The sequence below is a fragment of the Sturnus vulgaris genome, chromosome 1, assembly GCF_052056855.1.
Source record: "Sturnus vulgaris isolate bStuVul1 chromosome 1, bStuVul1.hap1, whole genome shotgun sequence".
NCBI classification, from domain to species: Eukaryota; Metazoa; Chordata; class Aves; order Passeriformes; family Sturnidae; genus Sturnus; species Sturnus vulgaris.
In genome coordinates, this window is record NC_142243.1 from 103,067,294 (window position 1) to 103,211,472 (window position 144,179).

At 36.2% G+C, this 144,179-nt stretch overlaps 1 long non-coding RNA gene across 1 annotated transcript; it reads left to right on the forward strand.

Moving 5' to 3' along the window:
* The first annotated feature begins 266 nt into the window (after positions 1–266).
* On the forward strand, positions 267–69,373 carry LOC148225384 (uncharacterized). The gene is made up of 3 exons (XR_015803870.1): positions 267–415; positions 2,626–2,749; positions 69,337–69,373. It is a non-coding gene; the product is annotated as an uncharacterized LOC148225384 (long non-coding RNA).
* The last annotated feature ends 74,806 nt before the right edge of the window (positions 69,374–144,179 follow it).

The window sequence follows — 144,179 nt, forward strand, 5'->3', positions numbered from 1 at the left end:
CAGATGCTTGGGGACCTACATCTCTTTACGTTAAAAAAAAAAAAAGGAAAAAGAAAGAAGAAAAGGAGATCTAATTCTTTATAATGGGAAATCTCCCTTTCGACATGAAATTTTATTTTCTTTTAAAATATTTTTATCTATTAAATTTAGAAACAATTCAAAATTAATCCAGAGAAATTGGTAAATGACAATTGTCTTACTTATATTTTTACTGGAACTTAATAAACTCCTGCAAGTGCTACTAAAACAATCCAAACAAGGGTGGAGGTAATTTCTCCCTTTGTATCTGGAAAGTGGTAAGGATGAAGTTTCCTTCTTCAGAAGATTTTCTAAAGTGATAGCTCAAAAATTATTAAAGTGATAATGCAGACCAGTTCCAATTTGATGTGAAGATCACAGTCCCCGAGGTTCCCAGGTAGGATTGCCCATAATAACTGTAACTCGGTAGAATTGTCGATATGTCTATCACACCCTTGCCTGTATCATTCTGGGTGTTTTTCTTTCTGGCCAACAAGTGGTGAAGAGAGATTAATTTATAAGCCTCAGCCACTCTCCCCAGTGGGCAGCCCTGACCTCCATGAAGGACTTGTCCCTGTAACCACGTTGTCAAGCTGATTTGGGAAGAGCACCACGGGCTGAATTAATGACCCTGAGCTCAGGCCGGGTGCTGGCAGAAGGGAGTGTTAGCCTGAGGTGTGTGTGCTGCTCCTGCTGGGTGCAGCATTAATACGTGTGAGCCAGAAAGGGTTTTTGACCTGACACTGAAAATCCCTGCCTTACTCACCAGGACAGCTATCAGGGGAGATTGACTGTTTGCCATGACTGATTGATGTATTAAAAATGGCAAAATATAGAAATTGTGCTCAGAAAGGGCTCCTTTTTCAGTAGTGCATCATTCACAAGGAGACCCAGGTACGAACCTGGCTTTCAAAAGATCGTTCTGGAGGTCACAGAAAATGTGGTAAAGTATTAAACGAAACAAATGAGGAAGGATTTAGCATTTAGCACTAAAGACAGCAATTTTGTCATATGTGCTCATTTTGTGGCTTGTCTTTCCATAAGAGAAGGTCTTTATTAGTAATCCAAGCTAGGACCTATCCTGTCATCATCTAGTGACAACATTTCCCTCTCCTCCTGTAATACCCATAAATAAATTTAAAATATATAAGGTGTTGAGAGAAAAAGAATATATTAACCTATCCTGCTTAGATTTCCTATATAACATATTACACATTGCCAGACAAAATGGATTAATCCATATACTCAAATTTCTTCTGCAGAAGCAGCAGGAAAGTTTCATTTTTTTCCTGCTGAGACACTGATTTGTTCCTTGTTGACTCTCATCTACAGCTAGGCTATCAAGTTAAAGAAATTTAAGATACTGCAAGAGAAAATATGAATCATCTATAAAAAATAATTTAAAATCTGTGTTATACACTACATTTGAATGTGATTATGGATTTACCTTCTTTTGACTCCTGTTATCTATATTCTTTGATATGTCTCAGGAATAAAAGCTGTAGCAGTCAGCAAAACTACAAAGGGGAAAAAATGACAAAAAGTTATACAAGTATACGTACTGCTAGAAAGCAGACACTTTTGAAGCTGCCATGACTTCTGAAAAGCCTTTAAGGTGTCAGAAAGTGTAAATTCACTGTTGTGTATGTCTGTGTATATGCACTGTGTGACTTACATTGCACTGAGTCTTTCATAAGTGATATAGTTGCTTACTTGGCAAACTGTGTCTCCTTCAACAAGTTAGAATACAGCAGAGGGGTAATCACAAGGCTTGAGAGGGTGAGTCTAGATCAGGTGGAAGTGGTTTTCCTCTGCAAGGTAGAGCTGTCATCATGGTTCAAATACTGGAACCGTAAAAATCTCTGAAGAGTTTGATTTGTTCAAAAATCTGTTAGAAAAAGTATGACTTGTTTTTATATTTCAATATTTTACAATAACCATAGGAGTAGTATTCTGATTTTCTTTCCTCTTTCTCTCTCAGCCTCCTCCAAGGAGTATCCACACAGGATATGTCTAAAATACAGAAACTGCATCTAATTGCTAACCTTATGTATTTGATTCCATTGATGGAGTCTTGGTCCATAAAGAGCATTGAACATCTTAAACTTCTGGATCACATTTCAGATAGTCACTTTAAGGTTTTGTCCACCTTCCTTGTGTGTTAAGGACAGGTAATATTAAAAAATGAAATTGCCTGTAGTTCTTTGTAATCATAGACTTGTGGCATGTTTCTACCCATAGGCTCTTTGATAGTTTATTCCTGAGAGTAACGTTGCAGTGCAAGAAAAATCAATGCCAGACACTTTGGTGTCTTCTTTGGACACAACAGCTTAAGATAAAATTTCCACAAATGACCTTTTCAGAGATGCCTTCAGTCAGTGACTCAAGATGTAGCAAGACAAATCATCAAACAGATGATCTTAAGTCTCCCAAGCACTAAGTGCTTTGCTCACAGGTAGCAAAGTGTTGGAAACTGGATTTGGTCCATCCTTGGTATTAGTTCCATTCAATTTCACTGTGTAAAATATTATTGATGCTGCAAAGAAAAAGCTTTTGATAAATATACCAAAAAAAGTCTTAATCAATAGTCCTCTCTCTCTCTTGCAGAAAGAAACCTGGAAAATAGAATAGAGAATCAATTGTCCTTTAGTGGTGTGAGATTTCTGTTCTCCATCTTTCAAAATATGACAGTAGTACCATCAGCAACTGCTCCTGACACCTGAGCTGCCAGGTAATCCATACTCATCTGAAACGTTTCAATTGCAAATTTGTTTGTGCATCTGCTGGAAAGGGTTCGTGTAGCCACTCATGGATGAAAAGGAGAGGTGGTACAAAGTTACATCCTGCCCTGGACTGCATAACAAGGAGTGTGTGTGAGAGCGACTGGAAGAGCTACATCCCCTGAGTCTTTCCCTGTCTCTAGGTAAATCTGATTCTGTAGAGAAAATTCCATTATTGTGTTTTTACCGATAGAGAATTACAGCACAGGCAGAGCTGCATGAAGTGCTACTCCCTGAGCATGTCAGCAAGCAGCAAGGACAAATAAAATCAAAATAACTTGTTTTTTATTTACACATTTTACAAATATTGCTAGAAAAAGCCATGAGAGCAGATAGCAACTAACAATTTTTGACAGCAAATACCCATCCAATAACTATCATCTTTTTGTTAAGGGGGTGGGAATGTTGGAGTAGTGTGAGGGGTTTTGTTTGGGGTTTTTCTGCCTTTTTATTTAAATATAAGCATTGTACAGACAAACTACCAGGACCATAATATTGCCCTTTTGTGGTTTTTATCAATGTTTATCAGTGGTTCACAGTCAAGATTGATGTAATTGCACAGTAACCTTGATGCAATTGTAGATAATTTCTAAGTAACGTGAAATACTTTAATACATACTTTTTAAAGTAGACTGGAGAGACTTAAGGGTAAATATTCATAGGCAGAAAACAGCATGAATTTCACGTGAGAACTTAATTATTTTGTAATGCTAATTAAATCTGTATGGACAAAACTATAGACAAGTTCCTAATGCATCTGTCAAACTCATTTCATTAAAAAAAAAAAACAAAAACTAAATGGAAAAAACCCAGCTCATGGATTTTGAAGTACAAATTGATATTCACCTTTTGGTCAATGAATACATGCATTTGGAGCTTGTAACATCTTGCTTGAGGATTCTCCTATTGGTATGTACTGACCATGAAATAGAAAACACATCACCAGTCTCACGTGCAGCAAGCTCAGAATCAAACAGGCATCACTGTTTTCTTTCTGATCTCGCCTTAGACAGCAAAGATCATTCTTATACTTAAATGATTTGATTAAGATTGGCCCTTTGGCAATATGATGTGAAGAGATTATCTGGGATTTGCTTTGAGAGAGAAGATTGTCTAATGAGTAGGTTATTGAGTGAATCACAGTAACATTTAGTACTGATAATGGATTTAAACCTTGCGTTACTCGGATAAAGCAGAGAATCCTACTCCCACCTCAAGTAAATCTGTATATAAATTTAATATTCTATATTTCCTGACAGCATATATTTTGATTTACTTCATTACAAAAAAAAAAAAACAAACAAAAAAACAAAACCACAAACTTTGCCAAGACTAATTAAAAGTTCCCAGTAGTTGCAACAAAAAATATGTTGTTTTCTCATTTAGACTGCATTCACAAATGGTAATTTTTAGAGAGATATTTCGGAAGGCATAAAAGATGTGACACTTAATTTTGAATTACTTCTGAATTAATTTCTGTCATTACCTTTAAAAAATAAACATAAAGAAGTTCTATAAGCATATAATCCGACTGCCTTTAGTGGCAGGTGTTCTGATAGAAACACAAACCTAAGGGCAAATTGACTATTCTGCACTGAGGCTCTCTGTAAGCCACTCAAAGCAGCAGTTTGAAGGTCACAAGTACATCTCATGAAGAATTAACCCACATTCATATGTAAAAGTGACAGTTGTTCCTGGTCTGCCCTAAATATAAGCACAGGTGGCCTATATCAGAGACAGAAGGAAAAAGTCTTTTTATTTTAGATTTCTTCTTACAATGTTTGTATGCATTTCAGTCAGTGTTTATGTCTTACTCCGTAATTTTCTGAATGGCTGTGTTGAGGATACACAAACTAGTCCTTTTCTTGTCATATTTAAGGGAGTAAAAAATCTATGTTGTTGGTATATAACTTGTTGAATACATGTAGAAGCTTACTGAAAAAAACTGGCATTATATCTTTACTTTTAATATTAGTTTTTTCTGTTTCTCTATGTTAGGTAGTTAATTAACTAAGGCCCAATGTCAGATCATATTGAAAACCAGCAGTTACTGTCTTCAACCTTATGAAAAAAACCAAAATATGATGGCTGGGATTTTGGGTTTTTTTATTTCTATTTTAATATTATTAACTCATTTTTAAAAATATCAAATGTAATTTTCCAGTAAATTCTTTAGTGCTAGTTCATTTATTTAGTTTAAAGAGTTTTAAACATCTTTCTGTAAATTTGTTTGCTATTTTAATTTTTTTTGCATGATCAAAGCCAAAGTGAGTCCGAGCCTCAGTGACAGACTGCATTATCTAGTTATTTGCCATTATCTAGTAATACCAATAACATATTAGCATTACCTAGTAATACCTGTAACAGAAAAATACTCCATCTCTGTAAAATTTCCTTCCACAGCAACACTTCCTCTCTATGCATTCTATCAGTATCCTAAAGGTAAACAGATTTAATCTGTTTAGGACTGGAGGAACAGGACACCAGTCTTTTGAGAGAGAATTCAGGTAATCACAAAAAATTGCCGAGTAAAAGCAACAGAGCTGAGACAACATCATCACAGGCACTCTCTCAGACACCTCTTTGCCAGAAGACCTTCTTCTTTTAGTTGCTGGAATTAATGGAGGCATTTGAGTGGCTATTTCCCAATGAACCCATTTAACACAAACAGGAATCATACTGCACCTGTTGTAAACTTGTTACTGTTGTTGTTGTTTTTTGGTGGTTTTTTTTGTTTGGTTGGTTGGGTTTTTTTATTTATTTTTTTTTTTATTTTTTATCTGCAGCAGATGAAAATTGGAGATGCAAGAGCCTAGGGCTTTTTTTAAATGTGGACAGCTCAACGTTGTCCCATCTGTACCCTCATGAAGTTTAACCCTTGTGTGGGTGGTAGTGCAGATACTGCAGTCATCGTTTCTGTTAACAGTCTTACTCATTAGATTAGTTTGTAATTATATAGTATATGCTTCTTCCTAATAAAGATTTTGGGACATCTGAAAAACTGAGGACATTTAAGTATCTGAAAGACTTCTAGCAGTTTCAGGCTTCATATACTTTTACAATTAGACTTGCACACATGAAAATACTGAAACCTGTTATAAACCACCTAGAGTATTCTTGCTATCTTCCCATTCCATAGAATTTTAAAAAGGCTAAAAGAGGGATAGTTTAAATATGTTTCTACAGAATTACTCCTCAAATAATGTATGGAATTGACTAGAGAATAATTTTATTTCTCTAGTTCCTAAACCCAAATTTAGAAACTTCTGTTATATTCTGCCCACAGATAATTTCCTGGTAAGTTTCAAAGGTAGCAAAAAGAAAATAGAAAAATTATCAATTTCTATTAGAGTCTAGACTAGTTTCTCATAAAATTAAAAATTACGGCAAACAAATTAATTTTAAAAATGAAGCTTTCTGAAGGATCACTAATGTTACTAAAGCCCTGAGGATGAAACCCATCAAGCCATAAAGAATAAAAGTAGTCTCGCATTAAGACTGCCCTGCAGAAAAGATAAATTAATCCGATGCATTCTGAATTAGTCAAATTTTGATGTTTGTTGAATTGGAGAAAATATAGCAGATTGACTATTTGAGTATGTAGTATTTCCATTATAGGAGAATGGCAAAGCACACATATATGATTTTAAGGACATAATTATCCTCCACAACATCAGAAGACACAAAAGAGGTAGGATTGTCAATTTTCTTTTGCCACCTGATAAGGGCTGTCTAAGATGAGAGTGTTCTTAACTTTCAGTTCCCTTCCTATACACTACATGCATTAGAGAGGTATAACTAAAGTGCTCCTAAGGGAAGGTTAACATTTACTTATTTAATATTGTGTGCTAAAAATATCAAGTAAATCGGTCCCTGGACTGAAAAGGCTTAAAGTTCATAAAAGTGGTAGTTCATGGGAGAGAAGCCATGAACAACTCTCTCAAAGATTTCCCTTTGAGTCATGAAAAGCAGTTTAGTGCATAGACGGATTTGTGTCAGTTTGGAGTGATCTTAACATACATTCCTAGTTTAGCAGATGTGAAATTAACAAAATAAACCAGAAGGGGAAAACTCCAGGGGTAAAATTTCAGTTTGATGTTAGAAAACAACTTTTAGAAAATAATCAACCTGAAAAAAATGAAAATTCCCTGTAAGTCACTATACATTGAGATTAGACAGGAAAATTCTCATGAGCAGTCTCGGAAGGGAAACAGGTAAGATTACTTCCCAGCATGTTTCACAACTATTTTCCATAATCGTGAGTTAAAGACCAGTAACCTGACCTCTCTTTTGTAGGTGCTTAACTTCCACTAGCCACAGATGTGTAAAGAGGCTTTGTGAAGAAATGAGCCTTCTGTAGGGCAGTACAATATTTAAAGCATTCTTAGGGGCTCAAGATCTTTATTCAACACTTAACTATCTGAGAAGAAAATTAAGAATCTTTGGAAAGGAAGAGTATGCAGATATGTGATGCAAAAAAAAAAACAGAAAGAGAAGAAAAAGGAGGAACAATGAGGAAAGTGGAAAAGAAGCAGTGGTATATTACATTTATAAACAATGCTATTTAAAACATTCTGGTTGCAGAGATTGTCTCATAATGCATGTTTAAACAGTAATTCCTCCAGTGCTGGCAGTTTCAGTTTGGATCCTAACCTAATCCTGTTTTTGAAACTCAATAAGCATGTCATAAACAGTTAAAAACCATGCACTTATAGTTTGGTGGAGAGGAAGTAGTTGTGTGGGGCTCGGTTCCTATATTGTAACTTTTGTTCTGATTAGCAAAAATGCATCCATATACTTTGTTCCAAGTTCAATATGATAAAAGTTTCCTTTTGCATCAGTGCATCTCATTTCTGTATATGTTCTTAGAAGAGTGCCTATTTTCTCTAGTTTAGTCTAGAAATTATTTCCCTGGATCAGACATATTTCTCCCAGTGAAATATCAATTGTTGTCAAAATAAAAAAACTACTTACAAGTACATTTGCTTCCAGCTTCATATTCCTTAATGCTTCACTGTTTTAGCTTTTGAGTTATGTCTCTGGAGCCCTTTTCCTCTGTAAATAATGGAAATTAAAATTGCTACAAGATTTTGAACAAACTGAAATATTTCTTTTTTTAGTTTCTTCCTCCAATTTTCTGGCAAGTGAAGTGATGTTTCCATTAATTTCTTCTTTTCCTACATGCCTTACAGTGACAGATTATGAGAAGGATAGTCAACAAACTGCATGAATACTTGTGTCTTTGCCAAAAAGAAAAAAGCATAAATGAACATGAAGACTTAAAGAAGAAGTATGAAGCTTATGATAGAGGGAAATTGCTGCTAGGACACTAGTAACAGATAGTGTATTTATTAAAGTAGTAATGAACAACCAGTAAGAATCACTTGAATAGCAGCACATACTTGAATACCTATCGTTCCAGACAGCAGTTAAACCCTTCACTTTTCATGTTCTTTCGATTTGCTTTCTTTGTTGACATTTTCATGTGTTCCAGTTCACACAAGTTGCCTCAGAACAATTCAAAGTTATAAAGATTTCTTTTTCTTCTCACTAAAAGCCTTTGTTTGTGTTTGTGCAAAATACCATACTAACAAACATCTATGTCTACTTCCTCCCCTTAGCCTAATAAAATTATTCCTGGGCTAATTGTGCTCCACCTCTCTATTTTTTTTTTCTTAGCTAGTAATTTAACATTAAAAATACTTTTGGCTTTAGCAGTCTACTATCATTATCCAAAATAGAATCACAGAATAGCTGGGGTTGGAAGGACCTTTTAAGATGCTCTAGTCCAACACCCCTGCAATGAGCAGTGACATCTTCAGTTAGATCAGGCTACTCTCAGAATGAACTAATTTTGTTTTGATGACATGAAATGCCACCAGATTGGAAAACAGACAACTTCTTACAAAAGCTTTTCTACATCAGTATTAACACAAAGTGTACTTTCTCAAACTTTGCTTCAGATGATTGAAGGTACTCACTCCCTTTGTTTAAAGTAACACCAAAACACCAAGAAACTACTGCTAAGCATAACAGGACACAATATATTTAGGACTTCTGCACAACTTCCAGCAAACCTTTCAGATGGACCATCACAGAAAGTCTTATGATGCATCACAGAATATGTTATATGTGCTTGATAAATAACATCTTTAAAGGCATTTCTGTCATCCATTATTAATATTCTCCTGGGTTAAGAAGGTAGCACAGCTTGGCCGTTCAATCTTTCTCTTGCACACTAATACATTCAGCCTGGGTGAAAATTCACACTGATGATGAGGACGGCCTTGATGCTGTTGGAGACATTGTCAGGCAGAAATAGGCTGAGATGACAGGCTATTTAATACAGCATCCTGGTTAGCTCTCTGTCAACATGATTGCTGTATGTCCTTTGTAGGTTATAACTGCTTGAGACAACTTCTGACACATCAAACTTGCTTTTCTAGTAGTTTGCATTTCATGTAGCTACTCCCACATAAAAAAAAGAGCAAAAACATTGCAAAATGCTTCCTGTGTTGATAGCATTTTGCAGGCTCTCTACTATATTTATGGCTTGTTTCTTTCCTTCCCTGTGAAAAATGTTGTACTCATTTTTCGTTGGTGTAATGGAAGAGAATAAGTCCTTTGGATGACCCCAGTTATTACTTAACAATAAAGGAACATTTCTTTCATTTTCAAACACCTTGAAAGAAAAAAAAAAACAAAATAGCAAGATGAGACTTGGATTAAGCTCTCCAGTTAGGATCAATCCAGCATATCCAGTCATTTAATTTAGCCAATAATTGCATGAATACAATACTTATGCAGTAAGGAAGATCAACATTTGGTTCCTTGCTATTTTCCAACACCTGGACCTCCATTTTCTATTTCCTAGTAAAACTAACTTCAAGTTTAACTTTAAGAAATATTGCTGTGGGTTACTTTGTCTTCTCTGAGAAGTCTATTTCAGTCTGTTCATATTGGATAAATGAATATAGCCAGGGACTAAAAGTTTAAGCATTTACCTAGTGCATAGGATATTATATCCTTCCTCCCAATCCAGCAAGCAATTTCCGAATTCTTTTTAGAAATAGGAACAGAAAAGATTGAGCACAAGCTTTCTCAGAGTAGCATGGAACACTCTTAAAAGTGAATTACACGTCTTCAAATATTTGTGCTGTGTTGCCAAGGGAGGAAAGTGGCAAGTAACACCATGTTTTAGGTCTGAGAGCTTAGCTTATTTCCTGTTCATTTCAAAGTAGTGTTGCATCCAATCAATTTTTCAAGCTGCTTCAGCTCCTTAAAAAATCCATTTTTCAACCAACACACCTTCCATCACCATTTATGTCTTCATCCACCTATTGTGCCAAGTGACATCAAATCTGAGGGAAAAAAATCCACCAACAACGAAATAACGTCTAACATCCAAAAAACTACACCATCACAACAAGAATAAAAATTATAATTTTACCCAAGAAACAGAAGTGTTTCTGGTTGAGAAACATTGTACTTTGCAGATGAACCCTGCCTCCCCAGGTGAACAAGAAGTAAGGAGGAAGAATGATGCTGGGTGCTGTGGTTGGAATAGGTCATAATGAAATGGGTGAGGTAGACAAAGGTCGAAAAAGAGGATAATAATGTCTTCAGCATGAGTGGGTGGAGAAAAAAGAATGTAGTCATAGAGAAAAATGAGAAGCAATAATGAGATTGCTACTAGGTGGTGAACAGCACTATATCTATTTTACTCCATAGTAAAAGAGACTCTTCATGCAGCGTCATTGTTCTCCCAATCCATTCTTTCCTTTCCAAACCTCCTAATCCCCAGGGCAGGGCCTGGAAAGGCGAGGCAAGGTGAGGAAGGGTATCTGTCAGACAAAAGGATGTCTGTTTAATCACTTTACCAGAGGGATGTCTCTGTTGTGTCTATGTGATGCTTAGACGCCACCTTAGATTTTTTGTGGATATAGATGTCAAAAGAGAGTTAATTCCTCTCTTCCTTCAATGCCTTGCTTTTACCAAAAACAACCCCTGAGTCCAGGCAAGAGAAGAATGATTTGTATTAGAGAGATCCTTTTTACAGTGATCCATGTCACTCTTACTTTTCAGATGAAAGGTACATGTCAGTCCATGGAGTCAAGTTTTTTGGGATTTTAAACATCTGGTTCTCACATATTTAGTGACAGTTTTCAAAATTTGTAGTAAAGATAACAATTCTTCAGATATTTAGCCTTTATCCCACAGGACAATCATTAACATCATGTCTTAACATTATTTCATAGCTGCTTTTGTTGCCCGACTTCCTCTTCAAGTGTAATAAACCAAGCATTATAAATGTTACCTCTAAATCCAAGGGCATATTAACCACAGTCCTCTCTTTTGTGACATATTTGATGCAAATCTTATTATAGGAAAGAGGGAACTATTACACAGAACTAAAAATTTACTGTAAGTTTAGAGATCTTTATAATACAATCAAAATACAGTTATTGTTAGTCCAGCTATGACAACTATTTCTTAAAGTGCAAATTAATGCAGAAAAGCCTTGTTAGAAACACCCTTAAATACCTTATAAAAGAGTATTTATCTTTCACAGTCTCTTTCTCTTGTGTGATGCTCACCCTTCGATTTTTCCTGTGGGTCCCAAGACTGATGGTTTCAGTCTTTCTCAGGAAGAAGAGGGGGAAGGTGCTGGGTGGCTTTGGTGTAAGAACAGTTGGTGTTTCTGACAAATTATTTCATCCTGAGGTACTCATGAAGCAAGAATTAAAGGGTTAATAGCTTAGCTGGGGGATAGGAGCTATACATATAATGATTAGAGTAAAAGACATTTAGAAAAGTTAATAATTAACGGGTGGGCCAGTAAAGCTAAGACAATATCATCTGCTTGGCTTTGTTCTGTCAGGATGGGAGGATGAGGTACTGTTAGAATCTTTGAAACTTTGAAACTTCGCACCTGCTTTGCACCCGGAGATTTCTCCTGGGTGTGCCCGGTGTCATAATAAACATACCACTTTCTAACTTTAACTAGTTGGGGAGTCTTTGTCTCTGCATCACTTATAGGTAGGAGTTTCCTCTTTCTTGGTCTTGTGTCACTTTTAAGCCTTTTTTCAATTCAACACACTGTCTTCCCATCACTTCTGTCATTTTTTTGTTGTTGTTGTTATTGCTATGAAGGGCGGCTGTTTTTCACCCTCTGCTTCCCAACCATTGTCTGACAGGTGTTGAACTGGGACTCACAGCTAAACCAGGGCAGTCCATGGGTACTGCTCCTGCCAGCAGCTGATGAACCAGCCTGAGCCCAGCTGTGGCCAGCTGTGGCCACCAGAGCCCTGAGACACTGCTGCTGGGGCTGTGCAAAGCCTGCAGCCTTTCTCTAGTCGTGTCAAATGGTGTTTGCTGGGCTACACTGTGAGCTCTTGATCAAGTATCACTTGAGACAGAATTGGCCAGCAGAAAGCAGAACTGTGGCAAGTTCCTTGCAGCAAGACAGCCACTTCAGCAATTCTCCAGCTGAGTAAGAAGTTCACAGAAGTAGTTGGGATTTGTATGGTTGTTGAATATTATGTTTCAGCTCCTCCTGTAAAGCTGACTGAAAATGTAGGTTAGCACTTTTGCTGTTGCTGACTTTTTCGGTCCTTGGGATTTTCTTGGTAGCACAATTTTTTCGTCTGCATTATGTCTGATAAGATAGAACAAGCGACGTCTCAGACAGGGGTCACGCTCCTCCGAGTTGCAACAGTTAATGTGAACTGTCAGCCTGCAGCTGTTACGTTAGCACTGCTTTTGGCAGAACAAATCTTCAGTTAATGCACAGAGTATAAGGGTTTGAGGGGTTTAGAGGACAGACAGTGGAGAATTTAAACTTATTTTACTTTCTACTTTGATTTTTTTTCATCTTAAGTGTCGGATTAATAAATTTTTATAAAGCATTGCATATAAGGTGAACATTAAATAGCTGTTATTCTTCCTTTGAAAATTAAGATTTTGGCTCCAATAATTATTTGGGAAGTAATTTAAATTTCCCTAGTGAATAGCTAATATGAATTTATTTAAGCCTTTATGTTGGGTTTTTGTCTTTTTCTTCATCTTTTCCCTTTAAAAATATTTGAAAAGACTTCCCAATGGCAGCTGAGGTTGTTGAAATTTGTAAAAAATGTATTTCATTCCTGTTTCTAAAGTTGCCAGAGAGTATACTTTTCTTACTTTTTATCTGAAATATTTCTGCACATTGGGGCAATAGAACCAGAAGTTCAGAGAAGATCCTTGAAATTGTTAAGTGATTCATCACTGAAAGTCACCAACCAACAATGAATATATGAGAACAAGGGTGACACTTGAAGGCAGCAGGGATTGCAAGCTCCCATCTCAGATGTTTCCCCCGATTCAACGCCTTCTTTAGGAAGAGCAAACAAGAAAGAATAAAGCCTGTCTGCTCCTGACTCCAGCTTCAGAACAGGAAAATAAGTCAGCTTTTACCCCTGAGTAAAGAAAAGTCATGTTCTTTAGTGTATGTCTGTGGAAAATCTCATACTGGTACTTTCTGGACCAGAAGACAGCACTCCTTTACATCTCCAGCTATCCCCTCTGTAAATGAAACACTCTCCCAAAATGGCACCTGTAGTAAACACTTGAGTCTTATTTTGAGAACTACAACGTGTCATAAAAGACAACATTGTCTTTTTCACAGAAATGAGAGCATCATGATCACTATTTGTGAATTAGTTTTTAAACTTGGGCTGCTGTGTCTAGAAAATAAGTGAAAAGTCATAAAAACAAAACTGAGTATTTCATGCAAATTTGGTTTAAGTATTTATGCTGGTGGATCTTTTAAGATCTTAAATGCAGTTGTTAGGCTATATAAAAAACTTATTTTTCAGGACTTTGTTCAGCCTATATTTTTATAAATTGCAAAAAAAAAAAAAAAGAGATGGCAATACGAAGCATTTTGTGTCCAATTGAAGTCTACAGAGATCAAAGCTAGAAGTCATGCCAACTTCTTAAATAAATGGGAGAGAAGAATTACTTGAAAAGAGAAACATTGTACCATAAAAAAAAAAAGATATAAGCATAAGCAGCTAATTACTGTAGATTCTAGAAATCAAAAAATGGTTCAGAGGAAGATGCACATAAGAGACTCAGAACTGCACAGTAGTCTACCAGTCTAGCAGTGACATAAAAAGAATCAGACACAGAAATTAGATGGATGTTTATAAACAGAGAAAATTGGTTTGAACATATAGTAGAGAGTTTTTTATAGTGATTCACGCACTTAATGCTGGCTTTGTTCCTTCTGGGGTTTGAGGAAAATATAAAAAACTCATTCTCTGCATTTTTAAGCCCTAAGTTTTTGATCTTATTTTCTTTTCCCCATAAAATTTTGCACATACATTGTTGAAAAGAATCCATATAGACTTTTTAATCTTCCATATGTTTGGTTTTGTTTTATTCTCATCTAGACATAATTTCCTGCATTATTTGTAGCACTGCCTTTGGCCCTGATTTCCCTTTCACAGGAAACTTGTTTTCCTCTCACAGGTTAACCTAATTTTTCCTTAGGGCGTTCAATTCTGCTTTACTGGCTTGGAGGGACATCTGTAAATGTTACAAAAGTATTTCATATGCAGGGAATTGTTTCCTTATGAACAGAAAAAACTAAAATTATGTGATTTTTACTTCTTTATATGCATCTAAAATTAGTTAATGTTTTGTATAACTTTGTGGACCTAACATTTTCTTTAAATGTGAGACAGCATTATTGAGTATCACCTGCAGGTTTTCTCCTCCAGGAGAAGCATTTTCTCTCCATTCCAAATGGGAAAATTTTAAGGACATATCACCAATAACAGGATACCAATAAGGTATCAATCTTTTCCTAATATTAATTTTGCTTCCTAATGCAAGTAACTTAAAAACATGAAGGCCAGCAGCACTCCTACTTTTAGCTGCAAAATAATCCAGAATATAAAGCAATGGAAAAAGAAAGCTATTCACTCTGGTCCAAGTTATCTTCACTCTGGTAATGAAAGAAGATAACAAGTGGGGACCATACCAGGTTGATCCATGCAGAAGAGATATTAATTTGATTGTAGAGCATTAAAACTTTCTTTAATGGTATGTTTAGAATTCTGACTTGACTAAAATTGCTTTATAAACTGCTTAAAGCCTGCCCCTTCCCAAGGCCAAGTCAGTGATTTCATGTAAAAATTGAGGCAGTTCACTTCAGGTATATTTCATTGCAGTCACACAAGCCAATATTTTGCTGAGAAATAAATAACGAGTGGTTCTTTGGCAAGAACATTAGTCTCTCGGCAAAATGTAACAATTTGAAAAACATTGAAGAGGAAGTAAACTAACAGTTATCTAATACCCGGATTCAGAACTGCTCATTGTAATGTTTTTAGTCTTTTGTTCAATTTTGTTTTAAAAGTTCCATACAACATGGCTTCTGTCATTTCCATGGGGAGGCCATCCAATTTAGAAAAGAAATAATGACAGCTCTTAAGTGGGTTCCCCCCGCCCCCAACCTTAATTTAGGCTCACCGAATGATCTGCTTCCTTTGGGCATATTTGCTCAAGGTGACATTGGAGAGCACTGGAAAGTGAGCACAGGGTTTCAAAATATTCAGGCTAAAAATTCCACCCAAATCCACTGAAATTTAATGCAGTTACAGCCCTGCATGGAGTTAGTCTTCGGCTGTGGATTTTAAAGTACATCCTTCTTGTAAAGGATCCTGGCACTCACACATGTAGGACTTTCACCCTATAAACTAATAAAAATAAAAAGAAAACCTAATTTTGTTAGCATCTTTAATAACTGTCACAGAAGCTTAAGCTTGCAAGCTGCAATAGCTGCATGTTGTGTTTTGCTGGTTTTGGATAATAGAAATACTGTTGCCCCCTCTTCTTTTGAATCTTTTACCCTGATTGTGCATAGTTTTTTTCCCTTACTTTATTTCTAATGGCAGCTCAGAGTTACTCTCTGACCTGTCCTGGTTGTCCTGCATTTCCCAGCCAGTCACATCTGCACGTAGAAATTCTGCCATCTCCATGAAAACGACCCAAAAGATGTCTTAGGCTTTGTCTGTTCCACTGCATCAGCAGAACTCAGGGAATGTTTTGGGGCCTGGTATTCAGTCATCCATAAGGCTAAATTTACAGGGCAGTTCCTCACTACTTGTGAAGACCCTTCCCTTCTCTTTCAATACCCATCATCTGCTGCTAAAGATTTGACTTCTATTTCTATCAGTGCTGACAGCCTTTATTGCCTTCTCAAGGTGCGCTGTAACAAATCCTTCTGCACGTTTCCTCAGGCAGCCACTCACACTGGTGAATCTCACTGTGAGCCCCAGCAAAGCCACCTCTCTCTTGTCTTCTGAATTTTCCAAATTTCTCCTCTGTGACATAGCCAGAGGAATAAAATAAATTAATAAAACAAAATAAGATAAAACAAATAGCAGGTAGACTATTTTTGTGGTGAGATCACTGCACATCGGGCTGGTCCCTGGTACATAATACTTCCTTTTCCTTCCCTTCTGAAAGCATCCATTTCATTTATTGTCTCTGCTCCAAGAGGTCATGGCCCTCCATCTCAGATAAAAGCTTTGCCTTACTATAAATAATAATCCAAGCTGAAATGGCCATGGATAACATGAGGGACTGTCACAACATTCTTAAACGAAAAGGTTTATTTTATTTATTTGTTCTGCTAAAAGTATACACAAGGAGATAGAACAATGCAATATTTCAGAGATACTCCTTGCATATCCATATCTTGGCTGCTCAGTCATCTGAGGAATTGGGAGTTAAATGTATATTTACATATACATGGGACTGATAACAAAATACATGACAGGTGCCTAAAGATTCAAAAGCAATAGATTCAAATAGGTTTTCTTTTCATTCGAGAGCACTACATTTCAAGAACTCTTTTTAAAATATTATATGTTAAATCATAGTAATTATCAAATTTCAACATTTTTCGAATGCCAAGTCATCTTCATTTATCATTATTAAAATGAAAAAAGAGCCCTTGCTTGTCAATTATAAACGAGTGAAAGATAATTTTAATGAAAAAGAAACATACACAAAAGAAAAAAAATTGTTTGCAAAATATCTAATTCAATATTATTTTTCTCTGTTTATTAACATTTATTTTTCTTTGTTTATTAACATTTCTTTTCAAAATATTGATTTTCTGCAAATAAAAATAGTCAAGACGGGGAGTTTGTTATCTAAATCACATGAGAAGGGAAAGGGAAACAAATTCTAAAAGAACCTAATACTAATTTTATCAAGAACAGTCTTGTAGCACTTTCTCAAGTCATTGAATGTTTCTTTCTATTTATCTATTTATTTTTACTAGACAGGGATTTAATATTTTATTGATATTATTATACATTCTCCTGTAACTGCATGAGGCCCAGTTACTAAAAATATATAGGGAAGACCCTGTAGGATCAAATGAACAACAGCAGATGAAACAGAATTCTGCAAATTCACCATAATTCTTGAGAAATAAATGTATAGCAAGAATGTAAATTAGCTCCCATTAGCTAATCAGCAGACAGGGATTTGCATAAATGAGCAAAAAAAATTATATGGTATTCCTAAGTCTCCATGCTTTATCTGTGTTCTGTGATTGGCTGAGACAAATCAATTTCAGTAGAATAATTAAAACCTACATGGCCTAAAGGGAACATTCAGACATTTAAGAAGATAGTAAATGTTCCTGATCATAATAAGTCAGAAAAATACATTCAATTAGTATATTACAATATTATTCATTGCTACAATATATTTTAATTAGTTGAACAGGTAAAATGTTTCAGTATTTTAACCAGATATAGTTGTTTACAAAGTAATAAATTCTGAGTAAAGGAAGAAAAAAAAGCCTCCAGTGTATTTTGAAAAGTAACTTCTGTGAAGTTCTTCCTCTTTATCCCCTCCTTTTTGCTGGGCAAGGGTACTCAGAGCACTTGCCTGCTACTTCATCAGAGTACTATTTGACTGAATTCTATTTCTAAGACTTTTGACCAAATTTGAACCAAATAATCCAGTTCAAGAATCTTTTAATCATAAAGCAAACATTCAGTATATAATTTCTTCTTAAGATGTGCTGAAGATTACACAGTGTCATTCTGAACCTGGTTTCAATTGGTGCCCATGCATGTGTCTGCAAGCATGAAGGCCACTGAAAAAATGATTGTGTTCTTACTCACTGCAAGTATCGTGGTTTAGAAACGGTATTCTCCAATTTAGTGTTCTCACTAAATCCACTGCAAACCATGCACCCCTCGTTCACTCCCCCTCCTCCTCACTCTCCCCTGGGCCGTGCTGGAGAGGCAAGTTGGAGGCACAAAAAGGTAAAGATCATGGGTTGAGATAAGAAAAATTTACTGGAAGTAGCAATGAGATAAGAAAATGAACACTAATAGCAGCATTATCAGTTACAGAACATTACAAGACAGGGGAATAATTCACATGTAAATGCTCACCAATACAGCCCTCAGAGCCCCACACCACCCAACCATTGCTACACTAGACCTGGAAGAGACCCTGTTCCCTATCCTGGGAAAACTATGTGAGGTGGCATAGAGTAAGCTCTGGATCCTAACCATGCCTGCTCCTGGAAACTGCAAAAATTGACTCTGTCCTGGCCAGAACCTTAACAGCAGAGTATTTTAAATGCCAATTAGATTATATAAAAATTTTACTGATTTGGGAAGAGCATGTTGTCTAGGGAAGAGGATGCCAGTCAAGAAGCTACTTAATCAAATATGTGGCTTACAGTTATTGTATGGTTTGTAGTTGCATTACAGGTATGTAACATGATTCTGCCATTTCTAGATTGATCAAAGAGCATGTGGAGAATTGTCTGTTGTCTAGTTGCTTATTTTTTCTTCCCTGCTGTATAATTTATAAATATATACAATATAAATATTAAGGTCTTTTATGAATAATATTATTTTGTATGTATGACTATACAGCACAAGAGACTTGGAAGTAATAAATGATATTAAAACACTTAAACAAGAATTTGACCTGCTCTTGAACTTAAACTTTTATTACATAGAAAATGCATTCCAAATCTGTGTATCAGCTACTATTGTTTTTGCAAAAAAATTCTCCATGCTGTGAAAGTCTACGCACAATGTTGTATGTGCATAGAGAATTTTAATCAGGAAGGTATTTATGCTAATTTAAAATTTTCGGCTAAATAAAAATCAATCTGTACCAGCGTTGTAATTGTGTGTGCCTATCATATCATCCAGTGCCAGATAAATTTGTGGTAGAGGCTAGAAATGACCATGGGTTTGTGACTTATGCACATGCAGCATAAATGAAGGTAATTTCTACTTCAAAGCAAGATACATGGTTAGTGCTCAAAAAACCAAAAATGTTATGAAACATAACTGCTCTAGTGAAAGACGTCCCTGTCCATGGCAGGAGGGTTGGAACTAGAAGATCTTTAAGGTCCCTTCAAACCCAGGTTATTCTACCATTTAATGATTTAGAAAAGCAGTATAAATTTTAAGCCGTCTTGTAAGATTTTTTCTGTGTGAAGAAGCCATTTGTTTTCAATAGAACCTGATTATATTGTAGGTTTCCAGATTTCTTTGTGAAGTCCTTACCCTGTTTGAGAGATGTAAAAGCTCTAAGTTTGTTAGTAATTACGTATAAGGAAAAATAATTTTAAATACAGAAGTCAAGTTTTCTACTGTTGGGAATGGCTGCAGTTCCATGGATTTTGATGAAGCTGAAAACACAAACACCAGCTGGGAATTAATCTCAGATATTTAGTGACATTCTTGTCTAAAAGCTGTTTAAAAGCATTAATGTATGAACTGTAAAAGAAATACCAAAATTTTTCAGTAGCAAAAGCATACTACTAAAATTGTTCTTAGACTGTAGTGCACTGACCGTGGCTGGCTGTCAGGTGTCAACCCAGCTGCTTTTTTATTCCCCTTCCACAATGGGATAGAGGGAAAAATGAGCATAAAAAGCTCATGGGCTGAGATAAAGATAGGGAAATTCTATGCCAATTACAGTCAAGGGCAAAACAGACCGAACTTGAAGATTAATTTAATTTATTGCCAATTAAAACTAGAGGATGAGAGTGAGAAACAGAGACAAAACCACACACCCTGCTTCATACCAGGTCCAACTTTACTCCTTTAATCACAGCTCTTTACCTTCTTCCCTCATCCAAACAGAGCAGTTTTCTGGGGAATGAGGGCTATGGCCATTCCACAGCAGTTCCTCCTTCCCTCTCATGCATTTTTTTTCCCCTGCTCCAGTGTGTGTCAATCCCACAGGCTGCAGTTCTGCACAAACTGCTCCAGCATAGCTCCTCTCCAAAGGTACATGCCCTCGCAGACAGACTGCTCCAGTGTGAGTCCTCCACAGGACACAGGTCCCATCTCTTCTGTGAGATCCCTTGTGTGATCACCTCTCCTGCCAGGAGCCTTCTCCCGACTGGGCTCTGCATGGGCTGCAGTTTCTATAAAGGGATGGATGTTCACTTGCTGTGTTGTGAGCTCTTGCATGAGCTGCAGTGGGATGTCTGCTCCAGCGTGCTCCTCCATGGGCTACAAGGGAACAACCTGTGTCACCACAGTGCTCTCCATGGGCTACAAGGGAACAACCTGTGTCACCACAGTGCTCTCCATGGGCTACAAGGGAACAACCTGTGTCACCATAGTGCTCTCCATGGGCTACTAAGGAACAACCTGTGTCACCATAGTGTTCTCCATGGGCTACTAAGGAACAACCTGTGTCACCATAGTGTTCTCCATGGGCTACTAAGGAACAACCTGTGTCACCACAGTGTTCTCCATGGGCTGAAGGAGAATCTCTGCTCTGGCACTTAGAGCACTGCCTCCCCTTCCTTCTCCACTGACCTTGGGGTCTGCATGGCTATTTCTCTCACACTTAATCTCTTTCATGTAACTCACAGTTGATGTAAAATGTTTTTTACCCTTAAATATCTTTGCCCAGAGACATCACTATGTGAATTAAGGGCCTCCACTGAGTTCTCTAGTGAGTGTGTTGGAGCTGACTGGAACTGGCTGGATTGGACATGGAGCAGCCCCTGATCTTTTCTCACAGAGGCAGCCCTGCTGCACTACTGAACTGCCAACGCTTGGACATGTGCATCCTAAAAACTACTCTTGCTTTTCCTGCAGCATCTACTGTAAAAAATTAACCCAAAACCATTATAAAATAAATAAATTAATTAAAACCCAAACAAACAACAACAACAAAACCAACAAAATCCTGGGTAATTAAATTCAGCTATAATTATTTTTCTGAAGTTGAAAATGTGAGTGATGCACATTTGTCACTCAGTGGGCTTATAAGTATCTGCCTTTTTGCTGGTGCAGGCTTCATAACACAGGGAGCTGGTCTCCACAAATTCTTTTGTATTTTGCTTTATCCAATAAAGCAGAGGGTATTCTATTATTTCCTGAAATATAGTTATGCTAATAAACACAACTCTTATTTACAGTAATTCTACTAGAAAGAGGAATCAGAAAAAAATCTGTGGGAAGAAGCAACAGTTATTAGGAAGGACAACCTAATTTCAAAGAGAAGAATTTATTTTAACACCAGGAAATTTAGACTGAAATGTGCTTTAAAGAAAAAGAAAGATTCTCTAATTATCTATATCTATATCTATATCTATATCTATATCTATATCTATAACTATAACTATATCTATCTATATCTATCTATATCTATATCTAAGATTTTCCAAACATAATGAATGGTCATGTTATATTTGTAAAACATTTTAACCTGCTTTTTAGTAAAGGAGCCACTGCATATTATTACTATAGAAAAAAGAATCTGTTTTACTAAAATATGGTGCTCTCAAAAGTATGTCCTCTGTAACTTGGTTCCAAAAGTGAATATGTAACAGGTACTCTGCATGGAGTTGTGATGACTGATGGGCTTTACATACTGCTTGAAAGCAAGCTTTTTGCCTTTATGCATCAAATTTAGGAGACTGACTTTCTCCTACTAATCAGAAACTGAATGTGTTGCAGTTTAAAAATTAAAAATTAAAATCTTTTTGATGGATGTTGCTTTTAATTTAGTTAGAGCCATAAATCATCCTATGACTTTCTGTGAAGGATGTTGCATAAATGTTTTGTATTCATGACTGGGTCACAAAGTGACCCCCTGTCTTGGTCTCTTGGCTGCCCTTTTTTTTTTCCACATGAAACATGATGTAATGAAATTGGTCTCAGAGTATATGTACGGTGAATACAGATGTCTTATGACTGATTGTCAACTTATTACAGTAAGCACAATATCCAGCATTATTCTTGATATTCAGCCATTACAATGTTCCTTAAGAGGAAATGGTACCAATAATTGGGTCCATGGTTACAATTGCATGCAATCTGAATTTAAATCCTATGAGTGGTGAAAACGTGTGAATATTGACCTAGAAAGGCATACTCCTTCTTCATAATGAAGATTCATGCAAATCCAAATCTTAGGACAGCCACATCTTTCTTTGGAAAACAAAAAACTGTAATAGAACTCACAGGAAAGAAAACAGAGAGAAGGTAAATTACAGGTCATCAGTATCAAGCACCTCTTGACAATGTCAGGAACTTTTTTGATAATCATAAATGTTCCATGGTCAACTTTGTCAGACAAGTTTAGTTGAAAGCATAGTAAATATAAATAAACAATAGTATTAGTTAAAAAAACCCCTACACTACATACATTTCTCTTACTGCAGTTTCATTTCCACATCCGTTCTACTATGGTGCTATCATCTGCATGGCTCTTCAGCAACGTGGTTAAGGGTTTGTAAGGGACTGTTTTTTGAAACTATTAGTCTTTTCTGGTTTTTAATCTCAGACACAGTTAATGTTAAGCTGAAACTCTATTTTTATCTTTAGTCAGAATTGTAACGGTAACCACATTAGATGTGATAGCTAGCACATCTACTCTGTTCTCTTCTCTCAGATAACAATAAAGAGAAAAAAAAAAGTAAAGCACAAGAAAAATAATAATCCAATTTTCTGAGCAATCACAAATGACCTGACCTTATAGTGTAAGAAATTTTTAACACTAGGAAATTTAGACTTCAGTGTGCTTTAAAGAAGAGGAAACATTCTCTAATAATATCTATATCTGTCACACACACACATATATATATATATATATATATAAGATTTTGCTATACATAATGAATAGCCATGTTATATTTGTAAAGATTTTAACCTGTTTTTTAATAAAGCAGTCACTGGATATTATTGCTGTAGAAAAAAGTTTAATGGAGTAATGAAAATCTGATTCATTAAAACAAACACAAATTAAACAAGTCAGCTGAGAAGCAGTATTTTTGTCATATTTTCATGGATGCAAATAATTACTTCCTTTCTTATTCATTGCTTTTTTCCCAAATTCCAGGGTCTCGCATTGGGTCCTTGTTGCATTAAGGGTCACTGCAATAGAAAAACAGTCAGATTACATCCTGCCTCTACCTCTATAAACAGGGAAATATGATAAGATAAAAGGAAAATGAAAAAAGAATCACCCTGAGGGTGGTCGAACACAAGGACACATTGCTCCCTAAGGCTGTGTCTTTGAAGATACAGCTTGGCTGAACAACGCCCTGAGCAACCTGACCTAGCTGGACCTGCTTCAAGCAGGATGTTGGACTAGCTGATTTCCAGAGGTGCCCTCCTGCCTAAATTATTATATGAATCAGTGATTTCACACCTGGCCTCATGGCTCTATCCCCATTCCATTATTTATCAGAAGTTTCAGGTTGTATTTCTCAGCTCTACTTGCTATTTCATCCGTACAGAGGAATATATTAAATTAAATTTTGAACAATATCAATTTCTGTATTCAAAAAGTTTTTGCTTATCAAATAAGTATTAATGCCTAAACTAGCCAGACACATTTGAAGTAGATACTTGCCAGATGGGTAGAAAATACTGAATATCATATTGCAAAGCTTTTCCTGAGTAATCAAATATTAGGAACAGAATGCATCCAGATTACTGGAGAAATAACTGTTAGAAATGTATGTTTTAAGTAAATTATTTCTTGAGGGTTTTTTTTGTTTTGTTTTTCTTTGAATTTCAGTGTTCTCTTGTTATGCTCCCTTTCTTCACTCCCTTATTATTCCTTCCAGATAATTTCAGGCACAAAAACTTGTGGAAATCTATGTCTCTTCCAGGAGAACAATTCTAATGTAATTACCATTCTGTTCCCTAACAACAATAGTTAGGAGTGCTCAGCATCCTTTGAAATAGGGTCATATTTACTCAAGAGCCAATGTCAGATGGATCTTAGTTTTTTCCAAAGTGTATCTTTTCATAATTTTTTAGATGCATAGTAACCCTGCTTGAGAAACACATGAGGATCACTTCCCATCAACCTCTTTTCTAAATTCTTTAAAACAAAAACAAAAAAAAAATAATAAAAGGAATGAAAAAAAAAAAGTCTGAATTTTCCCTTTTCACATCTCAGTGATAATATCCACATTTTATATTTTATTAGGTAAGGCTGCCATATTAAGGCAGCTAATTTGTTTTTACAGCTTCTAAAATTAACTGTCATTGTACTTGTTCTTTTGTTCATGTTAACCTCATCATTGTGTCTAATCTTCTGTATATTTATTCTGAGTCAACATTCCTTGTTCTTTCAGTATCTGTACTCTCATCATTGTTTTAATATTGTTTTAGAAATTAAAGGGAAGATATGACAAAAATATCTACAAAGCTTAATGAATAAGACATTCTGTTTAGCCTGATAATCCTTGCCAGTTCTCCTATCTCCCCTTTTATTATTTTATTTTTCCTCTTGCTGTAATAAATAGGATGGGGGTTAGCTATGTTTTAGAATATGCATATGATGCATTCTGTGAACCTTGTGATTGTTTCAAGAGTCTTATTTCAACTAGTCTGAAAAAGCTCCTATTTAAAAGGTTCTGCTCATTGGAAAGATATCACCAGTAGTTACCTTTCAGATTAGAATAACCTTGTAAAGTATGTCCATTGCATCTCCTGAAGGGTTCTGTACGGAGCTTCCAGGACTGTTTTCTACTTCCACTACATCAAGGATTTTTTACACTCCATAAAATATATACTTGTAGCTGTCCTCTTCAGGACCTGACTTACCATTTCCAGATGACCCATGACTGATAAATTACTTATGAATCCTGCTAGCTGTCATGACTAGTTAGTGTCCAAAGGCCCTTTTAGTCTCTTACCAAATACTTTCATGAAGACCTTGTTGTAAAACACTAAAAATAAGCTATTGAACGTGCAGCTTTTTAGTTTCTTGGCATTTCATTCCTTAAATAAAAGCAATGCCTCTGAATTGCTGTAACATCCACATATTTACATGCTGCATATGTTACAGTCTTATATCAGAGTGCCTTGAACAATGGATGGGAGAAAGCAATCTTTTTAGGAATTTTCTAAAATTTAGGTGGGGTCTTAACAGCCAATAGGAGACACAAGGCAAGATCCAAAAAGTGTAGAGATAGTAAAGCCAAGTAGAGATCTACTCTGCTGAGTTTCTCAAGTGTCCTGCTTTATCCCTGCTGCTTTTGCAAATTTTTGTTTGAGTTGTAATCCTTCAACATTTCAGTGTCTCACAAATGTCCAGCTGGGCATGACAAGACATGAGGCTGCACCTGCATTTCCCATGTTCAGGCCATGCATTGTAGATAAAATCTAAGATATCAGAGACATCCACATGGGACTGGACAATTGGACACAGGATTTACAAGAAACCCATGCTGTTTTGGAGCCATAATGAGATGACAGGCTGAAATACTGTAACGTATTTGGTGTGATTCTAATATCTTACATTTAATCAAGTTAAACACGAGCAGTTTCTTCATTAAGTAATATTAATATGAAACAAGTAAAGTTCAGATAACTTTAATGAGGTTTCTTCAGAAGATGTATACAATCTTTTACTTTCTTAATCAAATTATTGTTTTAACTTGTCAAATGCTATGACACTTCCTAAGAGGTCTTCACAACAACTGAAGAACAGCAACACAGGCCAGCTTCAGATGAAAAAGCAGTTTGGATCCCCCTCCTCTAATCTGACAATTCTTGACAATATTCACTACAAAGTCTCACAAAGGCTAAATACTCCTCTGTCCTGAAAAGCATTGGTGAGCAGATGGGTCTGTTGAAGCTTCTCTAATCCAAGGATAAAGATGAGAAAGTGTAGGTAGGACCAACATTTTATTAAAGATTTAAGTGTATTTATGACAGCTTTAAATCTTGTGTTTTGGAAAGTATATTCAGTCATCATGGAAAACTTAATCTGAGGGATTAGGTAACAGTCTAGAAACTTCCTCAGAAGAAGCACAGTCTGCTGAAGAATCTCTGTCCTGCCCCTAGCAACTACACTCCTCTAAGCACCCCAGGTCTCACTGTGATTATGAATCTGATAAATTTATCCTATGCTGCAACTTTGGTGTGTGCATACTACTGAAGGAAAAAAAAAAACCAACAGGATTTTACATTTTTATGGGGTACCAAGGAAGAGAAAAATTAGAGCAGTTTAAATTTTATCAAAACTTTTAACAATTCTTGTTACATTCTTATTTATCAACAAGATATAATATGCAGAAGTAGCCATAACTGAGCCATAGGTCATTATAACCTCCATGATGTTAATTTAGAAGTAGTGCTGAGTGTATCACTCAGTATCAGTCCCATTTAAGCTAGACAAAATACCTGGAAAACATTTACATTAAGGGCCATATTTGAACATATACCTTTTTTAAAACCATTTAGAATCAGATAAAGGCTATGTAAGGACTAAACTCAGGCAGGTTCAAGATGCACAGTGAAATATACAGCTTTGAATATTCTCGAAGCAGGAGATTCTAAGTATAGAAACCTATATTCTTCTAAGTGCTGTGGGTTCCTCAAGGGTACTGCTTCATCCCATAAGAACTTTTAATAGTATTTCCAACATAAAGAAACTTACCAAAGCAAATACGTGAATTGAAAGATTCCTAGCTGTGATGCTTGTGAACTTCTTCCTATCAGTGTCAAAAATGTACTGAAGTTATAAAAAAAGACTCTTCTTAAGAGGTCAAAATTTTTAATCAAGAATTCTTATGCTTCAGTAATTTTAGATCATTAAAGTCTAAATCTGTTTTAATTATGTATTTTAAATTACACTAATGTTGGTCTTCATTAACAAATGAAATATATTTTTTTGCATTTATCTTCATTAAAAAAAACCACCTCAAGTTCAAAATAATTTTTTTAAAAAGTCAAATTAAGATGGTTTATCCAGGAAGATTAAATTACTTAAAACTGAGACAATGATAATGAATTGTAATTATGAAATCAATGAGCTACCTGAAAAGTTTCCATGGCTCCATGCCTATGGTATTATTGCTCAAGCGTTATATTAATAGCATGCCAAAATAAACCAATGTTCCTTAATCGTATTTCCTCAATAGCTCATGCAAAAACAAAAACTTCCCAACATTTCTCTTGAGCAATTGTTGTTACTATATGTTACTTACTAATGTCACTTATAATTTGATGAAAAACTCATGCCACAAAAAAAAAAAAAAAAAAAAAAATCCTAAACACACCATTTCCTTTATCTCTAGACAGGAGGAAATGGAGGGAGATCTCATCACAGCCTACGACTTTCTCGCAAGAGCAGGCACTGTTCTCTTCTCTGTGGTGCCCAGTCAGGCGCTGTGGGAACAGCATGAAGCTGTGTCAGGGGAAGTCTAGGTTGGATATTGGGAAAATATCCACGCAGAGGGTGGCTGGGCACTGGAGCAGGCTCCCCAGGGAAGCAGTCACAGCACCAGCCTGGCAGAGTTCCAGCAGAGTTTGGACAATGCTCTCAGGCACATGGTGCGCCCTGCCCTGTGTGGGTTCCTTCCAGTTCAGGATATTCTGTGTTTCTACAATTCTACTCAAGAAACCAAAACCAAAAGCTAACAGGCACTGTTTTGACGTGTGGAACCTTAATTAATTAAGAGTGGTGTGAACAGCTCTCTCTAAATAACAGATTTTTTTTTAATGCAGGTGAAGAGTTTCCAGTTAAAATGATAAGGCTTGCAGTTGTCTTTCTAGACATCAAATTATTTTAATTAATGTCACTAAGATTTATCTGAAAACAATCTTCAGGAATGAAAATATGTATAAAACTGAAATATTTATGCTCTGGTTTATCTAATTTTTAAATTACTGTCTGTATTTTACTTGAAATTGAAAAGTTTATTATCCTTGACAGTTATTTATGTAGGAAAGTAAAACAGTAATATTTAAGGCTCTTATTCAGATTGGGAGCTTTTTCCAGCAGTTAACTGGAAAAAAGAAATGGTAGCTATCAGATAATGAATTTACCATGTTATTTTCCATTTTGCTTTAAAGAAAGTTAGACCTATTAAAAGTTAGAGCACTTAATTGAAAATCTGTGTTTATTTATTTGTTTTAAAGAATATGTGTAAGCAGTAGGAATTTCAGTTCCTCCTCTGAGTAATAACATGAAAGCAAAAGTTATTTTTCCCTTTTTTTAAAAGTATTTTTTAATTCACATTAGTAATATCTTCCATCAAAATATGTCTGTTTTGCATCTTGCTCAACCACCAGATCTCACTCCAACTAACATACAGAGACACATCTGCCCTCCTAAAGTTTGTTAGGCTTTGTATTAAAATTGAGAAATGTACTACAATCATTAAAATTTTAATAAGGCAGAAAAGTATTTTACTATATCAGTAAAAGTCAATACATCCCTCACAGTCACAGCCATCTGAGATTTTTTGCAGCCCTCAATAATAAATGCAACTCATGTCTATAGGATGTTTTTAACAGCTATTAATCCTTAATCTAATTGGAAACATGAATTCTATTAAAAACTTATTTGAAAGGCAAAACTTGCAGTTAACAAACGTAAAGAGGAAGATATTCCCAAGTGTTTGAAGTGTTTTCTTCAACTATATAGTTCCTTGAGGCTGCTAAAATTTCAACTACATCCAGGCAATGCATTATCTTAGACTTCATTACATTTTTAAGTTCAACAAAGACTGTAAACGAACAACATCAGTAAATAGTCAGGGTCTATTCATTTTCTTCTCATTCTGTTTAAATGCCATAAATAATATCATAATATACAGTGAATTACAATCACATGCTAATTAAAAATAGATGGTCCTGTGGGGAACAAACTGTAAATTGTATTTCATTAAAACTAACATATAGGGAAAATGGTTAGAAATAAAATTCAACAGAGCTCAGCTGTAACATCTATCAATAATGTATTATAAAAAGTTGTCCTCCTGTCAATACAAGGATGCCTGAATTAGTTACTAAAGGCAGCCATCCAATAAACTCTGTCCCATGATAACTTTCTAGGGATTTCTTCTTGCTAATTACTGCAAAGTATTTTGTTACATTACAAATTACTGTAATTTGTTCCATGACAAAGAACTCATCTTTTGTGAATCAGTATGGGCCCAAAGGTCTCTTTGTGTATTCCTTTTGCAGGAATTTACTGTAATATATTAGACTCTGAGTAACAGAAGAAAAAATAACTCTTTCTAATTTTTTTCTGTAACAGAATACAAATTGAAAATGCAGATTTAATGGTAGTGGTTTTCAAGTTAAAAATTCCAATCTTTTCAGGAAGAAGTTCTTACTACCGTAAGACTATTTCTGTATTTCCAAAGGAGTTTTAGTTCTATTTAGGCCTAATCATAAAATTGGTATTGAAAGAAGTGAACACTTTCCTTCCTTCAAAGTACATAGAGAAATTATATTGATGAATCATATGAATTAATTCCTCATTGCTTTAATTATATCACATAGGATAGCTGTTTGTTTGGTTTTCTTTGGGTTTTTTTCCCTTTTCCACCAAATTGAAGAATCTGTTATTTGCACAGCATTAATCCCCACCATCATATCCGTCTCATGATGTTGGATTTGTACTAGGCCTGTATTAGGTTTGATTTCACAAAGAATGGATTAGAACAGACCTCTTTCTAAGGATTAGGCTTGGCTTTCACAACAATTTCATAGAGAAATGTATTCCACTTGGCCTAAAAATTGTTTTTACTACAGATAATCAAGTGGCCTTCTTTATCCACATCATGTGGTTCACTTAAATCTGTAACAACTGGGAGATCCGATGTCCACCTTTTACTTAGGAAAAATATGCCCCACAATTACAATCCTGTGTATGGTTGCCACTAAAATAGACCAAAAAAAAAGCGCTAAATAGACAGTAGAATCAGTTTCTATGACTGGGATACTTCAAACCTTACAAAGGAGGCATATGACAGCAAATAGTATCCTTATTTTCTTCTACAATTTGTTTCTGAAGAAATTATAAGTGTGTTTATGACAAAGAAAAAGAGAAGAAGGAAAAAATAAAAGCTACAACATTGCCTTGAGGAAAACCTTAGAGAAAGAACACTTTTGCAAAATAAATAATGGCTAGAAGATCACAGCTTGTGTTGTTTGATTCACCTGTTTTCAAGAAAAAAGCATTTTATACAGGCTTTCACAATACATGGTTTTCATCAAGTATCATGGACGCAATAATTTTCTCTTAAAAATGGTATGTAAAGCTAGCAGTTATGCCTCCTTATCTTAAAAAGTGAACAAAGGTATATTTCCCATTCTCTGCTATCTAGATCTGAATTTTATTTTCTGCAGTGATTACACTATAAGGACATTACAATTTAATTCTAACATATGTATCTCTACAGGTAAAGACAAGTTTTCTCTTTCCAAAAGACAAAAAAAATCTTCCTATGAACTGATAAAGAAATCTTAATTTAAAATTCCCTCTTTTTTCCTAATTTGAAATTTTAATTGAAGAGCACATTCTTTTCGAATGAGAATAAAGGATGCATAAACTAAATTGCAATGGATATTCCTGTCAGGTTTCTAAAATGTCAGATATCCATAGACAAACTCCAAGTAATGGGGTCATGGAGCTATGGAGCCTTTCAAGGTCAAAGATTGGATCATTTTTAATAATAGGTTGGTTTTGATTTCACTTCTATCTTAAACATAATGTCAGATGTCATGGTAAATAGCAAGAAGAAAAGTAAGTATTTTGCATAAGCTGACTGCAAAAAAATGTGAATTCTCCTAGGTTACAGCAGGGACTGTTCTTAGCAGAACTGGAGTTTAAGAATTAACAGGAAGCGGAAAGGAATTAATTTTCTTTGTAAGTATATTAGTGTTTAGTGCTGGCTAACCTCAGAAGAGAGGTTTTCAAAGGCACAAACTGTCAGTCAGAAGCCCAAATCCGTTTCTTTGGATGTCAGCTGTGGTTAGGCACCAAGCTGGTATTGATGCCTTTGAAAACCTTCCCCAAGTGCCAGACTGTGTAAAATACTGAGCACCAATCAACAGGAGATGGGGCTGCTCAGCACTTCAAGGGATCAAGCACACAATGTGCAGTACAGCATTCAGCTCACATCAAAAGGAACTCAGTTACTGCTTAATTGGTACTGTTGTTATTGTTACTTTAAGACAATGCTTTATTTTGGGAACATTGTATTTTGTCTTTGTACATGTTAGGTCTTATGTCCTCACCTGGAGTTTTAGTCCCTGCACTTGCTGTGGCTTTGACATGTCATAACGTGATGAAAGGTGTTTATTTTCTTAGCTAAAGAGGGTATATCTCCTGGTTCTTTTCGCTTTTTCTCATACATATATATAAAAATAGGACACAAAGATTAAAAAATAAAACTATCATGGCAGTTTTCTATTCAGAAGCTACTTCAGCACTATGTCAATAATGAAACTAATGTACAGTGTCAAGAGCTGTCACTCTCAAAGGCAGACTGTGCCTGATGTAGACAGCAGGGAATAATGGCACTTCAAAAACTGACAAAGAAAAAAATACATTCATTATGTATATGCATTGATAAATATAAATTTGACTGGAAAAGAGAGGTGGTTTTAAAAATGTAGTGTTGCATGTTGTATGACATCCAGCTGGTAACTTAGGTCTTGTTTCAATAGAAAAGAGATTTTTAGCTGAACTTTGAGCTTTTACTAAGTCTGGTGTTATTTGGCAAACCATATGCTTAAAAGTGAGTGGATTTCTAAGTATAAAGAGGAAGGTACCAATTTCTATTTGAAGCAAAAGGAATAATGTGCAGGATCCTTTTACAGAAGCCAGATTAGAAGATATAACTGTCTAAGCTTATTTGAACTTTTCTAAGTATGTGAATTTGTCCCAGAGAGTTTCAGTATTTTGGGATGATGTCCTTCATCCTGATATTCAGTGCCTTTTTAAGATGTTTTAACGTCTGAAAACAAGAATTCCAGCTTTCCTAGTCCTTTCTGCTATGCATTCTTCAGTCCTGTGATGCCAAAATATTGCATTTCCTTTCTCAGACCAGATATATTTGTGGAGTTCTCTGCCTGCCCCATCACCCCTGTTAAAAATGTCTGCATTATAAGGTTTCCATCATCATTTTTTCAGGGCAAGTAATGAACTTGTAGCGAGTTGGTGGGTGCTATCAGTGAGTGTAAACCTAATGCGTACAGTCAGGTATCTGTGTAGTCTGTATCAAGTATGCCAAGAATTAACTCTCAGTTGCTTTCAGAAAATTCAGATAATATGTTCTTTTCTTCCCTAATCTCTGCTTGAGGAGGGAAGAAATTCCAAGGTTTAAAAAAAGCATAGAGAATTTATTGCATTTGTTCCCAAAATATTGTCCCTTGTCCAAGTGCACCTCTGTTTACAATATCCCACTCCGAGCTCATCTGTTACTTTTGTTGCATGTTTTGAAGGGTCATTTTAAAATATTTCTGGGTTCACAGTTGAAATAAATTATGACTGTCTCATCAATGTGTCAAATACAACTCTGAACACCATCAACCTAAATATGCTTCAGTCAGAAATGTACAATTATCATTCTAGGGGATCTAATTTTGTGTTCATTTCAGTTGCTTCTGTAGAGAATGACTCCTGCAAAATCATGAAATATTTCAATCCTCAGAGAAAATTAATGACAAGGACAGTAAAGAAAAAAAATTATAAAAAAAAAAAAGAAATTAAAAATTCAGTCTTTTGTAGTGCAATACTTAAAACTTCCCACATCCCTTATTTAACAATAATGTGTGTCAGCTATTCTAGGTTTCTGTAGCATTTTTTGCTATGTGCAACAATGAACATTAGCACACAGAACCACGGAAATCACACAAAAGCAATTTGAATTGGTGTAAGATTTCCCTGTCCCCTCCATGTTCATTTAAGTGTTTTACTTCCATTATACCACTGAAAAAGGGACACAAATCATACGGTTAGAATGTGAATTTATTAGCACCATTTCACAATTTCATAACTGAAGATAGCACACGCTTTCATGATTCCAGCTATGTTCTGTTAAAAGTATTAAACCGTATCCTCCCTTAGACATTGCTGAAAAAGACATCTCCATCATAACATTCACTTACTATTTCTGATGGTATAAGTAGTACTGTAAAGATGGAGTTGCATTAAAGTCATAGAAAGCCATAAAATGAAGCACTTTACAAAATTTGTAGTTTCTAAGAATGTTAAATCTTCCAAAGCTGAGTGTGCTGTGAGAACTCAGAAATGCATTTAAAAAAAAAAAAAAAAAAAAAGGCCCTGATTGCAAACTTATAAAATACATGCTTGCAAAAGAAATCTTCTACTTTAACCCCTGGCATAAAATCATGATAGTTTTGTATTCTCTATCTAAGTTCAAAATGAAGAGGGGGAAAAAAAGTTAGAATTAAATGAAATTATTAGCTTAATGTTCATAAAAATCATTTACTTAGAGCAGCAAAACTTAAGTCATCTACTTTCAAGCCAAAGCTCTACAAAGAAGAGCAACATATGCAAAAGAATAGTTGATACTGATGATATGTGTAAAAGTATTAAATCTCATTTTCCTTCATTTTAAAATTTTTGGTATTTGGGCTAATAGAAACTTTACTGTTACAGAATAACTGGTCAAAACCAAATTACCTCAGCCACTAATAGCACACATATATAAATATTGAGAGCTTCAGGATATATGAATTAAAAAATAATATTTAAGATTTTTTTCAATTAATTTATAGATTGAAAATTCTCCAATGGGTGAAATTTATCCTTTGCATGCAAAAAACAATAAATATACTTGTAATTAAAAAAAAATAATTCTTAATGGGAAAACTAGTTTAACTGAAGAAAAATATTCTATTGTTTAAAGTTGATTTCAGTGTCAGCACTGTTTCTAAAAAATAATTTACTTTAAAGTGTCTGGTATTTCATTTTGCCTTCAATTAAAAAGCATTGCTCCTGTTTTGCCAGTAAAATATTTCATATTAATTTTATTATACAATATTTCATAATTATAATCAATGTAATATATTTTTAGGATTCATTTTATTAAAGTGACACAGAATTATACAAAATATAAGTGGTAGTCCCTCCAACTGACATCTGCTCCTTTCCATTTATTTAAAATGTTCATAACCAAGTAATTTGTTAAAACATGCCTTTGTCTTGCTGCTCACAAAAAGCTTGACAGTAACTAGACAGCTGTGCCCACTGTTTATCACCACTGCTGCTTGTAATTTTCTAATTATTACCTTATGTTCCTCTCATCTGCTGCTGCCTTGTCCTCTGAAAGTACTATCATGACATCTTTTTGTTACAAAGGAAATTTACTTACACAGACACACATGCACCTTACTGTACTATGAATAGTTAGTGCTGATAACAAAGGTGTGAAGAAAAAAAATTATAGAGGGAGAAACTTGCTGAGCACTTTCTGCATTTTTTTAGGATTTTCCTAACTGGGAGGTGACTGACTAGCTCAGGTATGGTAGCAGTAAACTTTGCTAAATCAAGATGTAGAGGAAACTCCCTAGATTCCTAGAGAAGTTTGCAGTACTGTTATGTAGTATCTGTGCTAAGGATACGCTCTTCTGGCTGAATTTATGAATTGAATAATCCTCCTGTTTTTCCACAGCAGAGCATGGGAAGCCTAACAGGTCATATCAAGTAGACCTTCTCACAGAGTCAATCTCCTACTAAGTGGTTAGGTTACAGAACGTCTGGCATGGTTTAACCCCAGCTGGCACCTCAGCCCCACAGCCATTCACTCACCACCCCACACCAGGGCAGAGGAGAGAATCAGAATAGTAAAACTGAGAAAACTCCTGCATGGAGATAAAGGCAGTTTAATAGGGAAAGGAAAACCTGCACACACAGGCAAAGCAAAACAGGGAATTCATTCACTTTCCATCATCAGGCAGCTCTTCAGCTGCCTCCAGGAAAGCCAGGCTCCATCCTGTCTAATGGTGACTTGGAAGACAAACATCATCATTCCAGATATCTCCCCTTCCTTCTTCTTCCCACAGCTCTGCATGCTGAGAGTGATTCCATATGGTATGGAATGTCCCTTGGGTCAATTGAGGTCACCCGTCTCAGCTGTATTCCTTCCCAATTCCCTCTGCACCCTCTGCTTCCTCACTGGCTAAGACATAAAAAAGGACCTGGCCCTGTGCAAGTTCTGCTCACTGTTAGCAAAAAACATCCCTGTGCTATCAAACCTGTTTTCAGCACAGGTTTCAAAAACATGGCCCTATACTTGCTACTACAGGAAAAAATTAATACTATCCTAGCCAAAAACAGCACCATGCTCAAGCTAAGAATTCTTTAATTCAAATTATGCACATAAAGAAACTCTCTACCGGGTTTCCCAAATACATGTTTTCTGAAGAGTTTGCTTTGAAAGACTTGAAGCATTGACTTTCACTGGGATATTTTGTTTTTTCTTACAAGGTACAAATGATTGGCAGCTCACTCAAGGCTGGTTTGTAGCAAAAAATATAATGTGTCAAATAGCTAAAAAGTTTCCGTAGTTTTTGGTCAAACAAGCTGTTCTATTCTACCATTAAAATGAATGCTGTCAAATACTGAATAGTGTTTTGACAACAGTGTAATTTTCTTTCATCATCTCTGATCATTTTGATGCCCAGATACATTTTGTTAAGACTTTTTCTGTTTGTAAAAATCCTACTGTAATCTCCAGAAAGTATTCTCTAACTCAGAATTGTTTTGAAAAATACCTTCCATTGAGAAAAATAAATCCAGTCAGCTATCTAATAAGTAAAGAGAGCAAAAGAATACTAAAGGGAAACCATATTTATGATGCTTAACTTTCATATTTGTTTATTTGTCTGGGGTTTTTTATTTATCATCATCACAAGCAAAACTGAATTAAATAAACTTTACAGAGTTAATTGAGTTTATCAACTTCAGTCATCAGAATAATTGCTAAAGAGCTTTGAAAACTGAGATGTTCTGATAAATAGACAGAAATATTCAAAAATTCATTATTTGCATAGTATAAACACTGTGAATAAAATTTACCATAAAGGGTTTTCTATCCAGTGAAGCCAAAATGCCTAAACTAAATTAGCATCTTATATTCTCTTGTTACGTTCCCATTTTATTTTGTTTCTCTGTCTTTCTGCATGGAGATCAGTAATTGATCTAACACTGTGAACATGGTTTATATAAACCAAAGATTTCCAAACTATGATGATATACTTGCAACTTTGAAAAAATAATGATCTCCTTTAAAAAATTATCATTTTATTATCTACTGCTTTAAGGAATTATTGACAATGTAATTTTTCTGTAAACTTTGAAATAGTCATAATGTTATTCTTAGTCTCATATCAGGATCATATCAGAAGCTTTTATTATGAGATATGCTGTATCTGTCATGTAACCTCTACAATTTTTATAGATGAGATTCAAATTTTATTGTTTGGGTTTTTTTCCTCTAAAAACAATTTAAAAATTCAAAGCACATTTGAAAGAGCTGTCTTTAAGTTGAAAATATTTCTGTCAATATGAATATTTTGCTTTTGGTGTTTTATGAAAATTATAGATATTGGCCTTAAAAAGGAAAGACAAATGTTCAAGGATTTTTCCTAATTTCTGTCTCACACAGAACTTTTTATTTACTGCCATGATTTAACCCCAGCCATCAGCCAAGACTATGCAGGCCTTCACTTACTCCCCGACCAGCAGAATCAGGGGTGCAACTGAAATGGTGAAAGTTGGAAAACTCATGAGTTTAGATAAAGACAGTTTAATAGGCAAAAGCCATGCTCAGAATCAAAGTAAAACAAGGAAAGAATTTCCTGCTTCCCATGGGCAGGCAGGTGTTCAGCCATCCCCAGGAGAGCAGGGTCCCATCATGTGCAACACTGAATTGAGAAGACAAACTCCATCAATCCAAACATCCTGCTTTTTCCCTTGCTCCTTCTTTCCCCACTTTCTGTACGGAGCATGATGCCATGTGTCTGGAATATCCCCCGGGTCAGTTTGGGTCACCTGTCCTGGCTGTGTCTCCTCCCAACCTCCTGCACACCCTCAACTTCCCCCCAGTGTGGCAGTACAAAAAGCAGAAAAGGCCCTGGCTCTGTGTGAGCCCTGCTCAGCAGCAACAAAAACATCCCTGCATTATCAACCCTGCGTTCATCACAAATCAAAAACACAGCCCCATACCAGGCACTGTGAAGAAAATTAACTCTACCCCAGCCAAAACCAGCACATTTATTTACCTAGCTGCCAATTTCAATCTAAATTAACAAATAATTTTGGTTGAACAAATTTGCTTGACAAATGAGCTATCTGGGAAATGAACAAAAATTGCCTACCTCTGTTATATTTTTCACATGTGCATCATGTACCTTTCTTTCAAGACCTGCATATGCCAAAAGCATTTTTCTCATGAACAAATTATTCAGATCCCCCCCGACCTCTATAAAATGCATAATTCTCTCAATCACCTCTTCTGCCTCTCACATATTGAGTGAGAAGCATACACACATGCACTCAGACACAAAGTGAGACCTTTCTTCCATCATTTGAGAACTTGTCACCAAATTGACTTTATCAAGCTACTTGATAATAGCTTTCAAGCTATGATATATGACTCAATGTGTTGGAACTGAAGCAGGAACGTTGACAACCATCTATCTACCTTTGATTTCTAGAAGCTCTGTCAGAAAAGAAACTATTATAGAAGATAAACACATAAACTCAAATCTCTTTCATCATTCCTGTGCTGAAAGTTGAAACAAAAGATCTTTTACCACTAGAACAGGTATTTAGAAGTATTTCCTGCCTCTGCCCTCGTTGCCTCCATGCAACACATGGACCACAATTATTGAGCCAGCTGCAGCCTATTGAGAAAATTCTGAGCCAACATTGAAACAGCCCAAAACAGCTCTGCAGCATCATGTGGAAAATAGAAGAATATGTTTGCAATGTGTTCTTGTCATTCTATTGCCCAGCTGTTGCCTAAGCCTCAAGGTTTCTACATTTCATTTCTGTCTCAGACCAATTAATAAATGCTTTTGGTTGAGATGCTCAGATTACGATAATGTACAAGGTTCTAGAGTAATAAACACACAGATTTTATCTTCTTCAGCTCTCAGGCTTAGCACAAGCCTGTTCCTCTTCCCCCCTATCCCATCCTCAAAGAATTTTTGAGAGCTCCAGAAGTGGAGATTGTTCCTTCATATATTTTCTGTCCTTTCTTACCAGGAAAGCTGAAAACCTACAGCAGCCTGAAAACTTATGATGTAAACTGTACTATTTACCACTTGGCTATTTGTCAGGCAGTAGCAGCCATCCATTCACATCACTTTTCTTCTTTTACTATTTTTGAGGTACAGGATAGGAGAGCAGCTTCATTCCAGTCATCTAGGTTTTACACTCCTCACCTTTAGGACTGCTGCAGTTCTGCTTTGGCATTAATCACATTAGGGTTAATTGTAATTGTGAATTAAAAATGCTTGAAAATAAATAATGAAAATAAGTCCAGGCAGGACCAAAAACTGTGTTCATTTTTCATGAACATAACCATGCCATAGGGATAAAAAAGACAATTTTCTGGGGATTTCCTTGGAAAAGATTGCCAATGCTTCACATGAAAGTTGTGTATTTTAAAATTTAAGTGGAATTATATACTCTTTTTTTGAAAGTACTCTTAGGGAGCGGCATAATAAATTATCTCGTTGAACTGAATTTCACTTTAACTTAATCAGTTATTTTTGAACTGATTGAAGGGACTGACTTTACTGTAGTCTACACATGAGTCTTCTCTGCACATCTTCCTGTCTGAGGGACTTCTTCACCACCACTCTGAAGGACATAGCATGGTGTTTGCACTGCAATCTGACAAATTTCTGCAAAGAAACTGGGGGAAAGTAAAGACAAATAAAAAGAGGGAATTGCAAGGGGAAAAAAAAAATATAAGTAACAGGATCTCATGCCCTATTTAAAAGAGACAGTAGGGCTGAGAAGGAAAGTATGTTCCAAAGTAGTTTTAGGACTTAGATCTCAAGCCCTTGACTGTTTAACTTCTTTTTCTTCTACAGACATTCCACCCAACTTTTAGTCACATTTGTGCATAATTTGCAAGTATCTAGACATCTGTGCCCAGGAAAGAACATGAGAACAGTCAGACCAAAGATCTTTCCATTTAGTATCCTGTCTCCAGGACTTTGTAGCATTTCGACACTGATTGCAAAATCTTTTTAAGAGAATGTTTTCCCATTAATTACTCTTTATGAGTCTACATAAATTCTTAGCATCCACAGCAATATATAGCCAGGACATCTGTAGCCTGTTAATGCATTGCCTGAAGATCTACTAATTTGTTGTTTTTGTTGTTGCTGATTGGTGTTTTTTTAGGTGTGATGGATCTTTCTTCCCTTTTGCCTCAACAAATGCCCACTCATTCCTGTATTAACAGTGATAGGGATCAAGAAAGACTTCCCTCTCCATGCCATTCCTCATTCTCAAAGTACACTTTAGTATGTAAAAGCATCCACAGTAATGTGCATTTCTAAATGGTTGTTTAGAAACACAGCTGTGAATTTTATATATGAAATAAATGTATGTACAAATATGATTACAGCATTAGTGGCCGTTTCTGAAAACCTGGCCCTCATATGCAAACAGAAAGCAGATTGCAAACTGTTTTCTCATTAGTATACGCTACCATTAAACCAGCTTAATATATCGGTGTTAATTTAAAATCACAAAGAAGCAAGGACTCAACATATGCTGTTGCAATACTTGCAATAAATATTAAGTCCCCAGAGCTGAAGTTGTTGCATTTACAGATATCTTTTAAAGATATACAGAAATTTATTTGTCTAATTTTGAAAGAATTTAAGTCAGACCATATGCAGTGCTGTAATTCCCTGTATGACATCTTTTTTATAAATTGATTCAGTTTGATTGATGAAAATTGATTTATTTTCTGTGGTTTTTCAGAAAATTAATTTCATAAAACCGATGCTCTCTGTTCAGTCCAGAAACACACCACTTATTGGGAGGAATTAGTTTCTTATTTCCCAAAGGAAAACACTTGCAGATAACGTGATCTCAAAGCTTTTTGAAGAAAATAGCAACATGCAGGTCAAGCAGCACACCACTTGCTTTTCCCTAGAACTTCATGAGTTCAAGATCTCAAGGACTCACTGACAGAAATCATCAGTGAACAATGCAATACCATTTTAAAAATATCAAGGAAAATGTCTGGTCAAATGTGACAAAAATGAAAGATAAAAAGCATGGTTTTTCCTTATTTCATATCAAGAAGGATGTTTTGGGAATGAAGCTGACTGTACAGGAACATGTTTTGTAATATGTCACATCAAAACCAGTAAAATCTCATGAAGAGCGAAGAACTGCCAGAAAGCAGGGAAGTCCTATGTGCCAACTCCTGCTCCTAGAACTGACAGTCTTTTTCAAGTGATACACCAGATTAAAGAGAATAGAATGAATCTTGGGAGCAGATGTTAGAACCTAAATCCCCTGCTGTCAGCTGAGCATCATGATTTTTAGCTTATCCCATCAGACTCTTCTATTAAGTCTCCTTCACAATTTGCATTTGGCATTATTTCTGCTGGAGAAGTGAAGAGCACTTTTTTTCATCCGTTTCAGTTTTTACTTTTCCCCCAGCCAAGCTCACATTTAGACTTGCTCCCATTCAGTCTACTAGGTAGCCTGGACATAAATGGGAGATATGCTCTTGAACCTTGTCCAATTGATCAGAATATTAAACCTCAGTATCCAGGTTTCTGAGAAGTGGTTATAACTGCATGATTATAATAGTAAAGCATAAATAAACTATTACCTCCTCATCCGATTGCATTTGAAAGAAAGTCAATCTTTTCTTCATTTTATGCCTGCTCTGAGCATGCTTCTAATATAAGAATCTCAAAGATTTTGCTCTGTTCTGTTGAGGAGTTTTAATCCAACTTCAGCAGCATGGCCATGTGCAAACTGAGACTGTCTGGGCTTGCAAAGTTCAAAGAGATAGGTCCTGAAAATTTTTGTGTTGAAGGCAACCAGACAGCTTAAAGAAGTTCAAGGGATGGGTAAATGTGAAGTTTGTGTAAAAGGAAGTTTCTGGGAGGGTTTCTGATTTATGTCCTTTAGGCTCAGGGTCATAACCCTTAATGAAGTTCTGGTTTAGTTTTCAAGACTAAAAGGGGAACAAGTAGAGATGCCAGATTTCTGTTACTCGTCTGCACAAGGCAGAATCCAGGCTTAGAGGCAATCATCTCTCCTGTGCAATGTCGCTGAGCACTTACGATGTATGTGAACTTAGCTGCCTGAGACCTTAGAGAGAAAAAAAAAATTACACTTTGAATCCATAGTTATGAGACACATATAAATTAAATTACTCCTGTTATTTGTTGAAAAAACAGTGATGTCATTTCTATTAGTATATATGACATCTTGTATTGTTTTTGTGCAAGGCACCAGTACCCCTCAAGAACCAGATAGTATTTGTGTGCCTGTCTGCATTTTATAATACTGAATATGAATTGCTTTTCAGCATTCTTTTATCCCCAATATCTTCATATAACCTGTGCTTATGATTTCAGAGCCAATCTCATGAGTCTTCCTAATACAGAAAAAACCCTGCAAAAACTCATCTGGGTTAAGAACCAAAATGCAGGCCTCTTTTCCTAGCTTTTGGAGAACTTTCTGTACGATGCTTCACCTCTCCTGCCTTACTTCAATTATAAGAAAAATTAAGGCACAAGGACAAAGTCGGGCCCTATGCAAGTTAGAGCAAAGGGGTTCTCACACTCAGAGCTGTCCAAAGGGAGGTGCCAAATGGTCAGCAAGTTTGCCCAATCCATTCTTGTTCAGGGGAATGGCTGCAGGTGTACAGGGCTGAAGCAGCAGGAGGCAGCCACAGAGACAGTGCCCAAGAAGGAGCCACCACGGAAATACTTTGGTCTGACAAAGCCACTGCACAAGAGCTATGAGCAACATATTTACAGATATTATTCAGTGTACTCAAATTACATCTACAAACCTCTGCTTTTCAGGATATTCAGATGCTGTTATATTCTCCCCCATCCTCTAAGGTACATTTCAATGTGAAGCTCTGAATGTTAATATGGTCGTGTTCTAAGGGTGCCTGTGTTTACAGCATTTCTATTATGGTCAATTATAGTGAGTTAAAAGAAGGCATTAGCTTCCTAGCTATTACAATTATTATTAATTATAAAATATATTGTTGAACTGTGATTGATAATCAGTAAAACTGAACTCCAGTGCATGGTTAATTTTGTCTCTGTTGAGACAAAATTGAATTTTTCATCTCCCCAATGCCTTTTAACTTTCTATCTCTTGAATGAATATATATAAATGCATTTTAATTTAGCTAGCCTTTAAAAATCATGCTCAAAACCATTGTCAGATAGGAGAGAAATTGCTAGTATAGCGTAGTAATTTTCACAAAACTGTCTGACCAAATCTAATAATGCATGTCTGTGCTGATATTGAAGATTGAGAGCTACAATACCTTTACTGTCTGTTTTCTTTAAGTAATTAGGCATGTATTCATCCAAGAAAACCTACGTATGTGCTCTTTCCAACACATATTTCCACAGATGCTGTGGAAAACTAGTGATGTTAAGTCTCACAAGTCCAAACAGTTTTATCATCCAAAAACTAATTGAGCCGTAAACAAAAAGAGGAAAAAAAAATCGCAGAGTACTTTTAGTAAACAGACAATTGAACATGGTAATTTGGTTCTCCAAAATAACATTCTACATTTTAGGCTTTGTGTGTGATTATTACATTTGCAATAAAGGAACTGTTAAAAGATACTGGGTTGCATTTTAAAATGCCCTGGTAAATGCTCACCAGATTCCCTTTGGACAGAGAGTCAGTGACCATATTCCAAGTCCCTTCAGAGCTGGATTTTTTTGGTTGTTGTTTTGTTTTGTTGGGGGTTTTTTGTTTGTTTTGCTTGGTTTTATTTGTTGTGGGTTTGTTTGGTTTTTTTTTTAAATTTTTTATTTGCTTTTGTTGTTGCCATTGTTGTTGTTGTTGTTTTGTTTATTAAATTTCTCTTAGCATCTTAGTACTTTCTTAGTATCTAGGTAATATGCACATTGCCCAGAAGATATTGTTTTTAAAAGTGTGCTACAGAGGCATTATTGAAAGAGATATCTTTCTACAATGCCTACATGATATTCTGTTTCATCAATAGAAAGGTTTGTAGCAAAATACCTGTGGAGTAGAGATTGGATGGAATTTAATGGATGTACACATTCTTCTTTCATTGTGGAAACTAATATATATAACTGAATTTTGCAGCTCTCTAAAATACAAGAATGAAGTGAGTCACAGTTGCATTTAGCTGACATTTTTTAAGGGCCATTACAAAGCTAGTTATAAATCCTAGTGTGGATAGACTGCTCAAGACCAGCAGGCCAGGTCTATGAACCCTGAAATCATTGACAGCATGAGTGTTCCTCAGGCAGTGAGAAGCAGAGCTATAAAGCTGTAGGTGGTTATGAGGGGTTTGTTTCTCTATTAATAGTATTTTTGTTAATCTAACCCTAGAGAGATGCATCACAGTCCTGCTTCACACACAGAGGTGATAACAAAATAATTATAACAGAAAATAATAATAATAATAATAAAAAGAGGGAATGGCTATAGAGAAAGGAATAGGAATGCCTATCAGACTGATAAACTAGGAAAGCATTTTTCTAAACAGCTTCTGCTGTTGTACCAAAATAAGGATTGCTGACCTGTCAACGTTCAGCTGGAAGTAGCACCCTTCAGAATAAGTCAAAACATTCTGAAAAAGGTAAGATAAGGCACAAAACACCCAAAATCCCCCCCCCCAAAAAAAAAAATGAACAGATGGGTTCTAACCAATATGTTCCAAATGTAGGAAATAAAATATTAATTACCTGAAAACTCTGAATATTATAGTTTGCAACTGTTTTCAAGATGTTTTTGTAACAAATTAAAAACACCAAATTGGTAAGACTTTATTGAATGTAATTATATTTTTCATAGGGAGAGAAAACAGAACAGGAAAGGCATGCACAGTGTCCAAGCAGCTGTGTCTGTTTACTAGAAACACTGAAAAACAGTAAGATTTCACATTCATATGTTTACAGGGCAGTTATTCCAGGACCCTGTTCATCTTTTTTAAAATTCAAGAGAGCTGAAATACTTTCAATTTTATATTTGTCCTCTTTTTTGACATTCAGGAATTGCTAAGGTAACATAAAATATCCTTTCTTTAGACAATTCCAGATAAGGTAAAGAAAAAAATATATCTTTTACCAGACACTCTCGGTGTCCAACTATGAGCCATTGAGACATATCACTTGCTAAATTCTACTTGAAATAAAGAGTTGTTTTCCACTTGTTTTACTTCTGGGTAGCTGCAGAGATCAATGTACTTGATTACAGTTTGTACATTCATATCACGGAACCCATTTTACGTTGTTAATAAGAACAGCCTGACATTAGCTCAAAGAGAAAAGCAATCACTTAAGCTCTTCCCATTTACTTAGTTTTTAAGTGCCAAATGTTATCTCCTGCATAGATATTCATAGGGAATGAGCCAAAGGGAACATGAAATTCTGTGAGCTTCCCTTTGTAAAGTTTTCTTCAATCTTTTTCTCTGTAAGGTGAAATCCTGTGGGCTGTGAATTGACCAGGTGACTGCCTCCTGCTTTTCTTTTTTTGCTGTTTTTCTGTCCTCCTGTGAGCATTCCCTGTACATCTTTGAAAGGGGTACAGAAAAACTTCAGCTGAGCCCACCAACCAGCTGTGACTCAGTGTGTGTTTGTATATGTAGCTGTATATGAAATACACTTGTGTGAAACTATACATAGTTATCAAATAACCAAGATGCTGATAAAGATTAAAGCATGTCAAACCAGGCAGACAAGATGTTAGTTAGCAAGTTTTACAGAGATACATACTGGCACAAAGGGACTGGCACTGTTTTTGTGCTGGTCACTGAAACATGGGCCAGAGGACAGTAAAGTGTACCAAATGCTCCTTGCTGTGTGCTCCATGCATCCACAGGAGTGACCCTAGGGTGGCTGTAACACAGCAGCCCACACCCCCCACGGGTCCTTCCTGCTCTTGATGCCAGGCCCCTCTGGGAAGGACCTTGGACAGATTTATCTGCCCTGTGTCATCCATGTCACATTGTCAGAAAGTGTTAGGGGATACATGGCAAAGCATTCACATAGGCAGGAAAGGACATTCCTCACTGCCCAAAAAAATAAAGGGAGAAATGTGTGTGGACCTTCAAAAAAGTATCATCTGCTGCCCCTGTAGAAAAATCAGCTTAGCTATAGAAACAAGTTTCAGCAGGACTTGCCCTGACTGTGATAAATATGTTGAAAGAACTGAAGAAAATCTCTAGTGAAAGACTGAGGATTAGCTAAGGGAAATATGCTTGGTTCTTGTTTTCTACATTTGCTCTTTAGATACACTGCACTGGGGGCAAAATAATGAATAAAATTTTGATCTGGAAAACCTTTGAATGTGTAGCAATATGGTAATACAATACAGTGCTAGGATACTTAATCCAGCCTTTAGTGAGGTAGATGTTAGGAAAGGTTACCTGCAGAGAGGAAGAACTTGGTAAAACTAAACATGAAATGTAGGTTTTTTTGCTCTACACTTTTAAGTTTAATTCTTACCCAAGCTAGCAATGTCCTCTCTATTGAAGTCTAATTGCAGACCCACGTAAGTCATGGTAGCTGGTTCATTGTGCAACAATCCCTCAAGCTTCTGCTGCTGCCAAACATGAGGAAACTGTGCTACAACTTTATTATGTGGGGAAGCTGAGGCTTAGACATGAGAATAAAGGTAGGGAAGACTATCTGATCCTATCAAGAAAGGAGCAGAGAAAGCATATATCCATCTATATGTAGTGTATATACATTGAACAGATATCAACTCTTCCTCGAGAATAACAATAAGATTATGTATTTTAATGAAACATATTTATGATTTGGACACATTGGGCAAACATTTATGCTTTAACATTTAGTTTTGTACTAGTTAATTTTTTTAACAGTTTAAATATGCGGTAGGAGAGTTGTATTAGTCCTGAGAAAACATATGTGAAGTTTAATTTGAGAACTATCTTGATAAAGTAGGGAACTAGAGAATATTTTTTGTCATTTGTCTAATTTATCTTCAACAAAAATGCAGGCCCTTGCCTAATGCAGTTTATTGCATTTATGCATCTCACTTTTAACATGAATGCAGTCTGTGTGTTGTTGGTGCTGATTTTTTAGTGTTTTGAGTATTTTTGCTCCCTCCTTCCCATCTGTACCGAAGCACTTCCCAGGACAATTCTGCCAGGAGGGCTGGAGAGCAGCTGTCTCCACAGTGCAAGCCAGGGGTGTGCCAACGGGGCATGTTTCTGCAGGTTTCATTGGTCTGCCTCCCCCTCGGTTTTAAATGTGATCTCATCTTTTTTAAAATGCTAGGTATAATTTAAACCCCGATCAGGGGACTTCAGCTTTCCCCTGAGCAGCTAAACAGTGTTTGTATTTCTTACACTGTGAAGGTATTATATGGAAGCTCACTTTCAAGCAACTAAAATGACAATATAAATTCAATGCTGCAGCAGTCATTTATCACTTTATGATAATGGCAGAATACACAAATGATAAGAGAGAAAGGCTCAGGGAGAAACATGAGGGGGGGTTATCATTTATTTATGTACTTATGTAATAAGAGGGAGTAAGTTATGAAGGAGGAATACAAAGACATTTCATCTAGCATGTTGATTAAGTACTTCCCCCTCCCTGATCAATGACCTCTCTTATGTTTAGAAGAGGCTAAATACTCCAGAGACAAGTGTATGTGCATCTTCTTTATCAAACATAGTCAGAAAAACAGGTAGGCTTACTTATACTGCTACAATTAACTCCATGAATAACGTATAATCATCAATTCTTTGGCTAATATTTATATTACCATAAATTATACTAAATTTAAAAGGGATATCTCTCACAGAGTACTGCAACTGTAAAGAAATATATCATTAAAAAAGAGGGACCGAGGAGCACAAAGATGTGCAGGATTATGACCCAGGTGCAAACTGATGCCTGATGAAAAGAGATTTAAAATGTTAACAATAATAAGTGTTGAAGTACTAATCTGTTGGCAGGTACTGTAAAAAACCTTATTTTTTCTTTTTAAAAATGCAGTTCTAAACTATACATTCAAAACTAGGTAGAAACAAATATTCACCTTTCAACCAGGTACTAGTCTAATCTCTAAACTCTTCCGGTTTATGATAGACTGACAATAATTTAATTACTGTGAGCTTCACATTGCTCTTGTTTCTTTTCAGCAGAATAAAATACTCTGCTTAAGGTAATGTAAAACATAACTGCTATGTCAAACATCCTATTTGTCTTTGTAGGATACTAGTTGCACACTGTGCAGCTGTAGAGTTTATGGTGATGACAGCTTGTAGTCTACAAGATGTGTCATACATAAAGCCTTGTGAATGTACATACGTTTCACCTATACATGTAGCCTTTTGAAACATTAAATATCCAGAAAAGTTACAAGTGATGTCTTAGATAACACAGGCTGAAAAAAATGCCCTACTTAACTAAATATATGACTGTCTATAGTTAAGTAAGAAGTTAGCTGAGGAAAGCAGAGATTATAGCACATCCCTATGACAAATCCAGCCTCACAGTGTTTCAAACCCAAAGCAACGCCCACCTGTCTGCTGCCATTTTGATAAGCAGAGTTGACACTAAGACAGATATATCAAGAGAAGAAAATATTAGTCTTTTTGAATTGCAACAACTTCTACTGTATGTGTTACAGTGGCCTTGTACACTCTGCAGTAAAGAAGTGATAAATAACTCAAACTGATCCCAGTCCTATTAAGTGCAAGCAATAACTTGCAAATGCCAAATTGTCATCCCAGCCTGCTATTTTTACATGCTAGTTTTCAAACTGACTTTGGGAATACAGAATTTGTGTGAATAAACTGCTGCTATTCCTTCCTTCATTTTCTGTGCAAACACAGGGAGGCTGCCAGATCTTTGAACTTTGTGGGACTGCTGGTGCTGATAAACTTAACAGAGGTGCTGATATGGTAGGATTTTGGACTGTATCAGTAACCATTTGGATTACATTGGGTGGAAGTGTCCAGATGGAGGGTACAGGGGACTAGAGAGAGGGCTTCTGGGGCAGGAAATTAGGATTGTTCTGTGACAAAATCAGCAGGTTCCATCCACTCCAACAGAGCCGCCACAGGACACAGCTGAGCCCCCAAAACAACATGACCGTAACATTGGGGAATCACATTTAAGAAAGGGCAAAATTCTGAGCAGGCACTGTGAGAGAGGAGTAAGAACAATGCCATAGAATCAGCCCTGCAGACATCACGTGAGGGGGCGAGGAGGAGGCACTACAAGTGCAGGAGCAGAGATTCCCCTGCAGTCCATGGTGAAGACCATGGCTACACAGGCTGTCCCCTTGCAGCTCATTGAGGTCCCCATTGGAATATATGACCACAGTTCAGCCCATAGAGGACCCTGTGCCACAGCAAGTGGATGTATGCTGAAGGAAGATACAGGTTGTGGAGACCCCACACTGGAACAGGCTCCTGGCAGGAGCTGCAGCCCATGGAGAGAATCCCATATAGGAGAAACTTTCCTGATGATATGCAGCCAGTGAAAGACCCGTGCTAGAGCAGTATGGACCTGAAGGACTGTAACCCGTAGAGAGAACCTACACTGGAAAAGTTCCCAAAGACTGCAGTCAGGGAGATCTATTTTTGAACAGTTCATGAAGGAATAAATCCAGTGGGACGACCTTCAATAGCACAGTCTGTCCCTAACAGACTGTACCCAGTGGAAAGGACCCACACTGAGGCAGGATGTGGAGGACTGCAGCCCCTGGGGAGGATCCATATTGAAGGAAGTTGAAAGTGAGAGAAGGAAGAGGGAACTATTATGGACTGACCACATACCCTCATTCCCCTGCTCTGCTAGGATGAGAGGAGGTAGAGGAGTCAGGAAGGAAGCAGTGACATAGAGTATAGGAAGAAGGGAGGATGGTGGGAAGGTGAGCTTTTAATTTTTACCTTGTTGTTTGGTATTCTACTCTATTTTAATTGGCAATAATTTAAATTAAACTTCCCCAGTCTGAGACTGTGATAACTGCCAAGTAATATCCTAGTCTTTATCTTGACCAACAAGCTTTTCATCCTATTTGTCTCTTTGTGTTATTGAAGGGTGTAGTGAAGGAGGTGAAGTGAAAGAGAAACTTGGGGGACATCCAGCAGGCAGCCAAATTCAATCCACTGGAAGGAAATTACTGAAGTATTTGTATTAACTGCATTGTTTATTTATCAATTTCCTTGTGGAAGATGGAATTGTTGTTATTAGTGCTGTCATGGTTTCTATCTCATAAGACCCAATGATTTTCAGCCCGCTCCTGAAATATAAGGACAGGGTATTTCCAAACAGAGGCAGATGTTATAAGAAAATTAGCTGTAAGTATCTGGGACTTCTTTTATGACTCCAAAAGAAATCCACCATGTTGCAAAAAGAGGAAATATTCTTCCTAGAAACAGCAGAATAGCTCAGCTGTAAAGTTGCAAGGAGGAGCACACCTAACACTAAGTACACTTTGGCTGCATTTTCTTGTCTATAAAGATTGTTTCCACTCCCTTTGAGGTATAGACTTGTTTACTCTTTCTTATGGCACAGGAAGAGATTAAAAGACTATATGTTTTATACACTTTTCATTAGTCTTCTTAGGGGATCCTATTTCCCATTCAGAGAAGTTATTTCTGACTACAAATATATTATAGACCTCAAGAGTACTTTCAATTTCCTGGCTCCAGATATAAACACTGGCTCCACCCCAAATCTATACCAATAAATGTTTACAGAAGCAGCAGCACTTCCTCATCTCATTCCATTCTCTTTTGCACAGAAGGAAAGCACAAGCCCAGAGGGAAGATTATGTCAGGAACATGTGCTCTATCTCAGCACTTACTTATGTGTCCTGAAACATGAAGTTCCCTGAACATAACTGCAGCAAGAAAATGTTGACAGTCTTAGGGACTTTGAGGCCAGTAAAATATTTAGAAAAAATTTAGGTTTCTGGTCCCACCAGTGGAATCATGCTCTATGTTCTGTACACTGAAACTCTGTACTGGGTATGAGAAAAGTCTCTCTACATAGGATGAAAATGGTACAGGGCTGAAAAGTGGTGAAAATGAACTTACACTCTAGGAGGATGTTAGCAGAAGCAAGATGTCACACTGGACTAGGGCAGCGTTCTAGGGGATTTGAAGAACCACCTCCACCCATTTGGCATCCACAACTTCAGATTTCCTAGTGAAAATGAGTGATTGTCTCATTTTTTCAGTGAATAGAGATAATTTCTATCTTCAGAATTATAGGAGGAAGGAGTAGATGTGCTCCTCCCATATTACAGCTTAACAATTTAGATATTTACTCAGGAAATGAAAGCAGAAATATGTGATGTCTAAGTACAGACACAGCTGCATGTGCTATGTGCAGTTTACTGACAGCTCAACACTGATGAGAGCAGCTGGTGAGCCCACAACTCCAGGAAGACAGAGACTTTCTGTGGCCTCTCAACTCCCTATCCTGAGGTTTCCCCTCCATGAGATGGCAAACTCAGCCAACTCCATCCTGCAGTGAAAGCACACTGGGTATCCATTGCCATCTACTGCCACTCACAACTCCCACAAGGCCACCTTTCCAAAAGCAGGGGAATATTGTGGTGTGCCTGACAGCCAGATGAAGGTGTTACATATTTGGCTGGTGGGTTCAGGAAGACTGGCCACCATGACCTGTGATGGCATATGCAGGACACTCTTAGGAATGTTTAAGTGGGAAAGAAGTAGGGCTTCTTTTTTTTTGCTGAGAAAGTGCCTGGTGATCTTCTACTACTGTGCAAAAGGACTGTGACTTTACCAACTGAATTTTCAAGTCACACTTTAAAGCATCAACTCTTTTTTTGTGAGAGTCTCAGAGACCACATGTAAGACTGAGATGCTTTGTGAGCTCAGAGGAAAGTGTACTTTAAGAACCCTCACAGACATTAGACGGAGCTGTCTAGGCAATTCAAGATTGCAGGCCTAAGGGGAGCCAAAATGCCTGGGAAGAAATCAAAAGTACAAGTGGCCTTCTGTAAAGAGATACACTGCTTTTTTTATGAGTAAATGCTTCAGCTGTCCACAAACTAGATGGCATGACTCGAGTTTCCAGTCTCACAAAATGAATGAACAAACATTATGTGAAATGAATTATCTACAACATTTTTCTATATATGTCTTCAGCTCCTAAAAACATATAGAAGCCTTTTTGCACAACTTCTTATAACTTCGTCAGAAACAGGCTTCATTTATGAATTTATTCCTTATCAGCATTTTCCTCGGATATAATGACAGGAATTGTTGCATTTATTTCTATTAAAGTAAGTTATTTTTAATGTCTACAACTATAAATAGCAATTTATTTAGTTTTAAAAATGTCTTTTCTGCAAAGTCATAAGAAGCTACATAAAAATATATGTTCATGCCCATTCATTCTATCCTAGTGTATCTGCAGAGATGCAGGAAACTCTCACTTTGAAGAAACTAATCTCGCAGCAGCGGCTGTATGAGGAAATGGTAATTTGGCTGTGTAATCAAATTGCAATGCGTTTAGTTAGCAGATGTGAGCAAATAAAGAGAAAACCAAATTTAGATTTTCTGCCAATTGCTCTCTTATATGTGTGTTTGTTTTTGCGGGCTCCCTATGATTTTTTCTAATTTGCTTGGTGGTGGTAACAGCTCCAGGTGGTTTTGCACAGCTTCCGGCTGCAGCACTGCAGTTTGCCAACAGATGGCATGATGCATTCCCATTATCCCATGTCTCTCCAACAAGATGACTGTCTGTCTGCTCATCTCTGAAATAAACCCAAAACACCACCCTAGGCCTCAGCTCTGCAAAGATTTAAACATGTGTTTGAATTTGCATACGAGTACCTCTAAATCTCATCTTTCCCGCTGTGTTTAAGAGTTTTGTTGTTTTTTTTTTCCTGTGGTAAGGAAGCACCTGCCTGTAGCTATATAATGTCAAATTACTTAGGTATATCATTGGAGTGGGGAAGAATAATCTCGATCTATTATTATTGAACCTATTCAACACTATGTTACCCAAAAAGCTAGCCAAATATATTAATTCTCATTTGAATACGGTCCTGGACAAATAAGTCAAAGTATTATCTAGCTCTGCACTGCAAATATTCAGTGCAATGTATTTTCTTGTATTTCTTTCTTTATTTCTAGCCTGAACAGCTAAACTGTTGCATAGGAAAGACGTTACATGAACTTATAGTGAGAAGTAGGATGCAGAATTCTGTGAAATACTGAAAATACAGTGAATACTGGTGCTGGACATGAGCAACTTCTTGGCTGTATAGTTTGAGCATAGATTCTAACTATGAAGTACAACAGGTCCTTCTGTGCTTTGAAATTAGAATTTTAAGCTATGAAATGAATTATTCTTGAGTGAGGAATTTTTTCAGGACTTTTTTTCTGATGGCACAGTAGAAACTACTACATCACCTACATGCCCAGAGGAGCATAGGAGAAATGGAAACTGCATTAGGAGTTAATTTTGTATCTCAGTAAGATTCGGAGGTTAATCTTCAGTTTCAGTGTGTAGGTGGTAGAATATGTGTGAAATAGGGTACGTGCAATGAAATATTTTACTGAACTGCAGAAATATGTATAAAATGCTAAGCAGGACTAGTCCAGATCATATGCTGGAGGGGCAGTGAATACATAGGCCAAGACTACTCAATTTTTGTTTAACGAAAAAAATCTCATGAACTCTTCCCAGTTCCTTCTATGCTTTTTATTAATCATTTCAGCAGAAATGCTGATACATGAAGCTGAAAACAAAGATATCCGTCTGTCAGGCTGTCCAGCCTAAAGGTTCAACTGCGAAATCTCTTGCCAGCACCTCCCAGGAAAGGGAATTTGCTGTTGGCATATAACTGTTGCTCTTGATGACTTTATGTCTTACCATAATCAAAGACATATTGTGTGTTTTGCTGGTTTGCTACCTTGTTTGATGACTTCAGCATGCCAGGGTTAAGACCATTTGAAGTATTTCAGTTTGTTTTAGTAATGTCCTGTTTCTTTATCTAATCCCTTGCAGAAATGTGTTACATCAATAGAAATACCTTTACCAACAAAATCCATATTGTCATAAAAAATATTAAGTTAGGTTGACAGTATTTGTTTTGTGTAAACCTACACAGACTGTTAGTAATTATATTGCCTTATTTCACTTTCTCAAGTCCATTTCAGACATAGTGTTATTTTCTTTAGGATCAATACTGAGGTTGGCTTAGGTCATCAAGCAGAAAAGTACAAAGGAAAACAGGTCAAGGTCTTCACATCCTCTTCTCCACCAATTACTTAAAGTGGAAAATATCGAGAGATCTTGAATCACTTTCCATGTCAGTCTGATTTGAAGTCTGAATTGCCCTTTGGAGAATGAATGAAATTTTTGTGGTATTTTCATGTTCACTGCTCAGACTTCAGTCCCTTCACTTTTAAGTGTGGTGTTCTCAGAGGAAGAGCACATTAATCCCCAGAGAGGCAAGAAGTTAGGGGCATTTCCATTGTTTGGAGTACAGTAATAATGACCCTTCAGAGCTGAAAAAGGCTTTGTTCCTAGGAGAGGAGATTCACTGGAAAGAGTGGTGGAATATCCTTCACTAGATATTAGCATTTAACAATGATTTCTTTCTTACTTTTCCATAGACATAAAAGAAATTATTCTTGTTTAAGGAAAGGGCAAGGAAAGAAATAGTACAAAGAGATATTGACAAATGCTTTAAAGATTTCAGGAAGTAAAATGGTCACTTCTGTGCTCTAAGTGACAAAGGCTTTGTTGAGATTTCATTCTGCTTCTGTAACTTTTGCATCTTTATCTACAATTGCACTTAAGGGCCAGTTTATTTTAGAAAAGCTACCTTGTCTAGCTGTGGCTTACAGTTCGTTGCTACTATGTCCCTTTACAAGAGGAACTCTTTATTCAGCACAGATTCAGTTTGGTGAAAGAGGTCATGTATTAAGTAAATTTGCCCTCAGCGTTGGAGCCCAAGAAGCCAGAGGGACTGAGCAATACATGTAAACTAAACACAGAAAAATCTTTAAATATTTACACAAAAGGGCAGGTAAAACAAATAAACAATTAACCAAATAAATACATAAATAAACAAAATACAGAACGATTTGGACAAATTTATGATTAAGCTTGATTTAGTGTGGAAGAGCAGAAGAAGCAGTAAGGTTTGGACACTGTTGAAGGTTTGGTTTCTTAATAAAGTTTGGGTACCATCTATGCTCATGTTTTCCAAACTCGGAATGTGCCAAACAGCACATGAGCAGAAGGCAGGAGACTATAGGGTTCTAAACAGACATGAGCTGGTAAGCCTCCCCTTGGCAAAGTGGTAGAGCTTTGTGTGAATATCCTAAGCTGGATGTCTTCACATCTTGGATCAGAAGACTTCTTACTTTTTTAGACAGGACAGATAAGGTAAGTGGGAAAAGACATCAGTTGAAACATGTTACTTTGGGAAAGATCTCTGGATTCTGGTAAGGACAACAAATAGTCAGATGGTATGGATTGGTTTTTGGACTTCAAGTATCACTTGATGCAGTATCTACTCCAGACAAAGACTGAATAAGATTTAGGGGTGTTCATGGAAAAGGCCCATATATTGTAAAAGTCTCTCTCTCCTCTTTTAACGTGAGATCTGTCAATTTTCAAGTCAATTTACAAAGTCCATTACAGATTTCATGGATGAGACTGAAATAATGTCATTTAAGAGATATTATTATTGCTATATGTTCTGATCTACCATAGAAACTGGTAGCTTTTGTAATTAAGGTATGCATTTTTATAACAGCTTTTGCTGGCTCTTTATGATTATACATATTATGTGTCGCTTATTTTTTCATTTTAAGGAAACTGAATATTAAAAATATTCATATAATAAAACTTCTTGTTAAAGCTTCTTGAACTACATATTTTTCATGCCTCATTTTCTTGACTGCAAGCCTCCACAGATTCAGAGTCACCATGTTCATGTCTCCTCGTAGATGATGTTCACCACGCTGTGAAAAACAGCAGGCTGCCTTATTTCTCCAACAAAGGAGTGCCTATCAATACACAGTACACTTGTACTGCTGCACAGTACTAGTCACTATTCATTTTTGTTTATTCCTAATCTATTTCTCTCTGATGTTTTGAAGTATTTATACAGCTCTACATCCACCAAAGCTTTAAAGCTGAGCAACTGACACATTTGCAGACAAATCGCTCAGAGGAAGCTCACACGCATTTATTTTCTGAAGCACCTCCAGGTGATTATGCTTAAGGCCAAATTCTGCTCCTGTGAGCAGAAGTCAAGAAGAAGTATTTTGCCCACAGGAACTGTGGGAATCTCTCCTTTCTTACTCTGTCAGAAGGTCCTGAGGTACCAAGGCCACAGCTGCTGTCACAATGCTAAGCTTGAGGCAGTGTAGTTATATAAATTACAGCTTCTTATCCCTTATGTGTTTCTAATGCACTAAATGCATTTTTCAAAAAAGCCACCGTATCCATATTTTCCAGAGTTTTGTGTATTTGGATGCATCAGTCACCGCACACATAGTTATCCTGGAAAGCTGCTGCTTCCCAAATCTCTGTGACCCAGTAGTCCTACTGTGTCATGTAGCCTTTTCTGTCCTGAGTGGGTATGATTCTCCCTCTCACAAAATGAACAGCTAATTTAAATTAGGGTGTGGCCCTGAATTTCAGAAATGCCACTGACCTCACAGGAAGATATAACCACTATCTAGGTATGATAACCATGTGTTAAATATGCATTTACCTCTGGGCTTCAACAGAAAATAAAAATGTGTGTTGTGTGGATATAGATGCCTCAAATTTTCTTCCCCTTATGTGAGCCTTACGCATTACAGCCAAAACTCTTTTTGATCACTCTTCTCATAGCTCTTAGGACTTGCTGTTCTGGAATTGCTCCTGCCCAGAAGGATCAGTATACAGCACTCCCACTTCAGATTCCCTACCATGCTCCCATGCTTCCTCGAGATAAATTCCATCTAAGATGTTTCAAGATCATCTAGACAAATACTTGATTATAATGACATACACACTTGTATTGAACTCTTTTATTAATTAATTGATGTTAGTCTGTTGAAAATTTGGGACTTCATTACACACAATCCAGAAGATGGTCATCAGCACCAGTACTTAAAGCTACTATTTGGCTTTGAATCACTGCCTTCCCAAACCCCATGCCAGGGGCCTGAACACATTCTCCACCAGTGGAGTTCAATTGGCTGCCAAGACCTGCCTTGCTGGGGAATGACAAGGGGGCTGAGGGGAGGCTTCAGCTTACAGCCACACAGTGAGCCTTGCAGCCATGTCCAAGCTTGGCCATGTACTCAGTCAATGCAGAACCCTGGCACGCAGGTTTGACTTCTTCACCTCACCAGACTGCCCTTGGTGAGCCCTTATATCTGAGTTGCAGACGTACTTAAAAAAGAAGATGGATATTCTTCTTTCTATAAGGAGAGTTTCTCAGATTTTCTTGGGGATATAATAGTTAAGTATTCAACAACTTTTTAATAGAGATATCTCTAAATATTCTTGGTGTCTTCTTTGATAATTAGTCACAGGAGGAAGATGACTGAATTGTTTTTGTATATATCCAGGAGTTTTGTTCATCTAAGGCTACAACTCAGTGGAGTTCTGATGGACATTTTCCTACTCAAATCTCTTACCTGCCACTTTGCCATCAGCTCTTCTGCTGAACTTACATGCACAGGAATATTTAAGAAAGTTTGTTGGCAGTGACATAGTCACCATATTGTAGTTGGTGTTGGTCTCACAAATAATTCTGTTGTGCTTGCAGGGAGCAGTTAATGGAATGGGCAGAACACATATTCTCATGGAGACAGAAAGCTCAGCATAAAAATGCAGTTAGGGAGCAGAGAAAACAGCAGAGTCTCTCTCAGTGCAGAGATCACAAAAGAACTAATTTTCCAGAATGCCATTCCAAACCCATGACCACAGCATTAGTAATGTTGCAAGAGTATGGACTGCACCTGAGCCCGATGCTCATTAACCTTTTGGGTTAATGTGCAGCTCACAAACACAAAGGGTTTGTGTGTGTGCTGTAGGCGAATGGAAGGGTAAAAGCAAGCATGAGGAAAGGAAAGGAGGTGGAATAACTCAAGAAAAAGACAGAGTCCTTTTGGTTTTGGAAATGAAACAAGCATTGTTTTTCTCCCATGCACAATAGTAAAAAAATGAATGAAGCAAAGCTTTATAAGAGAGAAATTAATTCACATAGCTATGGCTTCTACTCGAACATAGATTATCCATCAACTAGATAGTTCTTTGATAAGGAAACAGCTATACAGTAGAAATAATTGATCTGAGTTTTGTACAGATTCCGGGCCTGACCGTCTCTATTTTCTCATCAACTGCTCAGGTAAAGTGACCAGATGTCTCAATAAGATTGTACAAGTACCAGCTTTTAATGGACTGGCACAATGTTCAGTGATTTTATTTCTTTTTTTTTTTATTAAGATGCAGAGACATCCTATTGTTATTCTGCCAGTGATCCACCCTTGGTACAAAAATGGCTGATTCACAGACTCTGCTCCTCCTCCTCTGTATGTTATATCTACAGTAGATGATCAAATTCTCATTAACACCGAGGAAAGTACAGCCTGGCACCTGCAAAGTGTTTTCAAATATCACTGCTTAATGTCTCTTGGCAATGCTGGTTTGTAACAAGAAGCCAAATAGTGGTGCAGCCAAGGATGCATTTCATGAGATCTCTATCTCCAGGCAATTTAACTTGGACTCAACAGATTTGGAATGCAGCTTCACTTTTCTCTATTGCCCTGTACTTGCTCCCATTTCACTCATTTCAGCATCCTTTTTTTTTCCTGTTCATCATGGACTCCTCTCACTGTTGCCTCTCAACCCCTTGCTTTTGTCTTCCAGAAGGAGAGACTGGGCCCCAGGCAAAACTAATTTCACTAATTGAAAGAATAAGGTGACTGTTTCTGTTGTTGTTACATTTAAAGGACATGCTCTATTCCTCAAATTCATGCTGTTCAGGTAGATGTGATCAATGACCAAGATTTTATCTCTTGGTTAAAGCCGAATCAGGAACAGCAATTAGGGATATCAGGATTTTGATATGCACCTAGAGAGAGACCTTAATTGCCTGTGGCCTTTTTTATTAAACTAAGATATACAGTAGTGTTATTTATCTCATCTGGTATTTAATACCCACTGTTTATTTCACAATAGTCCATATATACATTTCATAATATTTCATATATGCAGGTTTTGGGGAGTTTTGGCAGTTTCAACAGTCTTTAGTGCTTTCACTTCCTGTTCTAGTCAATAAGTGGAAGATGCTATTTGATCATTTTCAGTTAAGAAATGGAAGCATTAAAAAAGCCAGTTCTGCACTGTGTTATCAGTGCAGCTTTTATACCATATAAGTTAATCTTGTGAAGCATCTTGGAGGTTTTGATCAGTCTAAAATACACTACATTTGCCTGAAATAGGACTTTGAAATTTTATCTCTGAGTTCTAAATGAGATAGTAATAAAAGCTTCTCCAGCTCTTTAATAATGAATAGAGTTATGCCATTTTATCTGCATAGGAATACAGTAAATGAAATCAAAGCAGCATAGACATAACTCTTACATTTCCAAAACTGCTAAGACAGCTCTGTGTTCACTCCAATATTTTTTGCTATACATACTTACTGCAGAAATATTGTATGCTATATTGCTGTTTTCAAACTGAGTCCTTGTGCTGCATTTACTGAACTCATACCTTATTAATGCTCCCATTCAATTTAGGATCAGAAAGGTCAATCCTGAAGCATTTGACAACTTTGGCAATGATTCATGTCTTTGATCTTATATTTTGTCATGTAATTAGTGCCAGTGAAGGTCCCACGGGTCCTTCCAGTTGCATACAAATGGAACAGGCACCTTGAAAGTATTCAGTAAAACCTAGGCTTGCCAAGTCTCAGCATCCCAGTGCTATGTATGTGAATGTTTAGACTTCAGCTTTGTGTCTTAATTCATGTATCTGCCTATTTTAGTCTATAATATATAAATGACCTTTTGGAGACAGAAGTTTTGCTGCAGTTCATTGCTGACTTTCCATTGCTAGGTGGATATAAACACAGAGGGATTTTTTTGTTTGCATTTACCTAATTAAAAAGAAAAACAATCTGTCTAAAGCAAGTTAGTATAAATACTGTTACACGTCAACATTTTTCTCTGTCCCTTATAAGAATGATGAGAGAAGGGATAACGTAGTATCTCTGCACCCTAACAACCACAGCCTGAACAGTCTAGTATCATTAGCAACACCAGTACCATATTTCATATCCCTCACTGCTCTCTGCTCTTTGAAGGATTGAACTCTTTCATCTGAGTGTACATAAATAGTAATAAATAGCAGACCGGATTTCTGCTCTGTGGACTTTTCTCTGATCTGTGCTGGTCCCTGGTCTGGGCTGGCTGTCTCTACTCTTTACTGCATCTTTTCCCCCAGCACAGCAACAGCAACAAGCAAAATTGGTGCTCCCCAGCCTGCCCCACTGAGCAGGCTCTGGGCACCCACAGCAGGGAGACTTGGAGGAGGCTGATACGAGGCTGCCTCGGAACCACAGAGCACGTTTCATCCCTAATAATAGTTCATGCCGCAGCTACATGAAAGCTTTATTTTTAGAAAGCTGCCACATTTAGAATCAAAAGTTTTTGCTCTGATTATTTCACATAAAAGATATTTAAATGTTCATATTCCTTGTGGAAAATGCTGCTGAGAAAAAAAAAAAGCAAACAAAAAACAAACAAACAAACAACAACAACAACAACAACAACAACAAAAAAACAAACAAAAAAAAAAAATTCAGGTGAAATATCAGTCCTTGACAGATACTTGTTTAAATAGGTCTGGTTTCTGGTCCTTGTTGTTTTTAACAAATCAGTAAATTTTCAAGGATTATAAGCTTTTATGTGAGAATTGCCATTTTGTTGAGAGCCTGGTTTTCAAGGGAAGAACTTATAAAACATGTTTATTCATGCCTAACTTCAAAATGGACTATGTAATGTTCAAAAATAGTACAATTTTGCTATGAAAATTAAAGAGAATTCATTTTTTAGAATGCAAATTCCTGAAAAAAATGCTTCCATAATAACCTTGGGTTCCAGGGAGTGGGAGTGGAATAGGCTTGCATAAAGTCAATAAATTTATTGAAAATTCTTAAAACAGTTCAAAACCATGGGGGGGGGGGGTGGTTTTTTTGTTGTTGTGTATTTGTTTTGGTTTTGTGGTTTTGGTTTTTTTTAATAAAATATCTCATTTTACTAAGCCTGTCTTCATGGTAAGACCTGGTTTATATTTTTTGAAAGTTTAGTGCTCACTTTTTCATGAGTCTGTTTGGGAGCATGTGGCATGGCTAAGCTGTAATAAATTTGGCAAGAATAAATAATAGCTTGTAAGTATCTTAATATTAACAAAAGAGTTAATAGATTTTTCTCTGCTTTAGAAAGACAAGAAAATGAACTAGCCGTAAATGAAACATCTGGGGACTGTAGGTATTCATGATGGTTTTGTGAGAGAACCAAAATCTTGATGTGGCCTTTTCCCTCCCTCTGTTACTGTTGCATTCAAAAAGAATCTGCCTACGATAAATTACCATTATTGCTGCTTTGCTCTTACATAAATCTTTTTCTCCAAGGTGCTCTTGATACCTTACTAGCTTACATGAATCAAACCCTTTGTGATCCTCAGGAGGTAAAAAACTACCCAAACACTTGAAACTGTCTGAAGAAAATATTGAAGATATTGCAATGACAGAAGGTTTTCCCAGTGTTTCTGACCTTATCACATATGATTTTTGAAAGAAGCTGCCATGCTTCAATTTAAAACCTGAAAAACATATTAACACATTGCAAGCAAATATCGGTAAACTAGAAATTGTGTGTATCACATTTTTCCAAGCAATTCAATAAAAAAAATACCTTTTATGTATTAATAATCTATGATACCTTCAAGTGGATATGCTCCATGCCCATCTCCTCTGATACACTCCATAGAAAATCATTCTTCCTGGATAATATTAATAATTCACTAACAACTGGTCTGAAGTATGAGATTAATCAACAGACACCAGACAATAACTACTACATTTCTACTTTTTATCCCTGTTTAGCCAAGTTCTTAGGCACATATAAATCACATCTCATTCCAGAGCTAAGTACATGATTAAATGCTTTGCTGAATGGAGATGGACTGCTGAAACAAGACACTGGTCAGTATTTCAGATCCTGACATCAGTCAGTACCTTATCCTCCAAAGATCCAAATAGAGATATCTATTAGCTTTATGGCATTTTGAATCAGTCTGACAATATGCAGAGTTTTTCAGTATTTTTGAGCTATTTTAGTCAATTGAGAAAAAGACTTCATATAGTTTGAAATTTCTGCCACAATATTAACAAAATAGTGGGCTTCTCTTCCGGCTGCCACATTATTCAGTTGCTAAACCATTTCTTTCCTGGAGTCTGTAGAAACCAGATGCTTTATGTTGAAGCCAGTCTTATCTCAGCCAGCAAACTAATTGTCACTACTCACCACAACAAAGAGAGTGAAGGAAAGATGTTCTCTTAGAAGAAAAAAGAAATGTTCTTTTACCTCTTTTACCTCTATATAGCTTTTTTTTTTTTTTTTTTTTTGTATGAAAATATGCTGGTCAAAGTCATCCATTTAATAAATTTCACCAACATGCAACAATAAGTTGTGACATCAATCCTTAGGTAAAATTTCTCTACCTGCTACATACATTAAAACTATCGATGATATTAAATCTTATGAAGTGAAAGTTAAGCCTTTTTTGGTTACCCTGTCCAGTTTAAACTGTCAACTCACATAGCTGAAAGAGGGAAAGGCAAGAACTCACTCATGTATCAATGAGCAACAAACTTGCTAGTAGATTATGATTTTATTTGTATCACAGAAATTTCAATTTCGTTAAAAATAAAGAGAGAGAGAGGGGAGGAGGAAATATAAGGATGAGCATGACCTTGGTTATCCTTGAAATTCAATTCTGTTAAAAACAAATCCTCAGATTACCCTTGCAGCTTTGAACATGTTACCAATCTTGTTTGTTTAATAAAGCACTCTTCATTCTTTTATTTCTTTATAAAACAACAGATTATTCAGCCACCATCCTTAAATTATTAAATTAGTTATGAGAATGGCCATGTATTAAACATCTTGCAAATTCCTGAAAATGCTGCTTTCCTGACATATTTCTTTAGCAGGGCAAAATCCAAATGTGACAAGGAATAAAGCTCTTTGATGTAAAGAGCTGGTCCTATAGACAGATCCCCACTGGGCAGATGGTTATTTTTAATAGTCTGACCTAATTTCCTAGTAGGGAACCAGGGATAACACAAAGCCCTATGGTGGAACTGGTCTATTGTGTTGAAGTAACATTAGAGAACACTAGATATTCATAACAGTAACATTTTGCTCATCTGAGTCCAGTCCTAACAAAGCCCACAAACATTTACTGTCACAACAGTTAAGGCTTTGGAAGATGAAAAGACTTATTATGATTGACCTATCATATGATATCAAGCCAAAATAGAAATCTTTATAAGCTGAGGTATGCCTTCAGAAAGTGTTTTCCCTATGACTACTGAGTTATTGCTGATTTCCTTTGCAGCAGTTTCTTGCTTTTTTTCTCTTTCCTCATAAACTTCACAAAAACTGAAGGCGAGTAAATCACATTATCTCTTTCTACCCTCTCATCTTTCTCCCATTCTCATTACCTTGGTTCCTCTTCCATGTTTCATTTGACCTTTCCAGAACTACTAAGATCAGAAGCTGGTAATCACTCTTAGTGAAAGGAAGAAATACAGACTACAGTTTTCAAGGGCATAAAATCTATTTTTGTTCCTATTGCATTCAGTGATGTTCACTTTAGTTTGAACTAAAGTTGAGAGGAGAATCTAGATCACAACAAACAGATGACAGGAAGCAGCTATTTCAACACAAAACAGCCGCCATTCCTGAAAATCCCAAACCCAACAAAACAAAAGCAAATAAACAAAATGGAGAAGAAATTTTATACAGTACTAGTTACATTAGTCCAATTTCAGCTTTGCATTCACCAACTCTGCACAGTAGCAGATGGGAAATACATTTGTAATGAAAACTAGTAAACTTTTCACGCTGAAATTGATTTAAAATTTGTCAAGGACAAAATCAACGATCTACAACTAGCTGTGTGTTAGCTAAAAAAGTTTATAGACCCTGTGCTCAAAGACAAGCAAGCTACATCCACGTCTTTGATGGAGCATAAGAAAAGTACTGTTCTAAACCACCATGCTGCTATATCAGAATAAGGGCTGTTTCCCCCAGATGGATATATTTGTACAACCATTCCTGCTATAAGAAAATGCAAGGTGTATTTGGTCACCACAAACATAGCACTAAGCATTCTACTTATTTTGAAAGCGGAGCAAAAGTCTGGTGGTTTCCAACCTTATTTAGCAATGTTTTTGTAAGCCATTCAGAGAAAATAACATTCTAATCTCACGAACCCTGTTCAGTTACTATAACTGATCTTGCTAATATTCATCCTCAGTGCAGCACACACCAAACTGAAATGCTGGGTAAGACTTCTGCATATTGTCTAATGATACTCCGTTGCTTTACAAATATATGAAAATAAGCTATGAGAAAATACAGCCAATGAGTTTCCCTCTATTTACTGAAAACCCCAACATAAGGAGTCAATACACGTTCATGTGTAAATTGTAACAGTAGCTGCAAACACTTTGTTTTCTTCCAAATGCCAGTTGTGCATCTTCTCTAGGACTCTTAAAAGAGACTACACATTGAATGGCCTGGAAAGAGAGCTCTCCTTATTGCACAGTGTTCAAGCCCTTGAAGATTTCTGCAGCTGTAAGCAGCAAGTGAAATTGTTTTCACATAAATAATGTCTTAGAGGTTTTCCTATGAGAAGTTAAGGGGCTTTATGTTAACAAGCATACTATGATTGAAGACAGTATTTTTTATATTAACAGAAAACTACTCACTCGTTTCACTGTAAGAATTGTATCTGAAGAGATATCTCAAAAGTCTAGAAATCTTCAGGTGGACATAGGAGTCTGTCTCATATTAAAAACTAAATTAGGCAAGGGATTGGAAGAGGGAAGACTCCCTAATCAACATGGAACATGCGCCTGGTGAACATTAGTTTTTATGTGTGTCCATTTCTGCTCTCATGTCCATTTGTTTATTCTATTTTGATTATAGTGTTTTATTGCCAGAAATTTTCCTGAATATATATTTTAAGTAGTAGGTCTGAAAACTCAATTGTCAGTGTCAAAGGCTTAATTTAATATTTTTAATAAAACACCAGTCTCATATTTCAGTGCAATATATTGGCAATTTACTGTACTTTTAATGCTGAAGTGACTCTTGAGGATCTCCCAGGCAAGAAATCCTATAACACCACAAGTGGAAGTCCAGTTAACAAATCTACAGCCTCATTTCTTCACAAAGTGGAAAGAATAGTCACCATGAATTGGTCTGCATGTAGAAGAGCATATGCTTGTGGCAGCTGTTTCAGTGTCTCTTGGGGAATCTTTCATCCAGCCAGTTTTACCTCTTCTTACCTGTACTCCCAGACAAGCATCTTTTATACAATTGCACATGGATCAGTTGTATATGCAGTGTAATTCAAATATTTAATCCTTCTTTGGAGTATTTTTTTTTAAGTAATTAAGCAACATATGCCCAAATATACTCATATGTTTACAGTTAAGCATATGCTCAAGGTCCTTGAAAAAGTAATATCAGTCATTCTACAAAGGTAGAAGCAATATTAGATAACAGATGTCAAAGGAAAAAAAAGTGTTCACTGGGACATGCCACACTAAATGCCATTACATGAATTATTTCCCTATACATAATTTTTTAAAACATTTCCTCTCAAAAATTAGTGTGAATTGAAACAATCAAAGTCTGGGTTCCACAAAAGCTTGAATCTTTCTGTTATCATGTCAAATAAATGAAATGTGCTTGAATCACATATTTTCTGTTAATACTGTAACTCATTCTTTAGCCATGGGAGGTCTTTCCAATATCTAAGTATAATTTGCTTTTAACAGCATGAGACTTTTTCTTCCCCTTTGTGATTTTTCTTTATACATATTATTATTATTTGATTTATATAGCAATGCTCCCTATGTGCTCATGGTGCTTCAAGAAATTCAACAGAGCCAAACTAAAAGGCAAGAAACTTCAATTATTTGTAAAAGAGAGATCTCTTAATGCAGTCTCTAGAAAGGGAAATGAATAGCAGCGGGATTCCCTTGGGTGTAGATTTTTGACACAAAGGTCACAAATATTTTCATTTGCAGAACTCTTGATCATCAAATCTCATTGAGGACAATGTGAAATGCATTCAGCACGGTAAAAATCTACATCATATATATGCCAATAATCAGAAATGAGAGGAGGTGAAAAATTCTATCAAAGGATAGATAATACAACAGAAAAAAAAACAAAAAAACCAAAACATTGCAGAACAAAAAAACACCCAAAACAATGGATAACACAGACAACCAATGTCCTGAAAATAAAAGGAACTGAGACCTGAATGGGTGAAGAGTTTGGTCAGAATGCAAGTCTCACTTTCAAAAATATCTTCTGGGGACTAACAGGAAAAAGTAATGAATAATTCTAGTCTCTTGCTAGTTCAAGAGATAAACAACATTAATCCGGGGCCAAATGGAGAACTTAAGACTTTCTCACAGAAATAACTGGCTACTCCTTAAGTTCTATGTTGTGTTTTCCATGATAAAATGGAATATATAAAATACCATATTTCCAAATGAATTTGAAATGAAAGCAAGAAATCTTTTCGACTTCTTAATTTAAAAAATGGTTGATGTTGTTATAAATACAGCATTGATTTAACAATATGTCCATTTAACTTAAAATATATTTTCCAGAAATTTCATGACGGAGTCTTTAGTTCAAAAGTAATATGAAAGCAGATACCACTAATGAAACTACAGACTTCAAGTAGATAATATCTCATTTTCACTGTAATGCATAAAAGTCATGTCGCCTGGCCTGATAAACCACATCCTCAGCACTTTTGACAACACACCAATTAGCTAACCAATTTAGATATTTGTTTTGTGTGAATCTTGACCGGTCTTGTGCCTTATTCCTGCCTTTGGCATATGTTTGGCTGTCCTATTCTGTTCCAATCTTAATTTGTAAACGTGTCCTGTTTTCAAATACTGGGTATAGTGAGATCTGGGTCAGACATAGTGGCTTTTATGCCACCAGTATAAAGATAAAAATAATTATTAATTATAGCTTTAATGAAGACATTTATTTGATATGCAAAGCTTGGCAAGACGGTACACTGTGAAGTATTTTTAATTCTCTGTTAACTGTTTTGATCTCTACTAAGTCTATGTGCTTTATCTATATAAGTGGTACTCCTGGAGCAGATTTTAAATGCCTAGCTTTCTAAGACAAGGTTATAAAATTTTGCATTCCCATAATATATGCTCATGTTTCCTTTTCGTTTAAAAAAGAGGAACTGAACCATGAAGCCCTGACTGTGATAAATGTTCCATGCTAATCAACACAAGAAAACAAAACAAAAAAACCCCCCTCTTACTAAGAGATATATGGAGACAAATAGCAAGTAATGACCATTTGTCTTGACAGCAGGATAGTACAGCATAAAATACATATTTGATATGTAAAAAAGGAACCCCTAACGATATGTTTTTGCATAGCCTGAAGCATTCTCTTTTCATCTCATCAAAATACTTTAAATACACATTAAGTTCTATCTTGGAGTATTTTTCATCCACTTGGAATTTCTTGATACAAATTTTCTATTTCAGCCAGGGTTCTGATGAACCCATTCTGTTCTATCATATATAAACCAGTAGCTTTTTATTATGCAGCAGATACCGAATAGGAATACTTGGTGAATGTGTCTGAAGAGCTTCTCAGAATGAAAGGTACTCTGTTAGATTTTAAAGAGTTTTTTTCCCAGAAACAGCTGTTTTCTTGATTGTCCAAATTTTTTAATCTTGTTCTTTTCTTTTTCTTAAGGACAGAACATAAGGTTCCTCTTTCTGCAATTTTAAAATAGCTAGAAGAATAGTTTTAAATAAAAATTATTGTGCTTAACGAGGTAGTGGTAGTGGACAGTGGTGCAGGTAGATCACAAAAAAAAAAATATTCTCTCATCCTTTTTGCCTTGTTTTCCTTAGAATGTTGGAGAAGCAATCAGACTGCCTTTGATGGCTTGAAATTTTCTGTCTCACATAATTTTCTCTCTAAACAATTGAAATGAACACAGCTTTTGCTGAAGTGACTATATACGTTAAATACTCCAGTAATAAGATTATTGGCTGGATTTGAGTTTACTTGTCAGTGGTAACATGATGGGACAGTTGCACAAATGATGAGTATAGACTGATCTCTACCAAAGCCTATGCAGAGATTTATAATCACTCCCAAAGGCTTCCAATGATGCATATTCTCATTGTGTAGCAAAAACCTCAGCTACAAATGCAATTGCTAACTTACAATGCAATCCTTATCAACAGGAATCAGCCAGGCCACAAGAGAAGAGGAATGGTGAACACGGAATCATTGACAGAACTGTTTGGTTATCTAAAGGAAAGAGAGTAACATCTCTCAAGAGAAACTGGAAGGGATGATTTTACAGATTTAAGATAATTTTGTGCTCCAAAGATTTTTGGTGCCCCTAACTAATATGATAATTGTGTATATGGCTCTCAGCTTCGCTAAGCTCAGCTCAACCTGGATCTTTAGCTGGTAATTTAACTGTAATTTTTGCAAGCTTTGTTTTCATTCCCTTTAGATACAAGTCTCACTCAGAAGCACTTTATTAAAATCACCCTGCTTTTTTAACAATTCGAAAATATTTCAGTAATAAATTATCCCAACTTTTCCCCCCTAAATTATATTCTTCTATAAGTTATCAATATTTCCTGCTGCTACAGAAAAAGTCAATCAAAAATACCAAACAAAGGTCTCTATTGGACATAGAACTGCACTGACAATCATTTGTGTCTAGGTAGATTGAGTACACGGAGTGTAGAAAATGCCTGTTTCTAGCAGCACTGGGCTGAGTTTGAGCTTGCCCCTTCCCATCTCAAGTGTGTCCCCCACTTTTAAATCACATATAATAGCATATTTTTCGCCAATAACTATTGCTGCTGCAGGTAATTCAATTTCTTCTATGCAATATAATTATCACTGGAGGAAACAAGAGGGGAAAGGTACCATTCTGTCTCATTTTCTATGGCTTCCTTATCCAGAACATATACCTTCCCACCCTCTAAGCACAATATTGTACATTGTCTTTTTTGCCACTGCACTGGTCTTAGGACACAATAAAGCTCATTTCTTCATACCTCTCTCCTCTGTAATCATGGTTTATAAATCACAGCAGAGTTGCCAACAGTGTGTGACTGACAATCTTATTTGATAGACAATCTGTGATCCTTTCAGCCTTTTACTAATAAGCTCATTAGGATAGAAGGGCTGAAAATACTTTCTAGGATATAGCAATGAACCTCAGCAAATTCAGTGCATGTCTGACCATTCAAACTTTAGAGAATCAATCTCTCTTCAATCAAAACTTTGTCAGGTTCTGCTGAATGTCTTCTGAAGGTTACCCTGTTTTGGTTTGGGTTTTTTTTTGTTTTGTTGGTTCTTTTCTTTTCTTTTCTTTTCTTTTCTTTTCTTTTCTTTTCTTTTCTTTTCTTTTCTTTTCTTTTCTTTTCTTTTCTTTTCTTTTTCTTTTCTTTTCTCATTCTTTCTGGTTTTGTGGGGGGTTTTTTGTTTGTGGGGGTATTTTTGGGCTTTGTTTGTTTGTTTGTTTGTTGCTTTTTATTATGGTTCACAAACCCTAAAATCCTTACAAAGTAACTTAGGTCAAGGTGAAATGGTTCTGAATATATTTTCTTTTTTAATTTCCAGGTTTGATTTTGGAAAACTTTTTAGAAGATTTTTGCTGCTTTTTAAGGTATGACCTTATTTTGGATGAACTTTTAAAAAGCATTAATTTTACGAAAAGTCTTAAAATACCTGCAGCCTAGTGACATTGGCATTTAGACTGAGGTTTCCAAAATGCAAATGGAAAACTACTTGATCAGTGACTGAATAAGCTACTTCATAGTTCCTCTTCATATTTGTAATGTGGTCAGACATGTACAGAATAAAAATCCTATTTGAAACACAAGCATATTTTGAGGCCTTGAAGTTAATTTGAAAAAAAAAAATACTCTAAAAATAGCACTGAGATAATAAGTGCTTCTGAAGGATCCTGTCTGTCATAAGAAAAAAAGGAAGTCAGCACATCAATACTGCTGTAAATATTTCAAAGGTGATCTCTTCCTGGATTTATCAGTATCTTAAATGACCAATATGATTGAAAACTTACTGACTGAGCAATACTTTTGTGACAGAAATCAAAAATATGTTCCAGGGAATAGAGCAGGCTAGTTTGTGAGTAGATTTCTTCCTATGCCACAGGGAACTATATCGTTTATCTGTTTGGGAAAAGTGCAGCTCATGGGACCATAGCCTCTTTCTTGTGCTAAAGAGCTGTGGTCATGCTTCCTTATGTGGTTGAAAACTGTCTTACAAGGTCAAGAGCTACATGAAATATTTTGTTGCTGTTAGTCATAACACTGTCCATAGATGTAGACCTCCTGCTCAATAAATCCAAATCACTATAAAGGAATTTCAAAAGTGTGCTTTTCTTCACTTTGCTTTAGATCCATTTTTTAAAATTCATCTTTGCCTGATTCTCCTGTTTCATTCTCCTGGAATGTTTTTATCTTTGCCATCCTCCTTTTTTCTGTACTTTTAATTTTGTTTTATTTCTTTCTATGGGGTCCATAAAAGTAGCAGTTTCTCCTGGGAGAAGAGAATGTCTCCTCCTGGGTTTTCCTTTTTATTCTACTGCTGATGTTCTGCCCCCTGAGCTTTTTTCTTATTATACATCCTTTCACTTCCTATAGCAACTTCGGGCTCCTGCCTGCATTAAACATCCCTTCATTCTTCCAGCCATCTTCCATCTGACACTGAAGTTTCTCCTCTTTCAACCACAATGGCAGATACATCTCAATAATGATTATGAGGAAAGAGAGAGAAGCTGCAGGCTTTTTATAACAAAGCTACAAAGTCGTAGCAGGTTGATGTAAAGGAACAATAACATCAAGCATCAAGAATAAGCACTAACAAATCTATGTAGATAGTGAAAGCAAAGAATTAGACAACTGCCTGCCTCAGGCAATACTTACAGATGCCAGGATTAGACTGTAACAACTTGATTGATGACTGGGTTGTCTATGTCATTCCTTTATCTTCCTTCTTCCTCACTCCCCCCTTTTTTTTTTTTCTTTCAAATTCCTTCCCCCATTTAGCTTTCAGACTTTTCCTCCCTCAGAGGAAGATTCTGATAAAGGTCAATATCACAAAATGCTGCTTATTTCAACTGTGTCACCAGAAAACTGTTACCTCATTCTTTGTGGTAAAGGATAAGATAAAGGTGACCTACTATGGCATCAAATTTGAGATAGTTTGAGGCTGGGCACAGAAGTCCAGGGGATCAATGCAGAAGTCCTTTACTGTTATGGTCACCTAAACTCTGACAGCAAAATTGTCCACATAAATCACCTTAGGCAGCTACATATATTCTGATCTCATTACAACCCTCTTTCCGTGGAATACTTTGGTTACTTTGGAGATATGGCCTCCACATCTCCACATACTCTGTTTCTGCCTGATGGACCTCTAACTCTTCTTGGCACAGAGGCCTGGTTTCAGCATGGTCAGCACATATGTCAGACACATTCTTCTACAGTCAGGCAGATAGAGAGCAATAGGGTGGGTCTAATTGCTTCTGGAACATAATTAGCCACTGCCTGTGTAAGAATAAGTGCTGCCCTCATTCTTTCCTTTGAGCTTTCACTTATGTCAAGGGTGAACTTCTCAAAAATACCCACTGCCCCGCATCACTCAGTCACTCAGCTGTGCAGACCAAGGCAATCCCCTAATTCCTTGTTGCCAAAGGATAAGATTCAGACTATCCACTTTGGTATCTAAAATGAAGAGGTCAGGGGATGGACTAAGAAGTTTGTATTCTGTGCAAAGAGAGGAACTTACTTTTAGGACAATTCTCCAGAGAGCATGAAGTACTGGAAAGCCTGCAGGCAACCACTAAGTATCACCAGCTCAAATGCTGCACTTTAGACAGAAATAAAAGTGTACAGAGCCTTAGCCATTAGCATTAGTATCTTGGAAGCAACTCACCTATTCCCCTACCACACAGGATTCCACATAGCATCTCTGAATTGCTAAACTGTGTGCCCTTTACTTTCATACTGCTTTACACCTAAGTTGGAGCAGCCTGCCTAAGATATCTAGGTATTATCCTAAATAATCACTGGATCAGTTCATTGTAAGGCAAGGATAAAGGGATTCTCATCAATATATCAGTAAAAGTTTACATGTTTTCAAAAACTGGCTTAGATGCAAGACACTCTATTTGATTGTTACAGTGGATGTGCAAATTGTTTTTTGGAGCTATAAAACCATTTTATAAAATTACTCCTGGTAATTAAATAAGAAGTGCAGCTGCTAAAAAAGAAGAAAGTGCAACCTTTCCCAAACGTAGTCGAGCTCTTACCTACAAGAGATTATTGTTCTTGCTAGGTGCATGAAATTGTTTATAATTGTGCCTCATTTTCATTCTTATTTTGAAGCCTGCAAGTGAGGCACATTTAATTTTTGTTAATTACTAATAAAGAGTATTCCCTTGACATGAAGATATTATACTGTGTCCTGTTTTGCCAAAATGAAAATTAAACTTTATTTTAAAATCTCTAATTAATCATATAGTTTTAGAATGCAGTTGTGTATTTCCTTTTAACTTGCAATCTTATAATTAGTGTGAAATGCTAATTATTATTACCTAAAACTCCAGATATTGTAATTGGATGCACAAAGTGCAAACAAGTTACTGATAAAATATCTTACAGGTCATACAAAACCAATCTCATGCCAATTAATTAAAGCTCACAAATTGCAGCCAGAGGAAATAACTTGATTTAAATGATAAAATAGAAACAAAGACAAAAAACACAAATAATCAGCAGGATCTATTACTGCACTGTGTCTCACTGAGACACAGACTTGAGCAGTTAAAACAATCAGTTCTCTTCCAAATGTTAATGCACACCAAAGAGAAGATACAATACCACTGTTGACAGCAGTTAAGACCCTAATCTGACTGATGACTACTGGGATTTTTTACAGTTTGATATGATACTTTCCTTTTCCTGATGAATGACCCAGCAATTAAAGACGAACTTGTCCTCTCCCACCCAATTTAATGGCAGAAGTGTTTACAGATTGAAGAAGTTGTGCAGGAAAACAAGAAGTCATTAATGAAAATTTTACCCCCGTAAGTCATAGCACATTGTGAACCTAGACATGAAAGAAAGAGTTGAAAGTGTATGGATCACAATAAACAGGAACAACAACACAGTGATACTGTGCTGTGCTTCTACTGGCTGTCTGATCCAGAAGAAGAAGAGGCCTTCTACAAACTACTCTAGTGAAACTCTTATTCACAAGTCCCTGTGATTATATATTGGGAAGAAATAAACGCAAGTTGCATGGTTGGACTGCACCTGACTGCCTGGAAAACAGCTTAACAGAAAAGGGTCTGCTGTCCTGGTGAACTGCAAGTTGACTGTGAGCAATGTGTCTTGCAGAAAAGATGACCAACTGAGCTGCATTAGAAAAAACTTTGCCAGAAAGTTGAAAGAAGTCATCCTTCCCCTCTACTCAGATCTAGTGAGAACTATGTAGTGTTGGGCCCAGTTCTTGTCTCCCCAGTACAGGAGACAAAGAAATACATGAAAATACTGGAGCAAATCCAAAAAAATGGGCCACAAAGATGATCAAGAACTTGGAGCATCAAGCATATGAGAGTCTCAGAGAAGCAGGGCTGTTCATCTTAGACAAGAGAAGTCTCAGGGGAATCTAACCAATGTATTTCTATAAACCATACAAAGCATAAATAACTGATGGGAGAAAATTAATAAGAAGGATTCAGATTCTTGAGTGGTGTGCATTGAAAAGACAAATGTCAAGGGGCACAATTTGCAATCCAAAAAAAAATTACTAAAATATAAGAAACAGCTGTTTTACTTTGGGAGTGGTCAAACTCTAGAATAGGCTATCATTAATTTTGTGGAGTTTTCCTCTATGGATATTTAAAACTCGGCTAGACACAGTACTGGGCAAACTGCTTTATCTGATCTTGTTTGAGCAGCACCATTGGGGTAAAGTCTCCAGAGGTGCTTTCAGCCCCAACATTTCTGTCATTATGAGTCTATGACAAGATCTAAACCAGGAAACCATTGTGTCATTTAGATTATGACTTAGGTTCCTATTGAGCTTGTAGTATACATCAAGAACGGATATTTGCTTTGATTAGAAAAGCTACTTTTTCAAGTTTGAACAAAAGTTTGCAAAATGAAACTAATTTGTATTCATACAACGAGGGAACCGATCATGTTAATAACTGTCTCAAAACTCAAACTACTAATAACAGTGCAAACAAGCTACTAAAAATTAGACAAAAATGGATAACTGTCACTTGTAGGAATGTGGGCCAGGTTTAAACATTCACAACACACAATGAAACCACACAAATTTAAGTAAACAACACATTCCTAGTTAGGCCATCTGGTCTTTATCGGCTGCCTCTGTGTTTGTTGACGTGGGGTACAAGCACATGGAAGACTGGCTGATATTTATAAAATATTTTTATCAAGTACAATCCTGCTATAATTAGAGCAACACGTTGTTCATAGGGATAAATCAGAGTCAACTCTGGCATTTCCTAATATTCACATCCTAATTATTGAAAATCTGATTTCATTATCTTTAAATGGATAGTCATGGATATTTTTCACATTTCAGATTAATTTCACATTGTATTCTTGAGATTAATATGCATCTGAGCATTTTATTCTTTATGGATCATCTTATAATAATATTGTATGTGGTGTTTCAGAAGAATGATGTGAAATTTGTATCAGTAAAACTGAGATTAATTTCAACATCTATAAACAGGTGTTTCCAAAAGTCTAATATAAGTTCTCAAAATCCAAACTCATCTATAGAATAGAAACACTTCTGAAAAAAGGAAGCAGAAACGTAGCCATTATGAAGAATCACTGACACTGTAATCAGCACCTTGTGGAAATGATAAAGGTCCATCACACAAGAAAAACATCAGAGTTCTCTCCAGCTCTAATAATTCATACTACAGAAGTTGACGTATGACTGGTGCCACAACATGGTAAGATAATAAATTTGGATTTTGTTTCAACAGGTGTTATTTTTTTTACCCCAGTAAAAACCTAAGTGTCTGAGATGAGTATATTCTGCTAAAAACCGATTGGTACAGTAACTTGGCTCGAAAAGAACATCCATCTATAAATATTTTTAAAATAAAAATAACCTGAGGCAAACAGAAAACATCTATTAAGATGTTAAAGCAGGGTGCTTGATTCTGAATGAATGAATTCAAACAGTAGAGCATTTCAAGAGAGGAATAGAAATTTAAGCACTGTCAAATGTAGGCATCAACAATGTGATAAGACCATTGTTTTTTATAAGAGGCCAAGCACTTTGATTTTATTTTACATCTGTCTATGACACTATTCTTATTGAAATTTAGAAAAAATATTTTGCCTGGTTGACCACAAAATTATTTCTGATTTCAAGACTTGGCAGCTTTAGTAGTACACTTGAAAGGATCAGTGTTCTTTGGATTGTAAGTCTGAATCAAAGGTCCCAATTTCATCTGCTCAAAGTCAGTCCTTATTTAATATAGTGGAACAATATCCATGTCTCTATTACTAAAGTGCCCAAAAGCTATCTTTAAATACTCTCTAATGTATTTAAAGATGTTTGGGGGAGAGAATTTTCGAGGTAATTTGTGTTGATATTATCTTATTAATTTTTTTGTTTTGTTTTGTAAATACTCTATTCAACACACTGAAGAAATAGAAAAGCACAAAATCAGTACATGTAGCAATAATACTGAGCTAATTTCCTGCTGGTTCAAGTCTAATGGACTCATCTGAAGTATCACATCAGGGAAATAGACTCATCTCTTTACAATCTGCAGTCCCTGGCCAAGGGATTTACATTTCTAAAATAATCTCATTGAAATAAAAGACTGCAGTAATGTTTTAAATGATGCACAAATAAAAGAAAGCCAGAGTTCATGCAGCCTCACTGGTACTCTTGTTCTCAATGGAATCCCCTGTGCCCAGGTGTTGTTTCAGCCCCAGTAATTCTTCCAGCATTGCCAGTTTTCTGAGTTCATGAAAAGTGAAAACACAAGGGGATGAGTTAGGAACATGGGGACAGCCCTGCTCTGAATTGTGTTTTAGCTGCCTTAAATGACAGCCATAACAATATACAAGCAGTTTAACACTGTCAGTGTGGGATTTGGGCAGCAGGTTTAGTTTACTGTTGACAAATATGGTACTTGAGTCTGAACCATTTATCCTGGGATAGAACACAATATAAAAGGTTGTTGACTAGAAACCCTGAATAATTCATTGCTTGTGCTTTCTTTCCAGTAAGCTAGTATGTTCCATTTTAGATCAAACTTCCTCGTATGGCAGGATGTTGTCATCTAAGATGACTGGAAATTTTTTTGCTACTCTCTTAGCTTGAATTGAGTTCTAAAGAGGAGTTCAAAGGAGCAAAGCTAACAGGGATACTCTCTAATAATGATCCTAGCAGTGTGAAATTCACATAGATGGCCAAAGAGAACTAAGCCTTGTTTTATGGCAAAGTAAAGAGACTAGAAATGCTTTGTGGTTTATCTGTGTTCGTTGCAGGCCACGTGAGGAAGAAATCATCTTGTGTGAATGGGACAGAGCTCAGATGCTGTAGGAGGATCTTCATCCTGGAGCAGTTACCCCTCTTTGTACCCAACCCATATATTTCAATGTGGATCTATCATAGGTATAGCCCAAAATGTAGTCATTTTTGAAAGACAGAGGGAATTTGTTAGTACTACGAATAATCAGACTAGATATTTGCAACATGGAAAAAGGTGTGTTTCTTATAAAACACGGGGAAAGTGCTTATATTTGCTTGCCTTGCAAAATAGCCTTACCATTCAACAAGGATGTTAACAAAATAATTCAACAGGACTAAAAAAGCATAAGCATTCTTTCAATGCTAAGCTGTCTTTCTATTCCTTTCCCTGTAAATTGACTCGAAGAAAAAATGTCTAGATGACAAGGGAGGCTAACACAACATCTAAGATAAAAATAGTAAAAAATGTTGTCTTTACGTTTCATGATCCATGATTATCTGACCTTTCCACAGGAAGTTGTTATGATAAATATACATTTTCTGAGCATGTTTTTTGCAGGGTGGGCTTTTAAATTTGCTCAAATCAAGTAGTTACCTCTTTGAAGTAGGTATTTAACAGCAGCTGCTGCTGTCTGCAGTGCCTCTTGTTCTAGCTGGAAAAAATTTCTAAGTTTATGCTTTATTTTCTCTCAAACTTTTTTGATTGCATTTATTTTGATGAAACAATGGCTGTAGTTCTATGCACTGATATCTCAGCATTTCAGTATTTTTATTAGCTGTAGCTGAACAGCTAACAATACTTAGGCAAGCTTTTCTTTGAGATTACCTTTCCATTGAGAGGTTTATACCTTACTATAAGTTTTGAATTTTCAGATGTTAATTTCAGTACCGTGCTTGACCAAAGAAAATCAGTAGTAGGCTTTAATATCTGCCTCAAGACAATAGCTGATATAAAATATTGTTGCTTAACATGCTTCATGACTCCAATACTTACACAGTAAACTTGTGCACCTGCTTAAGAAAAACAACTAAATGGAAAAATGTTGTCCCCTAAAATTATGTCTGGGCTTGTTATTTTTTTATCTTTTTTTTTCATGTTGCTTTCAAAATAATAGCGTGAAGGAGATTCAGGAGGCTGACAGTGCTGAAAACTCTTTCGAAAAGTGACACTGCATGCAAATCATAAAGGAAATTTAGAAGGCTCATCTCCTGAAAAGCAGAAAAGCTTTAATTTACTTTCTAAAAATATCAGTAGTTAATTCTTTCTCAGGTTCAATGCAACATTTCAATTACTCTAAAAGCTTAAGAATTTTAACCAAATAGCATACCAGTAATTCAAAGGAATAGGCAGAAGTTCATGATTAAATCCCTTCTATAAGCCATTTTTAACCTACTAGAGGTAAAATGAAATTATTGAAACTCTAGTCCTTACAAAAAAGTGACTAATCATCCTTCTTAGTATAATAAATACAAATTGAAGTAATTAGTACTTTCTTCTTTAAAAATAAAACAAACATGATAGGTATAAGTAAAGAAAGATGATGCATACTCCACTGCAGTTTGTTAGCTGCCCTCTAGCTTTGGGAACAAACCCATCTGGCCATGGGTGAACTATATTGGCTGTGCCAATGGAAGAGGGCAGTAGATTTCTTCAGACAGTAGATCTTCCAACCCTTTCCACACCTTTTAGAGATGACAAGTGTGTGAGATTCTTGTGCAAGTGTTGGGAGAAGCAGAATGCAATTAGTAGACTTCCATAAAACATGTCACTGAAAGCCCTATTCTGCCCTTTCACACCTGTTGGACAAAATTACACTGAAACTCATCTGCCACCAGAGTGCTGATCAAGTGCACTGCCAAGGCTTAGAAAATGTATTCAGTTATCTCCTTATAAGTGGTGAAACCAAACAAATGGGAGGAAGGCATCTGTGAAATATTCAGCATCTGCTGCCTTCCAGAATAACAACTGGTTGTTTTAAATTTTTGATAGACTTACTTTTTTTCCCACATAATGATGTATGAAAGTCTAACCATGTATGAAAATATTTACCAGAGCACTGTGAATCTCTGAAGAAAAAATAGAACTATTTCTATGAGCCACAGTTTTGCAAGTAAACAAATATGAATGATAGCTTTCAAAATCACTCAGGTAATACAGCATTTCAGTGTCTCCATTCTAAAGATGGCATGTGGTCCCTATTCTACATATATTTTCTTCTAGTCACTGAATTCCATAACAAAGTCAGAAAATCAAAGTCTACCACTAGCTCGGTCAGAATAAAAAGTGCTTCTGCAAGATGACTAACCCTTCAGGAGTTTCTGGTGGCCAGCATGCTGTGCAAAATGTGACATGACTAAGCCTGTCCCTCCCAGGCAAAATAGTTGAAGATGAGTAACTAAAAGAGAAAGAAAAATTGTTCTCATTTATTCTTAAAACACCTATGTGTATGACCATTATTTTTGACCTTGAATGTCTATTTTTATATTTTTCTTTCTATATCTTTCTATATTCTACATACTGTACTCGTGCTTATATGTTTTTGTACAACATCTTGCACACTAAACATCTCTAGTGAGATTTCTTTTAAGAAAATACTGAAGATGAAATCTGTTATATTCCGGTGTCCAAGTTGAAAAATAGATAGATTTAGACTTGCTTGTTATGTCATATATAACATATTTGTCATTTTACAGCAACCATAATTTCAGACGAAGAAATATGACCTTTTCTTTTTTAAGCGAGAAAGGTAGTTCCTACAGGTGGGAGTTGCAATAAACTAATATCTTCTGTGTGTTGGGTACAGAGAGGTGGGCTAGACTTTTAGCCATGAAAGAAAATCCTAGTCAGAATAGAAAGTGGTAACAAAGAAGATGATTACTACTGCTCAGAAAACAGGTGATGAAAGTTTCCTACGGAAACTGAATAAAACCTCGCCTTCACCAGTATCAGGGAAAACTCCCTGAGGCCACAACACACTTGGGATTTAATCTGTTGCCTCCTGCCTGAAACAGCTCTTTAGGTGCTCTCTGATTGTGCTCCCAGAAGGTCCTAAGGTTATTTGTGCTATCTGTATCCTCAAATACTCTAAGAAAGGCATCTGGTTCATAATGAGAAAATTTTCAACATTTTAGCCCATTGTGTATTTAAAACTTCACCTGGAGTGAACATCTGGGATTCTTAGCAACATTGTTTTAAAAATGTAGTAAAAGCCCCAAAGCCCAGCACTTCAAGCTCCCTGCTTCACTTCCTCCACCCCCAGAAAAGCTCACTTGTTTATAGCATGGCAATTTTTAAGCTAGATTTTCTTTCTTTCTTACTGACTATCAAATAAAAAGGCATTGTAAATTTTATTGTAGTGCTCCTAAACTTGACAGTGCAATATGTAAGGCACCCTCATAGTTCTCTACTTTATATATTATTTTTATGATGAGAATTAAGGGTTTTATGAGGCTGTAATTTCTGACATTACTGTCTTATCCTAGGAACTCAGTGTTATTCCCAATACACAGAAGAGAAGCTGCAACTTTTCAAGGTCAACTGAACGTCTCAAATTAAAAAGGAGAAAAGTGAAAAAATATCTTCATCCTCTGCCCCAGGTGAAAACATTTTCACCAAAAAGTTGCAAACAAATACATGCAAAATTGTCATATATTTATGTACTGTAATCCAAAAAGAGCAGGAATGCTACTGTACCTGCATAGAGCCTCTCTGAAGAGTTGGGTCAACAAAGTTCACCTGCTTTGGGTGGATGACAAAGGCAGCCTTAAGGGACAGAGGGTCACCCAAAGCACATGACCCCCGTGTATATGGAGTAGACAGTGCTCAGTAGACTGGAAGTCTCCACCCATCCCCCTGGTGCTTGGATTCAGGGCTTTAGCTCACATAGCAATCTGTGCCCGAAATATCATCTTGTCCTCATGTTTCCCTGTGCTGCAGGATCCCCTATGGAGGCAGGTTCTCAATACGGAAATAAACCTCACGGCAGAGAAATTGTTTTTGCTAGCTAGTCTGACCTAATGACAGTGGCTTTACCAGAACATTACCATCACTTCTGAAGGCTCCTAAAGGTGCATAGCTATTTCATTTTGATTCATAGAACTCCCTTCAACTATTGTTTTTTATGTGCTGAATAGTCGGACTTGTTAGATTGCAATATCTCTTAAAATCAACTCAACTTGTTCAATGTATAACATGATCTAGCAGAAATTGCTCTTTCTTTTAATGAATTTCATATTTAAAAATATCTATATAAGTCAACCAAGCCCCAGGCTCTGATCACCTATCCATTCGATTTAAAAACATAATAATTTGCACAACATGGAATTTACACAACTCAACTGATTCCTTCAGTTTCTCCAGGCTACAATACCTTCAACCACAAAAAAAACCAAGTTGCAATTATGATGGGGTGTATACATGAATGCATAAATAAAACAGAAGTTGCAATCAGCACAGCTTTCTCTCTTAATCTTGTGTTGAGAAAAAAATTATATTAAAATGAAAAAGGCAATATTTCAATCAGCAGACACTGATTCTGCTACCTTTATTCATCTTGGCAGCATTAACTAAGGAAACGAATCCTTACTAATAAGGATAATTTTGGCTTTGCTAAAGCAGTAATTTTCATCTGAGGAACACAAAAGGCTTGGTACATCTACTGAAATTAAGTTCTTCAAAGTTGTCAAAATTATGTTTGCTGACTTCCAATATGTTTCTGTCTGTGCCATGTTGATTTGATTTTGAAAGCATACCAGTGCCTTTGAGGTAAATAATTTGTAGTTATTTTTCATAAAACTTATATCAAAATCATTGTTTCTCATATCTCAGAAGATTATTGTAATTAATTTCTCAAATTTTCTCTATAAATCTGTCTCTAATTTGTGATTGTTTTCTTCAAGCAGCCAGAAAAACTAAAGCCAGGGAAGAGAAGGGCATGCTGACAACACAACTAGTGTACTTCACCTTTGAATTTTGACATGTATTAAAACATGGGCCACTTGTTCTTTTAGTGGCAGCTCTAATCTATCTGGGCAAGGTCTCACATCTCCATTCTTCACAAAAGCTTGGTTATGATTCTCTTCCAGTGGAAAAGAGCCCTGTGACAAATTTCTCTACTGCATATAAAGAAAAATGTAACACAGAAACTGTCCAAACTATACTTCTGCTTAGCATGTAGACTTGCAAAAAGGAAATAGGTGATTTCTGTCCCTGATCTTGCATCCATGGAGGAACTCCATGAGCTGCCTGACACACCTTGTCTGTGCCCCAGAGAACCATAGATAAATCGGTATTCTGTAAAGGGATTCCAACAGAAAAAAGGCAAAACCTTTTCTAATGGTGCTATTCAATAAGGCAAGTTATAAAATTTTGCTGTTGTAAGAGGTGTTATCAAACAAAATAATTGTAATACAAGCCCCCTCCCACCACAGATGGTTTGTCCTGTAAATGAGCATGTACAAGTCAAAACTTAAACTAGGAGTTAACCATGGCTTTTCAATGGCAAAAACTTTGAAAACCTTATGTGTACCACTAACAGCAACATTTATTACTGAAAATCCTAGGTGTAAAGTCCCAGGACTAACACTTCCCCTTTTTTTTTGCATCCCCATGGTTGCCAACCTAGAAATTAAAGCATCTGGTTGGTTGTCCTTCCAAAAGGTGTAGCTATTTTTGCATGCAACCTGTATTTTCTTCATTGTTCATGACATATTAAAAATCCGGTTTTGTGGACTTTAATACTACAGGGAACTACTGTACTGACAGTCATGGAGACTGTGATCCTATATTAATCTGATTTACATACTATGTAGTAGTACCATGGGGCTTTATGAAATACTTCAGAGAAGAGAAATTATGGGATATTCATCTCAGTGAATATTGAGTTTTTTATTCAGTTTTTTAACCTGCAACCTCAGTTATCTATGACGGTAACAGACCATCTACAAAACAAAATCAGAGTTATTGCTGCAGTAAATATGACTCAGAGTTCTAATAATTTTAGTCAATATGTTTATGTTATTTTATTTTTAATGTGATAAATCTGTACAGTTTACCAAGGTCAGCAAACTGAATTGTTCAGCCTGGCCATTTACACTGTCTTGCTCAGTATTTTAATGAATATATTATTAAAACTGCTCTATTAAGCTGTCGGTAAGACAGACGAATCAATTCCTCTCTAATGATAAATGCAAAAGGTAAGCAGAGATATTTAATGGTTTTTTTTGTTTTCCATTATTACTTCTTTTAATAACATAATCATCATTATCATCATCATCTTAAAATAACATTTCTGAAAGAGGTAAATTTTAGTGAACTTTAAAATCATTTTGGTTATTAGAAATTTTGATACTATATTTAAAATTAAAGTATTTGCAAATTATTTTAATTTGGCTAGCTGGTATAATTCATAAATGATCCCTCTTTGTACGTTCTGATGAGCATACCCAAAATAAAGAAAAATACTATCAATTGCAAAAACATTGTAGTAAACTTTTTTTTTAATGTGACCCAAAAGGCAGGAATGTTTTACTCTTGTCTGAATTCATAAAATTTTTCATCTGATTAAGATATCATTGGTATAATTTTTTTCATTATACTCAGAATGTAAGTTTTTTTCTTAAGTTATAAGATAATCCTAAACATTGGACATGTCAGACTTGAATTTGAAATATCAGCTTGTAGATGTAATTGTAGCACCTGTTTTTATGACAAGTTTGTGAGTAACTGAATCATTTGTGCCCAGACCCAGGATTTCTCACAGAAACCTCAGCTGTACCTGGGAGACAGAGTAAACAATAAGGAAGCTGGAGTTATACCATGCGAAATTCAATGTTCTGCCTTTCAGTTTACTCTTGGCACATCTGTCAGTGTAAAGCAATCTTAACAACAAAGTATTTTTGAGGTAGAACTGACATTTTTGACTGCATGTTTATTATACAAGAAATTGAAAAACTGGTCAGCCAAAATATTTGTGAATTACTGGTACATTTTTTTTCTATGCTTGTTAAAGTAATAACGAAAAAAGCTTCAGAAAGTTCTGTAGTTTAATTTAAACATTTTAAAATTACTATATATTCTTTAATTTAACTTAATTTAGTTACATATTCTTTAAAAAAATTTAAAAGGAGGAAAGTTCATAGTGAATGTACCTTAATATTCTAGTCCTTCAAAGCAATTTTTTTGTCCTAATATTTTCTGCTCCAGGTTTGTGCAATTTATTTTTCAGTTTAGCTTATTAATAGGAAGTCTGCCACTGCAGCATCTATATATGATCCTTGTGATGAAACACCTCACCCGCCAGGCAAAATGGTTCTGTGGAATTCAGATTTTATTTTTTATGCTCATTTTTACAATTTATGTTCACAAATTATGGCCATGAAGAGTTACATTAGCAGACTTAGATGATCCTCCCTGGGAAGGATTAATCAAAATCTACATTATAAGAAAATAAATCAATAAACTGGGGAGATGGCTCTCAGAAAACACTGAACTGGCCGAGTAAGGGTAAATATATGGCTTTCATCTTGTTTCAGGTTACAGCTTGCCTGAATTTGAAATTGTTTTTTTTTTAGTACAGGCTAAGTTCAAAATCTTTTATGGCAGAACAATGTCTATTTATTTTGATACTACATGGCATAAACCAATAAGAGTTCAGAAGTAGTGAAGGTTCAGACACAAATCAAGCAATCTCTGTGTCCTTGAGGTTAAATGCAGAATTCCTCTCTGTTCTTAATGGCTCATGGAGATGCCACATAGGAGAGGTGCAGTAGTTTCTCTTTTATATTGCTATATGAGTGCAATCTTCCTTGTGCTAAGTGCCATAGTTAATGGCTAACATTTATAACCAGTTCATTCTGCAGCTGGAGAAGTAAACCCAGTCAAAAGTAAAAAAAGCTGGATTTGTGTTGAGAGTGCTTAGCCAAGTCTCACACTTCACTTGGAGAGGTCCTTAAATGAGAAGCTGCTCAGGTGCATATAAATATTTGCCTACAGCAGCCGCTTTTCACTCTCAGGGGTGTAAGGTGTAACTTATGCTTCCCCACATGTAGTACATGTCACTTTTTCAAGTGTGTTTATAGTGTCCTAGAGGAAAGGATTAAAAATCTGCAAACCTCAGACCCCAGGAGTGCAGAAGTTTTAAAGGTTAAAACAATGTTTATGTGTGGAAAGCCAAAACAAAGGAAAATAAGCTTATTTCCCGTTTCATGGCTGAGCGCTCAGAGAGATCGCTATGACATGGAAGTAGATATAAGTGTGATGTCTTATGGGCATTACAACAAAAGTTAGTACATGAGTAATATAGTAAGTTTCTCACATTTAGAAAATCCTCTGTAGAGAGATTTCTAGCTCTGTTTTTTTCACAAAAGCACATGACAGATAAAATTTACTGGCTTTGGTTGTTCCTCCGTTCTCTCTCACTGAAATACCTTTCATGCTGCTCATTCAAGAGATTCTCTGCTTTAATTTCATAAACCTTTTAACTGGTCTTTTTAAGGACAGTATATAATAGATATTATAATTTTACATTCTATGTGTCTCTGAAAAAGCAATTTTGGTCATATTCTAAAATAAAAATTTGGTCTGATAGCAAATAGGATGCTGTTACGGATTTTTTTGTTTAGCTATGGTTTTTGACAGTTTCAAACTTTGATAATATTTTTAATTTTTAAAAAAATGAGGTTTCTTTGATACTTATATAAAAGAATCACAAAATTCAAAAGTACCACTTGTTTGTAAAGAAATACAGCAAACATGAACATGCATGAAAGTCAATCTCCAAACATGGATAAGCTTGTAAGCCCTCAGTTTTTTCAGGGCTAGAAACAGAAACACCCTGAGAGCTATTTTAGGTAATTTGTTAAATGTTGTCACTTGTTCCAGCCATCCATAAAATTCCCACCCATATGTGAATCCTTACATATTAATCGAATTGAATTATGCTGCCAGCTGTTACAACAGCCAGAAAAAACACCTGTCCCTTTTAATGAGTACTATCAATAATCTTCCTTGCAGTGTTTCAACTGAAGTAAGAAAAGTAGGGTTTTTGTCTTATTTTCAATCTAGGTGAACCAGGAAGCAGAAGAAATCTTTGCAGAAACTTGCTCTCCTGGGTCTTTTAGTTGAGATGCCATGACTAAATAGGGTCTGTTCCAAGCAATGAAACTCCAAACCTTTTGAGAATCATCCCTTGCTAATTATCATTCAGTGTGTTAAAACCTCTTCAGTTCACTCACCTTCACTAAATTAAAATAAGAGGCAAGACCTGCATGAACTGATTGAGCAGAAACTATTTCAGTTCTCAGCATTTTTGGAGCACTCTGTTCCCTGCTGCAATCGTATAGGAGCAAGTGGAAGGTGTAGGCTGTTGTGAAGCTGCACTGATATTTTGTTTGTTATTTTTCTTTAGACCCCATTTACTCCCAAAACATTTCTGTGTAAAACCACCACTTTCCACTCAACTGTTTCTTTCTGGTAGCACTTTATCTTTTAGTGTTTCTCCAAGCCTGTTAATTTTGAACCTATTTGGACAGCCTGTTGGCTCTGCTAAGTAAACACTTTAGTGTGATTTGACAGCAGTGAGATCTCTGCTTTTTTTAAGATTTAAAGATCACACACAACATTATTTCATTCATGTAAGTAAGAAAGCAGGTAAATAACGAGTATCTCCTAGACTTTTTCCTAGCAAAGAGGAGGAAGAAAATAGTGACTGCAGACTTAATCACCTTAGATAATTTTCCACAATGGTTTTTCTACTTTATAGAATAAGCTTTTTGAAAGACATATGCTCCCTCTTCAAAAGATGCTCTAATGCCCCTAACTATTTCTTAAGGATCACTGCTTTCCTATCTCTTTTCTCTCACACATTTGTGCATCCATATTGGGTCTGGTTGGGATGGAATTAATTTTCCCCAGCAGCTCCTACAGTGTTATGCTTTGTACTGGTAGCTGGAAGGATGTGGATAAGACACCAATATTTTGGCTACTATCAAGCAGTGCTGGAATACCATCAACACTGCCTCTCCAACATTACACATACACACACCAGCAGGCTGGGAGTGGGCAAGATCTTAGAAGGGGACAGGGCCAGGACAGCTGACTTAAATTGATCAAAGGCACATTCCATACCATATGGCATCTGCTCAGCATCAAAAGCCAAGTGAAAGAAGGGAGAAGTAGGATTTGCATTAATTATTTAGGATGTTTGTCTTCAGGATCAACTGCTACATGGACTGAAACCCAACATCCCAGGATGTGGCTGGACCTCACCTGCGGTTAAATAGAAAACAAATCTTTGGGTTTTCTTTGCTATTTTGCAGGCCATTTGCTTTTCTTTTATGAAGCTGCCTTTATCTTGACCCACAAGCTGTTTCCATCTTAATTTCTCTCCACCCCGTCCTGTTGAAGAGGGGAGTGATAGGGCAGCTCAACATGCAGCCAAGGTCAACTCACCATATCATCAAACTACACTCATATGATTTTCCCATCCATTTGATTCCTACTATAATATTGTTTGCTCTTCCATGTTACATCTGCATGGTCAGCCTAACCAACTTCCCTAGGAGATGCTGCTCTACTATTGGGTCAGGAAGTTTTTGCCTCACAAGCAGATCATTAATATATTCTCCTGGAAGCAGAAATTGTGTACAAGAGATAGAATGCATTAGGTAACTGTCATAACCTGTTGTGTGTCCCTTTTGTCAGGACTCTTTCGTGCCTTGTGAAATAAAAACACAGCACTTCTGAAGCCCAAAAATAGTTTTGTACGAATTTAGATTTTTTTGTGAGACATCCAGTTCCCCAGAAAGTTTTAAAACCTATTAGTTAGTCATGGTATTTTTTTTCCATCATTAAGTTATCAGCATTTACTGTCATTAACTATCAGCTCAGCACTGCTGTTTATGAGAATGTTTGGTTAATTTGCATATATTTTGAATAAATAGTTTTGCACACCAGAGAAATACATACTCAATTCTCTCTTGCCTTGGGCAGACATTATCTCACAAATGAAACAATTAAAAATGAGCATATTTTCTAAGACTTTATTATTATACAGAAGGGCTTGCACTAAGGTATCTTTGTTGTGTTCATCACAGTATTGTTGAACGGTGCTCAGACCCCACATACTTAGAAAAGTAAGCAAACAATTCACATTAGCACAGATGTAGAGAATTGCACAAAGGTCAATGTATATTTCAACAGTCAAGAATTTATATTTTATAACCCCCAGAAGAAATATATTTTTCTTCACTGGCAGCTAACATCAATATTTATCTCAAAACATTGTCAAAAGTGAAAAAGCAAGCACATTAACATTTGTTAAGGAGTATGTTGGCATGGGTTTTGCAACAAGGGAGATGTTAACTCCGGAAGGAGAAGGTGAAGCTAGGAGGATATGGATCAAGTAGTTTTCTGTAGTACAAAATGATGAGTGTTTTGTTAAATGACCTTTGGTTCAAAGGCTATGGCATACGTAGAACAATACAATGGAAATCAGGACTCTGACCTGGTTTTAGATATCTATACCCATCGAAATTTCCTCCCTTTCCTGTTCTTTTTTCCTCACCAAATAACGTTTCTCTACCTGTCTTACCTTAACAGATGTTCTTAAGGTTATTGATTGCAGTAAACAAGTTTTTTTCTATCACTTCCAGCAGAGTTCACAGAGATGTTAATTCTGAATTCTACTTACAGTGTCAGTCACATATTACTAAAAAGAATATCTAAGAACATTGTTTTCTCAATGCGACTTTTTACAGAGAATCTGTAGAATGGAGTTTTTTAAAAAACGTTTTGCTTGGTTATGTTTCCATTTTTACAAAGGTAGCTTAATTATTCATCTCTTTCTCAGCGAATTATAAAATCAAAGAGTCATAGGATGGCTTGGGTTCAAAGGGACCTTGAAGATCATCTCATTCCAACCTGTATGCCCTGGACAGGATCACCTTTTACTAGATAAGGTTCCTCAGAGCCCCATCCAGCCTGGCCTTAAACATTTCCAGGAATGGGCCACCCACAGATTCTATAGGCAAATTGTTCCAGTGACTGACAGCAAAGAATTTCTTCCTAATATCTAATCTAAACCTACCTCTTTCAGTTTGAAGACATTCTCCCTTGTCCTGTAACTTACATGCACTTGTAAATAGTGTTTCTCTGAAAAGCCCAAAAGACTGGGGCAGGACTTCCTCCTTATTTATGAAAGATATGAAACACTTTTCTGTTATAGACACTTTTAGTATTTTTACATTATAAATACATTCCTACAATGGTAGGATGTTAATATTTAAGGATTATGAGACTATCCTAAAATAAACCATCACCAGCGTTTCTAAACATATAGCAAAGCAACCTCTTAGCTTCAAAGTAGAATCTCACAAGCTGTAAAATTACAGTAAGTCTCAAGGGCTTTATATTACTTTCTTACCATGTTCAAGCTAAAATTTTAAGTCCTCCTTTGCAGCCAGTGAGGCTAAGAACACAAGGAATGCAGTTTTGCCACAGAAAATGCTGCTGTTTAAGTAATGGGCAAATACATGAAAGAGAAATATTATTTAATCGGTCCTAGCCTACCATTCTGTCATATACCTAGTGTGCAGTAGTAGAACATGGGGAAGTATTTTTAAATCAGCTGACAATCTTCTCATGCCAAAAAAATAACTGAAAATTTATATTATTTGATTTCTAAATTTCTTTTTTATTTAGCTATTGGAAGTGAAAATACTACTGAAATTAACACCTATTTCAAGTCTCCACTTTTATTTTAGTATTTTAAAGCCATGTTCTCATTATTATACATTGCAAATACTATTGTTGAGAGACGGGAAATAGAAATGGGAAAGGAAAAACAAAAGCAAACAAGAGCTCATACCAAAACATATTTGCTTCATTATACAAGGAAATAAAATATGGCACATATTCATTAAAAATTGAATTCATTCATTCACTACTTTTCTACTACTTTTCTATTATGAAAACTAGGTTGTTACTGCTTGAGCCCAAGGACAAAACTACTATGTCTACTGTTCTCCATCCGCTGTGGATATTTCACCTATCAATAAATTCCACCTAAGCCTCTTTTACGAAGAGCATATTCAGTATTAAGTCTTCTTTTAAAATAATATATCTTTAAAAATAAATTGTGAATAAAATTAGATCCTTTTTGAAATGAGAGAAATCATTTTGATTCTGATTAGACAGTAGATATTTTTGGGAAAACTATGCTTTCAGGGAGAGAAAAGCGGTCTTTGTGTTAAGGTTTTCTTTTCTGCTGAGTATAAGGAAGTTATTAAACAAAATAGTAAGAGCAGCTTATGACTTGGACCATGCTGAGCAGAGGGAGGACTGGTCTGGGTTCTATCTAACCAAGAGCACAAATATAATTTCTGAAATTTACTGTTCTGTTCTTCTGATCTTATGTTGTGACAGGAGTCTGGCCAGCTCTTTTGTTCTGTTTTCATTTCATTATCCATCTGTACATGTTTTCAGGATTGAAACATTTCTTGTATTTCAGAACACTTATAATTTTCAAATTGGCATTAGATTAATCTTTAATTCATGAAGAATATACCACTCACCCAAGAAATAACATGAGGTAGAGTAGTAGAGTATCTACCTATCCTGCCTACCCTGAACAGATATCTATAGACAGAAAACAAGCAGTGGTGAAGAGAGAGGATATGGTGATGTTTTTGTTGCTTTTTCAAGCTCATGAAATTTTTCAAAACAGAATTTGAGGTCTTTTTGAAACGGAAATCTTTCAAATAATAAAGTACCACTGATGTATTTGGGTAGACGTTTGGGGGGGTTTTGTCTCTGACAGAGAGTATGCAGCAAAACTAAAACAAAAGGTATTATCTGGTGCCAGTCTACAATATGACAGGAAAAAAAATCAGTGAAATAATGGACCCTGAGTCTACTTCAGGAACACTAACATGATGAATTATTCAGCTGAGAAACCTACAAGTCTCCATATGGTACAGTTGGAAGCACACATAAGCTGCTTTGCTTGCTCCTCAGAAACATATGAAAACAGGTGAATTTGGGGTTTTGGAAGGAAATGAGGATAAAAAGCATGGGGGGATGTTCCATGTTTTAATTTGAAGGGCAGTATTCAGAAGCAGCATTTCTGACTTTGGTGACTTTCTCTGAGATAGCTAGACTTTTTTCAAGTATCTGAACATATTATACCATATAAAAAATGCAACTTAGTTGCTGCCATCTCAGATCTCTTTGTTTCTATAAGTCAGTTATGTGTCAGGGAGAGGAGAGGAGAGGAGAGGAGAGGAGAGGAGAGGAGAGGAGAGGAGAGGAGAGGAGAGGAGAGGAGAGGAGAGGAGAGGAGAGGAGAGGAGAGGAGAGGAGAGGAGAGGAGAGGAGAGGAGAGGAGAGGAGAGGAGAGGAGAGGAGAGGAGAGGAGAGGAGAGGAGAGGAGAGGAGAGGAGAGGAGAGGAGAGGAGAGGAGAGGAGAGGAGAGGAGAGAGGACTATGTGTTGCAGATGTTGCTTTCCCTATGTTCAAACTTCAAAACAGTAGTTGCTTGTTCTTTGTAGTGGAAAAAAGAAGAAAATTAAACAGTACCCCCATCAAGACAAAAAGCAGATACAGGCTACTGAAGTGATATTTACATTTGAATGAATATAAGAGCATAAAATTTTTTTACTTGGAGAGATTTACCCATCAGGACTATTAGCCCATCAGGGCTCATCCGTGTTAAGTATTCAACTTCTGTAGAACAGCATCTGATTGCTTCTTGAACGATCCTTTTGTTTTGCCTCAGCAATAGTGCCTGATAGGCCATTCCATATGTTTATTATGTGCTAAGTGAAAAAAGTGTTGCTAACATCTGTCGGAAGTTAGCTTCTCTCTCATTTCAATTTATGTCTCTTGAAATTCATACTGGGTGGGAAATAGTTATTCAGGCTGATATTTTGCACTCTCACTAGTTTTCAAACTTCTTCAGCAAAGACCCACTAACCTTCATTCTGCCTCATATTTATCTTATGAACTACATCTTTTTTTTTTTTTTTTCTAATATACTTGCTATTATGGTGTTAATACACAGATTTTGTCAGCACAAGCATTATGAAAATAAATTTCAGGTAAATGCTATTGGCTTGATGATCTGCTGATGCAAATCAATATGTTTTAACTGAAATTAATGGAGCATGATGTTTTGCATTAGATGAGACTTGGGCCGAAAAATAAAATACCGCAAACCCACAGAAGTTTGAAAAGTCAGAGTTTGAAATAATGCATCTTCTCAAAAAGCTAAGGAATAAAAAAAATCATATATCTGTGGTACAGTATTAACAGGGTACAGTGGAATCTGTGGTAAAGTATTAATTAGGTCTGCAAGAAAAATCATGAAGGAAATGGGCTGAACTGAGCCAGATGTCTGCTGGAAACACAACACAGCAGAGGAAGGATTCCAAGAGGTTCCCAAAGTGTGTAGAAGAAAACATCTGAGCACGACTGGTGAATGAGCCTTCCAGAGGAGGTGCCCTGCTAGACCTGTTTACTGTGAACAAAAAAGGGTGAGTGGGTGATGTGGTGGTCAGTGGCTGTCTTGGGCATAGTGACCAGGAAATGTTAATGTTTTCTAGACTGAGAAAAGTAGGGCAGGCACCAGCAGAAGTTTCACTTTGAACTTACAGCAGGCAAACTTCAGCTTGTTCAGAACACCGATTGACAGAGCCCCTTGGGAGTTAGTCCTCAAAGGTGAAGGAGTCCGGGAAAGCTGAATGTGCTTTAAAAAAGAATTGTTAAATATTCAGAAGCAGCCTCTCCCCACATGTAGAGAGACAAGTTGTCAGAGAAAAAGACTGGCCTGGCTAAACAGAGAACTTCAGCTGGAACTTAGAGAAAAAAAATAAACTATTAACTCTGGAAGGAGGGTTAGGTAACTTTGGAGGACTATAAGGATGCCACAAACTCATGTAGGGAGAAGATTAGAAAGGCCAAATCCCAAGTAGAAATTGATTTGGCCACTACAGTTAAAGATTAAAAAAACAGTTTCTATAAATGCACTGGCAGCAAAAGCAGGGTTAAGGACTATTTCTGTGGTTTGTTGAATGTAGAGGGTAGTGGTAGTGACAGGACGTGGGGAAAAGGCAGACATGCTTAATGCCTTCCTTGCCTCAGTCTTCAATATCAAACTCATTTGTCCTCAGGATAACCAGCTCTCTGAGCTGGAGATTTCACCTGCTTGATTTTGGTGATCTTAAAGGTATCTTCTGACCTTGACGCTTCTATGATTTTATCTGGAACAGAAGAAACAGTTTGAGATCTGCCTTGATTTGCAATGTCTGAAAGCCAGAGCTGAGTGATTCAGTGATGCTGTTTGTTCCTGGTGAATGTTCAAATGATGTTTTCTCCTAGCACCTTCAGAAGTTATTGGTGTACTAAGTGGCTGACGTGACTTTCACTGCAAGTCTCAGAGTCCTTTTTTCTGAAGCTAAGAGTGGCACCATTGAGAAAATTTCTTCCTGATCTGAATCTGAATCCTGTTTTCTTTCTATAACAGAATTCCTTTAAATACGAGGATTAAAATCTGTGTAGTAATACCAAAATTATTTCCACAAGTGGTTTCAGTGTTCTAAAGACCATCTTGCCCCTGCACAGCATGCTGCATGACAAATGCTTTCCGTGTAGATGGTCTGTGCTTTAGTGTAGTCAAGGAAAGGATTCCCAGCTCACCACTACATCTTTGCAATGAAAAGCGGGTTGGCACTTATTTTTCCAGACTTTAGTGGCCATGGAGTAAGGCCATGGAAAAGAGTGAAACCTGGGGATGAAAACAGGGATTGTTTTTTCCACCAACTCTCTCAAGATGCTGTCTGTGCAGAAATGGAGGAAGTTAAGAAGCAGGAAGAACAGCAAACGTCTTTTATTTCTCTGCCATGTACTTGGATGAGTGCTCTCACACATACAAATGTATGCGTGTGTGCATGTCCATGCATTTGTATTTGTGCACAACATACAAGCTGCAGTGAGCACTGCTATCCCATAGGTCCTACAAAATTGTATGAGTCTGAGGGGATTTGCTGGAAAACAAGCCTGCTTATCTTCTTGCTGATGGAGATATGTTTATCTCAGCAGGCAGTTCTGCATATATATTTTTCTAAACTCAGCTGATTTTTTGTATGCTTCTGCTGTATAATACTGATCTATTCCGTCCTAGAATGTCCACCTTCCCTTTCCTTAGATCCCTTTAATTAAATTCTAGAGTTCCTAAATAGAGGAAAATGGTCACATTCCAGCATAGAGCTATCTCTGTGACTTCTTGAACCTAATTGGCATAGAGAACTCACAAGTCAAACCATTCATGTTTAATTTCTCACTTCAGTAAATTCAGTCTCAGATTTTAAGTCCTGTGATTTATTCTTCTCACATATCACCAGATTAAGCTAAGCATTTGAACCTAAATTTTGTCCTTCTGCCATTCATAATTGTTTGAGTTCTCTGCATTAAAAACCCTTACATCTTATCACTTCCACTGACCATAATAAATCTGAGGAACTGTGAAAGAGGTTTGGTTTAACCTATCTTATTTCATAATTCATCATTCACATACCACTGTCCAAAGGTATAGTTTGGATTAAGTTCTTTATTGCTTGGCAATTGGAACAGGTTAGAGATTGCTCTAATAATCACCTTGTTAGTGGATAAAAACATATTTTGACACCACCACTTAACCTCTTTTGATGGGCAACAGTGCTGTGAGTTGGAGTTGGCCATGCTGCTTAGTTACTGATAATGTTGATAGTTTGTAATGTATCAGGAGCCAGACTATTCCCAGAGGGACATATTGGAAGACTGAAGGGTAATAGACAGGTTTCTGTAAGGGAAATTATGATTAGACATAAAGAAAAATTATTTCAGTAAAACATTGGATTATTGTAGACTGGAGTCTGTATGCAATGTAAAAAGAGGATGTTCAAGGTTAGTATGCATTTTTTAACTAAAATCTTTAAAAACTTAAACAATAACATACAGTTGAAAATTAATTTATTTTATACATCTTCAAGTGAAAATACTACCCTCAAAATTTGTCTTATTTTAGCACCTCAGAAAAGGTACAATTTGGACTGTGAGTTTTTTGCATGTGCTTTCTATAAAGTGGACAAAAATACGTATGTACCATTATGCAGAATAGCTGAAACGTAGAATAATGGAGGCTGGAAGAAGTTTTTTGGAGGTCATCTAGTTCAGTCCCCTGCTCAGAAGAGTCCCCTCACCACGAGGATGGAGACTCAGAAACCTCTCTGGGAAACATGCTCTAGTGTTTGACAACTCTCACAGGAAAGAGTTCAACAGGAATTTCATGTATTTTTGTGTTTACTGTCTCTTGTCCTTTCACTGGGCACTATTGAAATGTCTTCTGCACTCCTTCCCATCAAGAATTTAACCACACTGATGAGATGATTCCTCCCCTGAGCCCTCTTTTCACCAGGTTGCACAGTTACAGCTCTCTCAGCCTCACCTCACATGTCAGACTCTCCAGACACTTAGCTATCTTCATGACCCTAGAATTTCATTTATGTGCAGGGAAAAAGTAGCCGTTAATAAGAAGACTTTAAAAGAAATGCTCTTTGTTACATTAATATTTTTCCATCTAAAAAGTAGAGAATAGTTTATGTATAAAAAGATTGAATAGAATATTTCAAAATAAGAAAAATAAAAGTAATCTTATGTCATTTACTTTAATTTAAAAGATACAAAAGTTACATAAGATAATTTTCTACTTAGATGATTTTCTAGTAAGCAAGATAAAACTATCAGCTTCTTTCTATTTTCCCTTCAGTGAATATTATCCAATCACACAGACTTGTCATTATATATATATATAAACATATATAATATTGTTAATTAAAGATGTCTTTTATCAAACTATCATTGAAGATGAAGGATTTACTAAGGAAAACATTTCCTATAATTGCAGAGGTATTTGACCAATTGTCATATTCCTATTTATATTGAAATTTTATAATTCTGCCATTTAAGAGAATCCATTCTGACTTTTTCAATTATAGAATGCAGTATGGTATACATTCCACATTTTTAGCTGCCTGCTATCAGTACAAGGCAGTGATTCTTGTCTTCAGCTAGTAAAAATTTTAATTTTTAAGGTTTCACCTTAGCTGAAATAGCCCAAGAGATATAAAAGGTGTCTCTGGGATGTGCAGACCTGTTGTTATTCAAGCCTACACAGACTCCAGTAAGTGTCAGGACAATTCTTTCTTTAATTATAGCAAGACACACTGACATTTCTTTTTTTTTCTTTTTTTTTTCTTTTTTTTTTCTTCTTTGTTTTTTTTTTTTTTACCTCAGCCATGAGATTGCGTAATTTGAAGTCCTCTTTGAATAAGATTTTTTTTAATGTTGAATAACAGCACACATTAACTGGCACTAACGTGAATTTGTAAGTTCTATCAAACATATTTTTAAACACTCTATGCCACATGTGGTCACCCACCCGCATGCTGTGCATGTTCTCTAAATATATATTCAACTTTTTGAGATAATACATTGCATTATTATATGGTATAATACCGTGGTATTTTTTTGAAGCTATTACTGTCAAAGAAAGAGCATGATACTGTCAAATTTAAGTGACTGTCTAGACTTCCAAGGTTCAACTTGTTCCATGTTAGAACAAATTTACTCTTCGAGCTCATTTCTAACCCCTGTTTACCTATTTTCTTGATGTTCAGTTTGCAGTTCAAACATTATTTAAGACAGGTAGCTCCACATTTACTAAAGTACAACCATTTTCCTATGAATATTATTTTCAAGCAAGAGAGAGGAAGAATTTAGGGATTCATTCACTCCAAAACTCACCCTGCAAAATCTTTCTATTTAGCACTGTAGCCCTGTGGATCTTGTGTTTTGATGTAGAAAGGCCAAAAGAAGAAAAGAGGAGAAGGTTTAGATAGAAGGAGGCTGTTGCACAGACCAGGTCAGCTGACAAATCCTCCCCAGAGATATTTTGAATGCCTTCCTTCCTCTTCCTAATTACACCCCAGAAACAGGTGACACAGGTCAGGGTGCCACAGATGCAGTCTCTGCTTTAGTTATTCTGCATTAGACATAAGTATGCCAGGGGACACTCAGCTGTGCTGTGTAGGACATCTTGTAGGTTCCTAGTTTAGGAAGTAATATGATGAATCCTACTGAGGTTGAAAATCCTGATTTTCCTGTGTTTTTTGTTTGTTTGTTTGTTTTTTGTTTTATTTTTGTTTCTGTTTGGTTGGTTGGTTTTGGTTTGTTTTGTATGGGGATTTTGGGGGGAGTTTGTTTTGCTTTTTGTTGTTGTTATTTTGTTTTGGTTTTAATTTTATTTCCCCAGGAGAAAAGAATGGATTAAATCTACAGTCAACATGTAGGAAAATTAAAAGAGAGAAATTAAAACACTCATTGGTGATCAGCTGAAATGACGGACTTTCTATTCTTTGTAGCATTAATGAATAACTAAGTCATTATTTACACTATCGTAATTAATTGAAGGACTATATCTATGTTTTTTTCTTAGCTTCCAGAATGATTTTATTCCTCAAAGAATATCAGGAAATAAAATCAGAAATAAGATTCTCTACTTGCATAGCAAAAACAAAAAAGAAATTTAGATCAAGAACTGATTTTACTAAGGCGTTATAAGTTGAATATTTTTATATTGCAATCATATGAAAAAAAGCTAATAAAAAATGACCACACTTTGTGATAGTTTTATAGGAGATAAATTTTGTGATAGTTTTGTAGGAGATAAAGTGACCAGAAGAGTTGTGGTCTTGGTCTAATAAATATACAAAATATTTTCATTTATTATATATATTTTTCAATTTTAATTAATTCTATTTGACCACCTAGATTTTTAATTTATATTTATTCTAGAAATATGAGGTAGAAAAGATCCTGACCTGTTTCTTTAAAAGGTCTTATCCAGATCTCTTAGCAAGTTTAGCTGCAGTAGGCATAAATTCATTTTACATATACTAATCAATAAGAATGTGGGCTTGGTGAAGGAAGACTTGGTAGTAAGTCCTGGCCTCAAATAGTCCCAACCTCTGTGGTTTCTGAACAATGTCAGAACAAAGACAGCAAAGAAACAGCTCTGAGTGGAAGTACAGAGAGTTTAACAGGAATATGGTGCTTTACTTCTATATAAGATTTAATCAAGGCACCACTCTGAATCATTGGTTAAAAAATGAGAGCAAGAAGACAGAGAAGATAGTGTTATTTCTGGTGTTATCTGGTTTTGACACACTTGGTGCTTTTAACAGTTTTCTGTTAATAAGAGACGGCTAACCATAACACAGTGTTGTCTAAGGGAAAAATAATTATTTAATAAAAAGAGCATGGGAAATTGAGATATCTTTGAAAAAAATAAAGCTGATGACAACATTATTTCTACACTAGCCTGGCATTCTGGAATCTGTTTCTTCTTATGCCTTATTGCTTTTACACAGTAACAAGAGAACAAAGTTTGGGGTGGGGAAGGGAATGGTTTTGTTGTTGCTTGTTTTACTTTTTTTCCTTTCATTTTCGAAGGAGATTAGGCTGGACAAGACAATGTGCATGAACCACGGGCAGAGAACTCCTGGTGTAAAGCATGTATCTGTAATGCAGGACTGAACTATTTGAATTGGAAGGAATTTCCTACGGTCCTTTCTTTGCAAGGTTAATCACTTTTTGAAGCTTTTCAAAGAGAGTTTCCAAATTTTATTTAATTCTTATCTTTGATTTACAAAATTGGTGGTATTTTTTGCCATGTCTAAAACTTGTTTTAATGCCTTCTGTACAAAGAGTTCCATTACAAATGACCATGGCAAAATTAACCTCTAATAACTTCTTTTGCTGCCTACAATCATATAGACCATCCACCCTCTCAATAAAAATACCATTTATGTTTGTGCAGCATGTCTGTGGCAACTACAAGAAAAGCTTCTTGTAAAGTACCTCAGCAGTTTATCCTTTATTTTCCTAATGTCTGTTTAATGAAGAGCCTCAGTCTTGCAGAGGTAGCTGGAAGGAAAAGCAGCCAACAAATGACTGCTCTATCTTCCCAAGATAGCCTATACCTGTATTTCAGGGATGGAGCTTGAGGAGAAAATCAAATAAATAACTGCAAGAAAAACTAAAACCAGCAAATAATTTTCATCAAGAGTGCAGGAACTGCAGATCTCCTCATTACTGTGTTTCAGCCATTATCTTTAATGACTACACCTTAAACTTAGAAATAAGGCTAATAACAGCAATTTCTTGGGTTTTATTCAGAAGAACATGTAAATCTGTGTAATGCATAATATTTCAATGAATTCCCTTTTAAACATATATTCACTTCTGGACAAAATTGTATGTAACTTAACATAACATTTCCAGTGCCCTGCTGGAAGAATCACTTATTTTCACTTTTCTTCTCCATGTGAAAAGTCATTACTTTTGCAGAGAACAGTTGGCATTTTCACAGCAGTGACTATTTTTCGCTTGAGAAGAGTGGAAAAAATCACTGTATATTTTCTTTGTGTGGAAAGTATAAAAAATATGAAGCAGATCCAGTGGTTTCATTTTTCAGAGAACCTGCAATAATGTGATTTTCACTGGTCTTCTCAAAAATTGCTTTGGCCAAACTTACTGTAAAATAGCTGTAAGACATTTCTAGGTTTTATATCTGCACTGTGGTAAAAACAGTTAAACTACCTTTACAAAAGTTCTTCTTTTTGAATCATAACCATGTATTTAGACAACAATGTTTTTATTAACATGTTTATCACATATGTTTGCATTTTTATACTTAAACTATCAAATCAGAAACATCCAAAAAGTACATTGCTATCAAAATTTGGTCCCACATATAAGCATTGCAAGAAAATAAATACAGCTCCCCCAGTTTAAATATGTGATGCCTGTAAATATCAGCTTTGTCCAATGAAAGTTGTATCAAGGTTCTCTATCTTGCAACATCAACGTTAGTAGGAGCTGTGACTTCAGAAATTCAAGATTAGACCCCAAGTGCTTTCTGAGCTCACTGTCATTTTTTGAGTGCCAGTAGGTTGCAATTATCCTTGCAAGTTATGTGTCTAACATGAAATAATGAATATCAAATGAATATCAAAGAAATTGATCTTCAGTTATTTACTTTCTGCTGAAATTAGGTGAAAATAAGCTTTCCAAAGCTCCCTTTGTGGAAAGAGTTAGTAGGAAAAGGTGTCTTCCTTCTAAATATTGAAACTGAAAACAGAAATAATATAAATAGTCCATATCTTTCTGTCTCAGATATTTATTCTACATGATACTGTTATGTCATCATTTTTTATGCCATACCTTGAGTCTATTGAGCTCAGTTGTTCTAACATGTGGGAAAAAAAAAAAAAAAGATATTTCTGGCCTAAATTTATCTCCTCCCAAAACTCTTTGAGAAACTGGGGGGAGGGTTCTAGGTTTTTTTTTTATGTAAAAATGTAAAAATCAATCATAGAGAATAGGACAAAATGTCACAACAAGTACCTAATAGCAACCATTTCATCACCATTTCATCAGGGGGGTTTGTGTCTCACATTGGTAGCCATTTAGTCACAGTACTAATTTAGGTGTAACTTAACAGTTTCAAAGCTAGGTTCATGGCACAGTTGCTCTTCTAGTTCATATAAGACACATAACTGGAGGGTAATGACTCACCTTTCTGTACTCTGATAATACCAAACTGGAGAAGTTGTTCACTCCTTGCAGTGGAGTGAACACGTCCTGCAGAGAGACCTCAATAAATCAGAGGCCTGTGCAATCACCAGCAGTATGAAGTTTAACAAAGATGACTGCCAGATTCTGCACCTGGGATGGGCAACCCTGGATTTACACACTGGGGAATGAGAGGCTGGAAAGCAGTGCCACAGAAAGGATCCTGGGGATCCTGGTCAGTGGCAAGTTGGACACGAGTCATTGTGCCCTGGCAGCCAGGAGGGCCAGCCCTGTCCTGGGGGGCATCAGGCACAGCATCACAGCCAGGCAAGGGAGGGGATTGTCCTGCTCTGCTCTGAGCTGGGGCAGCCTCACCTCCAGTGCTGGGGGCAGGTTTGGGTACCACAATGTAAAAAGGTATAAAGCTATTGGAGAACATCCAAAGGAGAGAGATGAATATGGTGGAGGGCTTTGAGGGGAAGCCACATGAGAAGTGGCTGAGGTCACTTGTTCTCTTCAGCCTGGAGGAGAGGAGAATGAGGGGAGATCTCATTGCAGTCACAGCTTCCTTGTGAGGGGAAGAGGAGGGGCAGACACTGATCTCTGCTCTCTGTTTACCAGCAACAGGACCTGAGAGAATGGCCTTAAACTGTGCCAAAGGAGGTTTAGGTTGGATATTAAGAAAAGGTTCTTCACCCTGAGAATGATTGGACACTGGAACAGACACCCCAGGGAAGCACCAAGCTTGATAGAGTTTAAGTGCTTGTACAATGCTCTCATGGTGTGACTCTTGGGGTGTCCTGTGCAGGACCAGGAGTTTGATGATTTTAATGAGTCCCTTCCAGCTACGGATATTATATAATTCTATGCTCCTGTATTCCAGGATATGGACCACCAGAATTTGGTTGGATCAAACTGCTTGTTACTACAATGTTGCCAAGTTGATTCCACACGGGTAAAAAATAAATTACTACATTACTAACTGACTGAAGGATGAAAGTGGAGAGGAGTTGGATTAAGCCACCTCTTAATAAGCCACCTCACCATCTACTGGTCTTGAAACACATGAGTCAAGTGAAGGAAGTCTGTGCCACAGGATGGTGAAAATTGAGAAATTCAGGTATTACTGAGGCTAGATAACATTACTGTTAAAACAAATTGGGATTTTCACCTTTTCTACCAAGACAACTTAGAAATTACAGTTTTTACAAGTAGCAATGCAATTGAGAATGTCACTTAGTCTTACCAATTGCTGTGTGTAAGTTAAGACCATGATATGCTTTGAACAGAGAATGACCAGTTATCCTGCAGGACATCCTCGCCTTCAGTGCACAGGAGAAAAATACATCGCAAGCCAGAGAGTGCAACTCTCTATCCAGGACTTCCTTCTTCACATCTCTAAATTTTCAAGCTAAATAATATTGGAATAAGCTCTTTTTGGTTAAAAATTTTTAAAAATCGGAATAGTTACTGATGCCATGCTTAGTTTTAACAAACATGTATTTTTAAAATACTTAAAATGATAACATACAGATAGATAACAATTTTCTCCTTGATCAGTCTAGTCCAGTATTTCAAATATTGTTACTAATGAGTAGCATTTATCTGATAGTCTCTTTAATTGTTTCTATTTCATACATCAGTAAAACTCTGCTCAGCTGAAAAAGGTCATAACTTGAAAATGCAATTCAGGAATATGTGTATATTTTTATTTTCCTCTGTAAAATCTAACACAATTGCTTTTAATTACCGATAAAAAATATTTTCTGTGAAAGTTGAAAACAAGGGAACAGAAATTCAAAGCTGTTTGGATTATTTTCTTTGGTAGCCATGAATTTGATATAACTAGCAAAGCTTTCTAAAGCTTTTTATAATGTTTATATAGAGGATCATTTCTCTGTATCTTTTGGTGGTGTGACTCTGAATGCAGGGGATGTTGCGTGACCTTCAACGTGTGATTATTTGTCTTAGCATGCAGCCTTTTGTGTGTGATGAACCCAGGTGCTGTCTTTGGAATATTATGGTTTCCATCAAAACCTTGATTGAAAAGCCTGTGTTTTTCTGAACTGTATGGTTAGTTACAGTTGTCCACTATTTTAATGGAAATGTGTTGACACTAGATATATGTACTGCTTATCTCACATGCTCATGTTTCTTATAGCCCTACAATATACATTGGTAGAATAACTGCATATTCTTAATCCTGCTCATTTTACTCAAAGGAATATCATCTTTGTGTGCTGGGTTGTGCTATAAACAGAATCTTTGGACATCTTTTTCTGAAGTAAATAGTGAGCACCAGAGCATTTTGTCTCTCTTTGGTATGCAGAAGCATGAAAAGATCCAAAACAAAGCCATGGATATGATTATTCCTCACTCCTCATCTCCCTCATGCTCTAGCAAACAGTAAGAAGCGTCCTTTATACTTCTGGTGTTTAGGCTAGACTGGCAGAAATCCTATGTCATACATTTGGTGACACTAGAGATGGAGAAGAGTGAGGCAATTTTTATGCCCTTGTTCCCTTAACCATGCACTGATCTTAAAGCTTCCATGGAGAAGAGGTAAAGTAACCAAATTATTCTCTGAAACCCAGAATATTTTATATTCTATATTTCTCTATCCTAACAATCCTTCCTTACCTTAAAAAAAAGAAAAAGAAAAAGAAAAAGAAAAAGAAAAAGAAAAAGAAAAAGAAAAAGAAAAAGAAAAAGAAAAAGAAAAAGAAAAAGAAAAAGAAGAAAAAGAAAAAGAAAAAGATAAATCTTGCCAACTGCTTCTCACAAGTTTTCATTTCAAAATATTTCTGTTTTGAAGATAAAAATTTCTTAAGAACTCTAACCAGTTCTGCCTCAGATTTTTACACCTTTCCACTTGTGATAATTGAAACATAATATTAATATAGCAGATATTAGATATCATCCAGTGTTTCCTGCTAAAATAAAGAAAAAACATGTTACATTTGAAAAAATACAGTGGTGTCAATCCAAGTTTTGTTAGGGATTTCTCTGTCGATTGATTGCATGCCAGTTTACTGTGGTATAACACAAATTTAGGAGCAATGATTAGCTATAGCAACTTTTATTATTATTTAAATCTCTTTCTTACAGCCTTAAGGAAAGGTCCTTATTGTTGTTGGTGGGTGTTCATCTGAGTAATGACTCATTGATCTAAGCAAAACCTGGCCAAGTTCACAAGAATTCACAAGACACAAACATTTCAAAGCAAGCCTCAAACAGAAGAAATTACAAGACACTTCACCTTATACTTACTTCATACTTTACTAAAAATGGTATATTAAAGTTTATCACGGAATTCCAGTTAGACTGGGATTGTTCCTGCTATTCAGAATAGACTGTCATCAATAGTGGGAGTGGAAATCAATAGCCATAATAATGAGATAGGCATTGTCCTTATTGAAGTACCCTGGGGAGGAGACTCACAAGTAAATGGACTGGAAAATATTCCCATATTTAGCCTACCTAATTTTCTTCTTCCTTTAAACTAATTGTGTATAAATAAAGTAGCTTTTAAGAATAATTTTACTAAATCTACCCTAAATAGTCATCATCGATTTGCATTATAGTATGAATCAATAAGGAAAGAAAAAATAGAAAGCATGGATAATTTAAAAAAAAGTAAACCCTTCAAGCATTCTTTCATAAAATTGTGCCAAAATACCCACTGTCAGCAAGCACTTTTTATTTCAAATGCCACCTATATTATATGGCAATTTCAGATATAGATTGAGTTTATTGTAGGCTCAAGAATTTTTAAATAAAAACATACTGGAATTTACGTATGCAGTACCAGAGTCCTGTAAAAAGGTGACCTTGTACATAGAAATTATTTGTGAGTATATATAAAAATTCAGAATTTCGGTTCTATAGAAAAAAATCCCACCCAAATATTGCAAAAAATTATATATTTACTTTGTAAATCCATTAGAAACAGCAAAGGGACAGAAATTTCATGCCTATGAAATAGTGTGAGAAAATGTGTGTTTCAGATTTTATACTCATAAGACAGGGTAACTAAGATGAAAAAATATACATCAAGTGTACACTTTGCTACAAATAAAATGTTTGTATACATACACACAAATACAGATGTATATTTTTATACACACCAGAATAGCTGACAAGTCTTCTATATTTAGAAGCTGGTGCATATTTCATTAGCTCTGCCAAGTGCAAACAATTCAGTATAAAAATGTTGCCTGCTCATTTCTGTCTTTGTCCTGAAATTGCTATTTTCCACAGAAAAGGAATATAAAAATTAAATTGACTTTTTAGGGAAATGCTGTTAGGACTTAGATGCTACCTGTTTTGTAAGAAGCCTTAATTGACAAGAAAAGCACAGGTATTGTAAGAGGTTTTAATTTAACTAACTGTGCAGGGAGGTCTTGCATTGTAAAGAGAAGCACCTGTTAATCTCACTGTTCCATTCTGCACCCCAAACACGCAGACCAGATTCTCAGCTCACGCAAATTAGTGAAGCTTCATTGATTTTGCAGAGACCGTGAATGGGTAATGGCATTGTGCTGCAGCCTGAGAAAAATTGAGGCTATAGCCCTCCTGCTTTCTGGGGAGCCAAAACCTTCTCTGATTTAAAACTAGATTCCCCTCTGATTAGTTTATGGTACTGAAACCAAACTCCTTTACACAGGGACAGAAATCCATGCCTTCTGCTGACTTTTAATGTGTTTCACGGTCTTTCCACAGGTGAAGACCTTACCCACTCCCAATCCCTGGGCTAATCTCTGAAGAATCTAGATTCCTCCTGACTTCCAGAATCCAAAGAACGAATACAGCCAGGAAAACCATTTAGATGACTTAAAAGTACTGTGTTCTAGAGTTACAGGCATTGGAATTTAAAAATACAAAACAAAACAAAAAACAAACAAAAAAACCACAAACAAACAAACACTGTTCTGTGTAGTGCCTTTTCTGAAAATGTTTATCCTTTTACTGATACCTCGTTTTAAATCGCTGTTTCAGTCCTTCTGCTTCCACTTAATTCTTCACCATGAGTTTGGGTAGAAATATTTTTATACACATTGGGAGAGTTATAATACTGTTTTGAAGTTTTAAAGAAAAGGAAATATCCCTACACTTCTCATTTTTGCTAGGCATCTCAATAGACACATTTTTCTGTTCATTCCAGTAGGAGCTGTCAGTCTTCTTTCCTTATACTACTTCTCTAACATACAGGCTTCAGGATGAGATTCTTATTATCTTACTACCTAAAAGTACCCCTTTAGCCACCAAATGGAGCTGAATGTCTAAAAACCAGCTTCATTTTCAAAGGATGAAAGAGTTGTTAGCAATTAATCCTTGTCAGCAAGTATTAAATCCCAAACAAGAGTCTGACCTATCACAAGAAAGATGCAATTTCCTTCACATCATGCAGGCTAGGACTGTCATATCTTTGCTAAACACCAACCCTGTGAAGACCAAAGTTTATTTTAAGAAAAGAGTGGAGAAATAACAGTTTAAACATCTTTATACTTGATCATGGGGTTACATATATGTAGTAAATTAAGGTGTAACCCAACATTTCAAACTTCAGGCAAGTGCTCATTTTGTCTCCCACCTATCAGTGCCAACAGATTTGAAGATTAATGGAATACATACCTTTCAGATTAACTGGCAGACACGTCTGCAATCTTGGGCTTGGCATGCAGCTATTAGGCTTGGCAGGATGCTGTAATTTTTTGTGTATTCTCTAAAATGGACTTTCACCATCTCTATTTACCACTATTAATCTAAAATGATCCAGGAGTTATTATTCAAAAGGGCAAAAGCAGCAATATTTATTTCACCTTTTTTGAACAGGGCTAAAGAAATATGAACCTGATTGGTTAACATATTTTATTTGTCTATTTCCTTTCTGTCAAGTTTTGAGTACATCAGAACAATCAACACTCCACAATAAACTTTTGTATGTGGAAAGGTCTTGCCAATGCACAAGTTGCATAGCATACTTTAGGATACAGAATCTGGAGGGGAAAAAAAAGACCCAGTAGAGATGATGAAAAACATCAAGACAAACATCAAAACATCTGCAGGCAGAAGATCAGAGATTGAATAAAGCGAGTAAAGCTGGGTTTGTGAGGTGAAAACATACTTGACATTGATCTTCTGCCAAAATGTTGATGTGGCATGGGATCAGCACTGAACAAGGTCATGAAGCAACTGGAAGTTTATTGACATGAATTTTAACCAGACAAGGACAACAGGTCTCTTTCATATGAATCATAATTGACTTTGAATAATGCATTAATAAATAGCTCAGGAGGATGACAAAGCAACATTTAACCTTTTAATTGCTGATTAGGGTTTACATCAGTCGAATCCCATTAATGCAAAAAATCTCTAGGAAGTCCTTTTGTGACTTATTTTGATGATCTTAATCCAGACATACTGGATATATTTTCATATCATGAAAGTTAGTTACCAAATTATCAAACCAGACAACATTTGCTCTGAGTATTTATTCATTCCCAAAGAATTTCTGCAGAGATTCATACTGTATCTTCCACTGTTTGTTCTGCATATTAATAATTTTAGTGATTGTTTGGATAAGACATAGCTGCATGTGGAAACTGATGATACTGTAAACTATTGCCATGAAAAAGTACACTGTGAATTCCTTTTGGGAATTAGAGGACATTTAAAATAAAAAAGAAAGGGAAAAAAAAAAAAAAGAAAAGAAAAGAAAAAATCCTTATGCAGAATTTTTATTTAAATTCTATTCTGCAATTGCAACTAACAGCTTCATAATTGTAAAGCTCACACACCAATCTCCTAGATATCCCTCAAGCAGCATCAATTGGACTTGTGTAGATAAGTTTACACAAGTAGAACAAAAAATTTCCAGTGTTGCATTTGTGTTACCAAACAAATGTCATTATAAAAGGACTTAAGTCACACAAAAGTATAAATACGTTTGAAAGTCTTTCAGACATAAGGGCACCAATAATTTAGACAATCAAGTCATCCAGTACTAAATTAGCATAAAAACATAATTAAATCAATATAAATTATTTTTCCCAGATATTTATTAAATCTTCCTCATCAGTCAAATCCTCTCGATCAGCTCCAAAAATGCCTATTTTCAAACGTTAGTTCTGTAGTTATGTCATTGATGACGGAAAGGCAGATGATCAGACTGCTAATTATGTTTATTTTTACAATGTAATTACATATTAGAGTTCTGTGTTGTGTGAAATTTAAAAACATTCAAGGAATTACCATGGAAAAAAAAAAGAAAAATATGTTTTGAGCCAATTAAATTTCTTCATGCAAGAGAATTTAGTCTCAACAGCTCATTTTACAGAATTGAGAGATCACAGAAACAAGTGCTGCTTCTCTGATATCCAAACACACTGTTACATTATTGATTTCTTTGGCAACAAAGAAACTCAATGGTTTATAAGGTCACTTACAACACTTTGCTTTTGCAGAGATAACTATTTTCTTCCTTTTTGAAAGCACCTCTGAGATCCTAAAACCTTACAGGAAATAAGCTGCCTGTTACACTTAAAAGCGTGTGGTCTCACAGAAATTCTCAAAACAAGGTTGAGGGGAAAATGCAGAGTTGCATATATTCTTTCCTTTGTCATTACCACAGCTTTAAACATTCCTGCCCAAGGAAAGTTTCCTTCATTATTAGTACAGATAGCTAGAGGTTGTAGTTTGATTTGCTTTCTAATCCAATTTTTAATTAAAGGAAAATCTTTTGATGGGAGATCTGTTGCTTTCATCCTGGAATCTAACATTTCGGAACAGATAAGGAATCACATATGCTACCAGCTTGTTGTTCTTTCATAGGGAGACTTTGTTGTCCTTGTACACGAAGAATTCTGTCTAAGGGAAAATACAAAAAATACTGGTTTTTAAGTAAATTTCTGGATGTTTACTTATTTACATAAATATGGATTTCTTCAGTTTTATACCTCAGCAATTTCAGCTTTTTCAATATGGCAATGTTGCTTTTTTCCATTCTCAAAAATATCTATTTTAATCCAACAATCTAGTAACTTCCCATTCCACCATCCACTTTTCACTTTTCTTTCTGTCATGGAAATCTTTGACAAGACAAATTAATTTCTGCTTTGGGGTTTTTTGTTTATTTGCTTTTAATGGATTACATTACTTCTGCTTGAGAGATATTGAATTGAGTATTGTGCTACATCAGGTCAACAGACACTCATCCTTTCTTATCAGTGTATGCTCCATATTCCCAAGTTATCTGGGAAAGTCTCCTCTAGTTGTGGCCTATTATTACTGTTCAATATTTACACCTTTCCAGTGGTATCAGTGTGTCAGGAGCTAGGAAAAAAGCAGCATCTCAAATAGCCAGCAGCTTTCACATCAAGAACTGAAATTATGGATTGTAGATGTGCATGTCTGTTTCGTCACTGAGGAAACTGTGAAGATGAGTGTTTATTAAGGGGAGATTCACTGATGCCTGGCAGTGCTGAAGCCTAGCTGAATGCCAGGAGAGATATTTTAGAGCTAAAACGAGTTAGAGGTGGCAACAACCTTGTACTCACCAGCTTTAGAAAGACTTTGTGCAGGTAAGTGCATGAGGAATTCTGCAGTAGCAATGAAAGTGTAAGGGAAATTGGTGCAGTAATCAGTGACCCTAACATGTCAGGTCTACTACTTATTATAATATAAATACTCAATTCCTACTGTCCACGTTTAATTGGCCTGATGTCAGCTGAAAAACACTAGCTAGCACTTTTGGTTATTTCAGTGGAGGAGAGAATGCTTCTAAAATAAAGATACAAGTATGACAAGCTCTACAGATAATATGAATAAAAGATGTACTGGCTCCTGTTCTGAGGTGAAAGAATCTTGAAAGAAATATTTTTTCTTGTCAGAAAAACACCTTTTCCTGAGAACTAAAATGTTCAAAAGAATCTCATCTTTTTGATTACTTACAGCATTTTGAAGGCACTGTTCCCACCCTTGTTAATCTATGTGATTGACAAGGTCTACATTTGACTGCTTTTTTTTTTCTTCATTAGACAAGTCTACTTTTCATTTTAAATAGTGAAACAAATCCACTGCCACGTAAGAATTCCAGTGTTGTCACTAGACCTGTGCTGCAGCAATTTAAAACTTTAGAAAAACATGTAGGATTGAATCCCATTCTTCTGTTTAAAAAAGCTTGAGATAAAAAACTCTCATAAAATTTAACCCTAGAAGGACAATGTTATACACATAAATTACTCTGGCAAAGGCAGCTGAACAGTGGATCAGTAACTACTTGGTTTGTTATAATTTGTTATAATTTAAAAATATTCTTCAGAACTACATAAAATAGTAGTCACTGACTCATATAATTGTGGAATGGTCTGGGTTGAAGGAGACCTTAAAAATCACATAGTTCCATGGACAGAGACACCTTCAACTAGACCATGCTGTTCAGAGCCCCTTGGATACTCCCACCAACAGGGCACCCACAACTGCTCTGGGAAACTTGTTCCATTGACTCGCCACCTCATGCTAAAGAATTTCTTCCTAACATCCAATCTAAACCTGTGTTCTTTCAATTTTATTCCATCTCCCTTGTCCTGTCACTACATGCCCTTGTAAAAAGGCTCTCCATTTTTCTTGCAGAATTCCTTCAGATACTGGAAGGCCATAATTAGATCACCTCAAAGCCTTTTCTTTTCCAGGCTGAACAATCCAAATTCCTCATAGAAGTAATTCTATCCCTCTAATCATCTTGTGTCCTCCTCTGGTCTTGCTCAAACAAGTCAAAGTTCTTCCTCTCCTGAGGACCCCCGCATGTTGTCTCATGAAGATAATACTGCTATTGCAATAATTTAAATGAATGATATTAGGACATTAACCATTTAAATTATTTACATAGTACTTTTAGTACACTTTTAAAGTATGTAAATTTATGTTCTTATTCAATCTCCTTGACTCTGAAAATCTGGACCTAGACTGCTGTAAAACAACACAAACCAACAGATTTGATATTCAGGTTGCAACGGGTATGTTTTTGGATGCATTTTATGACAAAGGCTAGCATAGGACAAAGTAGAACAAACATAAATGCATAATTCATCAGGTGTCATAGGAGGGGATGAATTGCTCTAGAAGGTATTGCTCTCTTGCCATTAGCTGTGTAAGGAACTCTCTCCATCCAGCACAGAGCAGGTACCTAAATCAGACTAGTCAGTTCAGGGCTTCTCCATAAGTTAAATCTGCATTCAATGGTCTCCTTCCACAAACACGAAAGCCATGCTTAGCATCATAGCTGCATGACATTATATCTGCTGCTGCTTTAGCCTGTCTGGGCTGAGGCTGCTTTGGCTTCCACAACATGCTGCATTGTGTTCTCAGCACTCTGCACCCACCCGCTGAGGACTCATTTTGATGCTGTATTTCGCATCCTCTTCCCCTTTCAAAGTGGCAAATTTTCAGCCTTTGCAAGCTACAGTCTGGCCATTAGCCTTCTTTTAAATTCTAATTTCTATGCCATTGGTTAATGAAAAAAATAACGACATTTTATTGCAGACCTCAGTCATAAGTTGCACCTTCACTTGCCACATAAATTGTGAGACTAGTTACTCAGTCTTGTTTTGGACACAGAACATATTCTGTTTCCACCATTTTTCAATAACCTTGCTTTTAAAATATGTGTTGGGGAATATATTCATATTTCTGTCTCCCATGGTCAGCTCGTTGATTTTAAAGAAAATCTGGCAAGAAACTGTATCCTCTAAAGTGCTTTAGTATTCCCTAAAATGCTACCCTCAATTGTGGCTTGAACTGTTTTCTGCTGGCCTGAAATCTCAGATCTGAGGGGACATTTAACTGCACTTTTCTGCTTTTTATTTCTTTTTGCAGGTAGTTTTATTCCTTTCTTTTGTTACTCAGATATCCCTCAGAAGCTGGGAGCCTGGCAAAGTCATAACCCACCAGCGACTGGATCTGTGTACTGCCGAGAAGTTCCAAAACATCTCTGATGTGCCAGGTACAGCTCAGAGGGTTCACCACCTGAACTGGGGCTAAAGCCACGTGTGTTTCATTTCTCAGCAGATACAGGCGGTCTCCCCACATACAGAGCAGATGCAATCTCATCCTGCTCAAGCTGCTGGCTGGCTGGCATGGCTAGCAGGGGCTCTGAGCCTGCCTCAGGGAGCCCAGCACTAAGGTAACACAAGCACACAGCTTCCTGCCATCCCAGAGCACCAGCAGAGCAAGCTCTGCACACAGCAAAAAGCAGTGCAGACATAGCCCCCAGCCTGGAGTAAATTCAGAGATGGAATAATTCTTAAAACTGCCCTTGCAGTGCGTGGGCTGGTCACTCCGAAACCCCCCTGCTCTTTCCCAAATTCTTCCACGTCTCCAAGCAGCAGCTTCCCTCACTAGCTTTTCAGTCTGTGCAGAGCAGGTCGCTTTCACGGCAGCACTTGCTCACCCTTAATCCAACATGCCCTATTTATTCTTTGGACAACAAGCTCCTGTGACAAGACTATACTTCCTAATTCTGTACAGAATGGGGATTTTAATGATGGGGAACAAAATTGACCCCTAAAGAGCTGTTAGTCGTAATGTCCTTTTGGAAGTGGTTATTTGTCATTCACAGTAACAGGTCTACACAATTAGCATGTGATCATCATGCATTTAAAAATAAAGATGAGGGAGGGGACGCTCTCACCCTGATGGAAATTGCTCCCTCTTTGTAGAGTTTATTGTTGTCTTGATTGCAGAGATGTTACAGGCTGCTGCAAAGCTCCTGATGAATAACCCTTATTATGTATTACATGCTGCATGATTTATGCTGAACATGGCACCTTATGATCTGTATTTCCACCATCCTCTCATAATGCTTTTGTGACTTAGCTCAGCTTGTCCTCTCTTTAACCTTTGTATTCAAAACATATTTACAAATATGCATATTTTACACATTCATATGACATTCTGCCCTGTCGCCTGCTGACTCCACCTTCAAGCACTACTGGAAGCTGTGCAGATTTTAAAGCAAACCTGCTTTAGTGTTTCTTTCAGTGTGGACCAAGGATAAAGACGAAAAAGACCCCAAACCTGTCATAGCATTGTTCTTCATGAATTCCTTTGGTACAAAAGCTGAGGAAAAAAAGAGAAATGGAGCAAACCCATTGTCATTACAGTTTAAAGCAAAATAATTTCCACTAGTCCTCCCATAGTTATAGTGGGAGGAAAGGCTAATGCATATTAAAACAGTGTTTCTTGCAAAAAGGATCATTTAGCTGTACTGATGAGCAAAAGGAAAACTAATAATGTATTGACAATTCCTTCAGCTATAGTTGTTTACATATATTTTGCAATAGGAATGCACTTTAGTGAATACCAGCAAAAAAGAGAATGTGACTTTATGTTTAAGACTGTGTGTTTGTTTGAAGATTTTTTTTTAAGTTAACTTCAAATGTTAGCTTTCTAAATCATCTAACTGTTAAGATCTTCCTAAATCCTTTTGTAAGGCACTTGAAATTAGATAGATGGAAAGTGCTACAGACAAGCCAGGTATTGGTATTTGAAGCAGTAATTTTGCAGCATCCAGCTGATGAGCATTTTTCTCCCCCTGAATGCTTCCCAAAGAAGACTATACTATTATCATCTGGATATATTTGCAGTATTGTGGCCAGAATTGCCTTGGGTAAGATAACCAAGTACAGTAAATATATATGTAAGTCTCTCTGCAAAGCCCACTTGCATTTAAGCCTGTTTCTGCCTTAATGGGATTCATTGCTTCCCTAAGCAGCCCTTGTAATTTTCAGCAAGGTCCTTTAACTCATTTAATGTGCAACATTTGTTCATGCCTAATTTGTCTGAGCCAGGCCATGTTTGTGTTTTCCTTGAGTTGCGGAAAGGTTGATTGTGAGGGTGGAACTGCCTGCCTCCAGTGAATATATTTCTTTCCGAATTACAGTAATTACCACAGGTTTCATTTGGTTGGTGCTCCCCTCTGTGCCCCTCCTTGACAAGGTTAACAAGCAGAAGGTAACTGAACATCAAAAGATAAGTGTCTGATTGCACGGGCAGTTGTTGACAGTGCCATTTCTCTGGTGGTGGTGATAACGTTCTCTACTGGATTCTTCTGCAAAGGCACGTAGGAATTCAGTTTGCAACCCTAAGGATAACTGGAGATGTCAACAGATCTGCATTACACCCAGCTTGAATCCTGAAGAACACGCTGCCTCTGCTGAACAAAGACAATAGAGATAATTGGAGGTTTTGGGGAGTGGTTTCCTCTAATTCCTCCTCTCAACTTAAAAAAAATTAATGTACCCAACTTTTAATGAAAGGTAATAAATGCCATTAAAATCTTTGTATTGACTTTGAACAGTAGAACAGAATATTTCTTGCCTCCCTTTTTGTCTCTCTAAATATATGTCTGTTTACAAATACATGTGCATCTGTGTATTTAAATATGTGTCACCAGGAATATATATGTAATTATGTCTACATATATCTATATATTATATTCCTCTCTACCTTTCTCTCTGTATATTTATATATACATATATTTATATATGAATATATGTATATATGTGTGTGTATGTACGTGTATATGTATATATGTACGTATGTATGTATGTATATATGGATATAGAATACAGAAAGGTATGACTCTGATATGCCTTTACAAATACAGAACTGCATTAGAAATATTATTTTCCCCGAAATATTCTAAAATTAACTCACTTGTAAAGTACTTACATCTGTCACTGTCCACCTCAAGCTGCAGTTGGTGATCTCAAAGTCTTAAATGTAAAATTATGAAGGAAAATCTACCTTTCAGTTATTTTCTCCCAGTGACAACTGCATAATAAGGGAACAGATATTTTAGTTTTAGCATAATTTCACTTTGAAGTATTTCCCTCTTGAAATTTCCCTTACAATACCTAATATCACCAGGCAATTCAGTGCTTAATGAACTGAAAGACTTAATATAAAAACATGCTTTACAATAAGCCAAGATTTATATTTAAGATTTTTATAAACATAAAGTATCTCAGAATTCTCTACTTATTACCTCAAGGATTCGAACTAACCCATTCTGTTTAATTCCCATCACCCGACATTTATAATGGCTGCATTTAATTTCTTTTTTCAAGGGATTAGGTCACCTCTCAGTCACAACCATAATAAATCATACTTTTAGAATTACTCCTATTCAGATGTGTATTGTTTATGCAACTGTGAGAGGAAATGTTTCTCATACACGAGTTATATGGTGGAAGGCCTCAGACATGCAAATGGAATGTTTGTAATTCTCCTATTATGAAAACAAAAATCACAGAAGTTTATCAGTAACTTAGAAACTGGGTTCCAATCTGATCTCTTTGGCTCATGTTTCACAAAAAATTAATTCCAGTGACTTCTGGAAAGTGACACTTGACTTACCTTAGTGTGAGATGTGGGAGATTCCTTGCTTTAAACAGATACTGATGTTCAGACCATTTTAATCATTTAACTGAATGTGCAATACACTTTCAGATATACTGGGAAATAATTATTATCTTGGAACTTTTATTAGAGGTCATAAAAAATAAATCTCACATATAAAGAACTTGCATTTTCCCATCTTAGAATAAGTAAGGGAATGGTCACCTTTCTCTGTGAGAAAAGATCAGAAGAATTTGGTTTGTTTCAGTCTAGCTCAATGGATGTATAAATACAGATGTTTCTCCTTGATCTGGCCCAGTGTTGGCCCTATCAGGGAAAAAAAAATCATGTTCAATGGTTCTTAGAGAATTAGATTCAATAGAACAAGCGGTTTAAGCACAAGGTGAAGAAGTTAGTCATAATTTATAAAGGAAGGAATATTTTTGTGTTTCCCCAAAACACTCTGAGCTCAGAGTGATCCCTTCCCACACAATTTTTGACCCATTTAAGAATAAAGGCAGACCTAAACAAACATTTTCTGCTTCAAGAAGAAAGGAGAAAGAAAGAAAAAAAATACTGTCAGACTTTAAAAAAATCTGCATAGGCAAACTTGATCTGTTTATGAAATGGTTCTAAGTCTAGGTCATTGCTGATTCTTCATGACACGAGTAAGAGGTGAGTTTGGTCCAACAGGCTTATGCACAGGGTGCAGATTTCTGTACCACAAAGCCCTCTCCTGTTCTGCTCTGTCCTGACATGCAGAGGGAAAATCTGTGGCCCATAAGGCTCTGGAAGCAATGACTGACGTGTGGTGTAGTGACTATGAAGAGCCCCAAGACACGGGTGGCAAACAGGTCACTGTCTGACCAGGGCGTACACTCACTGAGGATGGACAACATTTCATAGCAAGGATGTTAATTAATTCGCTTGGGAGGAATGGGCATTCAAACCATTTGCCTGGGACAATTAATGCAGTCTCCAGTCAGAGGACCAAAGGTAAAAGCCAAAGCTTCTTTTTGTAGTCTGTGAAATGAGGTCAACACAAGCAGGAAGGCAATTCAGGGAAACTAAAGATGCCTAATTTATATGCCTGAAGCAGACAGTTGTGAACATCCCCTGTAGAGAGCAACAAGAATGTGTCAATGCCATTCCACAGTAAAAGGATTGTTAACTGCAGAGCTGAAATGTAAAGAAAAAAATAACTTCATGAAAAAAACTCCCTACTGAAAAATGAAAAATGTTTTTTTCCATCAACAGGTAAATGTTACTTTTTTTGGTAATACAGTACATGTATTGGAAGAAACTAACAATGTACTATTCAGTCAAGCTTACAAACTTAAGAGAAAAACTTGTTATCTGTCTTTTAAAATGTAAGAGAAATTCACACAAATTCCCCCCCCCCAAAAGCTTAAAACTGGCTATGCTTTGATAATGAGACAAAATTAGAGCAACAAATTGTGAAGCATGTGCTGCAAAAAAGAACAAATTTTTCAATAGCTACAACCTTTATACAAGAAAACAGAAGAGTATATTCTTGTGGGAGGTGAGAATATTTATTTTAAATCACAATCTTCTGTTTAAAATCATTACTTGAGAAGACAGAGGGTGGGGGAGAGCAACCCTAATGAAATGTGTTGGCTGTAGATCTCTGAGCCACACTCTCTTGGAGTCAGACTCTCATTTTCCTGTGAGCTTTCCTTCTACTGCCAAAAAATATATACACAATTTTATCAATATGTATTTTCTCCCACATCTTTTGGCTTAGGACCGTCCTCTTCATATAATATAGCATTACTGACACACAGAAGGCTTTTCATATCATGGGGCTGCTGCTGATTTATATGTAGATTATTAGTCAGAGCTACACATGCTGCCAAGCTCATTTCATTCCAGATGAAGAAGAATATTTCTCAGACTTTATCACAAACTTCAATGGGTTTTCATTTTTGTAAGAGGTCAGGTTTGATATGTTCTGCTTTAAATAAGTATATTTAAACCCCAGCTAGAGCTCTACACAGGATCCTCTAACACCTCAAAGAAAGGGTCCTGAATATATGGACTACAAAGATTTAGAACAGCTGATGCTTTTTACCTTTGCCTTGGGGCCAGTTGAATTGGGTTCCACAGAAGATTCAGCTGGTTGAAATAAGCAGAAAACTAGAGTGTTTCCTGGAACAGTAAATAATGTATTATGTCTCTGTGCTAGCGAGTGGTTCTCTTGAATGAGTATTTTACTGACAGTGTTAGGGGAACCTTGATGGCATTCTCACTTCATTTCAGACTAAACTCCAGTAGAGTTCCATTTTATCCAGAACTCGCTGACAATTCACTTTCTGCATGCACTGACCTACATTTTCACATGTCACAAAAACTTGAGTTTTTCTGGACAATCTGTCCTTATTTTCCCTTGGAAAATAATCAGTTGTTTCATTCACAATAGTTCCTAGTGGTTTTATTTCCACTTATACAAGTGTATTCCTGTGAAAGATGAGAATTAAATAAAAAAAGACCAGATCCTATGAAAAAGACGCCAACCACATGTTGTTTACCTTGTAACTGAACACACAAATCAATAAATCCACCTATCCTTCCCTACCTTTCCATTCCCTTTTCTGCTTTTGCCTTCCCCCACCTCTGCCTTGCCCAATATCTTTGCACAAAATTAAAAGTTTAGTCCATTTTGTTTCAAGTCTCTATGTATTTGTGCTTAGGAAAATTCAGACATGTATAATACCGCTTAATGGCTTCTTAAAACAAGCCATAGGGCCTGACGCCTGCAAACTACCTGTCTCCCAGCACAGAACTGCATGCATCCAAGTGTTTATTCTGTGAGAGGACAGCTATGAGTGCTGCACACTACCCATACTCTATGTCTGGAGTGATTTCATCACTCAGAGTGGAAAGACGTTATCTACTAATGGGGTCTGAAGTCAAAGATTTTAAGTGCTCAAGCACATTTAGAGAGGGATGTAGAGGCATTGCAGCAGCAGACTCATCAACCAAGCCCACAGGGCCCATTGTGAGAGGGTTTTTGCCTGCAGAGTTCAGGGGTCTCAGTGGGTGAAGTGTTGAGAAGTGGCATGCAGCAGGTGGCCTCTCTTGTCTTCAGTGAGAATCCAAAAAGATGCTGGGGGGGGGGGGGGTGGTGGGCAAAAGCCCATTTAAACGCCTGAATTCTGATGTGTGTGGAGGAAATTTAGTGCATATGCTACTGTCTGGTTTTATTACCTTCAAAAACAGGTCCCATTAGAGACAACATACAGAAAAAGAACAGAGATGTCTTTCCTATAAATTATCCCTTCCTTTCTAAGTCAGCACATTTGACCTCATCTATTAGATAACCAGTATGTAGAGATGAGATCTGTAGACAGTGGAAGTTGTTCTTTCTGTCTGACTATGCTTGTGTCCTGGAAGTGCAGAAACAGCTCCATTTAAAAACTCTGTCTGTTAACTATGCAGAGTCTGTAAAAGAATGGGAAAGAATCAGCTTAAAAATGAATCTTTTAAAAGCTTTTAAGAAACAGTAACCTTTAGGAATGCAGAGTTGCTGCTGGTATTAACACAAATGTCATCTGAAGTCTCAGGATCCTAATCCACTTATATAAGCATACATCCATATCTGCAGAAAAATTAAATGCATTTCAGTATATATGCATAGCACATGCCAATGGAATGGAAATTATATGTGCAGGAAGATACAAATATCCCACAAATATCTGTATGAGCACATAAAATAAGTAGAAAAAAAAGGACTCCGGATAAACTCACTGCATTTTCACGCTACAATTTTGCTGTCCTTGTCTACTGCAAGTGGAAGCTGGAAAATACTGAACGATCAGCTGCAAACCTGGTCCCAGCAGTTCTAGTGTCAGCATTAGAGTAGACAGGGAGGGCAGAGGATCTCAGCAGCTCCTATCATCTCAGAGGCACCTTCCTCTGTGTTAATAACACTGAAATCCCTGGTCTCCAGCCAATACAGACAGACTTCATAGTAGGTTTGCTGCTTTCTGCCTTATAAAACCATAGACTGAAAAGACCTGATATTTACTGAAGTAAAAGTGATATGTTATTACCTTCTTTGTTTTAACAGAACATTACAAATCTGAGAAATAATTCCAACTTGCTTTTTCATGAAACAACTGAGAAGTCTTAGAGCTTAGTTTCCTGTGGTGAAGCTGTTAAGAGTCCCTACCATATTTTATAAAAATGACTTTGTTCAGGTGTCTTATCTTATTATAAAAATCTACCTGTTTTTCCAGTGAAGAGGCAGCTAAAATTTTAGTGAAGTGGTTGCAGGTTCAGAAGACATAGAAACCATTAGTCACTTTATTAATAAATTTGACAGTAACAAGAAAGAGATGACATGGGGATGGAGTTTCACATATACCTTATTTAAGGCTTGTTCTAATGGCATAAACTAACTAATCTAAAAGTGTTTCAAGACTAGCCTGATTCACTGCATTCAGTGTTACCTCTCTTCCCAGACTGGGAAAAATGTTTTAATGCCAGCATGAGTAGTTTCCCAAAAGAACTGCAAACAAATGAGCTGATGTTACTATGGACCATCTCTCTGACCTCAACAGATGTCTAATGAGGAATACATGATCCTAGCTCACAGCCTATGAGCTCCCACCTGCCTTCCTTCCTCTCCTTCACTTACATGAGAAAGCTTGAAGGATGCAAAATAAGTTGCAGTTCCAGTTCTGCACTCACTCTAGTATGTCCCCACCGTAAATCAGAAAAGTTTGGATTGTTTTGGAAACAAGCTAACATTGCATTCAATATTGTGAAATAATAGCTCCTTCTGATCTTGAAGTGCCAGGTCAGTGTGTATTTATTTATCTTCAGGGGTCTGTGCTAAGTAAATCTGGCTTACACTTTATTACTGTTTGCTGTCCTTTCTGTTGCTGTTTACCCTCACATTTGAAAGGATCCTGACAACTGAAAAGTTGGATTTGCAAAGGGATTAATGCTATATCCCACAAAGATAACTGAAGAAACCAATGACAGTTGGATCTCCCCCTGAGAGCTACATCATGGGCTTCATAAGGGCTGCTTCACAAGATTTATTTGTGCGTCATCTATATTAACTATGCTCTGCTGGTTATTTCTTCTGCACTCAAGGTTTTTTGATTTTAAAACTAAATTAGAAAAAAAAAAAAACAAAAACAAGGCACTGAACTTTCTTGCAGTTGGAGATTAAGCAAACTTCTGTAAATTACAAGAAATAAATTGAGTAACCTGAGAACTGTAAAATATTTCCCTGTTTTTGGAGACAGTACCAAGTGACACACTACAAGTATTGCTACAACTTTGAGGAAAAAAAACGTATTTTATTACTTTCTTGTCATATATGACAATTGGAAATAAAAACCGATAAGAAATAGTCTTATTTCAGGACTCTCATAAGCACCAGCAAGGATTGTGTAAAATCAGTTATAATGAGTTCGGATGTGCTATTTGTTGAACATTTTTCCTTATCTGGTAGCATTTCACCTGGGAGTCTGTGTTCTGTGAAACAATTAAAATATGCTCATACCAGGGGTGAAAAAAAGAAGTGTATAGAAAAGTAATGGACTTCAAACATACTTCGTGATAACTCACTATCTGTTCAAAAGGGCAATATATTCAGGTCTTCTTCAGACATTTGAAAAAAAAACCTTGTCTGTAAAACCCTTGTCTGTAACCTCCCTCCCTCCCTCCCTTCTGCTCAGGAGCAGAAGTGAAGAGATAACGAACACCAACACCAGTGCAGTACTGCTAGCTCAAACTGCCTAGGAAATAATAAGTGTTATGTGTTTAGGCACTTGCTGTCACATGCCTTGGGGTACTTATCATAGCACATGGAGCAAAGAATGAGTAAAATCTCTGGTCACCAAGCCACTTCTTCCCTGTTTGATTGATCCCTGTAATTCTTGTCCATGTTCAGCATAGACAAGTGCATGGATATATGTTTCTGTGTCGATTTTTCAGAATAAAAAATTCTGATTTAAAGGTTCTTGAAGGGGAAGGTTTACATGCAGATCTGATCATGTATGCAAAAAACAAATGTGATGATGTTTCAAGACCATAAATGCAACTGCTGCAGGCAGTCACAAAAGCTTAAAAATTTCCCTCTAAAGTTAAAAATTATAATTTTGACATTATTTACTCTAATGTAAAACAGAGTAGCATTCAAATACTTTAATGATTGGGCTTTCAGGAAGAAAATGAATTCAAAATACTGTTCCACTGCTACAGTTTGCCCCCAGAGAAAGGATATAGGAGAGAATGAATCAAATTGAACACCTGGATAGAGAACTTCTTATTCAGATTTTGTTCCTTCTTTGATTATTGTTGATAATACTTTGAAATGTTGTCTAACCCTTGGGCTACGTTAGTGTTTGTAGTCAAACTCAGTAGTTTTGCTAAGGGTCAGAATCCAAAGACTGATGTACATAATCAAAAATTAGGCTGCACCCCAAAGAAATATAATAGTGTCATTTCAGTAAGAAAAAAAAAAGACACATTGCAAAATTTTCTTCCTTTCTTGACACTCCTGCTCATACAGAAACTCAAGGGGAAAATCACATTTGAATGATAACCTTTTATAAATTGATTTTGATTCATGCTAGTGAAATCTTTTTCAGAATTTAACTGATTCTAAAGTAGAGGTAGGCAGCTGAGGCTCCTTTTACAACCTCAGCTATGTAGCTGTGAGATGAAGCCAGAAAGGCAAATAAATGAATCCTTTCTGAGATAATTCTCCTCTGCATTGGACTTTTTTGTTTGTCAGGAATGCCTGATGGATTTAGAAATATCTTTGTCTTTCCCATGTTCTCGGTTAGCAGCTTTCAGTTCATTGAAGCATACATCATTTGGCAGTGGTCATTCTGAAGTAAGGAAAAATAATCTCATTTATGCTTTTTTATACTCCCTTACATTATGGACTTAATTTTAACCACTTAACTTAAAAGTTTTATGAATTCCCTTTTCTATATCATTCTATATAATAAAAATGTCTGTTTGTCAAGCACAACAAATATCTTAGGGCCTCTGTGCAGAAATATTTCTATTATTACAAATATTAAGCATTAATAAATAATTCTAAGACTCTCTTTCCTCCCTCTCCTGCAGTAGCTGGGTATGTGTGTGATAAGTGTACTAATAGTATACAAATCCCAAAGGAAAGCAGATTTTTATCTTGATCCAATGGACATTTTTGTCAGTCATTAATAAATAGGATACTGCAGTAATTTTCACTAATTTATATTCAGAATGCCAGTTCAGAGAGTAAAAATTGTATTTGTTATCTTGCTTTTGTGAATATTCTGCCAGGGGGTCTAGATCCAAATTTTCTCAACTTGGCAGCTCTCTATATCTATTTAACAAATTGCTAGTCCATGTCATTTTTCAGGACATCCATTGCATATAATTTCTTAACCTCAAAATGACACAGCTGACACACTAATTTTTTTAAAAAATGCATAGAAAAATAAGTGTGCACGTGTCAAAATGATAGCAGACTTGAGCAAAGATTGCTTTCAAAACCAAACTCCGGGTTTGGTTTGTATGTCTACAAATTTGAGATATTCTTCCACATCACACTGAAGGATTCAGACGAAAGGACTCTCACTTATAGCTCACTGCTCATCTAAAAGAGCACTTATTAAAGTTTCGTTCAGAATTTTTTCCTTGGAAGTTGTCCCTATGTGTACACCTGTGTCTTGGTTCTGGTTGTCTTGCTGAGGAGTGACGTTGCATTACAGCAATGAAACGATCACCTAAATGTAATATTGTAGCACAGACTATCAAACATGCTACTTCCTCCAAGTGTTAGCATACGGTTTAATGTCACTGGTTCGTGGCTCATTAAAAACCTGTTACTCCAAGAGAGTGGGTTAATATTCATGGTAGTGTACTTCACTGTACTGACCCTTAAACCTCAAAGTTCAGCGCTGCATCTGTCACATATTTTTATATATGCTGTACATAATCCTTGGACTAAATTATGCAAAGCTGTAAAGTCTGCTTGTCCTGCCCTGTTGTCTATATTGCAGTGGCTACTTTGCCAATCACTTGCAGAGCGTGACTAACTGTGTGCCCTCTCAGAAGTTTGCCAGCTGAGCTGGAGGGTAGGTGAGGTTGTGACCATTTGCCTTGACTCTCAAGGACAGTCTCCTGCAGATCTGCTGCCTTCAGAGCTTTGTCTTGTTGGAGTGACTGGTGCCATTTTGTGCCTCATCCTTGATCCATATCCTGTTGTTCTCACCAACAGGAGGAATATCATAGAATCATGGCATATCCTGAGCTGGAAGAGACTCACAAGGATCACTGGTGTTCAGCTCCTTGCCCTGCTCAGGACCACCCTGAGAATCACACCACGTAGTACCTTATACAGTATAAGCCTCACTGCCACAGGGTGCTTCAGCACACAGCTGCTTCACTGACAGGCTAAGAGAAGAAGAAAGGTTTGGTAGTGGCTAAAAAGGGGAGGTTATATTTCTGTTTCTAGACCTTTTCCAGCCATATTATGCCACTGAACCTTATTCCAACAGCTGACCCCTCTATGCTCGTTGCTGTCCTTTCATTTTCTCTGTACACTTGTTTTTCCTTTTCACTGCAAAAACTGTATTTCCAAGTTGTGACCATTACTCATATCTAGGAATCTGACCATTCAGTTCATGCCATAGAAAAGTGCCATTCTGCCAAACTGCCTGGTAGAACCTGTCCAATTTATTTTTCATCCCAAATATACCATATTCTCCCTGACTTGGATTCTTCTTTTTCCTTCTCTTGTCACCTGCTTCTGATTAAGCATGGAATTGGATTTTTTACAGATCTGACTTCTTGCATATAAGGCTGTATCTGACCAGTTCTATGAACATGTTATGTCTTCATACAAAGCTCTGCATCTCAGCCTGAGATTGAATTGTATTGGTTTGATAAGCACTGCTATATCTTACATCTGATTTCAAAGTGACATACCACTGCGCCTCAGAACATTCTGCAAGGGAATACATGTGCTATCTGGATCTTTTGATCCTTCTCTGAAAGAAAAAGGGGGAAGCAATAATATGCATTTTACTGAATATTCTTCTGCTTAATATCATTAAAATTAATTTGCTTTTAAAATAGCATCCAGCATTTTGCATAGTAGGTATGAAAATATAACATCAAATTTTGCAGTAATGATGTCTCAAAAACTCATTAGAAGTTCACCAAGAATTAGGCTGTCTTTTCCATTGCTCAGCTGAAAAAAAAATCAAGATTCAGCCTGTGTATCAACAAAGAGGAAAGTAAAGACTGTTTACCCATTTCTCAGAGATTAAGTAAATGGAAGGTGGAAAATGGGCAAAGATCATCAGATACTATAGCCCTGTTCTTTCTCCTGCTTTTTCTGTTGGAGGTGACTGGTACAGAGAGCTGCTTCATAAAGACAGCAGTGAAGAGGAAAAGAACATGAGGTACATTCTGATATTTTTTTGCCCACTTCCTAGGGTACAGAAACTGGGCTCCAACCTTTTGATAAATTGTTAGAAGAAAAAGAATCCAGAAAAGATTGTTTTAAAATTCCTTTTAATGCCAGTTAGAGAGATTTGATGTTCTAAATCACACCTAGCTGTGCAAATTGTGTAAATGAAAACTGAAGGGACCCTGGAGCACAGAGAACATAAGGACCTAAAGGACCTGTGGGCATGGATGTGATGCAGGAGAATATAATTTTAAACTTTTACTCTTCAAGGAGTGACACTTTCAAAAGGTTACATCTGTAGACTTTCAGTAAGACATAATTTTCAATAAGACCTCTGAAATATAGCTCTAATTAAGACTTACAATTTGATGTTGTTACTTATAAACAGACATTTTTGTGAAATACCTTTAAAAATGTATACTGATACAAAACAAGTATTTCCTAGCCACCTGGACTTGGTTCAAACTAAGTACATTACTTTTAAAGAGGAAGAGAGCTTCACAAGTAGGAAAAGAAAAGAAGAAAGACACCCTTTTTTCATTGTATGACCATTAAAAGAACAAACTTATGAATATCAGAGGCCTGTGAGACTTCAGTAGAAAAGACAACTGTCAGATGAAAGCACTCTATGTAAAGATGAATTGCCAGGATGACCTCTAAGCACAGTTTAGGCACATTCACAGTATAGTGTCATATCTGCCATCTTCATTATCTTTGGTCTTCATGACCCTTTAGTTATATTTCAGGATTTAAACTCGAGTTTAACCTGCCAATCAAGAGACAGAGTTTAAAAGATACTGAAATGTTAGAAAATATGGGAACTGTGTGCATAAAAGTTAACTAGTCTTCAGACAGGGAGCAGAGATGAATCCAGGAAAACGGAATTATGTTTAATCTGCAAAAGAACAACTAAATTGACATTACTTGGCTTAAAAAAATCTAATTATTACTGTCAAAGATGAAAAGGTTAACTAAATATAAAATATTTTATAACTATACCTTACAGGTCAGTGTTAAAATCAAAATGAAGCTATAGAATAAAAAATAAAAAACCAGGCAGATTTTGCATGTCAAATCAAAGGAAAAATGGAACAGGTAAGGCAATGCAAATGGAGGAAGCATAAATTATTGCAGAATTAAAAGATCTATCAAATTATGAAGGAAAGGAACAAGGGGCCAAAGTAAGCATAATAAATGGTAAGAATTATGGAAAATACTGCACATGAACAGAGATTATTGAGCTTGTCAAAAACTGTGCAAATTAACTCAAAAACTAAGTAGCAGGGGAAAAAAATCTATTTCACAGAACACAAATCGTTCAGAAAAAGTTTAAGGATAAGAAAGTCCAATAAAGTATAAAAGGATCTCATTAAAGGAAACATTAATTAATCTGTAATTAATTTCAATTTTAAGAACAGCAAAATAAGACCACTATTCTTATGTGTAATAAATAGAAAATGTGCATTGAAATGTATTTTTTAAGGTATCTACTGTTCTCTCCAAAATATAAAATGCATCAGATTTAAACATGAAAAGTGGCTGTGCTCAGACTAAACACTAAAACTGTCATGTTTTACTACAAGCTATAGTTGCTTGAATTCAGCCAGAAGTAGCTGCCAGTAATTTTTCAAATATCACCAGCATATTTGTTTTGCCATTATTTCCCAGAAAATTTATCTCCTTTTTTAAACTTGGGCAGACTAGTTTCTTCCTGAAAGAACTATTTTCACAAAGCAATAACAGAAGGATTACTTCTGCATCAAAAATATTCAGTGCTCAACCATGAGGCCATCAAATGAGTGAGTTTCAACAGTAGAACTGGAAGATTATCTCTGGACTTGACAAGCAAAGAGGAAGTAAAAAGGAGAGAGAATGAAGAACCAGGAAAAGGATGACAAAGAGAAAGTTCTTACACTCCCTCTCCAAAAATCATGCTGCCTTAACAGCTGGCAGCCTGTTGCAGCAACAATGAAAGAGAAGACCTGAGGTCATCTCTTAGTTATACACTGGAAGCATCTTCCTGTCCTACATTTCTTCAAGTCCAGTGTTGTTTCCTGCTCCAGATCACATGCTCTGTCATCCACTAATCAGAAGACTTGATTTTATTCAATGTCATTTTCTGCACATTGCCTAAACATGGATGTGAACGGAGTATCCATCACCTTTTTTGTACCAAGCACCAACTACTTCCCAGAAACAGCAGTCCTCCTTCCTCAAGGAGAATGTTCATAAAAAAATTGGAGGGTTTAACATACAGAAACCTGGGGCAGAGTTCTCATCAGAATTTTCACCTACAAGGCCAAGAAGGTGTGAGCCTACTGGAAAACTAATTAAGGCCTCTTGATGTCTCCTGATCTTGCAAAAAATTAAAATAACTGAAGTGCAGCAAATATGTCTTGTGATCCAAGAGGTGTGAGTTATCCAAACTCTTTCAGCATGGCACCACAGTGCACAATGATGTTGGAAGGTCAGAGGACTGCTGCAGCAACAGACAATTCAAGAGTGGAAGAAAAAAGTTCTCTATCCATGCCTTTTCCTCATACCAAAATAAGCTTAGGTAGCTATGAAAGTCCTATGAATTAAAATCTTTGGTAAATATGCATAGTTAAAATACATTTCATTCATTTTTTTTTTTTAGAGGTAGGAGAAAGACAGGAAGACATGAGATTTCTGAGATATGATCTCTTTATACTGAGATATGATTTCTGATTTTTGAGATATGTATCTTTGCTGCTGGTAGATTTCTTGGCCAAAAGAGTCTCAATTCTATAGACTAGAGAAGTGTCTCCAGACTTGGAATTCTGCCTGTATATATTCACACAAACCACTTTGCTTCCAGACTCATGGAAAACTGGAGATGAGGTAATATTTTTGATCAAATTTCTGTATGTTAGCCTCCAAAAAAAAAGCCCAAGATTAAATTTATTTTTTCAACTCGACTATTTTGCCAATTCCTTGAAAAAGTTGAGCATGCATGCATATATCTTGGTAAAGTATGAGATATATTTTCGTGCTTGTGATTTTTGCATTATTCAGCATTTTCTCCTGACATTTACAAAATGCAACAGGTCTGATTTTTACTTTTCTTTTAAGGAGCTTCTGGTTCTTCCTAACTTCAGCCTGAATTATGAGGGTCAGCCTACTAGGTTCACTGACCAAGCTTTGTAAAAATTCCACAAGCAGCTAATAAATGGGGTTGTTATAATGTTTTTTCATTAGACATATTGAATAATACAGATTTCCATTCACAGGCTTAACATATTTAAAAGTGATGAGTCTTTTTAGTGCCACTATGAAGAATGTGTGCTCATGGCAAGGCCCATTTTTGTACCCAATAAAAAGTGCAATATTATATAAAATCAGATCTAGTAATGTCTCAAATACAGAATAATGACAGCCTTATTTACAAGCTGCTGGGGTGGGTCAGAGTAACTCAGGTGACCTGTCTTCTCTAGACACATGCATGGGTTACAATGCCTTATTTAGAGAAGCAAATTAGTCTAAATTTTTTCTTCAACTATTTGTAGATAGAGAGGTATTTAAACTAGATTCTGAAAATATAATAGAACCTCTTGGCTGGGTTATAATCATAACACATGCCTCTAAAGTAAACCCACATTAGCACAATTCAATGTGGTAATTAAGATAGAAAAAGGCAGTACTAAGCTGCATGGCCTATCAGATTCCTTGGGGAGAAAAAAAAAGGACTGACGTGACTTGAAATGTGTCCAAAGGGTTTAGTTAGCCTCCAATTAGCTGCAAACTTCCTCTATTAAAATGCATAACAAATACCAGACTACATGTCCCTGAACCCTTCATTATTTAAGTCCTAATTTCTGATGGTTCTTTTATTATACCATACATCCCAAAAGCTAGCACTGACTTTTAATTACACTATACAATCACTGCTGTCAGGTGATAAGTTGGAAGGACAGAAGACTCCAGGGCACCTCTGGGTGAACCACAAGAGCTCAGCTCTTAACCAAAAGCAAACAACAGAACAAAGACAAACATTCTAGGAACAATCTACAATAAAATGAAGGCCAAATGGTCATTTCTCCTTAACCTTGCATTTTATACTTGCCGTGAAATCGAGAGTTTATTCAGGCAGAAAGACAGAAGTATAGGAACTAAGAAGGTGAAGTGGAACAGCATATGAATTGTACTCAACTCCTGGCAATTCCTCAACTTCAAAACGGACACACACATTTCTTTTTTCCTGCACTACTGTTATTGACCTCATAAAAAGGAGGATGTTGGGGGATGTTTGCTGAAGATTTTCATACTGTGCCAGTATAATTAATATATTAGGGATGAGGAGGTAGTGCATTAGGCAGATTTTAGCGTCTGTCTTTGTGTATGTTTTGATGCAGTTTAGTGTCTCCTGGCCGCTGTCCATTGTAATTGTGTTTGTGTGAGACTTTGAAGGTGGGCAGAAACAGTTGATTAGATTTTGAAATTCAGAGATTGTCATATGTCCTTGGGATTGCTGGGTGGTGGTAACTGCTTCCCAAATTAGAAGGACATAAAACTGTCAGTGAAAAAGCCACAGTCAGAAGAGCACAGAGCAAGCAGAGAGACGATTGGGGCTGCCACCCTTCTAAAAAGGAGAGGCCTAACTCCTCTCTAGCTGGGAGAAGACTTATGGCATTATGATGAGATGAGCAGTATTACACTACCACATTTGTTTTTATTTATTTATTACCTAAATTTATAAGGAAAACAGCCACTTAGGATAGAAGAGATTCTTTATCTTTTGAGCTTGTTTTTTTTTTTGCATGGTGAAAACATAGCAGAGCAGATGATGTACAGTCATCATGGAATCATGGAATCACAGATTCATAGAATGGTTTGGGTTGGAAAGGACCATAAAGATCACCTAATTCCAACCCCCCATCATCAACAGGAACACCTTTGACTAGACCAGGTCCTTCAGAGCCCCATCCAGCCTGGCTTTAAACATTTCCAGGAATGGGGCAACCACAACTTCTCTGTTCCTCTGCACTCACAGTAAAGATTTTCTTCCTAAGATCCAATCTAAACCTACTGTCCTTCAGTTTAAAGACATTTCCCCTTGTCCTGTCACTACATGGTCTTGGAAGTAGTCTCTTTCCATCTTTCTCGTAGGGTCCCTTCAGGTATTGGAAGGGCACAATTAGGTCAGTCTGAAGCCTTCTTTTTTCAGGCTGAACAATCCAAATTGTCTCAGCATTTCCTCACAGAAGTGCTCCATTCGTTTAATCATCTTGGTGGTCCTCCTCTGGACTGTCTCCAATGGGTCAATGTCCACCATGAGAATCAGGAGTAAGTGGTATTCAGCTGAAGTGTATAATATGAAATAACTCTCTTTTTTTCTTTTCCTGTCTCTCAGTATAACTATATCTCCACTACATGAGAAAGTCACACAAGTAGGAATTGTACAGAAAATAGACTTTTTATTACAGTAACACATGCTTTGTGGATTTGTGCGGAATGATCTTGTTAATTATATAAAAATATCTTCTCAAATTCAAGTACTTCTTGTTTAAATGAAAAAATCATACAAACATGCAAACTTAATCTTTTTCTTTCCTTAAATGCTTTCGAAAAAAATCCATATTTTCTAACAAAAATTAATACTGTTTTCTGCTATGGCTTCTCTTTCCTCACTTTAAGATGGCTACAAGATGGTTGTAAAGTTCAGAATCTAGACTGGTGCAGCCTGCAAAGAATTTTTTTTCCTCCCACTTTGCATAAAAGTTTCCTGGGAAATTTAGTTCTGTTGGGATTCGGTTATGAAGGACACATTTCAAAAGGCTCCATAGAAAACACTAATTTATCAAGGTGAAAGAAGCTTGAAAATGCAATAAGAAACAGTCAGTACAATGGCAATTTAAAAGATGCTGAAATCTCAATTCAGTACAGCTACAACTAAGTGCAGGCTCTATTCTTGTGCTGAGCTTGGCCATGAAACATGCAATAAAAATAGAAGGGTCACAGGAAGCTATAAAGCAACAACATGAGATCATTCAAAGCTTATGCAGCCCTTTAGAAGTCCTAGACTGAAAAGTCTAACCACCTGAAATCAGTACCATTTGGAGCATTTTTTGAATACTCAGAGGTAATGAAATGTCAGATGCAAGATTAAAAAGGAGATGCCAAGTTAAGGTGCAGGAAGCTACTAAGGGAGTGAAGAGTTGAATAAATGCCACTATGCATTGCTGAAATATAATTACTCATGGTTTTTAAGGTTAATATTCTCCTTTCCAGATAAGCTGCACATGAATGAGTTGAACTTAAGCCTAAGGTAAAAGTCAGTCACTGAATAATATTGCTTTTCTTATAGTGGAAATTCAGCATGAAATGTTTATCAATCACTCCATTAGCCCAGAGCAGACAGGTACAAATCAACGGAATGTATACACCACTGACTTCTGTTTGCCAGTTAACAATTTGATTGTGAGTGATCTATTAGTAGAGATAAAAGTAATTTTTTAAAACTTCTTAAAACAATATATCTAGGCCAAGCTTTGGGAGGCAGGCATTAATTGGAAGTATGAAGAGAGTCTTCTGTTTAAAACACTGCAGAACCACCTTTCCCACAAATGACCTGGCTTTGGCTATGCAGACAGGCGAAGTAGTTCTGGCTGCACTGGCCCTCAAAGCCACATTGTCTTCTATTAGTAGTGTTCGTGATTAAATTAATCTGAAGTTCAAGATAAGAATTTTTATGTTTGAAATAATTCATAGTACAAAATACCAGCAGTTGGATGAGTTGCTTGATAGAGACAGACTGCATTGTCAGATGCATGGAGCAGTCTTTAAAAGCTTCAGAGTTCAACCTATAAACACATCTATGTATTCAGTTGTGTCAAGAAAAGGTTTTTGGTGAATCAGATTTATAAATGGGCTTGTATCTTCAACTAACTGACTGTAGCCTCTCCCTTTGAAAGGTTTCCTCTACAGGCCTGATTTGACCTTTTTTTTTTTTTACCTTTTTCCCCAATAAATGATTATGGAAAATTAAGTATTAATTAGAAGCTCTTAATTCACTGTAAAACAAATGTTCTTATACCATACCTTTTTAAATTATGTTTTTTCATAATTCAGATCTATCCTGTGCCTCATAACTGATGTTCACATTCTTGGTATAATTAATTATACAGAGGAAAATAAAAGAAAGGAGAAAAAAACAACAGGCTCCAGGAGCTTAACATAAGCCCTGGAGTTCCGTAATCCTTCGTCCAAGTATAGGCTTCTTGATAAAACAAGGTATAAAGAGTTATGAGGAGATATTTTGTACTTGTCCTTATGGGTATTCCATTGAATGAATAATTCAGTGGACAATTCCTAACAGCATCCTTCCTAATGTCTGAAGTGTGCTCTCCTCATGTCCAGGTGTGAAGTTTTGCTGGCACATTGCCTCCTGTCAACAGAGATCTCTTTGTGGTTGCTTTGGCCAAGACGGCCTCCAATCTCCACTCATGAGATCCTCTCTGTTAAGAAGCAACAAATCAAAGAGGGCATCTTCCCCAGTTGGCTCTCTTAGTACTTCTATTGCTTTGGATTTGCTCATTCTCTTGCCATCTTGCAAATTGTTTGCTGAATTATTTGTTCCAGATTCTTCTGAGGAATTGAAACGACTTGAGTGGTTGCCAGTTCTGACTTCTTTTTGGTCCTAATTTCATGACCTCGTTAAAGAAAGAGGTGATGTTTGTATTCTAACATTCCACGACTTTTCAAAAAAATCATAAATGTTTCTGAGATTTCTTCAATTGAACAGCAGGGATTAGAGAAATTAAAAAAATCTGAAACATTGGAGATGGAAAAAATATCAGGAACTCAACATGAAAATTAATGTAAAGAGTTAATGCAGTACCCTCCTAAAGCTGGATATTCTGGCAGGTGTAAAGTTCTAATTAAGAATTGCAATTTTAAATTTCAACTGTTATAAATTTCAAGGATTAACTAAAGTGCTTTATAAAGTAATTTAAAATGACAATGGAAAGAGCATTTCATTCTCCTTTAGGCATTTCCCATGGTGTAAGGGCATGTACATGAAAACCAGAGATAGAAAACAACAGCTTTGCTTTTACCAAGTTTAAGAACATATATATATATATATATATAATTGCATTTTTAATAAATAAATTATGCATTTAAACTGTTTCTGGTTCATAATCTAGAGATTCTGTTCATCAGCAGAATCAGGTTGGAAAATGAAATATATTTATCCTTAATTAGGAAATATTTTGACATCATTTTATTCCGTAGATAGTTCTATTACTCATCTTTCTGAACCTAACAAATAAATCCGAGAAGTGAATATATTCAAACTTTATTCAACAGTTGGAACACATTTCAGTGAATTTGCTTGTTTATTGACCACCTAGTATTATGAGTGCAGCTAATGGTCCTTCAAAACTATTTTGTGCTTAGTGATTAGGCATTTTTTGCTAACACAACAGGAAAGAATTTCAAGGTGGCTGGATTTTCAAGGTTTAGATTATTGCTGCTGTTGAATACTGGACTCCTTTTATGCATCTCAAACTGGACATGCAAGAATTGACTTGACAATTTCCTTTTATGCTGTCTGATTTTAAACTGAAGGAGGACAATTGTGAATGCAAATACCAACCAATGGGGTGCCGACCTCATGAGGGTGGTAGATTGGTAACTAACACAATTTCTCCCGTCTGCATCAGCTTTGTGTACCACACAGCTGAAATAGGCTCGTCTTCTTGGAAAGCAATTTAAAAGTTTTCTCCATAAGGTAATCATATTACCATATCTATCTGCTGCTGTATTTTCCCTGCCTCATTTGCCCTACTCACATCTATTGCAGCTGGTGATGCTGTGGAAAAAAAAGTCTGAAAAAAAGGGAACAAAACAGGATGAAGCAGGAAAACAACCACTATGACATTTTTGCTTTCTTTCATCAAACCTTTTATTGGGAGTCAAGATATATTTTGCTGAATAAATTTTGGTGTGCTTTGATGCATCCATAATCCCAGCACACTTATCTGAATAGGTATTACAGACTAGAAAACTGATTATTTTCTGCTTAGCCAAGTGAACCACAAGAAGAAGAAGAATTCTACAACCTTAAAGGCAATGGTCTGAAGAAAAACAAACAGCAGAAAGTAATCATGGAAGGGGCAAAAGGAGATCAGACATTCTGCTACAGAGGAAGCAGCCTTCAATTAAATATCTATTCATTGGAAATGAATGCCAAATAACATTAAATAAGCATCTAACAGAATATTAATCACATACTTAAGGGCTAATTGCAGTATATTAACCATTAATGGCCCTTTAAGAAGCTAGATATACTATGGGATGCAGTAAGTGCTAATTGAAAGCTATTTCAGGAACTTTATTTTGCTTTTCTTAATTGGACAGTGACACAATATATTGTTTTTAGCTCTTCTGTCCTTATGCTTTGAAGTTTGCCATTGCTTCTATCCTACAGAATGCAGCAGCAGAATTCAACCAGGTGTGCTCCAGGAAAAAAAATCAGGTGTTTTTCCTATATATGGCCTGTCATAATCCTTACTGACAGCACATGTGCTTCTTGTCCAGTAACTTTAGTTCACTCTACAGGGTAATGACGGTTTAAGAGTTACTCTATGTTTAAACCTGTCTTCTAGCAATTATTCACCAGAGCTACATCATTCCCCAAGAAATTACTGAAATTGGAATGGACTTGCTATAACCTGAAAGCCTCGCTCTTGATCAGAAACACTAAAATAAGAAAAGAACAGAATTAAAAAAAAAAAAATACAGAAAGGAAAAAAAAACAATAAAACAGTGTTTAAATCAAAGCGGTGAAAAAAATGGAGAAGAAAGTGTAGAGGAAACAAAATGAGGATTTAATAAAAACAAAGTACATAAAGCAATTTTTCAGTTTTCTCTAAGAAAATTAATGAGACCCAAGTCAGAAATTTTCTCTTGTCAATACATAAAATTTAGTGTAGAATTTTTGGAAGTCTCTTTTTTTCTCAGACCATAGTGTTACATACACAAACAGTTCTCAATGTGATGCCACTCCGGGGGATTGTGTCACATCTAGGGTGCTGCCATCACAAGAAATTGCCTCCTTTTTCCCCTTGGACCCTTTTTCTCATCCTCTCACTGTGCATTTCTGTGCACCAGTAAAATTGTTCATGTAGTAAGAGTACTGAGCAGCTTGGACACCAGATCCAGATCAAATAGCATGAGAGGAAAATTAATTCTAACTCAGGTCATTTCCCCAATGAAATTTAAAAAATCCCAAAGGTTCTTCATCTAATATGGCATGACTAGATTTTTCAAGTGACAGAGTTAAACTCAGACTTTGGGTTAGACATCCTATGCTTCTCATTTATTGCAAAAGAATAATTGGTCTAACACCAGCTGTCTGGTGTATATAATGGTCGTGCCTAACCCAGCACGACCTGGCTTGCCCCACCTCTCACCAAATGCACACCAGCAGGCATTCCAAACACCCCAAAAATTTAGAGACACTAAATTTACCCAGTCGCTGACACAACAGAAACTTAGGATCTCATCCATGTGAGGAACTTTTGTTTCTCTGTTTTATTCTGATGACTCATCACATTTTTACTTCAGTAAAGAAGACAAACTCCTGGCTGAAAAGCCCTGCCCATGATGCTTAACTGCAGCATAGTGGCTGTATAAAGCTAGTAATAATTCCATACAACAACAACAAAAATCAGGGTCAAGCAGGGTAGAAAATTCATCTGTCTAAAATATCCTCCAGATCAATGTCAATTTTATTCTGCCAAGATTGCATGTGACCCCAAACAGTCTGCCCCACTGCTGAACTGAAGCTGTTCTTTGTACCGTTTCTAAAAAATTTTGAATATAACTGCTTCATCTTTTTTCTTTCTCAAAGTCTACTTTTGCTATATTCTAATTTTCATACAGGCCAAAGCTTTTGCTGCTTACAATACAATAGGAACTCATGACAAGTGGCATGTTTTGGAGACTCCAGCAACTGAAATATCCAGAGTAACTTCTGTTAAACCTCGTTGTGATTTAGGAATGGTATTCTCCAAATTTAGTGCTCCTACTAAAAAGACCACACACCACTCCTCTCCGTTCTCCAATGGGTATCACAAAAGGCAAAGAGCACAGGGTGAGATAAGAACAATTTACTGGAAACAGCAATGGGATAAGAAAATAAAAATTAAAAATAGTAATAACAAAATATATAGAACAAAGAAACTATTTAGACGGAATCATCCCAACAATAAAAAAATAGTGGACTGCTCCACCCACCAAGTAACTAAACTGCAAGGAATGGCCTTTCCCTGGGAAGCAAGGGAGCTCCTTTCCACATCAAATAACTGTAAGGTCTTGGCCATGCCCTCTCCCAGCTATTGCAAAAAATTTTACAGAGCTCCAAGCTCTGTATCTCCAACACTGGTGTCACTTCTTGTGCTGAAAATAGATTTAAGGACAGAAGGCCCCCAAATGCACTGACTTAATCTGTGATCTTAATGACTATTTAGTCAGTCTAATACTAGACTATTCAGTCTATGACAGTCTAATTAAAAATAAAAAATAAGCTATTTTCCAACACAGGAATACATAAGCATTAAATTCTCCTTATGCTTCAGACCAAGATTTCAGTATTACAAAAGATCCCAGCAGTGCCCTTTAATATTCAGAGATGATTAGTCCAGCTGCAGGCAGCTGTGCCTCACAAATGTACTCAACATTTAGCACTGGCACAGGCTGCATAAAGTGTGTGAGGACCTTCAGAACCCATTGCAAGCCAAGCTTTAGCCAGCAGAGAACCAGTAGTAGCTCCAGTGAGAGAGCAAATGGACAATGAGGGCTCTGAGCCTTCATTGCATTGCTTAAGCCCAAAGACACCAAATTGCACCTGACGTGGCTACCCTTTCCCATATGAAATCTCACATCCCTCATGCTTGCTGCCTGGAAAAGGATTATCTCTTCTCTCATGAGAAGCATCTGATTTTCTTTTGCTCCCATTCCATTTATGCTCTCCCTTTATTCAGTCAAGTCTATTTATTTTCCTCATCTGTACCCTCTGGAAGACAGGGAGGAGGAGAGCTTATGATGGGGAGGAGAGCTATTGCTTAGAGTACCCAAAACCAGGATTTTCCAGAAAAGTCAATTCCATTCCATGGGTTGAAATTGAGAGATTGTATAATAGAACTATGAGGATATCTTACATTTTATGTGAGTTTTGAGGAAATGCACCATTTTCAAATTCTTTGGACAGTAAAAACTGAAAAACCTTTTCTATCAAAAATCTGGAAGTTTAAAACTGTAGTTTTAGAAGCATTTATGTCTACTTGAATGTGAAAAGCATAGTCAAAGGGACTGCAGAAGATATATTTGATACATAGGTATTATCCTGTAAAATAAAGGCCATAAATAAATGAATAAAGGTCATTTTTCTGAGTTTGTTTTTTGACAACAAGAGTAAAAGTGAATTATTCTGGCTGAGGATTTTCACAGAAAATGCAATGTGAAGTTTTATTCAGCTATATATGTAAAACACTGAACCAAGAAACTGGATTATTATTCGGTCATGAGCAGAAAACAATGACTTATAATGGTTTTCTGACACTCTCTCAGTAGTGAAGCAACTCAGACACCTCATAGTCCAATCTTACAATCCCTGTAGAATATCAGGAGACATCTACTGTCTGAGGAATGAAGACATGATAGTAGATGTTAGATGATCATGCTCTAACATTATCGGTTTTCTATTCCACTTGTCTCTTTTACATTTTGCAGCAATATATCACAGGATCATGTATTCAAAAAATCTCCAAGGACATTGTATTCTCCAAGGAAACTGCAGCACTTTAAAACTTTTGCCTAAAAATTTAAATATACTATGTTCAGTTAATAATTCAGTGAATAATTTCTTCTTACAGGGCTTTTCTTGCTGTTGCTAAATGTTGCAGAGAGAATTTTAGTTTAAAGTGATGTTGTTCTAAGTGTCCTTAAAAATACACCCTAAAATTGTACAACCTTCATTAAAAACAACTAGGATTATCAAGCTTAGTGCTATCACAAACAAATCAGGAGGATTAATACTGATTTAACATTAACATCTTCCATTAAAAAAAAAAAAGCAAACATGAAGTGCCTTCAGAAGACATAATGTCATTTTAGGGTCAAGTGGCTGGCACAGAGAACATGGGTTTTGAACTCCTAGACACCACTTATACAAAGATAGGTTGATTTTATATATATATATATACATACACATATATAACTTTTTATGCATGACTTTATGATTTTGACTGACCACTGTTTACTTCTTTACTCAGCACTGACTGTATCCTTGACCTTGCACAACATGCAGATATCAAAACAATCCACTCCCTACAGGCTTGGCAATTTGGAAGACAAACATGAATGATAAGACACACTAGGAAACCCAGAGGATATGTTCCCTGTAAATGATTTTTTTTCTTTGTATTGTTTATTTTGCTTTTTATTGTGTTCCCTACACAGAGATAGGAAAGACCTCTCTGGAGTCCTCTGAAAGTAGGTGACAAGAAATATTAGATGTGCCTTGTTTTGGATACAGAGGGCAAAGTTCCTCAATGGTCCTGCACCAAGCTTTATAGAAGGATAAAAGTTAATAATGATGCCTGTTTTATTTGTAAGACGAACATTTTCTAAAATTTCAGCAGCAATATTGATTTTATTTGCTGAGAAAAGAAAAAACTACTTTGCAAAATTCTTAAAACTATATTGACAGTTACAGGCCTACTGATATATCCTATCATATGGGAATTTTATTTGCCACAGAGAGAGAGAAGGATTGAGAGAGAGAAGATAGACCAAAACTCGGTTCTGAGAAGTTGCAATATAAACTTCAGCAAAGATTGTGAATAATTTTGCTTGCTTCAGTTAATTTTTGCATGAGAAATATTACATATATTATCTTTCACATTTTTTGTTGCTGACAATTGCCAAGGATTCCATTGTCCATTGATCCGTCTAGTTTTTTTACAATGACTAACATTTCAATTGCCAAATCATGTGCTCCCAAACTACAGTTTGCAAATGCAAATGAAGTAGCAAACTATACTGGCAAAATATCTGATTGTGCACACTCTGGAAATAAATACAGATTTGTCTGTACATTTTAACTAACTTTATTATCCAGTTTAGCTCTAACTAGATAATCACAAAAATTACATTGAAATCAAAGGGATGACTATAATTCACTGAGGTGGAATGCCATATACTTTATCTGATAATTTTAATTTTGAATATTATGTCTGTATCTGTTCCAGCTTCTAAGACTTCTAAGATTCATCACATATGCCTTTTTGTCCATGAAAGCATTCTTCCAGTTTCCTCTAAACAAGATGATTTTTCCCCCCCATGCCCCTGCACTCAGCTATTTCTCTAATCAATTTTTTGACATTCCATTTAGTAAATGTTACTTCTAAGGTGAAATTTAAATCAAAATTTATATTAAAGTAGATCTTTGACTCTTTTTGTTAACATGAGAATTTTCCCTAGAGACTCAAGATAAACTATAAATTAGTGGTAATGTAAATTATACCCATTCACACTAGCAATAGCATTTGTTTTTCCACTATAAAGAAATCTACAGTCAATCAGCATTATCAGCCAGGTGCTAGGCAAAGAAATCCACATAAAAGAATGCAGATTTCCCAGAGAATTCTTCCTTTTCCACTTCTTCATTACTCTGAGGGAAAGGTAGAATTCTGGTGCAAACACTATGTCTGCATAGCTGCAAATGTTGCTTTACAGCAATGGACTCTTATCTCACTTTAGAACCTAGGTGTTTTCAGTCTACAGCAAGGTGATTTAAATGAAAAATTTCTCTTTTGACTCACCACACAAACTCTGCAGACTTCATCAGAAAATTATGTTACTGAGTCTCAAAACCATTTTTTTAAATTTTAGAGGTGTGCATATATGCAAATTTGTGTGCCTGGGACAAATTAAATATCTATTTAAATAGAAGAGGTGAGGAGAGCAGTCCTTATGTCTTTGTGCCTTACCTTCAAAATAAGCTTGTCATTGACATTAAAATTTAAGTAAAAAAGATTTAGCGACAAGCCTGTGACTGATGTCATTCATTTCCTATGAAACTTTGATGAAAACTTCCTTGAGGCAAAATGTTGACTGTCTTTTCCTGATATGGATATAAGCAAGAAGAGAAAAAGTACACACCTACAGAGACATATTTATGAAATTTATTCAACTGTAGTAAATTAGAGAAAGAAATTGGGTCTGAAGATTCAAAAGATTCAACGTTTCCTGTGATCAGCTAAATTTAATAGAAGTGACCAGATGCTTAATGATAAACGAAGGCCTTCTCATGGGATTTGAAGGACAGTGATATTTTATCTAAATACATATGTTTATTCTTTCTGAACAGTAGGAAGTGCTGAGAAGAACTAAACATATCTGCTGGTAAACTTGGTTGGAACCTGAAGCATTTCAAAGGTGATACAGAAAAGGAAAATATAAATGGATAAAAGCATAGCAGTCATTGAAAAACATCAGTTCACCTAAATCAGAACAAATTGTGTATATTCTGCTGACTTACATCTATGACTCCAGTCTTCATTTACCTAGCATTTACCTTGGAATACCAAAAATAGCCTGAAAATGCAGAAGCTTTGGCTCTGCCCTCTGTTGCCATTTTTCCACCAATTCTTGAGGGTTTTTTTAAGAGCTTTCTGAGGACAGTTCATTGGCCACAATATTGGCAAGAAAAATACCAGAAAACACAAGACTTGATTTGGTTTGGTTTTAATGCAATTTTAAAGAAAAATCAGATATGACTGGATAATTAATTATGTTTTTTAATCTGGAGACAGATATGTAGTTGGAGTCTTTTCTTCTACCAGAGACCTTCTATAAGCAGTGAGCTGAGGCATAGATGTATGGCACACTAGTATTATATGGTAGCCATCCAAATGTATAAACTTATCCCATAGCAGGCATGAGGTAGCCTACTGTCACTGAGATGCAGCCAAAGCAAAGGCATGACACTTATAAAAGTCCACAAATTAGGGTAGGATTAATACTAACTTGACTTGAACATGAATAGAAGCGTACTAATATGGTATAACTAAAAACTGTGTATAAGTGTTTTCTAACACTGTGAATATTCTATAAACCCATAACTGAGCAATGTGAGCACCAAGGGAGAAAATAAAGGTTAGAACAGTTGAATATAGAAAAGGTTCAAGGAACAAGAAGTTGCCACAGTAACAGACAAGTGTGTGGCACCACAAATAGGCAGTCATCCTGCTGAGCACACAAGAGAGGTGGCTGGGAAGACATGAAAAGGAGATTAGCATTATCAAAGCCATAGCTAGATGCATAAAAACATCAGGCCTAAGTGAGAAAAATAAATAAATAAACAAGGACCACTGAGGTCATCAGCTCCAACTACACGGTATCAGATCTCCATATTCATGTGTAATTTAGTACATAAAAGTGTTAAGATCAGCAGTACTTCAAATATACTGGTGAAGTATATTTAGATATATATATATTTATATCTTACAAATATGTAAGAACTACCCATTTGCAGATAGTGTGCAAATGACTGAACTAGTGAAGTTTAAAATTTCAAGCTGTCCTGTTTAGTCTGTCCTTTAAAACCTCCACCCACAGTGTTGTCTGAGTTCCTGTATACATATACATATACATATACATATACATATACATATACATCATATACATATACTCAACAGCAGCAGAGAGATAAGCTGGCTTTCACTCAAGTGCTTTCTGAGAGAATGTAAAGTGTTTCTCCTTGCCCACCATGTGCAAATTTTGCAGGGGAACACTGTGTTTATTGTATGTACTAGAGAAAGTGTGAAGCAACACTTCATATGAGTGAGGACTAGGGAAATCTTGCAGTGTGATGACATGCCTCTTAAAGCATTAAAATTCATTAAATACAGCCTGAAAAAAATCCCTACTGTTTCTGCTAAAACAATGTAATCCTGCATATAAAATTATAATCCTGTCTATTTCTTCCCTGATTTTGTGATAGCTGACCCTTCCTTCCCTCCACAGAGGAAATCTGGTCAGAATTTTGCCCAATCTTTACAGAAATTGTTCATTAAAATGCAGAGAGCATAGCTAGGAACTTTCCAACTTCTCATTTTAGAGGGGAAAAACAGACCTAGCCTTGAGAAGATAAATAGATGGAGACTGTTTTTCCCTTCATGGCTGGAGAAGACAGGTGAATTCTTATTTATACAGCCTTTGAGATGTTTTTTGATGATATACTCTATGATTTGGATTATGGTGACAGCATACATGAAGGAAGTCTAACAATAAACTATGGCAAGTACAGGCAGAAATGCACAAGCACACAGAGATAAATTGAATTGTTGGTGCAATTCCACGCACTTCAATTGGACTACACCAGGAGATGAAATTGTGCCTCAGCATTATTTAAAGTTCAAAGAGTGCATTTAAAACACAATAAAAGGATAGTGCTCAACTTGGGCACTTTATCACAAGTTTTCTTCTCTCATGTGGGATAATCCAGAGGTGTCATAACCTTTCATTTTTCATTGGTATTAAGGTATATCTGCGTACCCAAAGTACCCTACACCGGAAAATCAGTAAATGCAGTGCTTAGTGATAAATGTTTACAATTTGCTTCTTTGTTGCTACCACATCCTTATGAAAACACTACCTCAAGAACTTGAGGTTACACTTACAAAAAGGAAAAAAGCCTTCATGCTTTTTCTGTACAAAAATATGTGTAGCAAATATACTTTCTTGGTTTTAAATATTAGGACTTACATGTTTTTGGAGGAATTAAGACTGACACAAAGAAAGGATGATTAAACTTCAATTTTTCATTGCCTTTTGAAAGGTGTTAGGATGAGGATTGTGTGCTTAAAGCTGAGAGAAAAAGTTGGCCTAAATTTCATTCTCCCTTTGAATCAGTGATTTATGTGTGCAACAAAGCAAGTAGTAAATGTGAATGAATTTAATTGGTTATTCTGCCCCTCTGTCTCAAAAAACCTTTCTTGCTGATGAAATATCTCAAAAGCTAAATAACCCAGTGTCACCATATTTTATGTGAAATGACAGGTTTCATGTTTCAGTTGAAAAGCAAGACAACAGGATATGCATTTACAATGTGACAAAGAATTCTTCTGACTTATGTATATATTCTTTTTTAACTTACTCAGTCAATTCACCATTGTACAGGCAGGTGATATATTATACCAGAAAGAAATAAGTAATTCACTCTATCTCTTTCCTCAGGTGATTTTTTTTAGTTCATAGATTTTCTGTAGAAGCTTTTCATATTTGGGCAACTATATGGCTTAGTGTTTTTAAGTGAAGTGTAAACAAGGGGAAAAATGTGGACTGATTCCATAAAAAACTAAAATTCCTATAGTTACAACATTTGATCATTATTAAATCATTCAATATTCATCAACCCATTTAAGAACCTGTAATTTTAACTCTATTCACAATAATTCTATCTTTAGCACCAGAACTTTTTCCTGAAAAATCATTTCTCTCATTGTAAAAAAGACAAAATTAATCTCTGTGTTCCCATCCTGACTTTGAAGTAGAGCTTTATCCAGATACTTGCTAATGGAGTGGGAGTATCCAGGACTAGTTTTGGGCCATGGAGACACTCTGAAGTAATCTTGTAGAGAAAGGATTGACCAGGATAAGGCTGCTGGTTCCTCTAGTCAGAGTAAAGACTGTTTCTGAAGAAGGTTTTCTTTTCACAGTAAAGGCTCATGCTTTTTATTTCATCTTCCCACATGTTATAAAGGAATATCTCCATATATTGAGCCCCTCTCTCAATCTGGAAAGTTCATTTAGTTAAGGTCTATGACACAAAGATGTGTTTGAAAATTTGACACATTGCAGAAGTGTGTCCCCTTGCCAAAAAAAAGTAATTCAATTTTTTTCTAGCTCATCGATTAAAAAAGCTACTGTAAATGAGAAATAATCATCTACAAAGAAATTTTCCCCCTGGTAACACCTTAGCTTAATTCTTGGCTTGGTGAAGTAAATATTTTCAGCAATATTTATATTGAAAATAATACACTTTCTGGATGCTGGTTAAAATTTGCAATTATGTGAAAATGTCTGGAATATTAAATAATGAGGAGACAACCTCTTTGTCTAAAATGTGAATTCCTTTGAATAACTGAAGCTCTAATATGGACAGATACAAGTTCAGACACCAGAAAACAAAAATATAGGAAGAGCTGCATTCTGGACTGCAGTGACTTTGAGAGGGAATTAAAGATCAAAATACACAACAAAATGAAGAATGAAATAATGTAACTAAAAGAGTGAGCTTAATCTTGGGCTATGGAAGCAAAGAAATAAGAAACATGAGAAAAGAGTCTGCTTCACAAGTGACATTGACTGAAATATATTATTATGGAACAGTTCTGCATAGTTAAGGTGTTTTCAAAGAAAAGCTCAAAGTGTTGCCAAGAGTTCTACATGATAACCACGAAAAAATATTACATAAATAGAAACCACAAACTTATTTTACAGCACTCCCAGTGAACCTCATAGTTGGTGTAATAATTAATCAGTCAGTGTGACTAAGTCCCAGTCTACAGGAAAATTTGTGAAGAAGTAAATTAGGTTTAATGGCCAGTACAAGGAAAAAGATCATCTTGTGTTTGAGGTCTGTAATAAGAAATGTGAGACATCAGTACAGTTAATTGCTAAAAAAGGTACCTGGAAATATGCTGAAAATCTTGAGTTGACAGAAACATCAAAGGGTGGATGTGATTCTAAAGACTGGGTTTGATGGGCTCAAACATTTGAGCAACCTGGTCTGGTGGAAGGAGTTCCTGCCATGGCAAGAGGGCTGAAACAAGATGATATTTAAGGTCCCTTATGACCCATGATTCCATTATTCTAGAATGTATGCTGTAGATAGAGGCCTGAAATATTTTGAGATTTTGTTCAACAGGATGGAAGTTACATTAATGAAACAAAATAGTCTTTATTAACCTTAAAAAAAATTGCAAAGAGTCTCTGGGATGTAGCCTAAGATTTTTCTCTGAGAGTGTGAAAAACCTATCAAACAATAAGGTGATTCCTTCTGGAGATCCTGCACACAGGTAATGTTTTCATGGAAATTCAAGGTAGCAGAATAAAGTGTCTTATAGTCTCTGATCTAAAACCAAAGGAAAGTAAGACCTGTAAGGTTTTTGGAGAGAAACCTATTTGACTGATTAGAAAAAAAGATCACAGCAAACAGTTGTTGGGCTTCTGAAGTTAACTGCTGCCCTCCTACACTAATAAAAGTTGTATCCTTCACCTGCTATATCATTCTATCTCTGATTATGAAACTTCCAGCCCACCACACTCTTGTTAACAGTTAAT